Source organism: Oncorhynchus clarkii, chromosome 10 (genome assembly GCF_045791955.1).
Source record: "Oncorhynchus clarkii lewisi isolate Uvic-CL-2024 chromosome 10, UVic_Ocla_1.0, whole genome shotgun sequence".
Taxonomy (NCBI): Eukaryota; Metazoa; Chordata; class Actinopteri; order Salmoniformes; family Salmonidae; genus Oncorhynchus; species Oncorhynchus clarkii.
Window position 1 is genome coordinate 60,824,452 of NC_092156.1, and position 134,598 is coordinate 60,959,049.

The 134,598-nt window shown below is 42.8% G+C and overlaps 6 protein-coding genes across 13 annotated transcripts; 4 read left to right on the top strand and 2 right to left on the bottom strand.

Annotated features, from left to right (window-relative positions):
• Positions 1-5,462: 5,462 nt before the first annotated feature.
• LOC139418890 (beta-1,4-galactosyltransferase 1-like) lies at positions 5,463-13,290 on the top strand. 2 transcript variants are annotated; one of them, XM_071168665.1, is made up of 7 exons: positions 5,463-5,702; positions 8,669-8,728; positions 8,866-9,101; positions 10,943-11,130; positions 11,785-11,907; positions 12,209-12,313; positions 12,401-13,290. In XM_071168665.1, exons 1-7 carry the CDS (start codon positions 5,474-5,476, stop codon positions 12,537-12,539), a joined length of 1,080 nt encoding a protein of 359 aa, XP_071024766.1. In that variant the 5' UTR covers positions 5,463-5,473; the 3' UTR covers positions 12,540-13,290. The 2 variants fall into 2 exon arrangements, with proteins under 2 accessions (XP_071024766.1, XP_071024767.1); XM_071168666.1 differs by lacking the exon at positions 5,463-5,702 and adding an exon at positions 7,475-8,287.
• LOC139418891 (serine peptidase inhibitor, Kazal type 4) lies at positions 13,288-15,935 on the bottom strand. Its single transcript, XM_071168667.1, has 4 exons — positions 15,828-15,935; positions 15,466-15,500; positions 14,954-15,066; positions 13,288-13,402 (listed from the first exon to the last, which is right to left on the bottom strand). The coding sequence occupies exons 1-4, from the start codon at positions 15,880-15,882 to the stop codon at positions 13,357-13,359; spliced, it is 249 nt and encodes an 82-aa protein (XP_071024768.1). The 5' UTR covers positions 15,883-15,935; the 3' UTR covers positions 13,288-13,356.
• Positions 15,936-25,875: 9,940 nt separating this feature from the next.
• Positions 25,876-34,850, top strand: LOC139418894 (beta-1,4-galactosyltransferase 1-like). The gene is made up of 6 exons (XM_071168675.1): positions 25,876-26,506; positions 27,816-28,051; positions 32,435-32,622; positions 32,835-32,957; positions 33,339-33,443; positions 33,677-34,850. Exons 1-6 carry the CDS (start codon positions 26,104-26,106, stop codon positions 33,804-33,806), a joined length of 1,185 nt encoding a protein of 394 aa, XP_071024776.1. The 5' UTR covers positions 25,876-26,103; the 3' UTR covers positions 33,807-34,850.
• A 1,550-nt stretch (positions 34,851-36,400) lies between these two features.
• LOC139418892 (phospholipid-transporting ATPase ABCA1-like) lies at positions 36,401-78,794 on the bottom strand. Of its 7 annotated transcripts, none has more exons than XM_071168674.1 (48): positions 78,642-78,794; positions 76,451-76,556; positions 75,020-75,113; positions 71,480-71,621; positions 71,116-71,234; positions 66,186-66,307; positions 64,287-64,478; positions 62,557-62,646; positions 58,694-58,940; positions 58,225-58,364; positions 57,861-57,977; positions 56,099-56,293; positions 54,765-54,973; positions 54,337-54,513; positions 53,796-54,018; positions 53,448-53,669; positions 53,025-53,229; positions 52,695-52,802; positions 52,392-52,566; positions 51,883-52,014; positions 51,536-51,675; positions 51,288-51,425; positions 50,824-51,050; positions 50,432-50,504; positions 50,001-50,203; positions 49,803-49,860; positions 49,583-49,690; positions 49,022-49,170; positions 48,636-48,760; positions 46,650-46,736; positions 46,255-46,444; positions 46,013-46,107; positions 45,861-45,893; positions 45,615-45,720; positions 45,212-45,286; positions 44,484-44,653; positions 43,866-44,043; positions 42,903-43,018; positions 42,275-42,419; positions 41,838-41,961; positions 41,551-41,680; positions 41,195-41,378; positions 40,777-40,883; positions 40,347-40,488; positions 39,861-39,995; positions 39,310-39,506; positions 38,939-39,182; positions 36,401-38,676 (listed from the first exon to the last, which is right to left on the bottom strand). In XM_071168674.1, the coding sequence occupies exons 2-48, from the start codon at positions 76,514-76,516 to the stop codon at positions 38,533-38,535; spliced, it is 6,798 nt and encodes a 2,265-aa protein (XP_071024775.1). In that variant the 5' UTR covers positions 76,517-76,556; positions 78,642-78,794; the 3' UTR covers positions 36,401-38,532. The 7 variants fall into 7 exon arrangements, with proteins under 7 accessions (XP_071024775.1, XP_071024773.1, XP_071024771.1 ...); XM_071168672.1 differs by having other exon boundaries at positions 49,574-49,690; XM_071168670.1 differs by having other exon boundaries at positions 50,779-51,050.
• Positions 78,795-105,818: 27,024 nt separating this feature from the next.
• Positions 105,819-120,166, top strand: LOC139418895 (uncharacterized). Its single transcript, XM_071168676.1, has 6 exons — positions 105,819-106,332; positions 113,787-113,917; positions 114,119-114,292; positions 118,057-118,209; positions 118,492-118,603; positions 118,811-120,166. The coding sequence occupies exons 1-6, from the start codon at positions 106,050-106,052 to the stop codon at positions 119,758-119,760; spliced, it is 1,803 nt and encodes a 600-aa protein (XP_071024777.1). The 5' UTR covers positions 105,819-106,049; the 3' UTR covers positions 119,761-120,166.
• Positions 120,167-123,394: 3,228 nt separating this feature from the next.
• LOC139418896 (uncharacterized) lies at positions 123,395-126,675 on the top strand. Its single transcript, XM_071168678.1, has 3 exons — positions 123,395-123,836; positions 124,222-124,352; positions 124,547-126,675. The coding sequence occupies exons 1-3, from the start codon at positions 123,584-123,586 to the stop codon at positions 125,828-125,830; spliced, it is 1,668 nt and encodes a 555-aa protein (XP_071024779.1). The 5' UTR covers positions 123,395-123,583; the 3' UTR covers positions 125,831-126,675.
• The last annotated feature ends 7,923 nt before the right edge of the window (positions 126,676-134,598 follow it).

Sequence of the window (134,598 nt, forward strand, 5' to 3'; positions counted from 1 at the left end):
CATTCCATTACACCATAGCCTACTTGTCAAACAGTATTTCTATGTAATATAACATTTTCTGAAATGGACCATATTGAATTATCATTGTAATTGTGCACACATTGATGTCAGACATGCACCTACCCCAATGCTCTGTTGACTGGGTTGAATGCAGGAGCAATAAGGGCATGTACCAATCTGGCTTACATGATTCTGATCATACTGGTCATAATGCTTCTTGACAGTGTCATAAAGTGTATTTTCTTAGTCCAAGTAAAGTGACACAGGATGGTCATAATGCTTCTTAACAGTGTCGTGAAGTGTGAAAACATCACTTTAAAGGAATTCAATACAACAATAAAGGATAAGAAGCAAACTTTCAAACGAAAGGAAACTTCTTTGCAAGGAAAAAACACATTTGAATAAATGTGGGTTTTGACGCTCTTATGTAGGTGTCACAATCAGCCACAAAATAATGCAATATATGTCACAACAGGGGTAAATATATGGGCCACGACAGTGTGATGATCATATGATGACAGGTTATGACAAGTTATGGCAGCTGTCATGACATATTGTGACATGGTTATGACTGTATCATAACGTGTTATGACGCTAGGTGTCAAGTAAAGTGTTACCTGGATGTTAACGTACTGTATGGGGACACAGAGACTTCTTACCGACGGAACGAGAGAAGAGTGTAAGAAGAGGTCCATGGGTACACCACTGTCACAGGTCTGGTTAGGAGAGCCCCTTCAAGACAAAAAAAATAATAAACAATTAAAAAAAGGAAAGTTGACTTTCAGACTGAATAATACATTTCCTCCATGAACGAGTCAGTAAGATGTACATATTTACAGTTATCAAGCATCCCTTTATAACTGACACAGTGGTTAGCCAAAATTTGAATTGCACTCACATGTTGCTTCTTATCGTGTCGGAACCACTTTCAACGAGCAAGGGGGTAACATAAAAGATAGTACTTTCTGTTATCGCGTTTAAGAAATATCTACTGATAGCTCTCAATGCCCCGTTTCCTAGTTGCAGTTATGTGACGTCCCTTTGACCCCAAACGCCAAACTATAAAAGTGGCACCTTGTGCTCCCTTATTGACTGACATGTTACCGTGCAATGGCACTGTCAACAGAGAGCGCAGTAACAGATAACCAATGGGATCGATTCCCTTGAGGTTTTCTCCCTCCAAAGGATAGTTTTATTTTCCTGTGAGTTTATCATTACCAAGCTCGTCACTCGTCCTCACTGTAAAAGGAATTATTGTATGGGATATTTTTCAACAGTGCTTTGCGGAACAGTAAGAAACAACAAAGGTTTTATTTTTAGGAAGCAGTGCTTTGACGGTTGAGTGCATTCGAAAAACTCCGTCATTTAGGTTAGCGTTGTGGAATAAGTTCAATGTTGTTGATCCATCCTCAGTTTTCTCCTATCACAGCCATTACACTTTGTAAGTGTTTCAAAGTCACCAGAGGAGTCAAGGTGAAACCACTGAGCAGTCTTCCTCTCAGGCAACTGAGTTAGGAAGGACGCCTGCATCTTTGTAGTGACTGGGCGTATTAATACACCATCCAAAGAGTAATTCATAACTTCACCCTGCTCAAAGAGATAATCCATGTCTTCTTTTAGAAAATATACAGTACAAGTCAAAAGTTTGGACACACCTACTCATTCAATGGGTTTTCTTTATTTTTACTATGTTCTACATTGTCGAATAATGGTCATCCTGTCTGGGTTGGCGCCCCCCCTTGGGTTGTGCCATGGCGGAGATCTTTGTGGGCTATACTCAGCCTTGTCTCATGATGGTAAGTTGGTGGTTGAAGATATCCCTCTAGTGGTGTGGGGGCTGTGCTTTGGCAAAGTGGGTGGGGTTATATCCTTCCTGTTTGGCCCTGTCTGGGGGTGTCCTCGGATGGGGCCACAGTGTCTCCTGACCCCTCCTGTCTCAGCCTCCAGTATTTATGCTGCAGTAGTTTATGTGTCGGGGGGCTGGGGTCAGTTTGTTATATCTGGAGTACTTCTCCTGTCCTATTCGGTGTCCTGTGTGAATCTAAGTGTGCGTTCTCTAATTCTCTCCTTCTCTCTTTCTTTCTCTCTCTCGGAGGACCTGAGCCCTAGGACCATGCCCCAGGACTACCTGACATGATGACTCCTTGCTGTCCCCAGTCCACCTGGCCGTGCTGCTGCTCCAGTTTCAACTGACCTGAGCCCTAGGATAATGCCCCAGGACTACCTGACATGATGACTCCTTGCTGTCCCCAGTCCACCTGACCGTGCTGCTGCTCCAATTTCAACTGTTCTGCCCTATTATTATTCGACCATGCTGGTCATTTATGAACATTTGAACATCTTGGCCATGTTCTGTTATAATCTCCACCCGGCACAGCCTGGTTCCTCTCTAGGTTTCTTCCTAGGTTTTGGCCTTTCTAGGGAGTTTTTCCTAGCCACTGTGCTTCTACACCTGCATTGCTTGCTGTTTGGGGTTTTAGGCGGGGTTTCTGTACAGCACTTTGAGATATCAGCTGATGTACGAAGGGCTATATAAATAAATTTGATTTGATTTGATTAATAGTGAAGACGTCAAACTGTGAAATAATACATATGGAATCATGTAGTAACCAAAAAAGTGTTAAACAAATCACAATATATTTTAGATTTGAGATTCTTCAAAGTAGCCACCCTTTACTTTGATGACAGCTTTGCACAATCTTGGCATTCTCTCAACCAGCTTCATTTTATTTACTTATTTTACCTTTATTTAACTAGGCAAGTCAGTTAAGAACAAATTCTTATTTTCAATGACGGCCTAGGAACAGTGGGTTAAGTCACCTGGAATGCAGTTCAGTTAACAGGTGTGCCTTGTTAAAAGTTTATGTTTGAACAATCCGTTGTGTTGTGACAAGGTAGGGGTGTTGTGCAGAATATAGCCCTATTAGGTAAAATACCAAGACCAGCTCAAATAAGCAAAAAAAAAACGACAGTCCATCATTACATTAAAACATGAAGGTCAATCAATGCGGAAAATGTCAAGATCTTTTAAAGTTTCTTCAAGTGCAGTTGCAAGAAACATCAAGCGCTGTCTCTCATGAGGACCACCACAGGAAAGTAAGTTAAATAGTTACATCTGCTGCAGAGGATACGTTCATTAGCATTAATTGCAGCTCAAAGTAGTACTTCGCAGAGTAACAGACATCAATTGTTAACATCAACTGTTCAACTGTTCAGATGAGACTGCGTTAATCAGGCCTTCAGGGTCAAATCGCTGCAAAGAAACCACCATAAGAAGAGACTTGATTGGGCCAAGAAACACGACTGGTGGAAATCTGTCCTTTGGTCTGATGAGTCCAAATTTGAGATTTTTGGTTCCAACCACCATGTCTTTGTGAGACGCAGAGTAGGTGAACGGATGATCTCTGCGTGTGTGGTTCCCACCGTGAAGCATGGAGGACGAGGTGTGATGGTGCTTTGCTGGTGACACTGTCAGTGATTTATTTTGAATTAAAGGCATACTTAACCAGCATGGCTAGCACATCATTCTGCAGTGATATGCGATCCCATCTGGTGCTGGTGCCATCCCATCTTTGTGCTTAGTGGGTCTATCATTTGTTTTTCAACAGGACAATGACCCAACACACCTCCAGGCTGTGTAAGGGCTATTTGACCAAGAAGGATAGGGATGTAGTGCTGCATCAAATGACCTGACCTCCACAATCACTCGACGTCAACCCAATTGAGATGGTTTGGGATGGGGCTTCCCGGGTGGCGCAGTGATTAAGGGCGCTGTACTGCAGCGCCAGCTGTGCCATCAGAGTCCCTGGGTTTGCGCCCAGGCTCTGTCGTAATCGGCCGGTCCGTGGGGCGACGCACAATTGGCCTAGCGTCTTCCGGGTTAGGGAGGGATTGGTCGGTAGGGATCTCCTTGTCTCATCGCGCACCAGCGACTCCTGTGGCGGGCCGGGCGCAGTGCGCGCTAACCAAGGTTGCCAGGTGCACGGTGTAGCCTCCGACACATTGGTGCGGCTGGCTTCCGGGTTGGATGCGCGCTGTGTTAAGAAGCAGTGCGGCTTGGTTGGGTTGTGTATCGGAGGACGCATGACTTTCAACCTTCGTCTCTCCCGAGCCCGTACGGGAGTTGTAGCGATGAGACAAGATAGTAGCTACTACAACAATTGGATACCACGAAATTGGGGAGAAAAAGGGGTAAAATTCAACAACAAAAAAAAGAGATGGTTTGGGATGAGTTGGACCGCAGAGTGAAGGAAAAGCAGCCAACAAGTGCTCAGCAAATGTGGGAACTCCTCAAGACTGTCAGAAAAGCATTCCAGGTGAAGCTGGTTGAGAGAATGCCAAGAGTGTAAAAAGCTGTCATCAAGGCAAAGTGGCTACTTTGAAGAATATAAAATATATTTTGATTAGTTTCACAATTTTGGGGGTTACTACATGATTCCATATGTTTTATTTCATAGTTTTGATGTCTTCAATTCAATTCAATAATGTAGAAAATAGTACAAATAAAGAAAAACCCTTGAATGAGTAGGTGTGTCCCAGCTTTTGACTGGTACTATATATATATATATGTATTTACCCTTCTTTGTGAAGCATTGGGAAACCTCCCTCGTCGTTGTGTTTGAATCTGTGTTTGTAATACACTGCTCGACAGAGGGACTTTATAGATAATTGTGTGTCGGGTAAAAGATAATGTAAGTCATTTAAAAATCATGTTAAACACTATTGTTGCACACAGTGAGACGATGCAACGTATTATGTGACTTTAAGCACAGTTTTACTCCTGAACATATTTCGGCTTGCTCTAACAAAGGGTTTGAATACTAACTGACTCAAGACATTTAAGCTTTTTATTTTTTATGACTTGTAAAAATGTCTAAAAACCTCATTTCACTTTGACATTATGGGGTATTTTTTGTAGGCCATTTGTTAATCCATTTTAAATTCAGGCTGTAACACAAAAAAAAAGTGGAATAATTCAAGTGGTGTGAATACTTTCTGAAGGCACTGTAGTTACAGCAGATGATTATAGACTAACGTGTGACATTTACTTAAATAAATATGTTACATAAACATGCTTGGTTAACTCATGTTCCCTTCCCCAAAAGGGAATGCATCAGTCTGTGTCTTCCGGCACATAGTCATGTTTATTATCCACAGTAAATCAAATACAGGAAAATAATTCATTTTCACTCTACCATAGTCCAGTGGTGGCTGGTGCTGCTAGAAACTAAGAAGGCAAGATACCGATACTGTCAGGTTTGTTCAGAGGCTTGTCAACAGGTTGGTTTTTATGTGACTTTAAAGTGCCTCACAAAAGACACAAGGTTGGTCAATCGTTGTTTCGTAATCTGACGTCAAATTTTGGCAGAAAAACTGGCCAGGCAGGTTGAGCGCACCAATGTCTGTGGTGGGGAAGCTCGTTACCAGTAAACTTTTGTGTTGTAGCCTGTGATTCACGGGACACAGCGGTGAGATGCTGAAAAAAATATTCTGCAGCCTTGTGCTTTTATGTCTCTTATCTTTCTCAGTATATTTCTGGTATCAGTTGAGATACTCAAATGTTACTGGGTCGAGTAGGAATGCTTTGCTGTCCAGTTTGAAGGATTCCCAAAGTGAAGACGGATTAATAAAATCAGGAGTTGATTATAGAGGTATCCGCTTGGAGTTAGACTTAGGGAAAGAAAATCTAACGAAGGAAAATGGTAAGTTCTGTGCTATATGACTTCGAAATATATGCAAATCTATGGATATTCGGACACTACTGTGATTACGTTTTAAAAGTAAGGTCACTGAAGACCGAAGACATTTGACAATAAGCTAGATATTTTTTTAATTATGCCATTTAATGGCACATGTATGGCATAGTAAGCTAAAAGGCTGTGGTTGACGAAATGATGTGATTATTAGCTTTCATATAGCGTTATATTTCTTAAAAGGTGTCCCTTCAGAGGGCAAGAACAAGATGTACAGTGCATTCGGAAAGTATTCATACCCCTTCCCTTTTTCCACATTTTGTTACGTTACAGCCTAATTCTAAAATGGATTAAATACATTTTTTTCCTCATCAATCTACACACAATACCCCATAATCACAAAGCGAAAACAGGTTTAGACATTTTTGCAAATGTATAAAAAATAAAAACAGAAATACCTTATTTACATATGTATTCAGACGCTTTGCTATGAGAATCAACATATCAATTGATTGGACCTGATTTGGAAAGGCACACACCTGTCTACATAAGATCCCACAGTTGACAGTGCATGTCAGAGAAAAGACCAAGCAATGAGGTCGAAGGAATTGTCCATTGAGCTCCGAGACAGGATTGTGTCGAGCCACAAATCTGGTGAAGGGTACCAAAAAATGTCTGCAGTATTGAAGGTCCCCAAGAACACAGTGGCCTCCATCATTCTTGAATGGAAGAAGTTTGGAACCACCAAGACTCTTCCTAGAGCTGTCCGCCTGGCCAAACTGAGCAATCGGGGGAGAAGGATCTTGGTCAGGGAGGTGACCAAGATTCCAATGGTTACTCTGACAGAGCTCCAGAGTTCCTCTGTGGAGATGGGAGGACCTTCCAGAAGGACAACCATCTCTGCAGCACTCCACCATTCAAGCCTTTATGGTAGAGTGGCCAGACGGAAGCCACTCCTCAGTAAAAGGCACATGACAGCTCGCTTGGAGTTTGCCAAAAGGTACCTAAAGGACTCTCAGACCTTGAGAAACAAAATTCTCTAGTCTGATGAAACCAAGATTGAACTCTTTGGCCTGAATGCCAAGAGCCACATCTGGAGGAAACCTGGCACCATCCCTACAGTGAACTTTGGTGGTGGCAGCATCCTGCTGTGGGGATGTTTTTCAGAGGCAGGGACTATGAAACTAGTCAGGATCGAGGGAAATATAAACAGAACAAAGTACAGAGAGATCCTTGATGAAAACCTTCTCCAGAGCGCTCAGGACCTCAGATTGGGGCGAAGGTTCACTTTCCAACAGGACAATGACCCTAATCAAACAGCCAAGACAATGCAGGAGTGGCCACAGGACAAGTCTCTGAATGTCCTTGAGTGGCCCAGCCAAAGCCCGGACCTGAACCCGATCGAACATCTCTGGAGAGACCTGAAAATAACTTTGCAGCGAAGCTCCCCATCCAACCCGACAGAGCTTGAGAGGATCTGCAGAGAAGAATGGGAGAAACTCCCCAAATACAGGTGTGCCAAGCTTGTAGCGTCATACCCAAGAAGACTCGAGGCTGTAATCGCTGGGTCTGAATACTTATGTAAATGTGATATTTCCATTTTTTATTTTTAATACATTTTGCAAAGATTTCTAAAAACCTGTTTTTGCTTTGTCATTATAGGGTAATGTGTGTAGACTGATAAGGGGGAAAAAACGACCATTTATTTCAGAATAAGGCCGTAACGTAACAAAATGTGGAAAAAGTCAACGGGTCTGAATGCTTTCCGAATGCACTGTTGCTATTCTCTGCTTCAGATGACAGCTGACCATAAGGCCAGTCATGCCATCATACTGTAAGCCTGTGGCTGCATGCTGTATGATAAGCTGCTAAATGGATTCAGATAGCTGATATACTGAGACAGAGTGACAATCAAATAAAACAGACTGGAGATCTTACAGCTAGACACGAAGGAAATGTTCATATGAGAATACAACACAGACACACAGACACATTACAGACAGAACCCCTTCCCCTCTTTATTGCAGGACTGTAATATGTGACTTATCAACATTAGTTCATTAGACACAATTGTTCCTTTTGAATAATGGTGTAACAATTAAAACAAGTTTAAACACTTCACTTCAAAGAATCAACACTTTATCACTTCAAAATGTACAAATACGCAGTGGTGATTTTAGCATGGAAATCTTGGTGGGGCAAACTCAACCAATAGTTTTTTATGCATGCCAGCAAAGCCACTACACAACACAACACTAAACAATACATTAATTGCACTATAACGGTGACAAACAGTGCCCATAAACTGTTAGGGCCTACATAAAGCTGTCCCAACAGCAGAGCTTTCCCTTCAGCAACATGGAGTGAATCCTTACCACTGCTACACCTGATATGGCTGACTTGCTTGAATGAAGAAAGTTTATACTGACTCCTTGTGGACTTGTGTAAGTCGATAAGAACTGCATTCTCCTATAATCATGAACCATACACAAACATTATTACATTTATGTTCAGTAAATTCCTTATGTTTGTTAATTTCTCATTAACACTTAGCTCCAACTATAAGCAAGTGCAAGCAAACGAGCTGCGGCAAGGTAGGCCTATCGTTCAGCACTTTCAAAATGGACACCAACCGAAATTGTGAGTCCGTGTAACTTATTATGTGATTTGTTAAGCCACATTTTACTCCTGAACTAATTTAGGCTTGGCTAAACAAAGGGTCTGAATACTGATGCAACAAACTAGATTTGAGTTATCTTAAAAATATATAGAATATGTCTTCCACTTTGACATTACAGAGTATTTTGTGTACATTATTGACAACAAATGTCGATTAAATCCATTTGAATCCCATTTTGTAACACAATCAAATTTGAAGAAATCCAAGGGGATTAAATAATACTTGTGCAAGGCATCATTTTATTCACATTTTCTTTTGTCCAACACCTGAAACAATTTAACATTTGATTTTTCAGAAACTACAGAGACCAAAACCCAAGAATTAAAGAAATGCCCAGATCCCTCTCCACTTCTAGGTACATGGTAACATAGAAAACAATAATTGTAATTCTCTATCAATACCAATAAGTACTGATACCATTTCTAAAGGCATCAAGTCGCCACGTGAATAGATTTTAAGTTGATTTAATGTAGCTTTTCTCCTGATCTGCAGTGGGGCCTCTCAGGGTTGAGTTCTCTACGCCTGTCAGCTTGGATACAGTGAGGAAGGAGAACCCACGTCTGCAGGAAGGAGGTCGCTACAAACCACATGACTGTGTCGCCCTCCAAAAGGTTGCTCTCATCATCCCCTTCCGCCTTCGTGACGAGCACCTCAAGTTCTGGCTCTACTACCTCCATCCCATCCTTCAGCGCCAACAGCTGGACTATGGCGTCTATGTTATCAATCAGGTACAGTACAACACACATTCGGAAATGTAAAACTTAAATTGAACACTTACATTTAAACACTTGAATGAAACACTTAGGGCCTGTTTCCGGGAAACAAATTAAGCCTAATCCTGGACTAAATAACGATTACAATGGAGATTCTCCATTCAACATGCTAGTAAAACCAGAATTAGGCCTAATGTTTTTCCAGAAAACTGGCCCTTAAATGACCTAGAGCCTGATTCCGCTCTAGGTTTCTGCTTTTTTAGGGAGTTTTTCCTAGCCACTGTCATGACGTTGGCCTGGGGGGTAGGTTTATGACAGTCATAAATACCTCTTCCCCCCCTTTTTCCTCTCTCTACCCTACTGAGGTTACATTTGCAAAACCCTTGGTTAACATAGAGATTCTGGGAACATCAGAAGGTGGGGGGAAATTAACTATATTCTGGTAATCCGACCAATGGAACATATGCGGTGGTACTTAATGAATATGATGTCAGTTCGGTTGTCATCTGAGACATTCTCATCAATGATAAGATGACATAAACTCTACAGTGTAAAGTCTACACATCAGAGTTATCGGATTCACATGGAATTGTTGTTCAATTTAAATGTTTGAATAGGAAATGATTCGTGATGGGATGAAATGTGATTTTAGCTTCTAAAATGTGAGATTTGGGTTTTCATAAGATAGGGCTCTGCTCAATCAGTGGCTCGCCCCTGTGAAGGGACATGGGCTATAAAACTTTTCAAACACGCCCTCCTCTCCATTCCTATATAAGCCCTTGACGAGGACGTGAGGACGACGGTCCTATGTCAGAATGGTTCAGATAATAACTACAGAACGAAATCAACATCAGCGTGAGCTTTGGTTGCGAATGGTATGAACTTTGAATTCTTATTCACTACAGAAGTGATACCTCCTAGCCGTTGAGTTAGCAACAGCAGATGCAAACGAGGGTTAGGAAGAAACAGACAGAGTATCCCGTCTATCACACAACGACATTACTACAACGTATCCAATTGACAACCAGAGACATTCTTCAAAGGACTCGGTTGGGCAACACAGCCTTCCATCTACCACCAACCTACCGAAGCGCAGCTCAGAGTAAATATTTATTGCATTTTCCTTTTCCAAATGGGTGGTAATTTAGAATGCATAAGATACTGTATTTACGATAGCACAGTTTCTTCCCATCGTTCCTCAGTCTTCCTGCTCTTTCACTCAAACCCAGACCGTTTTCTTTTGTGTAACCAGCTGTCATATCTGTTCCACCCACTAGGGACGTTTTCCTTTATGACGTCATTTGTAATCAAGTTATGATTTAATTATGTGTATGTGTAATTCTGTGTGATTTGTTAGGTATTTAGTAAATAAATAATTAAACCCAATCTTCTATTGCTGGTTCAACTTGTTAGCCAGGGTTCGTGCAGATAACCAAGAATTTACAACTTTCAGATGAGACTGAATTAAGATGACGATTAATATTGACTGCTTTTGATGTAAAATATTACTAGGTCTTTAAGAGTTTATTCGGAAGATAACAGCTCTATAAATATTATTTTGTGGTGCCCGACTCTCTAGTTAATTACATTTACATGATTAGCTCAATCAGGTAATATTAACTACGGAGAAATTATTTTATAGAATGGCATGTCATATGACTTAATCCGGCATAGCCAAAGACACGACACCACCGTGCTTCTACATTTGCATTGCTTGCTGTTTGGGGTTTTAGGCTGGATTTCTGTATAGCACTTTGTGACATCTGCTGAATTAAAAAGTGCTTCATGAATACATTTGATTGGTTTACAGTAAGATCTTTAATCTTCATCTTGAGGATGCCTTTTACCTTCATTAGGATGGAGACAACACGTTCAACAGGGCCAAGCTGATGAACATTGGCTATGCTGAGGCCCTGAAAGAGTATGACTACGACTGCTTTGTGTTCAGTGACGTGGACATCATCCCCATGGATGACCGCAACACCTACAAATGCTTCCGCCAGCCCAGACACCTGTCTGTCTCCATGGACAAGTATGGCTTCAAGTACGTGTCAAGTCCTATCGCAGTGCCACAGTATGATGTAGACCTCAACCAAAAACCTTTATTTTGGAGTGAACTATCACTTTAAATGTTTAAAAGCTGACTCATTGTTATTTATGACCATGGTAAATGCCAGAGTGGTTGTTAATGTTTCCTCATACCTACAGTATTACCAAGGGGGAAAGGACTCGATTCAATCTGTTTCGCTGAAGCGTTTAGAGATTTAAATGCAGATTCCGCTTGAACCGACATATGCTGCTGTGAATACAGTCTCCACTAACACAGGAACATTGCTTTTAAATGTAACTCTGGCTCCAACGCAGAACTTTAGCGCTACGGATTGAATACATCCCCAACACTTCAATTCCTACCTTTGGAGGCACAGCACGACAGAACAGGAAACTATAATATATCATAACATATGACATTTAGCAAACACTTTTATCCAAAGTGACTTAGTCATGCATGCATACATTTGATTGGCCCCGAGAATCAAACCCACTATTTTGACATTGCAAGCTCCGTGCTCTACTCACTGAGCTACAGTGGACCACCAAGGGAGAGCCCGTCACGTACAACCCCTCAACCACTCAGCCATCACAGCTGCTAGTATTTCCAGTATATCTGTATATTTGATTGTCTTCGTCTCCTCCATAGGTTGCCCTATAATCAGTACTTTGGCGGTGTCTCATCGTTGAGTAAAGAGCAGATCATGAAAATCAACGGCTTTCCCAACAACTACTGGGGCTGGGGTGGTGAAGATGACGACATTTTCAACAGGTCAGAAAACGTTTAACCTCATAGACATGTAGCACATCGTAACTGTTGATCTTACTTACGTTTGCCTGCTCATAAAATCACATGATGCACACTGGATGATGTTATCAGTATCTCCGGATGACGCCATCAGAAACACATATTTCCCTTATCACTTATCTTTTCGACTACAAAACATTGACACCTGCCATCGTCACATTATGTTGACATTGCGAGGGTGCTGGAGAGGATGCTTTTTTTTTTTTAAGTGATAAAAAAACAAAACATTTTTATCAAATTCCTATCACTGGTCTGATTTCCATAGGGTGGATAACAGAAAAATGTCCATCTCTCGTCCGGACGGCGTAGTCGGAAAATGCCGGATGATCCGTCACGAGAGAGACAAAAATAACAACGACAATCCTCAGAGGTAAAGCTTTAGAACAACCGCGTTCACTAAACACGTTCCCCAACTATACTCCAAATGTTGATGACAGTTGATTATTTTGCCCTGCAGGTTCAAGAGAATAGCTCACACGTTAAAGACGATGGATACCGATGGCCTCAACTCTCTCGAGTACGAAGTTGTTGCAGTTGAAAAGCATGACCTGTTCACAAAGATTACAGTAGACGTGGGGATGCCACCCGAAGATTAAGAAGACATGGACAAAAGATGAATGAGGAAGAGATGGACAAGCAGGGCCCTGCGTGCCCGTTTGTAAATCCGGCCCTGTGAAGAAGGCAGGAACCATCTGGAATGAGGTCAAGAAAACTGCCCAGAACAGTACGAGAGATGCTTGGTAAGAGGGCAGCGCACAATCTATTTGTTGCATTAACCAATAACCTTTTGCAGAGGCTGCAGCGGTTATGATGCAAACATGATTTAGCATGAATCTTTGAGGAGGTGTCATGATATCCACCTACTAATTGGCACTTTTGTCCCTCGAGCGGCCCAATTGGCAGAGCATTGTGTAGGCGGGACGCCTTCAACTGCTTTCGCCGTAACTCGGAAAAATAAGGTCACAACTCTGAAATAACCCCCCTCCAAGTTCCAATTACAAGTGGGAAAGTCTGAGATGATTTTGATACCCAAGTTGCGACGTTTCATCTCTGACCTTTCAACTTTTCAAGGAGCAAACTTTAGGTTTACAAATACTGTATTTTTGCCCTACACTAGTGTACATCAAGCAAGGGCTTTGGGATGTAAAGGTTTCAGAGATGCTTGTTGATATTTTTGTTGATCGAATGTGTTGCCTTTCCTCCTTTAAGTTATTTTCTGTGTGTAAATCTGAACTTTAATTTAGTATTTTGTAGAAATTGGGCTATTAGAGTGTGGCTACTGTGTGAGCCATGGGAAACTCCAACAAAATGTTCAACTGTTCAAAATAAAATGACAGAGACCTCTTCTTTATTTGCCAATTGCTTTATTATCTGGTCATGATGATGTCATTTATTTGGTGATGTCAGATCCCACTAGCAACTCTCCTCCTTCATGACTAAGATGTCCATTCTGGTTTCCCTGTAGAGAAAGGAATTGTTCATGTCATGATTTATTTATTATGTCGTTGGGTATGAATTATGTTCAATATGGTTGTATTACACATTCAAATGGAATTCAATGAAACCTGCTCTCATGGAGTCTTAATTTGATCACTCTTTTGTTGCTGAGAATATTCTTGCACAGCAGGAAATGCAAACGTGTAGTGTATTTGAGTTTAAAAAAAAGGCTTCTAAAGTTTGTCATTTCAATTTAGAAATTGCAGACTTGATTTGCCCTAATGAAAAATGTGCTAACCCATACAAAAATATCCATTCATTATAATCCACATAATAATTCACATTTCCTGTTTGCTGCATTTTTTTTTCTTGCTGTAGCAAACTGGCTCAAATTAAGATCCTACATCCGTAGTATCTGTGTGTCATTATCTAGGTTTCCATCCAATTGGAGACAGATTCTAAATATTCTAAAGTCCACACAAAGAAAACAAGCACATTTCCCACCAGTGGTGTGTTTCCACCAAACGGACCCTTTTCAGATCAAATTCAGCGCTTGATGACGCAGCGCATACAAAATTTACTTTTCCGCTTACGTTTTCATGTACCGAATAAATATCTAAAGTTCAATGTGTTTCCATTGCATTTTCAACTCTACCGATAGTTATGTCACAAAAACTGTTGCGTTAAATAGCAAATGTACCTACTCTGGTCTTGGTACCTGCGCTCTAGACAACAGCTCGTAGCTAGTCTACATAAGGAGAATATTTGTATTTGTCAAACGGCAGTCAAGCATTGATCATCATGTCACCAAAATAAGACCCTCGATATGTATTGGAAAGGAGCATCAAGGTCATCTTGTACTTTCACCACCCTGTGATGTTCATCATCATTTATTTAATCTGTAGCCTAATAATCGACATGCTTTCCAGAGTTGTAGTGGGAGGACCACACACCATATCATCGCGTGACTTCAAGTTTACTCTGATATTATGGTCATTATATCAACATGTGTGCTTAATGGCATTTCCACCACCATTTCTCGCATAATTCATTACACCGACACAAAAAGAGCCCACCATGTCCAAAAATGTTACCTAAACTACCTGTTTCCATCACAGCTGTCATGTTTTTTTTTTTTTAAATAAGGTATGACTTTACTCACATAAACTGTGGATGGAAACGTGGTTCCAGAAGCACTTTAGTGGGCACAACATTACATTGGAGGAGCCTACAGAATGTGGATTTTCCCGAAATACTGGTTTGAGTCAATTCAGCCCCCTGTACTTCAGTGTTAACCTGGAGGTGTTGAGTGTTGTTTTCTGTAAACTGACTCTCACAGCTTTATAGTGATATGGTGGGACAGGGCTGTGAGAAAGGAGCAGCTGTGTACCAGAGACATCATTCCAATACTTTTTGTGTGTTTCAACTTGTCTGGAATGCCTGATGGGCAGGGTTAGCCGTTTTGGATCTAGTCTATTGCTTCCATTGTGCCAGGCAAGCTCAATCAAGCCCAGTTTTAAGAATCTGAAATGATTTCAAATGATACTTTAACCCAGGTCGGTACAGTACTCACTGTCTCTGGACACAGAGTGCACACTCGTTGGGGTAGGTGTTGCCATCGGAGCCACACACTGGAGCCAAGTTCATAGGGCAAGCCAGAATCTCCACCATGTCAACACAAGATGGCTGCAAAACAATATCACATTACTGTTAAGACCAAGAGCATGGGCAGTCGGGAGAGTGTCATGTTTCGCAATGCTGAGTTAGAAATGCATTGTGTAGAACAAGTATGAACGATATGATTGCATGTCGTGTGGAATAGGGGTCGATTGTGTCAGGCTCTACTGATTACATTTCTATCTGCTGACACTTTCTGAAGGTTTCATGACACTGAATTCACAGACTAGGGTGAAATTGTCCCTAGATGCTGATCTTGGGTTTTGCGTTTTCCCCGCTAATGGTTAAGGTTATGATTGGGGGAGGGGAAGCTGATCCTTAATGGGGGAATTTTACCCTCAGCTGAATTCACACCAGGTTGGGTTTACAAAGCAGCATTTACATTAAACATGTCAAGATCAGCCTTACCTTTCTGTAAAGTCCAGAGTTCTCTTCTTCTGCGCCTGAAGAAAACAAATAGTATGTTACAATGTTTATTCAAATCACCTCAAGAATGTTATTACAATGTCAGACCATGGAGGTTAAGGTGACATCATACACATTTAACCATCATCTCATGTACTGTACATTAAAACTGGTATATCATCTAGCCTTAATAGTTTCAACATAGTTTCATAGTCCCTTCGACTCCAGCAGGTGGCAGAATCAAGCTTTTCCCATAGTTACTGAAATACTCCACGGTTCAATCAATGCTTTCTTTGAGTATTCAATTAAATTCAATAAACTTTATTAAACCCCAAGATATCACACAGAAAACAGTTGTACTTGACCTGCAAAGGCGACGAGGAGCATCACACACAGCAGCATCACTACTTTTCCAGCCATGTTGTCAGTGGACAGACAGCGAGAGTGCTCTATCTAACAGTCTCTCAGTGGTTATTGTGAAGCAGCAGGTGTGAGAACTTTCACAGCTGACAGGAGTCGGGCTGTGTCCCAAATAGCACCCTATCCCCTATAATATAGTGCACTATATTAGTCCTATCAACCCTGGTCAAACCCTAGTCAAATGTAGTGCCCTATATAAGGAGTAGGGTGCCATTTGAGACACAAATGGACTTTACTCTGCAGAAGATGATGAAATACACATTGAAGTGCTGTAGTTTTACATTTCTATGAATTCACATTAGAGTTTTCTAGCTAATTGTGGAGGGCCTGGGTGATATCCTGAACCTTTTTTTTCAGTTAATTGTTGTAGTTACACTTTACATGTACCACAGGAAGGCTTCAACTCTGAAATAACCCCTTAAATTACCATCCTTGTTGTGGGAAAGTCTGAGATGATTTTGATACCCAAGTTTACGAGTTGTGAAGTATCATCTCTGACCTTTCACCTTTTCAAGGAGCATTTGAAGACAGCATTACTTTTAGTTTACCAATACTGGGTTATTTTTCTACATCAAACAAGGGCTATGGAATGTAAAGTTCTCAGACCTGGAGATATATCATATTTCGTGAACTTAAATTGTATGTATTTTTTGTTGTTATTGAATGTCTATTGGGCTATACGCTTTGTATTAAAGTGTGGTGTTTTTGTAATGTGTGAGCCATAGGACACTCCCATAGAATAAACTGAGGTCACTTTCTTTATTTCCAATTAATTTATTATCTGGTCATGATGATGTCATTTGTTTGGTGATGTCAGACCCCCCTAGCAGCTCCCTTGTCTGACGACTCATCTTTCATTTAATTCCGCTGCTCTATCGATCTCTCCATACATCAGTCTGAACCTGCTATCCTAGAAGTCCTTTGTGCTCACGTCAAAATGGCCTGATTCGTGATTCGTGTAAGCCGGCTCTGGACAAACCCAATGGTTTCTGGGACCAATCAGAACCGGTTTGAATGTGTTCGCATTCCAGAAGTCGTCAGGGAGGAAGCATATCCAGTCTCAACGTGGAGAAGAAACGTTAATGGCTGTGGCGTTTGGCCGGAGCGATGTGGATTGGTAGCCAGTCAAGCACTTCCTCCCACGCTCATGATCGAAATGTCCATTCCGGTTTCCCTGCAAAGAGACAAATGGAATTGCTGGAATTCAATGAAACCTACTCTCATAGGAGGGAAATCAACACAGTGTATGCCAAACATTAGAAACACGTTCCTAATATTGAGTTGCACCCCCCTTGCCCACTATGCCCCTTAGAACAACCTCAATCCGTCGGGGGATGGACTCTACAAGGTGTTGAAAGCGTTCCACAGGGATGCTGGGCCATGTTATCTCCAGTGCTTCCAAAAGTTGTGTCAAGTTGGCTGGATGTACTTTACGGTGGACCATTCTTGATAGACACAGGAAACTGTTGAGAGCGGCGTTGCAGTTATTCACACAAACCGGTGCGGCCTGGCACCTACTACCATGCTCAAAGGCGCATACATTTTCTGTCTTGCCCATTCACCCTCTTTTTAAAATTGATTTTACCTTTATTTAACCAGGCAAGTCAGTTAAGAACAAATTCTTATTTTCAATGATGGCCTAGGAACAGTGGGTTAACTGCCTGGAGCATCACACACAGCAGCAGAATGAAAGGGGCTGAATGACAGATTTGTACCTTGTCAGCTCGGGGATTACTAGTTACTAGTCCAACGCTCTAACCACTAGCGGAATTACTTTGGCTTCCCTCCAGGCCTGAGGACAAAGACTTTCCTCTAGGTTCAGATTAAAGAAATGACTGATATGAGTGGCTATAGAGTCAACTACCATCCTCAGTATGTAACGGTCTTCTTGATGAGAAGGAGAGTCGGACCAAAATGCAGCGTGTGGTTTACGATCCATGTTTATTAATAATACGAAACACGAATCTCCAATACAATACTACAAAACAAAACGTAACGAACGTAACGAAAACCTAAACAGCCTATCTGGTGAAAAACACATAGACAGGAACACATAGAATACCCACTCAGATCACACCCTGACCAATCAAAACATAGAAAATACAAAGTAAACTATGGTCAGGGCGTGACACAGTAACTTTCCATCTAAGTTGTCAATTCCAGGAGGTTATCGTTAACAATAATTTTTCCACCTCTCCCACACTAACTTTACAAAATTACACTGCTTTTCTTTCATTATTGTTTTTTTTATGCGTGAATATAATTGCCCACTTTGCCAATGAAATAATAATTAAAATAATTGGCAACATCAAATGGTTTTGTGATGAATAAGCCCATCTGATTCGATGAAAGATGGAATTGAATTTGTCTTATGTTACATAATGCTGAGTTAGAAATGCATTCTGTAGAACAAGTAGGATATTATTGCATGTCATATTGAATAAGGACTGATTGTGTCAGGATATTGTGTTTTGTGTTTTTCCCGATTAATGATTAAAGGGCAATTCCGCCACTTTTCAACCTCGTTTCATTATCTCCAGCACCATACCAGGGTGTATACAGTATGTGAAAACAGCACATTGTGATTTTCAAAGCCTTCTATGAATTATGAAGTCTTTATATGGTTTTTAAAATTACATAAATTCTTCCAAATTCACAAAAAGTAACTTTAGCTTATGAAGATTATCTCATACAACAAAATAAAAAAAGATCTCCTAAACTTGTGTTAACCACAGACCTTATTTTCGGCATTTATCCAAAAACCATACAAAAACCAGTATAGGGGACAGTGGCACAGCATTGTCCAGTTACCTCAGTGATGGCACAAAACCATATCAGCCACACCCACAATTTATAGAACTGCAAACTCTTGCCAACACTGTTAACGTTTCAAGAGAAATGGTTTCGCAATTTCTCCTGGCTACATTATAATCCACCAATAAAAGGAGTGTTGTTTTCACTGTAGCCAAGAGTTTTATAGCCAACCATAATTTGGCCAAAGAGCAGATGCTGCCTTCATTAGTGCAGGATTTAGGAACTGGAGAAAAGCCATTGTAAAATTCACAGCACATCAAAACTGCCAAACCCACCGCCACTTTGTAACTTTAACAGCACACCAGCTAAAACCAATCAGTGCCCAGTTATCCAGCGTGTGGGGTAAACAGCAGCAGGACGCAAGGCATTGCTTGATGAAAATTGTTAGTTCGGTGCAGCATGTAGCAAGACAGCGACAAGCCGTTAGAGGCCACACGGATGACAGTGGGAATTTATAACAGCTTTTGAAACTTAGGGCAGAGGAGAATGATCCCATTTTGCTGAAGTGGTTAACAGAGTGTACCACAATATAAAGCACAGAATGAAAGCACAGAATGAAATTCTGAACATCATGACCAATACAGTCATTCGAGGCATTGCAGCTGAGATTAGGTCTCTTCCGATTGTACAATTGTCAGTAATTGTTGATGGTACTAAAGATGTCTCTGGCGCTGAACAGGAGAGTGTCGGCCTGCGTTATGTTGACCATGACCTTGTCCCTCACGAGGAGTTTATTGAGCTATACAGGGTGTTGGAGAGAACAGGCGAGGGCATTGCGAAAGTGGCAACTGTGTTGTTGAGGCTCAATTGGCCCATGTCTGGCTTGCGTGGGCAGAGTTACGATGGTGCCTCAAACATGGCAGGAAAGTGCACAGGCAATTGTGAGGAGGCAGCAGCCATTGGCCCACTACGTGCATTGTGGAGCACACTAAATCTGATTACACAGGCTAGCTGCCCAGCCTCCACACTGATCCGGAATTCCCTTTCTTGAGTCCATCAGTTATGTGTCCTCTATTGACAGTCAGGAAAGTTTAAGAACATGTTTGAATCAATTGCCACGTCCGAAGATACACACCTGACCACCCTGAAACCCCTATGTCCAACAGGGTTAACTGTGTGGAATACTGCTATTAGAGCTGTGCTAGGGCAGTAATATCGGGTACTAAGCAGCCTAAAGGAGATGGAATAAACTGCATCCAAGACAGCTTCAACTGCCAGTGGCTTATTTGATCACTTCAGCAAAGGCAAGACCGTGTTGGGCCTCACACTTGCTTCTGCTGTTCTTGGAGAGCTTGAATACCTAAACATTTCACTCCAGAAGAAATCTCAGACTGTCTCTGGTGTGCTGTCCTCGGGTTGCAACACTCACTACCGAGTTCCAAACTGCCTCTGGAAGCAACATCAGCACAATAACTGTTTGTCAGAAGCTTCATGAAATGGATTTTCATGGCCGAGCAGCCGTATACAAGTCTAAGATTACCATGCGCAATGCCAAGGGTCGGCGGATGCCAGGAGAATGCTACCTGTCCGAATGCATAGTGGCAACTGTAAAGTTTGGTGGAGGAGGAATAATGGTCTGGGAATTTTCATGGCTCGGGCTAGGCTCCTTAGATCCAGTGAAGGGAAATCTTAAAGCTACAGCATACACTGACATTCTAGACGATTCTGTGCTTCCAACTTTGTGGCAACAGTTCGGGGAAGGCCTTCTCCTGTTTCAGCATGACAATGCCCCCATGCACAAAGCCAGGTCCATACAGAAATGGTTTGTCGAGATCAGTGTGGAAGAACTTGACTGGCCTGCACAGAGCCTTGACCTCAACCCCATCGAAGCCCTTTGGGATGATCTGGAACTGCGAGCCAGGCCTAATCGCCCAACATCAGTGCCCAACCTTACTAATGCCCTTTTGGCTGAATGGAAGAACGTCCCTGCAGCAATGTTTCAACATCTAGTGGTAAGCATTCCCAGAATGAGATGTTCAACAAGCAGGTGTCCACATACTTTTGGTCATGTAGTGTAAATGTCAAAACAGTGCAAACTGGCGCTAACCAGAATAGAAAGACGAGTGGGAGACCCTGGAGAACATATGAAATCTAGTGGTTCTTTTTAACATGAGTCTTCAATATTCCCAGGTAAGAAGTTTTAGGTTGTAGTTATTATAGGAATTATAGGACTATTTCTCTCTATACCATTTGTATTTCATTAACCTTTGACTATTGGATGTTCTTATAGGCACTTTAGTATTGCCAGTGTAACAGTATAGCTTCGGTCCATCTCCTCACTCCTACCTGGGCTCGAACCAGGAACACAACGACAACAGCCACCCTCGAAGCAGCGTTACCCATCGCTCCACAAAAGCCACGGCTCTTGCAGAGCAAGGGGAACAACCACTCCAAGTCTCAGAGCGAGTGACGTTTGAAAGCTATTAGAGCGCACCCCGTTAACTAGCTAGCCATTTCACATCGGTTACACCAGCCTAATCTCGGGAGTTGATAGGCTTGAAGTCATAAACAGCTGCTGGCAAAAGCACGAAAGTGCTGTTTGAATGAATGCTTACGAGCCTGCTGCTGCCTACCATCGCTCAGTCAGACTGCTCTATCAAATCATAGATTTAGTTATAACATGATAACACACAGAAATACGAGCCTTAGGTCATTAATATGGTCAAATCCGGAAACTATCATCTCGAAAACAAGACGTTTATTCTTTCAGTGAAATACGGAACCGTTCTGTATTTTATCTAACGGGTGGCATCCATAAGTCTAAATATTCCTGTTACATTGCACAACCTTCAATGTTATGTCATAATTACGTAACATTCTGCCAAATTAGGCGGCCCAAACTGTTGCATATACACTGACTCTGCATGCAATGAACGCAAGAGTGTCACAAATATTACCGAAGGTGACTCCCCTTCTTGTTCGGGTGGCGATCGGCGGTTGTCGTCGCCGGTCTACTAGCTGCCACCGATCCTTTGTTCTGTGTTCGTTTGGTTTTGTCTAATTGGTTTCACCTGTTCCTTGTTTGGTTGTTAGGGTGGGGTTATTTAAGTTCGTTCAGCCCACTTCTGTTTGTGCGGGCTTGTTCATCTGTATGTGTTAGAGTGGTTAGTGTTTTCATTTGGGTTTCTCGCTGTCCTCTTATTTTTCACGATAGGGTACTTTTGTTCTGTAGTTATACCTGGTTTGGTATACTATTTTTGTTCCTGTGATTATTTCTGGACATTAAAGCGTGTTTTTCCCGCATCCTTTGCTCTCTGCGCCTGACTCCACACCTATTCACTCATTGAGCGTTACAAAGAGAAGTGACACAATTTCACCCGGTTAATATTGCCTGCTAACCTGGATTTATTTTAACTAAATATGCAGGTTTAAAAATATATACTTCTGTGTGTTGATTTTAAGAAAGGCATTGATGTTTATGGTTAGGTACACATTGGAGCAACGATACGCACCGCATCGCTTAAATGCAACGCAGGACACGCTAAATAAACTAGTAGTATCATCAACCATGTGTAGTTAACTAGTGATTATGATTGATTGATTTATTGTTTTTTATAAGATAAGTTTAATGCTAGCTAGCAACTTACCTTGGCTTACTGCATTCGCGTAACAGGCAGTCTCCTCGTGGAGTGCAATGAGAGGCAGGTGGTTAGAGCGTTGGACTAGTTAACTGTAAGGTTGCAAGATTGAATCCCCCGAGCTGACAAGGTAAAAAATCTGTCATTCTACCCCTGAACGAGGCAGTTAACCCACCGTTCCTAGGCTGTCATTGAAAATAAGAATGTGTTCTTAACTGACTTGCCTAGTTAAATAAAGATTTAAAAAATCGGCCAAATCGGTGTCCAAAAATAGCTTACCTGGTTAGATAAAGGTGAAAACTTGAAATCGGCCCTAATTAATTGGCCATTCCGATTAATCGGTCGACCTCTAGTCCAGTGTCTATATTCTTTTGCCCATCTTAATCTTTTATTTTTATTGGCCAGTCAGATATGGCTTTTTCTTTGCAACTCTGCCTAGAATGCCAGCATCCCGGAGGTGCCTCTTCACTGTTGACGTTGAGACTGGTGTTTTGCGGGTACTATTTAATAAAGCTGCCAGTTGAGGACTTGTGATTCGTCTGTTTGCGCCGTTCTGTGAAGGGAGTAGTACACAGCGTTGTATAATATCTTCAGTTTCTTGGAAATTTCTCACATGGAATGGCCTTCATTTCTCAGAATGAGAATAGACTGACGAGTTTCAGAAGAAAGTTATTTGTTTCTGGCCATTTTGAGCCTGTAATTTAATCCACAAATGCTGATGCTCCAGATACTCAACTAGCCTAAAGAAGGCCAGTTTTATTACTTCTTTAATCAGAACAACAATTTTCAGCTGTGCTAACATAATTACAAAAGGGTTTTCTAATGATCAATTAACCTTTTAAAATTATAAACTTGGATTAGCTAGCACAACGTGCCATTGGAACATAGGAGTGAGGGTTGCTGATAATGGGCCTCTGTATGCCTATGTAGATATTCCATTAAAAATCTGCTGTTTCCAGCTACAATAGTCATTTACAACATTAACAATGTCTAAACTGTTTTTCTGATCAATTTTATGTTATTTTAATTGACAAGAAATTTGTTTTTCTTTAAAAAACAAGGTCATTTCTAAGTGACCCCAAACTTTTAAATGGTAGTTTATGTGAGAATGCTGTTCATTGCCTACAGCTCAGCGTTCAACACCATAGTGCCCACAAAGCTCATCACTAAGCTAAGGACCCTGGGACTAAACACCTCCCTCAGCAACTGGATCCTGGACTTCCTGACAGGCCGCCCCCAGGTGGTAAGGGTAAGCAACAACACATCTGCCACGCTGATCCTCAACATTGGGTCCCCCATGGGGTGCGTGCTTAGCCCCTCCTGTACTCCCTGTTCACCCACAACTTCGTGGCCAAGCACCTTAAGTTTGCTGACGACACAACAGTGGTAGGCCTGATCACCGACAATGATGAGACAGCCTATAGGGAGGAGATCAGAGACCTGGCAGTGTGGTGCCAGGACAACAACCTCTCTCTCAATGTGAGCAAGACAAAGGAGCTGATCGTGGACTACAGGAAAAGGAGGGCCAAACAGGCCCCCATTAACATCGACGGGGCTGTAGTGGAGCGGGTCAAGGGTTTCAAGTTACTTGGTGTCCACATCACCAACAAACTATTATGGTCCAAACACACCAACAAAGTTGTGAAGAGGGCACAACAAAACCATTTCCCCCTCAGAAGAGTGAAAAGTTTTGGCATGGGTCCCCAGATCCTCAAGAAGTTCTACAGCTGCACCATCAACCATTGGTTGCATCACCACCTGGTATGGCAACTGATTGGCTTCTCCGCTGTGCAATCCGGTTTTCGAGCTGGTCACAGGTGCACCTCAGTCACACTCAAGGTACTAAACAATATCATAACCTCCATCGATAAAAGACAGTACTGTGCAGCCATCTTAATCAACTTGGCCAAGGCTTTCGACTCTGTCAATCACTGTATTCTTATCGGCAGACTCAACAGCCTTGGTTTCTCAAATGACTGCCTTGTGTCAAATCGTGTGTCAAATCGGAGGGCCTGTTGTCCGGGCCTCTGGCAGTCTCTATGGGGGTACCACAGGGTTCAATTCTCGGGCCAACTCTTTTCTCTGTATATATCAACAATGTTGCTCTTTCTGCGGGTGATTCCCTGATCCACCTCTACACAGACGACACCATTCTGTATACATCTGGCCCTTCTTTGGACACCATGTTAACTAACCTCCAAACGAGCTTCAATGCCATACAACATTCCTTCCGTGGCCTCCAACTGCTCTTAAACGCTAGTAAAACCAAATGCATGCTTTTCAACCGTTCGCTGCCCGCACCCGCCCGCCCGACTAGCATCACTACTCTGGATGGTTCTGACTTAGAATATGTGGACAACTACAAATACCTAGGTGTCTGGCTAGACTGTAAACTCTCCTTCCAGACTAAACATATCTAATCCAAAATTAAATCTAGTATCGGCTTCCTATATCGCAACAAAGCCTCCTTCACTCACGCCGCCAAACATACCCTCGTAAAACTGACCAATCCTCGACTTCGGCGATGTCATTTACAAAATAGCTTCCAATACTCTACTTAGCAAACTGGATGCAGTCTATCACAGTGCCACCCGTTTTGTCACCAAAGCCCCTTATACCACCCACCACTGCGACCTGTATGCTCTAGTCAGCTGGCCCTCACCACATATTCGTCGCCAGACCCACTGGCTCCAAGTCATCTATAAGTCTATGCTAGGTAAAGCTCCGCCTTATCTCAGCTCACTGGTCACGATGACAACAACCACCCGTAGCACGCGCTCCAGCATGTATATCTCACTGGTCATCCCCAAAGCCAACATCTCCTTTGGCTGCCTTTCCTTCCAGTTCTCTGCTGCCAATGACTGGAACGAATTGCAAAAATCGCTGAAGCTGGACACCTATATTTCCCTCACTAACTTTAAACATCAGCTATCTGAGCAGCTAACCGATTGCTGCAGCTGTACATAGCCCATCTGTAGATAGCCCACCTCATCCCCATATTGTTTTTATTTACTTTTCTGCTCTTTTGCACACCAGTATTTCTACTTGCACATCACCATCTGCTCATCTATCACTCCCATGTTAATTTGCTAAATTGTAATTACTTCACCACTATGGTCTTTTTATTGCCTAACCTACTCACGCCATTTGCACACGCTGTATAAAGACTTTATTTTTTTCTATTGTGTTATTAACTGTACACTTGTTTATTCCATGTGTAACTCTGTGTTGTTGTTTGTGTCGCACTGCTTTGCTCTCTCTTGGCCACGTCGCAGTTGTAAATGAGAACTTGTTCTCATCTAGCTTACCTGGTTAGATAAAGGTGAAATAAAGCCCTGGCCTTAAGGCTAAAACGTTTTCCGGGGGAAAAAATAGCCTACATCACAGGCATCTGGTCCCTCTCCAGAGTGAATTCAAATTCAAACAAATCTCAACCTAGGGACTTGCAAATTAATAAAGACTTCGTAATGAGTATATTTTGGGCATTTTACTGAATAGTTTGCTAGTGTAGTTCCCTAGTAGACTAGGATTTCCTCGTCGTGACTTTTATTATTGAGGAAGCTACAGGTCCACGAGCTGTCATATTACTGCCATAAAGTGTAGTACAGAGTGAATTCACTCTCGGGAGCCTACGTCAAACTGATGGTCAAGGCCAGCATGCCACCACCACATAGTAGAGGAAAATATGATCTTACCTTGTTTTATTTTTAAAGTGTTTAAACTATACTGAGTTTTGCAACAAATAAATAGAGTATTTGTAAATTGCTTTTTTTAATACCGTCGGTTGCGTAAACGTTGTGTGTTTCGTTCGGCATATGACAACCGCATTATGCTCGACTCATCTCTCAACTTTAGGCTGCGGAGGAAAGGCTGCACCTTGGTTGTAGTTTTAGGTGTTATTAATCTCTTAGTGGCTTTATTTTATTTCATGGGTTACTCGAATGGGTTCTCACCAAACCAACATATACAGACACAGACGCGAATTGAAACTGATTTTATTACCGTGACACTTCCATCGGAAGATATTGGACATCACGACCTTAATAACAGCGTTGTAACATTGCAAACTCCGAAGCTTCACGATATACATTTACCCAATACAACTACTACAACAACTAATAACACTACTACTACTACTACTACTACTACTACTACTACTACTACTACTACTACTACTACAACAACTTCGTGGAAAAAGTTAGAAAAATGTCCTGATCCGTCTCCACATCTTGGTAAGTAGCCTATGATTTCATCAATTCATTTTATTGCAAGGGCTGTTATTTAATCAAACATGCACAGCAGAAACATTACAATATAGTGAATTATACATGCAACTGTTATAAACATGTAAGAGGAGTCTTTATAACACATTATTAGACTATTTCTATGCAGATTTTCTTTCTCTCAAATTCTTCTGTCATGCACATATTGACTATTCCCCCCCTAATCCAACATGAAACCTAAATCCAGGTAGTTTGGCCTCCCAGGGAAATACATTCAAACGTTTTATATTTAATCGAACTGTTTTGCCAAAAATAACAAGTAAATAAACATGCTGCATATCCTTGAAATATATATAATTATCAGCTGTTGAGCATGAAAACCCCAGCAGTGTTGCAGTTCTTGATACAAACCGGTGAGTCTGGCACCTACTAGGCAAGCCGGTGAGTCTGGCACCTACTAGGCAAGCTGGTGAGTCTGGCACCCCAAAGGCAGTTACATTTTTTGTCTTGTCCATTCACCCTCTGAATGGCACACATACACTATTCATGTCTCAATTGTCTCAAGGCTTAAAAATCCTTCTTTAGACTGTCTCCTCCCCTTCATCAACACTGATTGAAGTGGATTTAACAAGTGACATCAATAAGGGATCATAGCTTTCACCTGGATTCACCTGGTCAGTCTGTCATGGAAAGAACAGGTGTTCTTTATGTTTTGTATACTGGCACAGTTGCATCAAACATTGTATTATGTAGTTATACATATATTATGTAGTTATACAAATATTATGTAGTTGTGCATCTCATATTAGGCCTACATTTCCTGCCTTTAACTGAAAGTCGATACGAGGAATGATCACTCGATTTATTTCATGTTAAGCCGAGCTGCATTGTGAAGTTTGCGCCCTGCTGCTGAAAATACAAAATGTTCTGTGTTCAGCTCAATCATGGCTCGGGGAAAATACTTTCAACAGCATAGACCATATTTTTTTTGGGGGGGGGGGGGGGACGAGATAACACATATTTCCTCTTAACCCCTGAACTGCCTGTTGCAAAGAGACAAGCATGAGATATCCGTTAAGTCAGCATCATTTCCTGTGGTTATGGGTGCGTCTGTGCGTGCGTGTGTGTGCATGTGTGTGTGTTCATTTTTAAAAAAATTTTACATGAGGTCAAAGGGTGCAAACTTTGAACAAAGAGAGAGAGATGGAGAGATGGAGGCGTGAAGGCAGAAAGTGAAAAGGAAGTGAATGTGGTAGAGGAGCAGGAAGAGGTGTGTGAGAGTTTGTGACCCAACATATCTGTTTCTCCCGACCTGCAGTTGGGCCTCTCAGGGTTGAGTTCTCTACGCCTGTCAGCTTGGATACAGTGAGGAAGGAGAACCCAGGCCTGCAGGAAGGAGGTCGCTACAAACCACACGACTGTGTCGCCCTCCAAAAGGTTGCTCTCATCATCCCCTTCCGCCTTCGTGACGAGCACCTCAAGTTCTGGCTCTACTACCTCCATCCCATCCTTCAGCGCCAACAGCTGGACTATGGCGTCTACGTCATCAATCAGGTGAAGCCAGAGAAACCAGTCTAATCTCTGTGCATGAGGCTGGTTTCATCTATTCACTGATCTAGACTTTCAGAGTCTGTCTGAACAAAGAAAACCGCTCAGTTGTCCGACATTTGTTTATTCATGCCTGAAGGTTTCCACACAAGTAACCTCCCACCCCCTCATTGTAGATAACAGGAAGAATGTTAATGTGTGTCGCAACATCCCGCCCGACAGTTACAAATCAGGGTCTTTAAACCGAGGCTGAGTCTCAGTAGCCTATCCTCGATTCCTTGTGTCCTCTCCTGCCGTCCTCGCTTCCTACAGAAAATGTAAGAGGGAGGAAAGAAGAGGAAATGTAAATGTACAGAATTACGAAATTATAGATTTGTAAGAAATTGCGACGTTTGTGAGAAACTAAGAGAGCTCTGAGAGAGACACTGAAACAGGAGACAGACAGACACACAGACAGACAAAGCTTGCACTTTCAGCTGTTTCTCCGAGAACAGTTGTTAGAGGGTGGACCGTGGTGGCTGTTATTGCCCCAGGCCCAGCCCGAACCTCAGCCCCAGCTTAGCCCTAGCCCCAGTCCAGCTCCCCAGCCGCCCAGCCCCCCAGCTATATAGCCCCAGCGCCCCAGCTCCACACAAGCCCAGGCCTGTACTTTCAACACAGACATGGTACAGCTGTCAGTTAAAGTTTATACTCACTATCTGTAGACCACCAGCTGTCCTGCTGTGTTTTTCACTAATAATCAGAGGGCACAGCCAAGCCACCATGATGAACATATGGAAACCTTATAAACCAATGTTTTGCAACATGGAGTGTCTCTATCAAATAACTGTGATGCCTGATGTGATGTCATCAAGTATGAGTTTATTCTAAAGCACCTTGTATTGTTTTAACGGACAACATGTCTTACTGTAGGTAGGATAAGAGGAAATAAACATGGTTGACAGACAGCCTCTATTTCCTGATTGTGTGGTAAAGCAGATCCATGTATTCCTGTTTGATGGTTTCTCCAATGGGCAAATGTTTGTTAGTTTAAGTCAACAGATTTAGTGATTGTTAAAGGGTTTTGGACACAGGTGTGTCTTGCTCTCTTTGTGAACAGTTTATTGTCTTGTAAACAGATTAGAAACCAGATATGTTAGAATGAGAGCCCGTCCTACAACATTAGAAGAGAAAAGGCTCACAAGGAAATATTTAGCATGAGGGATTTATTCTTCCCTCTTTCCTCCACACCTTTCCTCCTTTCCACCACATCCATCACCTCAATGCACTCTCTGCCTTTCCTAACCTGTAATGATAAAAAGACAGAGGATTCCTTATTTTTTCTCCCATAGGTTTAAAAAAAAAAAAAAAGTACAATTAAAGGGGCAATCCACAGTTGAAACAATAACAAAGCGGGCTCCCTGCCTTTGTTTTGGTTTTTAAAAAAGGGCCTGGAGAAATATAATGACTCTTAAAATCATAGATGGAGATATTGATGCAAAGACTGATCATCCAAGATATCAACATTATAGTTTTAAGCATATTTTCAGGCTATACATTTACAATGTTTACAAACATTGGAGTATAACCAGCTTATATTTTGGGTTCTGATGGAGTATGAAAGTTGAACAAAGCTCAAAGGCATTTAGAAGCTATATTCTTCAAGAATCAATGCGTAACTATCATTAATTTATAAGTCCAAAATTGGATGTAGTAACTACAGATTTCCCCTTTAAAGCATGATTCTTATGAAAATGGTCAGGTACAGTAGTTTTCAGGATATAGCAGGTATCTCTAATTACGAAGATAAAACAAAGGGCGGTCGTATGTACGAGGCGGATCCGAGTGCGGTAGATCAGAGCAGCCGTGTTAAAAATGTTGTTTCGCACAACCTTGAGTGAACAATTGCTTTTCTACAACGGGTTACCAATGAAATGAAACACTTGATTTTGATAAATGTATTTATAGGCTATTATTTCATACCTCGATGAAAATATAGGCCTGACACAAAAATATAGTCTTGACACAAAGCTACGGTTGCTAGCCAAGCCGGCTGGTCGTTCATTCTATAGGTTAGGTTGCCAGAGCCGTGACCCAGTGGTGAAGTCTTTTTGTTCTATAACTATGGACGGTCTAAATGTTCATGGTAACGCTCTTCTCCCTTGCTTGCTAGCTAGCCAACTACGGCTAACACAGTCACGTCAAACAGTGTTCCCAGAATAACAGCAAAGTAGCTGTATTTGCGTTTGTTTAAGCTGTTTTTATTGACATTTATGTGGATACATAACAATAAGCTATAATGATCTCGTTCGGACACTGTTCGGAGGAGCTAGCCAACTACACAACAACACAGTCACTTCAAACTGAAGCTGGAAAAGCCGCAAGTTAGCTGCATTGCATTTAGTTTGATTCATGATTTGGACGGGCTGAGAAAATATGTTTGTCTCGTCCTGACACGATAATCCCCATTGGGACAGTGAGAGATAGAATTTCATATTTTGAATCAATGTTGTAAATGTCGGAGAGACAGACAGCAACGTATGTACAGTACAAACCCCCGTTGTTGCAAATCAAAAGTGTCATTGCGTTTTGGTTAATTTATCCAACGTATGCATCAAATTGTATGTGTCGACTTGACAGAAATAGTAGCAAAAGGTGAATGTTGAACTTTTATTGCACACATATCCAGTAACTATTTTGGAAGCACGGGAGATAATGTCAAGATGCTTTTTTAGTGGAAATCAAGTTAATGAAGTGCTGGGCTGATGGGACAGTGGATGCGCAGTCATTTCTCTGATAGAACAGAAAACAAGATGCCAATTTTTGCGTTATAGGCTTACCCGTGCTAAACGGGTTATTTGGTATGGCTTAGACCCTCAACCAATCACAAAGCTTATTTTGACCAACCCATTTTAGACCGTTTAAAAAAAAAGTATGGCTTAGAATGCGTCTCAACCAATCACAATGCTTGTTTTGACCAACCTGTTGTAGAATTGTAACTTTAGATTATTTTTAAAAAAATAATCAAATTCAATATTATTTCATTTTTGTGGTGTATTTGGATGACAGAATCACCACTCAGGACCTAACTGTCAGCTGATGACTACCACACATTGACAGTGTAGAGGACAGAAGTGTGTCCTTACTTCTACAGGTGCTTCCTGTTCTTGTGATAACTTAGGCAGCACTTGAAACCAAAATAACATAACTTTTTTCTCTCTCTCTCTGTCTCCCCCTTTCCTCCCTTTCTCTCTCCCCCCACCCCTTCTCTCTCTCTCTCTCTCTCTCTGTCTCCCCCTTTCCTCCCTTTCTCTCTCCTCCCACCCCTTCTCTCTCTTTCTCTCTCTCTCTCTCTCTCTCTGTATGTCTCTGTCTCTCTCTTTCTCTCTGTCTTTCTCTTTCCCTCTCTCTATTTCTCACTCTGACATACTAATAACTACTATTAACTCTGTTTCCACTCTCCTAGCACTGCATGTCTGCAACCAATCACATCTCAGCTAAAGTATGGTTGGGTTATTCCAATGCTCGGTGGCTTTCTTCTTCTCTTTCTGCTTTCTTCTTCTGAGTTAACTAAGAACGTTATGGTTCTCTAACACGCCACTGATTATTTAGTGTACTGCATGATGGTTATGAAAATATTGTTTACTTTCCTCATATGAGATAAGGACAAGACCTGTCTGGGGCTCCTAGGGGTGCCTTCGCAGACACACATTAAGCATAGTCCGAGACTAAACTGCTTTTGAGACCAGGACGAGGCTTAATCTGTGTCCAAGAGGCGGGCCCCTGGTGACTGTCTTTTAGAAGGTGTAAGACCTGAAGTAATCTGTAATAGAAAAAAGTAGCGAGTGAGGCCCTTCCCTTTTTTTCTGGTACTTTGCTCATATGCTAATGACAATGTGAAGTTAGCTGGGTGCGTGGGAAAGAGAGCTGTAATGGTGCAGCTCAGTAGATCTTCAGGCTGTCAGTGACTTAGATAACTGGTTGGCTTGGTTATTTTATTTGACCTTTATTTAACTAGGCAAGTCAGTTAAGAACAAATTCTTATTGACGATGATGGCCTACCCCGGCCAAACCCTAAACCGGACGACGCTGCGCCACTCGGGAGCCCCTCCTCATTAAATCTTGAAATAGTTTACCCAACAATGGAAGATCTGATGGCTAAGTGACAGCTAAGAAGAATAACATTATCATTTCTATGCCTTTGATGTGGTTGTCCCGCCTAGATAACTGTACGTTGCTCTGGATAAGAGTGTCTGCTAAATGACAAAAATTACCATATACCGGAACTTACATTTTTTTTCGATGAATTAAACATTTTCTATGGACAAACGTTATTCAATTATATGTGAATTAGTTGGCAAATAATTTAGCGTACCCATGTTTTGAAAATGACTGTAACTTCTTCATTAGGATGGAGACAACACGTTCAACAGGGCCAAGCTGATGAACATTGGCTATGCTGAGGCACTGAAAGAGTATGACTACGACTGCTTTGTGTTCAGTGACGTGGACCTCATCCCCATGGATGACCGCAACACCTACAAATGCTTCCGCCAGCCCAGACACCTGTCTGTCTCCATGGACAAGTTTGGCTTCAAGTACGGCACAAAACTCAACCGACAACTTCTATCAAATGCATCATCATTATTTTGATTCATTGGGACTCTCCCTCTTCCTCAGTTCATACCATGAGTACATAGCTAGAAGAGTAGTAAACAAGTATATCTATTTATGCTTAGCCTACTCTTTTCATTACTTGGCTCTTTGTATGGGCCAGATGAGAAATATTTTGTCTTTGTCTCATCCATAGGTTGCCCTATAACCAGTACTTTGGCGGTGTCTCAGCGTTAAGTAAGGAGCAGTTCCTGGAAATCAATGGCTTTCCCAACAACTACTGGGGCTGGGGTGGGGAAGATGACGACATTTTCAACAGGCAAGACAGTGCATTCCAATCCAAACAGATTTTTAAAGCATTACAGATGAGCCTATATTAAAGTCAGACTTGGCAATGGGACATCATCACTTTCTAATGTTAGGGTGTTAGGGTCGGTCAATTCAGGAAGTAAACTGAAATGGCAATTCTTTTTTCAAGGATTTTTCAATCAACTGAAAAGGAGAAGCTATTTACTTAAAAAGTTGAATTTATTTTCTCAGATCACTTTCTGAATTGAATAAGAATTGACCCCAACCATTTTAAATTTTTTAACTCAAATCACTTCCTGAATTGAATTAGAATTGACCCCAACCCTGAATTCCACAGTATTTCCAACTTGTATGCAAAATCCATTATAATAATAAACTCTGATTTCCACAGGGTGAGCTCTAGAGGAATGTCCATCTCTCGTCCAGATAGCGAGGTTGGAAAATGCCGGATGATCCGTCACGAAAGAGACAAACTGAATGACCCAAATCCTCAGAGGTAAAGCTTTAGATTAGAACAACCACATTCACCAGGTTCCCCACAAGGTAGTATCTTTAAAAGAAGAATTTAGATTTTAAGGGGAAAGTTTTTCTTTCTTCATGATAATATCAGCATTGCCAAGATATATGAAAATATTGGCTATTGTATGGCCCCAGAATTGACATATCAGTGCATCCCAAATATCTTCATATGAGGATGGTATACTGATAGTCGTTTCCTTTGCATCGCAGGTTTGACAGAATACAACGCACAAGACTGACGATGAATACCGATGGTATAAACTCTCTCAAGTACGAAGTCGTCAAAGTGGAAAAGGATCCTCTGTTCACGAAAATCACAGTAGATGTGGGGAAACCTTAGTGAAAGTGGATAAATGTGAGGAGTTATTTTTCACAACACTTATCACATGGTGGTGGGCAGAGAAAGCACGGCGGAACCATGGAATACAATACCGAGAATACTCTGAATTCTCTGGGAACACAGGCATTTATTGTGGAAACAAATGGACAGCACTTGGATGAATGGGATGGCACAACAAGACCTTATAAATATCAGAGTGGATCAAAATGTTTGGTCAACGTGTTTGACTTCTAATGGCAGTACAAAAGGGGAGGGGCGTGGGACGAATAAGTTATTTTGTACATAATTTGTAATGAGTTGCCTTTGTGTAATTCGGTAAGGGACAACTACTTGATTTAAATGCGTATATAAGTTTAATAAATATGTATATAGTTAATACATATTTTATACATTTGTTTCTTTCTTCTTGCATTTTTGGCAGAGATATTTGAGATGATTATGGTTTAATATATTTTGCAGAAATGTTTCCCATGTTTGAAACTGTGTGAAAGGTCTTAATCCCGATCTACAGCAACTGTTGGTTTGGTTACTTATACATGTTTCCCAAACATCAGTTGATGCACACTTGTTTGCTGTATTCTGTCCATTCACTACCTGTGACATGATCACTTCCATGCTTCTTTACATTCAAAACCTATGCAGTACCTGTTACATGAATGATCACTTCCATGCTTCTTTACATTCAAAACCTATCCAGTACCTGTTACATGAATGATCACTTCCATGCTTCTTTACATTCAAAACCTATCCAGTACCTGTTACATGAATGATCACTTCCTTGTTTATGCCCGGAGGATGCAAATCAGCCAGGAACAAACATACGACCTACCATCGCGAGGGTGTAGCATGTAGGTATGGTCAGTCTCAGTCCCCACCCACTTGGCTTATCTTAAATGTGTGGAAAAACAGGTGTGGTGGACTCAACCTGTCATTGTGTTTCATGTGACTGAAAGTAAAAGCCTAATGTCTGGTGTTCAGTCATTGGAATAGAACAAGGAGAAGTTATTAAGTCAAATAAAAAGTTTTACATTTGAATTATTCAAATAATTGTTTTATTGAATACGTTTGACTTTATTCTCCCGTTGGGCTATTGAATACATACATTTATTAGAATTAGAATGATTGGAGTACATGTTTTTATTGAGTTTATTTTATTTCAAGTCCCCAGTTAAGGACTCCAAAAAGTGCCTACAGACCTAGTACTGTGTTTGATTTTCGTCCTGTTACAAGGAAACCAGTAACGTATAAGTCATTTGTGCTTAGTCATTTTAGCTACTGTTGCATCAATATGTTTTGACCATTTCAGTTTACAATCCAGGGTTACACCAAGCAGTTTAGTCTCCTCAATTTGCCCAGATAGGTTGTTTTTATATATATTTAGGACTAGCTTATTACCAGTCAATCCTTCTCAAACTGACTGTAGCTCTTTGTTAAACGTTGCAGGGATTTCACTTGCTGTGGGAACTGACGTGTATAATGTTGAGTCATCAGCGGACACACTGGCTTTACTCAAGGATAGTGGTAGGTCTTCAGTAAAAATAGAGGTATGCCTAACTCTACCTGGTTATCGTCAGAGGCAAGCATTTAAAAACACCCTCTGTGTTCCGTAACTCTCGGTCCACAAGCTGCCGCTTATCTTTTCTTTGGAGTGGTGGATACATCTCCTTATTGTAATCTTCTAAAACGAGGGTCGTTGACGTCAACCGCCTGTATTCAATATAGAGACTCCATGATACTAGCCTAATTTCATGAATATACATAAACATCTCTAGACAACGTCCACTTCAGTGTTTCCTCAAAGTTGCCGGGATGCCAACTTTGGCATTATGAAACTTCTATTTGATCAAATAAACATCACGTAGCGAATTACAAATAAGCTATACATTTTTTGTTGACCGCATTTGATACTCATTGACTTCCATACAAAAACACCTTGCTGGGTGGGCGGAAACACAACGATAAAAAAACACCTGCTGGAGGGAGACAGATTTTCCGTCGAGTTGGGCCTCTTTCTTCCTCTTCCGCTCTGCTATTACCTACCTACCTGATGCAATCTATGACGTGTGATTGATAGAAGATGTAAGGCAGGGTAATACACCAGCAGATAGTCATGTAATGAAAAGCATGAAAAGCACACCCAAAAATATTTAGAGGTGCTGACTAACGGAAAGGTAAACTTGAGATACAAAAACTATCATAAACTGGTGATTAGATGCAGCAGATTATCACTGTTTTGTTTGACTTCAGTGCAGCTTTTGACATTATCAATCAGTCTGCTGCCGAAACAATGTGTATGTGTTGTGGCTTTACATCCTCTGCCGCAGCTAGACAGCCTGCTGTTAGGGTGAGACATGTATCTTGTCAGTATATCTATCATCTTTGATAGAAGGGAAATCATTGAAATGTAAACAGCAGAAATGGTGCCACCTGTTAACATGAAGTTGTTTGACTTGAGTTATTGTAGAAATAAGGGCAAAATATAAGCGATGTATTTTTAGAAAGGATTTGGAAAACACTTTACCTTAAAGATATCCAGACTTGATCGTGATGAAGACAAGATCATTGTTAAGATTTAAAGAAAGCAGACAAACTACTATCTTCAAAATGTATCAATTTTTATTCATGTAAATAAGTACTGTACACAACAAAAAAACAGACACAAACATTTTTAATACTTCAAATGTAAACATATAATATTCAAACACAAGAAAATAACTACCATGGTACTGTCGGACACTTTCTCCTCAATTGTTTTTTTTCTTATTTTTCTTTTTGTCATGGAACAAACCAAATGCATTGTAGTTTCAGGTGTGTCTTCTGAAATCTGGGGCTATTCCAGTGTAAATCCTGTACTGTGTAGATTAGATTACATAGAAAACTTCTATAAAGTGCTAGAAGGTGTCCACGTCACATCTTTGTGTCATCAGCTATTCTGTCCGCATGAACGTAGTATTATTCATCGTAACGTAACCAAAACAGTGGCACTTTATTGGTCTGGTCCCTCTCAATTCGACTGTTGCCTTTTATCGTGTTTGTTTGGCCCTAAGTTTGTATGTTAATATGGCAGACGGCTGGTGAAACTATGGCAGAAGTGTTGTGTGTCAGTAAATACAACACCGGGAGTTACAGAAGAGGGAGGTGTACATTTGGGGTTATGGTCAGGAATAATAATGCACAAGGAGGACCGTGGCAACGGCAACAGAAAGTACAATGATGATTGGATCGTTTGTGAGCAACACGTGAGACCCAGCCTCCATGTGTAGCCACGTGCTCGGCGAAAAACTCCAAAGATGGTGGCTGAACTACAGGAAGTCAGCTGTTCAAGGAAAAAGACAAGTAAAAGTGTAAAAATAAGTCGCCCGCCACCCTGACTCAACCTCAACATAACGTTGACTCAACGTTTTGGCACTGGTGACAGTGTTTACTGAACAACACATATTCATATATATATATATATTCTATATTGAAGATCTATCTCATCAACGTCTGTTCTCCTGTCACTTCACAATACATATATAAATGAACATGAAGAAAAAAATGATTACGCAGTTCCATTTCTCCCGTGGTCATGTTAGTAATACCGCTTTTTAACACAGAATCTTGAAGCCTGCTGGGGGGAAAAACCCAGTAGGTTGTCGGCTATTAGAAAGCATGAAATGTAGTTCCATCCTCACACTTCAGAAAACCTGTCACAAATGTCAGACGGATGATTGTTAGCTCATAAACAACCTTTGTCATTATTAGACTGCACATTCACATACAGAGGTACAGAAATTGACGCCTCACTGCCATAGGACAGTACATTTAAAGCAGTAATCTGACAATAAGGTCTCTCTGACATCCCTTCAGGGTTCTAAAGAAGCTCCGGCCTTTTTGCTTCGTCATTCCAGAACATTCCATGGCCTCTCTTTTGGAGTGTTAACATTATCTCCACCATGATTGCAGGCACTGTGCTGGGCGTCATGACAACAACGACAAAACAGTCATCTTTAAAAAATAAAAAAAAATACAACAAACACCATTAGGTTTCATTTTTTCAGATGCAAAACTAAATTGATCAATATACTGTATTCAAAATGTCTTTTATTTGGGATTGGGCTGTCGTTGAAATTGATTCTTGTTCTTCCAGTTCATAAAAAAAAGTACTTTTCGTGGTAACAAAGCGAGGGAGAGAAAATAGACGTTGAATCAAAGTGACTGTCGGTTGGCAGTGAGCGAGTTGATTGGAACTTCTTTTTACATTGTCGAACGTGTCGAAGGTCCTGGTCGAGTGAGCACACAGAAACTGAGAACCATTCATGCTCTGCCTGGGGTACAACTTTAAAGTATATTCAAGTCTTTTCAATCTAGCTAGCGAGGGGCACAAGGCTGTTCCTCGGAGAACACTTCATGAGGATTGTATCATCTTTATTGATTTGCATTGATTTGCATTGCGTTTCAGTGTTGAACTTCTGCCGCTCGTTCTCGTGTCGCCCTACAAAGAACGCTAACGCTGGGCAGCCCACTGAGAAAGAATTAAAAGACCGCTACAATAAAGTAGAAAACCCTCCTCTCCAGAATGACCCGTCTACAGGGGCCTCAGCAGTTAATCTGGGAGAGGGATAGGAACAGACACAGGTTTAGTCCAAAATGGCACCCTATACCCTACATAGCGCACTTTTTTGACCAGGCTCTGGTCGAAGGTAGCGCACTACGCAGGGAATAGAGTTCCACTTCAGCCTTGGATTCACACACAGCTCTCCCTGGCCTTCTCGTCGGTGAGGAAAGACTTGAGCTGAGTAATGTCCACTGCCACCGCCTCTCGCTTGTGCACAGAAATGTCTTTTAAGTGGTCCTCGTCACTTTGGTCCTTGGCGAAATTGACAAACACCTGAAGACAAGAGAACACACACGGACCAGATGAATCAATGTGCTATGCAAGCAACGGTTGTTTCATTTGTATTTTGGTTTAAATGTTTATTTTTATTGTTCTATTTTGTCTTCGCAATGAAACACTCATTTCATCTAAACCTATGCAAGACCCCCTCAAAAAACAACTTTATTTCAATAAAAAATGATATATAATAAAATAGTAATTGCTACGATAATCAAAATGGTCTACGACAACGTCTTCAACCAGCCTCAGTGCTTACTTGGTCTAGTGTTGTCTGGGAAACGGAGTAGTCCTCAATGTGCAGCCACTCCTTGTTCTTGGCCAGGATGCTGAAGATGCGTGCCAGGGAGGTTTTGGAGGAGGACAGCTGATACTGCAGCATGTTCCTGTGCTTCTCCTTCAGAGTGCTGCCTGGAAGCTCCTCCTCAATAAACTCCATCACCGGCCTCAGGTCCGGGTCTGGTCCTGCCACCCGGAGGATGATGGTGTAGCCATCCCCAAATCTGAATGAGGAAACGCATAGGGATGATTAGCGTTAGCTCAATGTTGATCCAAAATGGCCACAGTGCTTCTTCACCAATGTAGTGATTCACTACTGAACATCCCATCTCTCCCTCTCTCTGTTCTTACCTGTTCTTTAAGTGCTGTACGCTGCCCAGGCAGCGGAACCTCCCATTGACCATGATGGCCATCCGCGTACACAGGGCCTCACATTCCTCCATACTGTGCGAGGTGAGAACCACCGATCGCCCCTCCTTGACGATACTGAGAATGCAGTTCCACAGAGCCCGTCTGGCCTTGGGGTCCATACCAGTGGTGGGCTCGTCCTGTCAGTCACAAAGAATAACAACACCACAGCCTGGTCAGACTAGGCCCAGGAACAAGTTGGTGTAGGAAACAACATCCTCTAGCGCCTGGTCTATTGTTGACATTCTCAATGGAGAGATTGGTTTCTAGGTTCTAGGTTGGGCTGGGAGTTTTTCCAACTGACCATGACGTGATCAGGAAAAACTCTGGGCCCTAGATCTGTAATAGGTATTGAACTTGAACTTAAAAGGTTGGTCCAGTTCACACACATTGCTATACTGTAACGTACCATGACTGAATAACATTATAACCACGTTTGGGTATATGAACAAATTATTAGTTAGTTAAAAGGCTCATAAAGTAGGCCTACTCACCAGGAAGACCACCGGGGGACCACCGATCAGTGCCATGGCCGTGGAGAGTTTCCTCATGTTCCCTCCACTGTAGCTCCCTGCTGCCTTGTCCACATACTTGATCAGGCCTAGTTTACGGATGCCCCACTCTGCCACCTGGACCAGGGAGGGAGAGAGAGAGAGAGCGAGAGAGGTGCCAAAGACATGATTAGATAAACAAGATCACATACTATAGCCCACCAGGGCTGGGGTCAATCCCATCTTACTTCAGTCAATTCAGGAGGTAAACCGAAACAACCTGTCCTTAAAACAACAACCCGTCCTTAAAACAACAACCCGTCCTTAAAACAACAACCCGTCCCATAAAACAAAAACATGTCCTTAAAATGGACCAACAAAAAGGTCTCCACATAAAGAGCATAACATAAGTTACCTGTCCTTTGACAGGGCACAAAATGTCACGGTTGTAAGAATGTTATTTTTTTGTCAAGAGGATAACACACTCACCTCACACACTTCCTTCTCGGGAACCCCCCTCAGGATGGCGTAGAACTCAAGGTGCTCCCTGCCAGTCAGCAGGTCATTGATAGCATCAAACTGAGGGCAGTAGCCCATGTTCTGGTGCACCTCGTTTATCTCCGTCAACACACTGACAGGCCACACAGAGAACGCACACTGTCACTCACAGCAGCACACACCTCCAAACTATTTAAGACTCCGTTCACAGTACGTATTTCAAGACGTTGTAAGGCTATTTCAAGACTATTGTGATGTACAACGGTCAGGGAAGCTTCCGTGTGAACAAGGTCTTAGAGACTATAATCAATCATGCATTTAACCATTAAGATATACTGTAAAATACGGCACCTGTGTACTGTATAAATCCCATAATGACAATTTGTTCAGCTTGTTTAATTATCTTTACTATCGTTCTCACCTCTTTCCCGCCAGGTAAGCTTCTCCACTCGTGACTATTGAGTCTCCAGTCAGCATCTTGAAGGTGCTCGTCTTTCCTGCTCCGTTGACTCCAAGCAGACCAAAACACTAGAGAGAGAGAGAGAGAGGAGAGAGAAGAGTTTCACTGGACTGAACCACCAACAGGATATGGAAAGGGGAGAATCTATGGGCAGGGCCAGCAACTTTTCCTGACCATCTGACCTGACCAGTAAAGCTAGTCTATTGAAGACCAATGATCAGGTGAGGTCATGTGACCAGGAAAACTAGTCTAGTGGAGTCTAATGGTCATGTGACCAGGAAAACTAATCTAATGGAGACTAATGATCAGGTGAGGTCATGTGGCCAGGGAAAACTCCCGTCCCTATCTATGCTGTACAGTGGTAGCAGAGCCAGCTCACCTCTCCTGGAGGAATTCCCACACAAAGACGATCCACTGCTGGTTTCTGTTTTCTATTGTACACCTTGGTCAGCTGCTTGAGTTCCAGAATGTCAGATTGTCCCCCTCCTCCCAGAATCCTTTGCCTCTCTCTGGCCACGTCTTCATCCTCCTCACCGATAGGTTTCTGGTCGGTGCGCAAAGATCTGAGACAACCAATCAGATCAGGGAGGATATTTACAGCAGATCATTATGAATACAAAATGTTTTACTGACTTGACAATTTTGATTTGTATTATTTTTAAAATAGAAAGTGGATAAAGGACACAACAAAAGAGTCCGATTAATCTGTCCAATGAAATGCAAGGCCACGCCTACCTGGCCTTGATACAGAAGCGGTATTGGATGAGCACGGTGATAGTGAAGAAGACCACGCCCTGCACAGCCATGGCGAACAGATTCTTGCCCACCATGTCCCACGCCAGAGGGGAACGGAACCGGTTCTCACCTTGAACCAATGGAAGGAACAGATGATTGTCAAGAAACAGAAGCACAGCATTGACAAATTAACAATAATAATAATTAAAAAAACATTAAATCACACACTTGTTTCATTGACATTACATTTTTGTCCTAACGTAATAAACGACCTATGACCTACTTACCAAACCTCTCCAGAGCGTCGGCCATGGCCTGGTTCTTCACCATGTCGATGAGGCCTCGGCCCAGACAGAAGTGAGGGAAGATCAGGAACACGTTCTTCAGGATGTCGTTGATCCCTCCGATCTCCTGTTGTCACATAGTAGAACAACACCCAATCAGTCAATCAGTCAAACTGTCACATTCATTTCTAAAGTCCCCATTTAATTCAATTCACTTTAAATGTTGTAATAAATTATGTGCTGAACAGTATGTCACACGGATAAAAAGCATTTCCACAGGGATCTTTGATTTCTGCAGTATGGGTCCACCTAATTACTTTCACAAGTTCTATGAAGTCTCATTAAGCCCTATTAAGTCCCTATGAAGTCTTAAGAAGCCATATGAAGCCCTATTAAGTCCCTATGAAGTCTTAAGCCATATGAAGCCTTGTTGTACGCACGTTGCTGCCGAAGAGCTCGAGGACGAAGGTGGAGACGCTGCCGTTGATGCCGATGAGGATGTTGACGGAGGTGAGCACCACGTAGGCCGTGCTGGGGATCTTAAAGAAGAAGGACGCCGGGTACATCAGGGGCGTGATGGACCACCTAGGGACAGACATCAAAAAGGAAGTGAGAACAGGTACGCTGTGACTCCCAATCGTATATTGACGCAGCCTTGCATCGCTAGGACATATGGTGAGTGACGTGGTTTGTCTGCGACATATCTGAGTGTGCGACATATGTGCCTGCACGTTTTCTGCGTGTGTGTGTGTGTGTGGTGTGTGTTTCTGCGTGTGTGTGTGTGGTGTGTGTTTCTGCGTGTGTGTGTGTGCTTCTGCTTGTGTGTGTGTGTGGTGTGTGTTTCTGCGTGTGTGTGGTGTGTGTTTCTGTGTGTGGCGTGTGTTTCTGCATCTGTGTGCCTCTGTGTGTGTGTGTGTGTTTGTGTGTGGTGTGTGTTTTTGCATGTGGTGTGTGTTTCTGCGTGTGTTTGTGTGTGGTGTGTGTTTCTGCGTGTGGTGTGTGTTTCTGCATCTGTGTACCTCTGTGTGTGTGTGTGTGTGTGTGTGTGTGTATGTGTGTGTCCCTCACCCATAGAGCAGCAGCAGCAGAGCCAGTACAGGCAGGTTGGTGGAGGAGACGTAGGCGTCTTGTTGGAAGCAGATGAAGATGATAATGACCAGAGTAGCAGGGACGATGTAGTTACACTGGAACATATACAGGAAGAGGGCAGGACATTCAGGACTTTCTCATACAGTCACGCACCCTTTCAGGGCAAAGGAACATGCTGCGTACAGTCCAGATACAGAGCTTTTCCAATGAGTTGACTTCAAACAACGGAGAAGATGTGTTTGTGACATTTCCATGGTGTCTCAAGTCATTTGTATTAAGTCTAATATACAGTTATTGAAAGTGTACAGTCTTCACGTTATGCTGATGTCAAATGACATCTAAATGGGGTGTACGTTCACTAGTCACTGTAAACTAATGTACATGGTAGACTGTACATCCACACTGACCTCTCTACAATCTTAGAACTTTCAATTCTCTGGCTGTCGCCGTAGGAGAAGCCTTTTTGGTTCCAGGTAGAACCCTTTTTGGTTCCAGGTAGAACCCTTTTTGGTTCCAGGTAGAACCCTTTTTGGTTCCAGGTAGAACCCTTTTTGGTTCCAGGTAGAACCCTTTTTGGTTTTAGGCCAGTGGAGGCTGCTGAGAGAAGGACGGCTCATAATAATGTCTGGAAGGGAGTCAATAGAATGGCATCAACCACATGGAAACAACATCTTTGATGTATTTGATACCATTCCATTGACTCCATTCCAGCCATTATTATGAGCCGTCCTCCGCTCAGCGTCCTCCACTGTTCTAGGTAGAAACATTTTGGGTTCCATGTAGAACCCTCTGTGGAAAGGGTTCTACATGGAACCCAAAAAAGGTTCTACATGGAACCAAAAAGGGTTCTTTAAATGGTTTTCCTATGGGGACAGCCGAAGAACCCTTAAAGGTTCCTTTTTTTTTCTTCCTAAGAGTGCAGGATGAGATGAGAAGCCTTACCATGTCCCAGATGAAGTTGGACAGCCAATAGAGGAAGGGCTGCACCCCACTGATGAACTGCATGTGTTTGGCCTTGTTGACTCTCTCCTGAATGAGGAAGACTACGAAGCTGGCCGGGACGAAAGACATGGCGAAGATCACGCAGATGGACACCAGCACGTCCACAGAGGTGGTCATCCTGGAGGGAGCACGCAGAGGGAAAAGATGCTTCTGAGTCATACATAGAACAGGTTATAAAGCAGTATGCCTGGATGCTTTAAGTAAAGTGCTGCTATGCTTTTTTAATAAAAAATAAAATAATTCATTAGTAATTAGGTACTTATATTTGTTATATTTCACACACAGTGTGTATTATATGCATGTGTGATTTGGAAATGTGTTTTTTGCGTATCCCAACTCTCTCTGATTCACCCCTCCATTGAGCAATTAGGATCAAGTGCCTTGCTCAAGGGCCCACCAACAGATTTTTCACCTTGTCGGCTCTGCGATTCGAACTAGCGACCTTTCAATTACTATAAGGAGGTGCAAGGTCATACTGTAGATTTCTAGCAATCCATGTTATTGATAGATGAGAAATGTATTTCATGGAAGAATTTGAGTTGTCGGCTAGGTACTTACAGTGCGACCTGAGACAGTTGCTCCTTGGTGAGGTTGAGTGGGTGGTTGAAGGCACGGATGCCGTACTTGCTGGAGTCCTGGCCGGGGGGCAGGCTGGCGCGCAGGATTCCGTTGTTCATCACGTTCAGGAAAGACCCGATGCTGTGCCACCCCTTGTTGTTGAACCAGATCTGGATGGGGTCAGAGGTTACAGGATAGAGGTTAGGAGGGAGGAGCTATTAAAACAAGAGGAAGGAAGAAGTGTTTTTGTGAGGTCTTAAAAATGGCGGAAGCGATAAATGCGAAAACTGACTAAGCACACACCCAAAGGCCTCATCTTCCGCTTCTTGGTAGAATAACGGAAGTGATGATGAGTGACTAGAGGTTCTAGAACAAAAGGTCTTTGGTCTGGATATAATCAACATCGTTCAAGTTCCCTGAAAAACAGTGTGAGCGTTTCCTCTTCGTTCCTCAAGTCTCATTTCCTGGTCATGGCATTTCCGTCGGTCTGAACCTGCTTATTAAAGGTCAAAGTGCAGCCGTAGCAATTTTAAAAGCTTTTCAGCTGTGTAAGCATAGAAATCTACTGTGTTGGGTCTCAAACAATGTTCCCACAGTACAAGCAGGCACGAAGTTCAACATGTGATTAAATGAATCACTGTGCAATCTAAATTGTGCAGCAAAAGACCTGCAGTTGAACCCTACATTTATACGGGTGTGGAAAATTTGCACCAAAGCACAAAACTAACCTTGACGTTGTTCTTAGTGTCCAGTCCCTGGATAAAACTGGATAAGCTGGCAAGGAAACGGTCAGCAGCAGTGCCCTATACAGAGAAAGACCGCAAGAACCAGTTAAGTACGCAACCTAACCCTAACAACATTAAATGCCAACATTTAAACAAATAGCAAGTATTGGTAATCATAGAAAATGAATTGTTAGAAGGGACAAAGCCCCCTCAGACCCTGATAATTTGAGTGGCACAGTCATGAGTACACTCAATATGGCCGCCGATTACACGCAAAACAGAACCTGGACTTTAACGTCCATTCTAGCCATTCTATTTCTATGTTGATAATACTGTACAGTACATTACAGTGGCATTGTTCCAGGGTAAGTATAGGGGATATTTAGTATGTAATGGTAAGGCTTACTCTTTCCAGGTGGAAGCGTCGTCTGATCTCAGAGATGGCCTGATCAATATCATCACCTGGCGGGAGGAGCTGACTGTTCCTAGCGCCCAATGAGAATCCACCATATCTGCATAAAAAAAACACAATTGCATATTATTGAATAACGTGGTACAAAATGTTCTCAGACCACTACTGATGCCTATGGCGCGTTCTAAAGACCTGCAGTGTATTTAGCATTGAGAGATTGACGCCTGCCAGTTTGTTTACCTGAATTCATTGACCGAGATTTTGTTCTTCAAACTGTGAAAAGACACCATGTACAGTATTAACATAATCTTCCACCTCCTTTTTCATTGAAATCAAATGGAGCATTAACATAAACATCTACATTTGTAATGAAATAATACAATCAATTATACCTTTTCCCGATAATCTGAGCATAGGTTTTGACCAGGTAATCTGAGATATTTCTGCCAGTCAGATTTTGCAGGGTACCTTGGTCACTGATTTTCACCTGAAGAGAAAGAAAGAACAAGATTAAACTTTTGTGGATACTACATTATCTGCATTTCTCTGTGTGTGTGTGTGTGTGTGTGTGTGTGTGTGTGTGTGTGTGTGTGTGTGTGTGTGTGTGTGTGTGTGTTTTCTTATGTGTGTGTACCTGTGGAGGAGGAAGACCACCAGCTCCCGCTGGGCATTCAGGTAGCATCTTCTTGCGTCCTTCACAGCTGCACTCACAGAGTGGAGAGGGGTTTTCCATACTCCAGTTGCCATTCATAAAGATGTCCCTCACACTCTCCGGTACCTCAGGAATGGCCCACTCATCATCCAACGTGTTGCAAGGAGCATGACTGTTGAGAGAGGTAGAGAGAGAGAGAGAGAGAGAGAGAGAGAGAGGTAGAGAGAGAGAGAAGGGTGTGGGGGAGAGCAAGAGATAAAGAGCTATAATCACTCTTCAAAGCGACAAGTATTTAACTATCAACTCTTTTACAACCAGTGAATATCGATACTGTAGTTTAGCCTCACTGTACTTGGTTAGTAGGGGGTCAGACTTACGGTGAGTTACAGAGTGAACCAAAGCCATCATAGTTTGTCAGGGCACCCAGCAGCTTGTTAGTGTCTGCATCCTCAGGGGCGTCGTTGCTGCAACGAGATAATATTGTACCATCGTCACGGAAACAGACACGGCACTACTTCTTACAACCCAATGGGTGACCTTCATTGTATACGTTTACATAACATCATTTCTCAACGTAAGAAACACTATACTTAGAGTTTTGATCTTTGATTTCCAGGCTTTCTAACCTCGGTTGAAATAACTGAGTGAATGCGAGAAGTACAGTGCCTTGCGAAAGTATTCGGCCCCCTTGAACTTTGCGACCTTTTGCCACATTTCAGGCTTCAAACATAAAGATATAAAACTGTATTTTTTTGTGAAGAATCAACAACAAGTGGGACACAATCATGTAGTGGAACGACATTTATTGGATATTTCAAACTTTTTTAACAAATCAAAAACTGAAAAATTGGGCGTGCAAAATTATTCAGCCCCCTTAAGTTAATACTTTGTAGCGCCACCTTTTGCTGCGATTACAGCTGTAAGTCGCTTGGGGTATGTCTCTATCAGTTTTGCACATCGAGAGACTGAAATTTTTTCCCATTCCTCCTTGCAAAACAGCTCGAGCTCAGTGAGGTTGGATGGAGAGCATTTGTGAACAGCAGTTTTCAGTTCTTTCCACAGATTCTCGATTGGATTCAGGTCTGGACTTTTACTTGGCCATTCTAACACCTGGATATGTTTATTTTTTAACCATTCCATTGTAGATTTTGCTTTATGTTTTGGATCATTGTCTTGTTGGAAGACAAATCTCCGTCCCAGTCTCAGGTCTTTTGCAGACTCCATCAGGTTTTCTTCCAGAATGGTCCTGTATTTGGCTCCATCCATCTTCCCATCAATTTTAACCATCTTCCCTGTCCCTGCTGAAGAAAAGCAGGCCCAAACCATGATGCTGCCACCACCATGTTTGACAGTGGGGATGGTGTGTTCAGCTGTGTTGCTTTTACGCCAAACATAACATTTTGCATTGTTGCCAAAAAGTTACATTTTGGTTTCATCTGACCAGAGCACCTTCTTCCACATGTTTGGTGTGTCTCCCAGGTGGCTTGTGGCAAACTTTAAACAAAACTTTTTATGGATATCTTTAAGAAATGGCTTTCTTGCCACTCTTCCATAAAGGCCAGATTTGTGCAATATACGAATGATTGTTGTCCTATGGACAGAGTCTCCCACCTCAGCTGTAGATCTCTGCAGTTCATCCAGAGTGATCATGGGCCTCTTGGCTGCATCTCTGATCAGTCTTCTCCTTGTATGAGCTGAAAGTTTAGAGGGACGGCCAAGTCTTGGTAGATTTGCAGTGGTCTGATACTCCTTCCATTTCAATATTATCGCTTGCACAGTGCTCCTTGGGATGTTTAAAGCTTGGGAAATCTTTTTGTATCCAAATCCGGCTTTAAACTTCTTCACAACAGTATCTCGGACCTGCCTGGTGTGTTCCTTGTTCTTCATGATGCTCTCTGTGCTTTTAACGGACCTCTGAGACTATCACAGTGCAGGTGCATTTATACGGAGACTTGATTACACACAGGTGGATTGTATTTATCATCATTAGTTATTTAGGTCAACATTGGATCATTCAGAGATCCTCACTGAACTTCTGGAGAGAGTTTGCTGCACTGAAAGTAAAGTGGCTGAATAATTTTGCACGCCCAATTTTTCAGTTTTTGATTTGTTAAAAAAGTTTGAAATATCCAATAAATGTCGTTCCACTTCATGATTGTGCCCTACTTGTTGTTGATTCTTCACAAAAAAATACAGTTTTATATCTTTATGTTTGAAGCCTGAAATGTGGCAAAAGGTCGCAAAGTTCAAGGGGGCCGAATACTTTCGCAAGGCACTGTATCTACATATTCAAAGATATATGAAAACAAAATAAACATTCTGTTGGCACTAACATCGCTCCATAAAGTTAGCGTTGGTCGTACCTGATGAAGGTGAACTGTTCTTCATACATGCCAGGCTCCAGCTCCAGGCTGGGGTACTTTCCAAACGGAGGGACGATGAGACTGAAGACGAGGGCGATGCACACAAACACAGCAGGAAGCACGATCTGAAACCAACACAGGACAAGGCTCCGTTTACAACAGGAACTGATATTTGACGTTGAAGATCTACTTCGCTACCAAATGAGGATGCCAGTAAATGCCAGTAAAAATATGGTATAAACTTGCACAGTACAATAGATGCAGAGAGGTCAATGTACCTGCTGCACCATTGCTAGATCATGTAATGATGATGAATTAAAATGTAACACTTAACAACTTTGATCAACTTTGATTTTATCTGTAATGCCCTAATGAGTCCAGTTTACCTGAGCGAAGAAGCCTTTCCTGGAGCGCCGGGCATACAGGAAGCGTTTCCATATCAACGCCACAAACTGCTGTCTAATCAGACGCCAGCCTTTGACCTGATACGAGCCTTTACCATCCGAGCCTCCCAGCCAGTCCGTCTCACGAGATTCTGGGGCAGGAAGAGGAGAAAGGGAATGAGCCTCAAGTGTTCGAGGGTTTCCACTAGTTGCCACAGCCACAAAGTCGAAATATCGTGAATATTGCTATATTGTCAAAATGAATAACATGTTTCATTTAAGGTTCGGGATAGGCATAAGGTGTGTTTGTGTGATTAAAGCGAGGGTTAGGTTTAAAATCATATTTTAAGAAGAAAAATTGTAGAAATAGGCAGGGTTTATGACTTTGTGGCTGTGGGAAATAGTGACGACCGTGTTCAAGGAGAAAATGCACAAATATGATGCTTTAAAATGAGATGAGATCCTTTTAGTGAATTAACGGCTAAAACGAAGAGCGCTTCGTTCCAATGGAACGTGAGAGGAGTGAAGTGATGGTCCATGGGTAATAAATGGTACCTGGGTCACCTTCGGAGTCGTTGAAGTCGAAAGCGTCGTCCTCGGTGAAGGGTTTCAGGCAGCTCTGGTGGTCTCCGAACGCGTGTCTGCGGTGCCTACGAGCCGGGATGGTGCCATCTGAATGAAAGACGACACAGAGGAGGTTGAGTCACGGGATAATAACGAGTAACGGAAGTGAAGTATTTGCTATAAATGGGTTTTTCGATGGAGTAGTATGATAATGTCTCACCAGAGTTGGGAAGTTCAGCAGCGTCCACTCCACTGTCCTCTGCTACTTTCAGGAAAATCTACAAAAATGTATTATAAATACGTTTTTTTTTTAAATAAAAGAACCAAAATCAACATACATGCACAATAACTCAATTACAAGAATATATATTTGAAAAACAAATGTGTAAAATCCAACTGCTTGGTTTATTTGCCGTACCTCTTCCAGGGTGGTGTCTGAGATGCCGTAGCTGGAGATGCCGAGGTCAGACAGGCGGTCGTCGACCTCGTGGAAGAGCTCCACGAAGGCTCCACCTTTGGCCGCCTCGTAGGGCAGAACGTAGGTGAGTTCATGGCCCAGGTCCTCAACCAGCCTGGCAGCGGGGACGTGCTTGAAGATCACATTGGAGATCATGGTTACGTCTGCGAGGAGGATAAGGATCAAGAGGATTATCGTCAGCATCACTATCGTCAGCATCATTATCGTCAGCATCATCGTCGTCATCATGTTATTGTTATCCAAAAAAGGACGAGTGCCAAACGATTTAAATGATCGTTTATTGTTCCTTTCTGATCCAATTGAAAAGGGTACAATAAAACAACCCTTTTATAAGGATCAAGGTGTGCTCGTAAGGCATTTTTCTGACATACCAATAGTGGTGGCTTCACTCTCAGGTTCACTACCCAGTCCAGCATCAGAACTGCTCTCAGAAACACTGTCCCCCTGCAGAGAGAAAAACAACACTGGTTAGTCTAACTGAGATAAAAAAAATCTCTTTAGCAAAAGGTGCATTTATCTTTGTCTGGCACAGGGCGATTGACTTGGTTATTATGTGACTTAAAGATCAGGGCAGTCTAGCTGTGAGAAGAGTTCAATTTCTGCCATTTCTCACAACTGTGATGTCTTTAAATCTGCCTTTAAAAGCGAGCACCGCAGTTTATAGGTGTCGGGATCTGGGGGATTTTCGTCCCTTCATCCCGGATGTATTTAAATCTACCTTTAGGACTGTGAGGGCCTGAGGTTGCGGCTGAGGGAGGCCCACCTTCTTGCTGTAGGAGACAGAGCTGCTGCTGGAGGAGTTCCTACAGGAGCTGAGGGTCAGGTCGAAGTCTCTCTTCACCAGGGTCAGGTAGTAGCCCGTCCCCAGCTGGGTCTTCAGGAACAGGGAGGAGCCCACGCAGCACAGCTTGCCGTGGGAGATGATGGCGATGCGGTCGCCCAAGATGTCCGCCTCGTCCATGTGGTGAGTTGAGAGGATGATGGTGCGACCTGATGGGGCGAGAGGTGGGGAGAGAGTGCGATTGAGGGGGGCAGAGAGAACCAGGGGAGGGTGTGAAGAACCAAGAGGAGGACATTAGATTGGATATAAAGCTAGCCGTTAGCCTATTTACACAATAATTTGCCTGTTTTCCATACACATTTGTTTCAGAGCAATTGTTTGCATAATGACAGTCTCACTCCTCCAGCACAGGGGAAATAGTACAAATGAAATGTACAGTTTGTTACCTGCACGATACTTCAGAAGCAGGTCCCAAATGCCCCGGCGTGCGTAGGGGTCGACACCAGCAGTGGGTTCATCCAGGATCACGACCTTTGACCCTCCAACGAACGCCAACGCCACTGACAGCTTCCTCTGCATGCCCCCTGAGACCAAAACAAACAGGGTCGATCAGCTTCAATTATTCTCAGAAATACTACTATTTTTAACAAAAGCTGATATAGTTGTTATATCGACAGGAAGGAGAGCCACTTACCGGACAGCGTGTTGCTACGACACTGGCGTTTGTGAGGCAGGCCGATGTCGTTGACTATCTGCTCCATCTCAGCCTTCACCTTCTCCTCAGACAGACCCTTCAGACGGGCATAGAACCAGATGTGCTCCTCCACCGTCAGCCTGGGACAGAGGAGGAGAAGGAAGAGGAGGAAGACACGAGGGCAAGAAACAGATACAGTCAGTCATAAACAGCTACAATCGTATCATGCAAATGAACTTGAGTTTGAAACTACTAGTCATTATGTTTTACTTGAACTAGTGAAGGACTAAAACGGTCAACCCCAGTGAGTATGTGTTAACAGTCATGGTAGAGTAGCGATGACTTACATGCTGAAGAGAACGTTGTGCTGCGGGCAGACGCCCAGGTTCTGTCGGATGGCGCTGAGCTCCGAGCGGATGTCCTTGCCCAGGATGTAGGCGGTGCCAGAGGTGGGCGGGAACAGTCCCGTCAGGATGGACCTATCAGAACACACAGCCATACCTGTCAATTAACACCATTTGTACTCAACACAGTTTCGTTTCACACATTTCAGATGTACTCATATTGCATCGGACTGTTGTGTTTTCAACGTGTCAATATGTTTTATTTGTATCTGTCCCAACGTTAATAACGATCCAAACAAAAGATTGCCCTTACACACAAATTCATGTCAGCTGTTTAAAATGTCTAGATTGATAAAAGGTGTATAAACCCCATAAGCCGTCCTGCCACAGCTCTGTGAACCGTGGCACATTGAAGCATATGATTGGTCTAGTTATGTAAGGGATCGAGGGGATTGGATGCAGGTTTTAAAGAAACGCCCCCCAAGATTACGCCCCTTGATCCTAGGCCTTACATGGTGGTGGTCTTGCCGGCTCCGTTGTGCCCCAGGAAGGAGGTGATCTGCCCCTCGTAGAAACCCAGGGTCAACCCGTCCACAGCCAGCTTGTTGCCATGGCTATACACCTTCACTAGGTTCTTGATGTAAACACCAGGCTCGATGTGAGACGGCTCCTCTTCGATGCACACAGCTGAGGACGAAACCAGACACAATTAGCATCTGAAATATCTCAAATCAAAATCAGCCAATAAAAAAAATAAGTGTTAAATCCATTTTTTTTTTAAAGAGCAGTAAGCAGATTTTCTTTTTTAAATCTACCTTCTGCGTTTCCTTCCTTTCTTTCTTGTATATTCTTCCCTTGTTTCTCTCCACACCAGTAGGACTTGGTGAAGGGGAAGTACCAGGGTCTGGGGATCCCATACTGGCCTAAAGGGGAGTACCAGGCATCATACATGATGTGTACAAATACACACTCCTTTATGTACAATATAATATGACATTTTATAATATGACATTTCTTTTCTGGTCTAATTTATTTGCCTAATACCTCTGGTAGACATAAGAAAACGTGTGTAGGTATGCTTGGGAACACATTCAAAAACAATGCAGGTTCATCAAACGACATGACTTCCTCTGGCTGCTGCTTACCAGGGAAGACAGCCTCGATGTACCAGGTCATGACCCCGTAGAGGAAGGAGTCAAACAGCATGAGACAGATGGAGGTGGTGAGGGAGTAGCTATCCTCCTCCAAGGGGCTGGACAACAGGTTGGACCACTGGATTCCCACTCCCTGCTCCTCAAACAGGGCAAAGTACTCACAGCCGAACCCAAACGCCACTGGGGACAACAGGCTCTGGAGAAAGATGGGAAAATAGAACACAAGTCAGAAAAGAGGACTATGTTTATGACAAAGAACAAACAGGAAAGTGAAAAAGTAGATTCGAACAGTCTTCAGGTCTCGGGCAAGGTAACTCGTCATCACGTGAGAGGGTTTCACAAAGCCACCTCCACCACAAGCCCATTCCAACATTACCACGACAACAAAAGAGTGTATTAGCGATCTGAACTCACCACAATGACTTTAGCCCCGAAGCCCACATAGTCCTGCCAGGCCACACAGAGGACGTAGGGCAGGTAGAGGGTGAAGTAGATGATTCCTCCGCAGGCCGCCGCCAGGTTGGCACGGGAGAAGATGGTACTGATCAGGAAGCACTGCATGATGGTTACCACAGCGAAGGAAGCCAGGAACAGGAAGACCACGCAAGGGTCGCTGTAGGGAAGCAGGTTCCCCATCTGATTGGACCAGAGGAGATGGATGAGATTGTGAAACATGGTGAATTGTATGTGATTGCGTAAGGGTTATGTGCGTGTGTGTGTGTGTGTGTGTGTGTGTGTGTGTGTGCCTGCGTCCACACACACCTTGAGTATGACCACCAGCAGCGAGGCGGAGATGAGCAGGGGGATGAGGCTGCTGATGAACCAGCTGAGCCACAGGATGCCGTTGTCCAATCCCATGATCCTCATGGTCTCTTTGAGCCGCGCCTCCTTCTCATAGACCACGCCCTTGATGATGAGGGCCACAGAGTACATCCAGGCCAGGGTCATGAAGAGAGGCATGGAGCGACTCATCACCCGCAGGAACCTGGAGAGGAGGGAGCACAGAGAAATCCCGAAACGCTGAAAATGATTAAAGATACAGCGTACTTTCGCAGGCAGTGTTAACAACTATCCGGAGCGTGTAGCCTCATCTCTATGCTCAAAAATGTCTACTTTTCAGCTTGACTCCCTGTGAGGGGGGGAAACGAGCTTTGTCGTCTTGTGTGCTCTGCTATGCTATTCTGTGCTGTGTTATGCTATGTTACGACATGATAGGATATTGTGTTGTTCACATATACACTGTAATATTTCATCCTGGCTATAGAACAACAGCATGTCTCCAAGTCTTCGCAGGGCTACTTACATATCGTCCACGTAACAGGGGTAAGGCATCTGTTGGATGTAGACTCCAGTCTTCTCCTTACTGCCTGTCACCGCCCTGACGATGCCCTGTTCTATAACGTCCTGCAGGTAGGAGAAACCGCCCCAGATGTAGCGCAGGTCCTCAAAGGGGTCGGCCCGGGGACCAGGGTCCCAGTAACTACAGAGAGACCAGGGTAAAAGGTTAAGAAGACGTGTTCATATACTCTATGTTCACAATTGGCTTCTACTACCTTATTACAACATGCAGGACTCTTTCAGTGACTAGAATAACTAAAAGCATAAAATACATTAGAGTCTACAGCAGGGGTTGGCAACAGGCGGCCCACGGGCCAAATACAACCTGCGAGACAATTTGATTTGGCCAGCCAGAGTTGTCGCGGTAAACATTTTTATGAAATGGGATCTTACCCGTCCTTGATCTTGTTGGTGCGCTCCACATTGTCGATGTCCATGCGGATCTTGTAGTTGACGTTACCCGGCAGGTCAGAACTGTTGCTACGGGCGATGTCCGGGAACACTATCCCAGCCCAGAACTTCTGGTTGTCTAGGAGACCCATGGATTTGTTGACCAGTCTTTCCTCATTGGCCACTGGCTCTAGTTTATCCAGGTTCACACACTGTGGAGGATTACAAAAAGGGTTATCAGGCTTTTAACACACTGTGGAGGGATACGAGAAGAGTTGTCAGGCTAATAACTACTCACTTGATTTCAAATGACTTGTACAAATAAATGACCATTTTCAATTAGTTTCTCATTTTGACAAATGCACATTGAAAAGCTTATTTAAATGGCCATTGGCCTTATTTCCAAGAAAGTGTCACGTGTGCTAACTCTCTGGCCTCTGGGTCACCAGGCTGCTAGTTATGGCGCACTCCTGTCACCAGCGTTCTGCGCATCATGACACTCACCTGGACTCCATCACCTCCTTGATTACCTGCCCTTTATCAGTCACTCCCTTTTCGGGTTTCATCCCCAGTCGTCATTGTTCCTGTGTCATGTCGGCGCGCTGTTCGTGTTCATTTATTTATTACGCGTATTCACTCCCTGAACGTGTGTCCCGACTCGCAGCGTACAGCGTTGCCGGAGGAAACGTGTTAAAGTAACAAGCTGCACTAATACCGAAAAATCCTGAATGCGTTATAGGAGCCGCAAATACCCTTACAAAAAGCACAAGCTATCAGCATGACTCTTCAAGGTTTTGGGCTCCAGCTTTTTGGGACTCATATACTTTGAAGGGACCAGAGTCACCAAGCCAAGGCCTACATGGTCACCCTAAACTATTTTCAACCCGTACAGTATGTGTCATGTATGATGATCTGGAATGGAAAATTGTTCGGTTGTCTAATAGCGTTTAACCCGGCATGGCAACAACAGTTACTTTCATTGGAGCCATTCCAATGGATCGGCATTCAGCTACAGAAAGCAGGGTTACGTAAGACACTGACAAACGGACCCAAAGTCTTAAACTGTATTGAATTGATTTGATTTGCAAAGGCATGGTAACTGTGATGTTCACGGGGAAGCCCACAAGGCTTAGAATTACCACCATCTATCGGTGTTCAGTGTTAACAGAAACCGACCACGGGCTTATTCGTTACCTTGATTCGTCCTTCACCTTGAACTGAGCTGACAGAATTAGGTAGGAGTGTAGACTATGGAACGGGGCCAATTCCACCTAAGTGAGCTTATTAGTGTCATCTAAGCGTGTAAATGCCCCTGAGAACGGAGCGCTCACACGCACCTCCATAAAGCGGGAGATGGTCTTGATAGCGTCGTCGGTCTCGTTGAACACCTCTCTCCAGGTGTAGGCCGAGCCGGCGGGGCGTTTGTCCTCGGCAGTCTTGGTCAGGAAGCGGGCCACGTCCTCCGCCTTCCACTCTGTGCCAGCCAGGCGGTCGTTAAAGAAGCGGGCGCTGGCGTTGTTCTGAAGCAGCGTCTAAACAGGAACGAGGTCAAAGACGGATATATATTCAGGTATATATTCAGGTATAGACGTTGTGTTGGCTGCCTGTAGTTGTTTGTGTAGTGTGGAGCTCTCTCATAAGCATTTCCACCAGTTCAAAGGCAATAAATGGCCTGTGTTTGTATTTTGTTTCCTTCAAATCGTTCATCCATCGTATCCATTAGCCTGTATCCATTATCAGGTGTCTCCTATCAATAGCACTCACACCACAAAGTATTAGGTAATGATAATTCAATTACAAGCCATTAGCTGGAGAAAATGGAGAAAATGCCTCTGGGAGTTCATTTTTGTCATATATTTTCGACCACTGTGTGGCAGTACTGGACCGGTGATATACATGACTGGTAGGACCATGGCCTTTCTCATAGCACGAGGAGGAGCCATGTTAGGTAGGTGGTTACCTCCATAAGAAATGTAAAGATCCTATCACCTACGGTTACCTTAAATGAACACGAATCAAATAATGTCATTTCATCGTTGATTGTCCCTTTCCTTTCAACTGCTTGTCAGATTCTCAAAACGATAAACCTGCTGTGTGTACACTGAAAACAATGTCCCCTCTTTTCTAACCCCTTACAAAAAAATATTACAGTTTTGAAACTGCAGTAAAAGTGCAGTAACTGCAGTCGGCTGTGGTATTTTGGACACCGTAATTGCAGAATATACTGCACTGCAAAATTACTGCAGTAAACATGTATTTTGATTTTGGACACAGTATTTGCAGCATACTGCAGTTATACTGCACTCTGACCGTAATTTAGTTTCCGTAAGGGACACCATAGACCACGTTAGTTACGGTGATCGAAATCTTTAACACCATCTTGTCAATAAATAATTATAAACCAACCACACAGCAAATGATATATTGCTTGGACTGTCTGGGGGTTCTTTCACTTCAAATACTTTCCCCACCTTCCTAGCTCTGACTTTGCTGATAGCTACTTCATTGAGGAAAAATGTACTTACCATGACTGTGATATGTGGTCATCCCACCTAGCTATCTTAAGATGAATGCACTAACTGTAAGTGGCTTTGGATAAGACAGTCTGCTAAATGACTCAAACGTCAATGTAAAAGATCTTCCAAAACGTCCTTCTTTTAGGCTAATAGGAACCATGATAACAGTAGCAAACTCAAACCCTATTGACACCAAACCTACGCGTGGAACCCTATCTTGTTCTCCGTGTTCTTCTAAAGTGCCCGATACGGTTGGTATCATGACAACCGATCAAATCAAATTTTATTTGTCACATACACATGGTGAGTAGATGTTAATGCGAGTGTAGCGAAATGCTTGTGCTTCTAGTTCTGACAATGCAGTAATAACCAACGAGTAATCTAGCTAACAATTCCAAAACTACTACCTTATACACATAAGTGTAAAGGGATAAAGAATATGTATATAAAGATATATGAATGAGTGATGGTACAGAGCGGCATAGGCAAGATGCAGTAGATGGTATCGAGTACAGTATAGCTACTGTATACTGTAGTTACAACTGTAAATACCATGAGATCAGATGAGAGAGTAGAAACTCACCCGAACCAGGTGCATCTCATCACTGCTCTCCATGAAGGTCCAGACTTTAGGCCTCATCTCCTCCCACATCCCACCCAGGTCCCTCAGGATACCCAGCTCCTGGAACGTCTTGTTCATCTGGGGAGGTGGGGTGGGAAGAGAGAGAGAGAGATTGGAGAGAAAGAGAGAAAAGTTGATATGAGGAAGAAAGAGGGGAGAAAGAGCGAGTCGCGAAAGAGATCAGAGAGAGTTATAGGAGAGCGAGAGAGAACGGAGAGAGAACGGAGAGAGATGGTTAAAATGGCTGCCTGTCCTCGATGCCGAGTTAGCGGAGAAACATTTATACGTAGGTTCCTTTGGTGTTCCTTCCGTTAGAGTCTCTCACCTCGTGTATGATCCTCTGTGTGGCAGGAGTGTCGGGGGTGTAGAGGATCTTTCCCATGAGGAGAGGCTTCAGGGCCCTCCAGATCATCCTGGAGACGGGGCTGGCTTCCAGACTCCTCATCATGCTGTTACAGTACGGAGCTGAGGGGCGGAGGACAGACGGACACAGGTTAGTATCACACCACCGTAGGCTGAGTATTCCGTAGCCTATACACTTTGAAGAGGGTTACTGTGGCTATCTCTGTCATAACACCAGGGAGGAATACACTGGTGTCCATACATCCTGTACCCCCCCCCAAACTGTTAAAAGTTTTACAAAAAATGACAAAACGGAATTTGCATCTGATTGAAGTGCACGGAGACTCCCTTTTTCTACTATAAAATTACTAACAAATTGATCCACGTTTGATATCAGTAAAAACTATTAATTAATGTAAGAGTTCAGATCAGGGAGTTGACCAAGGACTCACTTGAGGTGTTGTCGTAGGCGGACACGGGTTCGTCGTCGCTGCCGTTGCCGCCGTGGTTACCGAACAGGGCCTTGTAGTTGTTGTCCTCGTACCAGTTGAGCGACTTGATCTTCAGTCCGCCGCCCTCGGGGTGGCCACAGACGATACGGGACACGGCCTGGTACATGTGGCTGGGGGAGCCCGTGGCGTTGACCGTCAGGTAATGGATCTCGTTACGCATCTCCTTCCAACTCTTCATACTGGCCAGCTGGGGGAAGAGGAGTGGGGTGTGTACGTTTAAGACACCATAGAATACATCTTATGAATCGTATTATTGAGTTTTTAATGCATTTGTCTGGTACCGATTTATTGGAATGTTTACTCTTGTATTCGTGTATTGTGTTTTATTGTGTTTTGTGTATGCGTAAGTTAAAGTATTTTCAGAGTACAGTAATATGTGTCATATGTGATTACACCATGTGCCAAAGACATGTTGAGACATGTTCTAGAACTGATGCACTGTGTGAGTTCAGAGAGTTAATGAAAGCTATTCCAGGTAGGAGCCTTTGGCTGCAACGGGCCCTGGTCAAAAGTAGTGCACTATATAGGGAATAGGGTGCCATTTGGTAAACAGACTTTGTTAGACTTCAGGTGAAAAACACTTGTCCTAACTGCCTGCCTAACAGCCTGGGACAAATACAGCAATCGTTCTTGTCGCACTCACTCAACATGACACGGTAGCCTGAAGATGTTGAAAACATGTGGCTTGTGTGATCTATTGTGCAACCCACCCCCCCTCCCATATTTTCAATAAAGGATTTTTTTAAAACAGTTTGAATACTCAAATCCTTATTCTCCTCAAGTCCTGACTACTTGTGAGACTTCTGTGTCCGGTTTCACTGTGCACTCTAGGTCAGAAATGCTGACAATCCACAAACATTTAAGACCCTAAAAAACTTCTATGAGAGTATAACTTTTTGTTGTTGTTGTTGTTGTTGTTGTTGTTGTGTGGACCCATCACACCTTTTTGCTTATCTGAATTCCCAGGATTTATGCACCAACCAAACGTCTGGGAGAGCGTGATGCTCCCCTTTTTATTGAGTCCATTTAGCTCATCTGGGCCTGTAGGTGTGTTTGTAACGTTACGAAAACCAGGCCGACCTGTGTGCTTGAGAGTGTGACAGGCCCTGTGCGTGTGTATCAGTGTTTGCACAATGGAGGAAAAGAAAAATGGCCGAGAGTAACCTAAGAAAGGAGCCACAGTGGACTCACCGCACAAGTGGCTGGTTATCTTGGAAAAACACTTTGAAGACGGTGGACGGAGCTACAATGAAGGCACCGATGCATAACAAGGTCTTTTGTCATTTAAAACGGAGAATAGAACAGGTCAGTAATTATAACCCAACTCAGCATCTTTCTAGAACTATAAATATATATTGGTTTTATTACCTAACCTTGTTGCATAACATCTTGTGATACGCAATGAAATGCAACAGACTGGATATTGTTGCACAGTTCCAGTAGTTTTCTTCCACAAGGAGACGACGTCAGACCCTCCGACACGCAACATATCTTCATTGACACCGACCCTTTAATTAACAACCCTAGTTTTCCTAGAGCTGCCCCCTTTTGGACAAAGATGACAACACGTTCTTAGCATTTAGAATGTTGTCATAATTTAGAATGGTGTCATCGTTTAGAATGGTGTAATCATTTCGAATGCTGTCATCGTTTAGAATGGTGTCATCGTTTAGAATGGTGTAATCATTTAGAATGGTGTAATCGTTTAGAATGGTGTAATCGTTTAGAATGGTGTAATCGTTTAGAATGGTGTAATCCTTTAGAATGGTGTAATCCTTTAGAATGGTGTAATCCTTTAGAATGGTGTAATCCTTTAGAATTGTGTAATCCTTTAGAATGGTGTAATCCTTTAGAATTGTGTAATCATTTACAGTCAAGTTTCTCATAACAAAGACAAAGAAATTCCAGCAAACTCCGAGATCCGCCCTCAGTGTTCTGTGGTTGCAGCTGATTTCGGGAGCCGCCTCAGCAAGTCACATGCTTCCTCAGCTCCGTCCAAAAACACACAAAGATAGAACAGGGCAGCCAGTGGGAGGACGAGAGGAAGAGAAGGTTTTTTCTCCTCTCCACCACCTTTCTGTCTGTGCCTGTCTCTCTGCCTCATGCCCCGCGGGCCAGACATGTAGCACGCAAACAGGCCGAGTCATCTGAGGAAGGCTGCGTCTGTTCCAACACCTCGTGCCTCCAGCCTGAAGAGAGGTTACTAGAGGTTATGTCTCCGTGCCAAGGCAGGTCAGTTAGCTACGAGACTAACTAAACGTCTTCCTTCTCACACCAGGGAACAGAAGCAGCTAACGGCAAAAAGCTGTGGTTGAGGTTAACTGAAGGTGGAAAAAGGTGTATTTTTCTGTTTTTGAGACATTCATACCGGGAGCTTCTCTTGTCTTGTAACATTGCTGCTTGTTTGACTTGAGTAGGGAGGGGATCATTCCATCATTCGTTTAAGGGACTTATCTTCGTCCATGGATTTCCTCTGATGACACATACAGTATGCCAGGTGGATATACAGGGACATACAGTTCTGCCAGAGAGCGTATGCTGAACACTTCAGTGGGAACGACCTCTCTTTCCCACAGCTGACAGCTTCCTTATGTTCCGCCAACTCAGCAGTGCTGTGGCTGGAGAGAGGGGAGGTGGTAGGGAGAGAGGGCGGAGGTGGAAGGAGGAGAGAAGGGGGGAGGACAGGGAGTTGAGAGTCTCGTGACAAGGTGATCTATTGTAGTCTTTTTCCCCCTAGTACATCCTGCTAAGTCTCTCAGCGTTTCCCAGCCATGTACTGTATTGGACATTACTTTTATTTTTGTGCTTTTATGTCTTTGTACTTTTTACCCCTTTGTCTCCCCGATTGGTAGTTACAGTCTTGTCCCATCGGTGCAACTCCCGTACTGGCTCTGGAGAGGCGAAGTGCGAGAGCCGTGCGTCCTCCGAAACACAACCCAACCAAGCCGCACTGCTTCTTGACACACTGCTCGCCTAACCCCGGAAGCCACCCGCGCCAATAAGTCGGAGAAAACACCGTACAACTGGCGACAGTGTCAGCGTGCACTGCGCCCGGCCCGCCACAAGGAGTCGCTAGAGTGCGATGGGAAAAGGAAATCCCGGCCGGCCAAACCCTCCCCTAACCCGGACAACGCTGGGCCAATTGTGCGTCGCCTCATGGGTCTCCCGGGCGCGGCCCGGCTGCGACACAGCCAGGGATTGAACCAGGAGCACTGCGATGCAGTGCCTTAGACCGCTGCGCCACTCGGGAGGCCCCCATAGTGGACATTTCTATTGTAGCTAGCACAGATTTGGTTACTCCAGAACTGGGTCTGATATGTTGGGGGCAGTTAGCTATGTTGACAGTGCAGATGCCACAGAGGGATAGCGTTACAGTTTGGCCATGTCCTGACCTGGACTGGTACCAACTGGACTGCTGACACTAAACAGTCGATTTGTTGCGAAAGACTAACCTTGTGTACAAAATTGCAGGGTTACAGCCATTTGAGGTGGCCATTTTGTGAGGGCCAGAGCACCAAGCTAGCTTTTTTATTATTGAGGGGACAGATGGGTTTTGTTTGCACATTGCGGTCCAGAGATGAGCAGCGGTAGGACCTGTTTTTGTCAGACCACTGCTACAACTGATGGCTATCTTTGTGGTTGTTTTCGGCCTACATTCAAATGAGTTCACAGATAAGGCAGGTTGATTCAAGGGTTGTTTAAGACTATCCAAAACAGATGCAGACCCAGAAATGTACGTCGAAACGTGTGTGTGTGTGTGTGTGTGTGTGTGTGTGTGTGTGTGCCTGACAGACAGTACCTACCTCTACAGCCAGCGCTCCCAAGCTCTCTAGCAGACCGTCGGTTGCCGCGGATACCTTCTGGACGACCTCAGGGTCGGACTTCACGTCCTTCTGTTGTGGGTGAGGAGGAGGAGGGAGAAAGGGGAGAGAGGGGGAGGGGGGATAAAAGACATGAGAAAAAACACTCTCCAGGGACACTTCAGAGAGGGGTTCCTGTTCAACCTCATCTGTTATTGACTGTCAGAAGAGGGCCGCTGAAATGTGAGCTGCTGCACTCTCACAGCTGACCCCAGACCTGTACTTAGTGGCTAAGGTGCATCTGAAATGGAACCGGATTCCTTATATATTGCACTACATAGGGAAAAGAGTGCCATTTCAGACGCACCTTAGCCACTAAGTACAGGTCTGGGGTCAGCTTTCCTTATAGGTTCAATATTGCTGCGTTCCATTGTCCATATTAGTGTACCACTTAGAACACAAGCCTAATGCAAGGCTTAATTTTATGTGCAGTTGTAGGATGTGGATATTGGATCAGGGCCTATATCAGTACTCAAGAGCGGTCGGTTACTTTATACTGTATTCAGAACATGGGGTATTTTTTCAAACCCTAGTCTAATATCCCGGATCTGTTTTGTTAGGGAGGGAAACCTATTGGTCTTTTTCAGAACAAATAGTATCACCATAACACCGGTTTGAAATTACGGCTGATTCAGCAGTATGATATTTCAACAAATATTTACAACATTTTCTCCCGTGTTAGTTGACCATTGCGACAGCATTTTCATTGGCAGACTGTTCTGTACACTTTGGCACCTTCCAAAAGCTTGTCCCAACAACCGGACTGAGAGTTCTGACTGAGCCAACGCAACTGGGTCAGCTAAAATGGATCACTCCTCTATTTGCATCCAAGTGTGATGGTTATCTGAGGGGTACAGTGATTCTATTCACTGAGTCCTATTATTGTTGAAATTAACACACTGTATTTTTCTGTGTGTGTGTGTGTGTGTGTGTGTGTGTGTGTGTCAAAAGTCTATATTCAGACATCTGCCACAACAGGGTTCACGGCCTCTCCAACTCCCATTACGAGAAAGAGACAAAGGGACGCGTTCATTGTCAAGCTAATGTTTTGTGACAGGAACAGGATTTCTAAATCTTGTACAGAAATATGGTTTGATAATTCCGGACCTAACTAGTAATCATGCCAGGGAACATGATGTTCTCTTTATCAGAAGAAGGAAGGCTTGGTGTCAGCAGGCTAAATTATCCCGCCATAAAGTGTGCTTTGTGTGAAAGTGAGTGCAAAGGGAATAGCTTATTCAGTTTGTCTGACTGACCAATAGTGTAATAATACATTCCTTGAACAAATGAAGATTGGCTAGGCCTATGGAATTGTGTTATTAGGCGTTCGCTGTTAAAGCCCCCAGTGTTTAAGTGTTCAGTGTTAAAGCCCCCAGTGTTAAAGTGTTCAGTGTTAAAGCCCCCAGTGTTAAAGTGTTCGGTGTTAAAGCCCCCAGTGTTAAAGTGTTCAGTGTTAAAGCCCCCAGTGTTAAAGTGTTCGGTGTTAAAGCCCCCAGTGTTAAAGTGTTCGGTGTTAAAGCCCCCAGTGTTAAAGTGTTCAGTGTTAAAGCCCCCAGTGTTAAAGTGTTCGGCGTTAAAGCCCCCAGTGTTAAAGTGTTCAGTGTTAAAGCCCCCAGTGTTAAAGTGTTCAGTGTTAAGTTTAAAAAACTGTTAGTATTTTAAGTGTTTCTTACCCGTATGGGCTTTAGGAAGTCCAGGTTGGACAGGAAGTGGTCCTGGGCCTTGTTCAGCCAATCAGGGGAGGCCTTGCAGATGATGTCTTGAGTGAGCCGTGACACATTCTTGTCGGAGATGGTCACAAACTCCTCCAGAGAAGTGGTGTTACACATATCTCTAAGATGGACGCCGAAACCTCCAATCAGGACCTGGTAGATAATATGAAATTGTATTTCAGGGATCAAGTTCTCGCAGCCGAGAAACAAAAAAATAAAAATGTGTTTCGAGGATGTCGGGGATCATTTGTGATGTCGTGTTTTAACTGTAACAACTTTCACAATGAATGCCTAGTCAGGAATGATTTATGCAAATATTTGAAACAGAAATTAGAAACAGATGTTTTGAATCATATCATCACAGAAAAGCTGTTGTCATATCTCTGCTGGCAGTACTACTGCCTCTAGGGCAGCGTTTCCCAACACTCAGTCCTGGTGACGCGTTTTTTTTTTTCTTCCCCTTAGCAATACACAGCTGATTCAAATAAATTAACTCATCATCAGGCTTTGATTATTTTAATCAGCTGTGTAGCGCCAGGGCAAAAAAAACAGAACGTGCTCCAGAGGCAATACCAAATGTTCCTATGACTCAACACAAACAAAGATGTTTGGGGAATGTTATTTCTAACCTATCAGAACCACTCTGGAATTCCAGTTTAAAAAAAATTATATTCCAGGAAGGTATTTGCTTGCGGAATGACCCATATTTTTTTTTATAATTCTACATTTCCACATGGTCATAGCTATCTCACAACATGGTCAACAACTAAACATGTGAAAAATGTGCATTGTGCCGCTTTTCAGTCATGCATGAGAGAGACTTGTTTTTCCCACTTAGGGAGGCATAGCTCGAAGGTCCCACCGGTCTGAGGCGCATTCAGTGCACATGTGTCCAGACTGGCTGACTGAGGGAGGGAGGCAGAGGAAGGGAGGGAGGCAGAGGAAGAGAGGGAGGCAGAGGAAGAGAGGGAGGCAGAGGGAAGCTGCTGCGGTGAATAACAGTGTATTACCACATCCAAGCTGGGATGAACTAGATAATAGCCTGGCTGAGACAGCTTCAGAACATTCTTTCTGTGTAACTGTAGAGTGGAGTGGAGGAGTAAAGAGTTGACTCCCTTAATGACCTTGACCCTCAGCATCACAGGTTACTTTTGAACCAGACAAACTGTTAGATAACTGCACTACTTGGTACCTATGGGTATTAAAGGCGTCAATGTTTTTTTTGTGTGTGGATAATACTGCCAAATCCTTTACCAAACCAAATATCGCAAATTGATTCATATCAGAAGAAATGTATCTCAACAGAAAGCCGGACTAAAATCCTCTGAACATTTCTACAATGTACTGTAGGACCTTCCCAGACGATATGTGGAAAAAGGCCAGAGAGAGAGGGGGCTGATGGGTAATAAAACATCCCCAGGGGTTGGGGGGTGGGATACAGTTAATAGACCCAGCGCGTGTGAGTGAGCCCCTCTCTGCACATGCTCCCTTTGAGGCAGACAGAAGATGGAGGAGAGACGGAGGGCGGAGCTAAATCATGTGACTTACTGCCCTCCAACTATTTTCCATGAGAAAGAGGATGATATGAGCCACAGACTCGGTTCTCTCCGCAACACCACCCCCCTTATGATGTCATTACAGGGTGTAGCCGTCTCATTACAAGTGTAGCCGTCTCACGGTATATATATATATATATATATATATATATATATATATATATATATATATATAGTTACAGCGTGTTAGATGCCAGCAAACCAAGGTCATGGCATGCATGACTGCCTTTAAAAAGGTACTTGATGTGGTGACAAACAGAAGGAGAAGCCTTCTCTTTTCTCCTCACACAGTGAACATGTTTACCTTCTCTAGGTTGAGGTCAGCTTCCACAATCTGCTGGACGGCGTGATGGGATAGGGAGGCGTTGCGATGCAGGAACGACGACAAGGTCTCCTTATCGCGGAGAAAGTCCTTCAGCTTGAAACCTTGAATGGGATGATGGAATACACATTCAACAGACTGACTAGGAACGCCGCGCTGCATACTTAGAAACTGATCTATTTAAAAGACAGAAAGGTGTTTTTATGGATACAATTGTGATTTAGCATCGAAACTCATCGTCTTGAATAAAGACATGATAGTCTATTATCTGGGGGAACTCCAAATACACAGTGTTCTTTGGGTGAAAGCTGTAAAGTTCTCAATAATATGGTATTGTAGATATATTATACTAATATACTGGCATGGACAGAATGGAGTGATACAGTGAGGGGAGAGATATCATGGACCCAGTTTACCCTGAGGGCTATTGTGTTCACTGGGTCAGAACATTCCAGAGAAGTCATCTCCACTTAAAAACCAGTTGAAGTCAGCTCAGCACTCTGCTGCTTCGCACTCCGTAGCCGGGGTTACTCTAGGGCGTTCCACTTTGGCCCAAATACTGAGCTAGAGTTCTGGGCTCCTCACTTTTCACTCTGTTCCGTCCCTCCCTGCCCAGCTTGAATTTGTAATCTCCTTACTTAAACATTAACGTCTCTGTGTTTGTGTTGCGTTAGTTAGCACAGTGACAAGAGTAGCTACCGGATACATGGTAAAGTAGCAACATTACCCCTTGGAGGGGGGGGCGGGGGGCGTGGGGGGGGGGGGGGGGGGGGGTTACTAGAAGGTAGTTTCACCCATATCTAGGGCCAAGGAGTTTTTCCTGGTCAACCCTAACCCTATTCCTAACCCTATACTATTTGAAGAAAACTTATACCTACAACTTTGTCTGTCCCTGTAGGAGAACCCTTTTGGGATCCAGGTAAAACTCAACTGGTAACACAAACTAGACAGGAAACACTTAGCTGCCCCAGAGGCTCCTGGGAGCAGGTCAGGGGGGACGTGGTATGTGTTGAAGAGACGTCCCCACAGCATTGAGACCACTCCAGTGCATAGAGACGACCCCAGAGCATAGAGACGACCCCAGAGCAAATAACCAAGGAGTGGTCATGAGCTCTAATCATCCTGACTTCAGGAAACAAGAGACTGGAGATGTGCCTTAGCAACAGCACTGAGTGAGAGGACTGCCATGAAAGACCAGAGGGATAGCCCCTAAAGGTACTGTCTGTCTGCACTTGGCCCCTAACTACTTAGTGAGAGTACTGCCATGAAAGACCAGAGGGATAGCCCCTAAAGGTACTGCCTGTCTGCACTTGGCCCCTAACTACTTAGTGAGAGTGCCGCCATGAAAGACCAGAGGGATAGCCCCTAAAGGTACTGTCTGTCTGCACTTGGCCCCTAACTACTTAGTGAGAGTACTGCCATGAAAGACCAGAGGGATAGCCCCTAAAGGTACTGTCTGTCTGCACTTGGCCCCTAACTACTTAGTGAGAGTGCCGCCATGAAAGACCAGAGGGATAGCCCCTAAAGGTACTGTCTGTCTGCACTTGGCCCCTAACTACTTAGTGAGAGTACTGCCATGAAAGACCAGAGGGATAGCCCCTAAAGGTACTGTCTGTCTGCACTTGGCCCCTAACTACTTAGTGAGAGTGCTGCCATGCAAGAAAGAGGGATAGCCCTGCACTTGGCTTAGGTGGTGACTATGCTGCGTCTCTGACCTACCAAAACAATAACAAGTAGGCTACAACAATACGAGGCAGACTGGCATCCAGGCTTGTCACTACTGGCCCTGGCTTCTGGTGAGTAATACTTGATAGACCCGAGGAGACTCTGATGGTTCACCTGTTCTCAAACCTCACTGACTCAACAAACAACCTACAATCAGACAAACAAAATGGCTGCCTTTGCCAAGAATGACAAAAGACAGTTGGCTACAGATCATTTCAGGTTGATAGAAGAAGACGTGGAACAAACGTACTGCACTACATCGGGAATAGGATGCAATTTGGGACACGGGGGACGACTGTCCTGACTGACTGAGTCTAATAACCTGAGAGAAGGAAGCTGCTTGTGGTGTTATTCAACAGAACCAAAACGGGAAATGAGAGTCTGGCTGATCTGGAACTTGACCGACCGACGGGGAAGAGGACAAAGAATGTGGGACACTAGGCGAGCCAGACCACTTTGAGAAGGAGAATTGTGCGTGCCGTGCATCCGCGCGTCAGTGTGAAGAGAATAGTTCTTAGCGACCTTCGAAAGAACAAACGACCCACCTAGGAAACCCCGTCAATCAGTCTGGCTGACACACCAACCCATTACATTAAAGCTAGTTTTTGTTACAAACCCGAAAAGAGAAATGCAATCAGCATCATATCGATATAGAACATACAGTGAGAGAAGAGAAAACGTCTGTGGATTTCGTGAGATTAAAGAGAAGTGGATATGTTTCATGAATAAGATTAAAGTGCTTCTGTTGTGACACGAGGCACTAATTCTAACAAAATGAACTTTCTCCCCTTTGACATAATGACACTCCCACTGTAAGGCTTTATATAGGGGAAGGATTTTATAGAGGGTCAATGCAGAGCTGTGATCTGCTCCTAGACTCCTTTTAAACACTGACGTAACCAATGTTAAGACGGGTTGCTTTTCAAGTCTTGGAGTTAAAACACGGGTATTTTTAACACTGACACCTTTCTCCACGTTTGTCCAAAACGGTTCACGTGACTCGTTTTAATTTGCCCGCAACATAATTATGCTGAAAGGAGCTGTTACGCGATAGTGTTGACACGGTCTTTGTGACCTGAATATCTCAGGTAATATCTTAACTGTGCTCGAGTCCTCTGGAAGGAAGCCTAGGTGGGAAGTTGTCCTGCAAGAAGTAGATAGACGATAAATGCATGTTGGAGTGGAAATGTGAAATGCTTTTTCACACCTTTTCTCTATCCAGGCCATAGTGGGGTCAGTGAGCTCATGTTCTGAAGCGATTCATCTTTTAGTGGTAGGCCTATGTCAGTCTCGGAACTACTCTTTGGTTAGATATAGAATCGCGATAGTATGGTTACCACAGACACAGTTCATTTATGCTCCTTTATGTGATAACGAATGACATTTGTTGTCTTCAAAATGTCAGCTTGATGGCTTAACAGCGGTCTTAGCGTTAACCTCGATGAGGTGCCATGAGGCTCACCCAGCAGTTGATATGACATAATAAGCCAATTCAACCTAAAAAAAAAAAGTCAATTAATAGTCCATGTCAGTTGAACGTTGAAATATGACATTGGTATAATGTTAAGTCAACGCATTTTGCCCGGTGGGTAGACAATATGTATGGCAGATATGTAGGTGTGTGGGGACTGGGACACCTCAAGACTCATGCAAGGGAAAGATGCTATCATCAACCTGATATCCTCGAAGACCTTTCCCCCCTCTTCCTGGGCCAAGGTCATGACACCACCATGTACCTTCCACTCTGAAAATGGCCACTCAGCAAGAGCCAAAAGCGAACAGTACCCATTAAATCTGTGGAGCAGTGTGCAGGAGGTTCTTTTCAATGGTATTCAGTTTTATCATGCAGTTAATACGATTACTTATTCACCATCTGAAATGAGATGGACAGTAACGCGAGGGGAGACGAGAGCACATAATGATCTCTCAAACAGGATGTAGACACATTCCAAGCCCAGGGTTGGTTCAGTTCAGACACAGACACAGCAGTCAAAACATTAAAGGGCCACTTAGTTTCAATCTGTATCCTGTTGTGATGGGTGGGTCCAGGGAGGTCTTCCTGCCATTTAAAGAGATAGGACAGGACATGGGCGCTGCCCCCCCCCCCCGTTGGTCCAGCAGCAACCTCCCCACCCCAGGACTGGCATGGACTGATTACACCAGTGCTATGCCAACCATAGAAATCTAATTACTAGAAGGGACAAAGCCTGGTCCCATATTTGTTTGTGCCATCAAGCCAACTCCCAGCAGATCTGTGACTAGGCTAACAAAGCCCCTCAGACCACCACGTTTTTTGACTGGATCACTCATGGGTACACTGAATCATAGAACATTTACTGGAATGAGAACGTCCATTCTAGTAATTATATTTCTATGCTGCCAACCTGCACCCATTGCCCTCCATTATGAGCCAAAAGGCCCCCTTTTGATTAGGGGCTGTATGGTCCCCAGTAATCTGCTTTTCTTCGCATTAGGAATTTGAGTTTTCACGGAGGCCATTAAAATCTAAGCATGCCATTTGCTCTGAACTCTCTGCACCGTATGGCCCCAGGAAAACGAGGACTGAAACTGTCAAACAAGTCTCAAGTTCAGTACTATGTGCTTCAAGTGTACAACGTGTGTCCTACGTCTATAGCTAGAAGGCATGTACAGGTAGGTGATCATACCTACCTACTGAAAAACCAGGCTAACCAAACTCAGATCAGTATGCGTGCAACACGTCTATGGCTCAGGGCCTATGTATGCAGGTGGGTACAGGCTTAGGATCAGATTCAGTAACATCAATGTACATGCAGAAACATACATAAAATGTGATGTCATGCAGTACTTTAAACAATACGTACAAATATATACATCAACGTAAATATATGGACGGTACATCAATATCCATGTACATCCCACTGGGCACAGATGTCATTTCAACGTCTAGTTTCCATTTCCATTTGGTTAAGTTGTCAACTAGCGAGAATTCAATGTGAAATCAACAACAAAAGAAAAAAGACGGAATTCCCGTATGTTGTTGACTTTTTGCAAATCCAATCAGTTTTCCACATTGATTCAATGTCATCACATTGCATTTACTTTGTTGAAATGACGTGGAAACAAAGTCGGTTCAACCAGTTTTTGGCCCAGTGGGATGCATCTTTACGTCTGTAGCTCAGGGTCTATGACCTGTGATCTGTCCTACCTGCCGTGTTGCCCTGTAGTTTCCTCAGAGCCCGCACCAGAACTTTGTAGCCCTCGAAGCTCTTGTCATTCTGGCTGTAGAGGAGGATCTTCTTGGCATCGATGAACAGACGGGAGATTCTGTGTTTCATAGAGAGGCGAATAGACGACGTGAGGAACAACGGTGGTAAAACACACATGCGGATCCTCTGGGGTTGAGGGTCTGAAAGGAGGAACAATGCTCCTTGTGGCATGGTCCGTTATTTCAATGTTTTAATGTCTTAGCTTACACTGTTTACTTGGTTGTTTGTCATAGACATGACTAATCAAATCATTCTATCAACTCAGGCAATGTTAAAGGGTCAGTTTACCCGGCATGAACTCACATAGAATCGTTGAAGTTGCCCACCAGCCCTGGGGTCTCTCCTGGTGTGGGGTGGCGGAAGCAGGGGTTGTTGGCATTGCAGATGATCCCTTGTACCCAGGGCAAGGTGCCCGCCGAGGGCATGGCCTTGTTCGGGAAATGGCCTGGAGGGGGGGGGGGGGGAATAGAGAAGTTCAATGATCGACACCACTCTATGTCACAATATCTCCCTATGAAACTGCCCAGACGGCCACTGAAGTCAAATGATTAGGTTGGGTAATTGTGGAACTTTAGTCAGTCACCCAACATTTCACAACGGCAGAGCAAGGAGGACTGAGTGAAACTCCATTTCAGCTTGGCTCAATTCAGCAGATCAAAAGAACAGCCAGGCGGACATCTTGTTTAGCAAGAGCACAGTACAACGGGGGAACCTGGAGTGGGCACAGGTTCCTCGTGTTCTCGGAGGAACTGTGTTATCTAGCAGAGAGACCAAGCCTGCGCCCCAAATGGCCCCCTATTCCGCAGGTGCTCTGGTCAAAAGCAGTGCACTATGTAGGGAATAGGGGGCCATCTGGGACGGAGACCAAGAGAGACCTCCATTGTCCGCAACCTCAAACTCCGTACCATAGACAACAGTCAGACCCCCCGTGGGGGTATCTGGTGAATAATTGCCTCGGTGAACCACATGATTCATGTGACCTTTGGATCAGCATTCACTTTCCGTGACGAGTCAGAAGAGGTTGTCAGTAAACCGTTATCTGCTACTGTAAAGCCCGGCAGATTGTGAAGCAATCACCTAGAGTGGGACGATACAGTGTGACCCAGTCCTGAGGTCAATACTGTTGAGTTGAGTGGGTGAAATCAAGTATTGCTATCTACGGCCGAGTTGACTAGTGACAAGATTGACAGTCAACAAAATGGTGACGTGCACATTCTGCAAAACAAGATGTTATAGAAGTATTCACACTTTACTTTTTGTGTGTGTGTGTGTGTGTGTGTGTGTGTGTCTGACAAGCCTACTGGATTTTTTTTAAAGCAGTGCCATTGTAGTGACACTTGAATTGTCCTTTCACAGTCCACAGTTAACGTATCATACACAGAGTTTAATAGTCTAGCCTACTGGCCTGCTGTCCAACCTACACTGAGTGTACAGAACATTTTGAACACCTGCTTTTTCCATGACATAGACTGCCCAGGTGAATCCAGGTGAATGCTATGATCCCTTATTGATGTCACCTGCTAAATCCATTTCAAATCAATATAGATGAAAGGGAAGAGACAGTTTAAAGAAGGATTTCTAAGCCTTGAGACAGTTGAGACGTGGATTGTGTATGTGTGCCATTCAGAGGGTGAATGGGCAAGACAAAAGATTTAAGTGTCTTCAAACGGGATGTGGTAGGCACCAGGCGTACTGGTTTGAGTGTGTCAAGAACTGCAACGCTGCTGGGATTTTCACGTTCAACAAGAATGTGCATCAAGAATGGTCCACCACCAAAAGGATATCCAGCCAACTTGACACAACTGTGGGAAGCATTGGAGTCAAGATGGGCCAGCATCCCTGTGGAACGCTTTCGACACCTTGCAGAGTCCATGCCCAATGGATTTAAAGGGGGTGCAACTCAATATTAGGCAGGTGTTCCTAATGTTTTGTACACTCAGTGTATTATATATTTATTTTTTATGTCACCTTTATTTAACCCGGTAGGCAAGTTGAGAACAAGTTCTCATTTACAATTAAGACCTGGCCAAGATAAAGATAGATAACAACACAGAGTTACACATGGAGTAAAACAAACATACAGTCAATAAAATAGTAGAAAAATAAGTATATACACAATGTGAGCAAATGAGGTGGGATAAGGGAGGTAAAGGCAAAAAAAAGGCCATGGTGGCGAAGTAAATACAATATAGCAAGTAAAACACTGGAATGGTAGATTTGCAGTGGAAGAATGTGCAAAGTAGAGATAGAAATAATGGGGTGCAAAGGAGCAAAATAATTAAATAAATACAGTAGGGGGAGAGGTAGTTGTTTGGGCTAAATTACAGATGGGCTATGTACAGGTGCAGTAATCTGTGAGCTGCTCTGATAGCTGGTGCTTAAAGCTAGTGAGGGGGATATATGAGGGCAAAGGTATAGCCTTCTGACCTGGTGAAATACAGTATGTACATCCCAAATAGCACCATATTCCTTATGGGCCCTGGTCAAAAGTACTGCACTATATAGGGAATAGGATGCCAATTGGGATGAAACCAAGATCTTTACTGGAGACCTGTATTGACAAGATAGAGATAAGGAGGGCAATAGACAGTATAGTAGCTATACATTCTTCCACTGACATCCATACTCTATTGATGTAAACAAACCTACTACACAGTCCAGTGTTGTTGGAGTCCTACTGGTATACATTTGAATTCAGGAAGTTAATTTAATGGAGATTAATTTACTATTACTTTCAGGTGAATTTCGTAATAATTCAATTTCATTGCACTCACTCTCTGATTTTACAGAAATAAACAATTCTATTTTAGCTTCTAACTTTGTCAAAACAGCTTTTAAAATGTCAACAACTGGTTTCTCGGAGTTGATGTTTTCTAAGAATTATTATCATGTTCTCATTAACATTCTTTGACCGCGTCAATCAATGTGAGTTTGCCAAGAGACAACAGGTACACGTTGAACACGGGTCGTTCCAGGAAAACGGCTTTTCTTGACTGACTCCATTGAATCAATGATCAACGGGTCTTTCACAAAGTGGAAATGCAAAGGAAATAGAATTACACTTAAATTAAGTACCCTCAAAGTTGAGAATATATTATCTGTGTAAGTAACAAACTGTTCCCAGAGCTGTTATGGTGTACTACAGGAGTTTTAAAGGCCAGTGGGTCAATATATCAAATATTGACCAACTGAGTGGGATATTGACCAACTGAGTGGGATGTTTTTAAGAAAACAGTATAGAGGGAGGACCTTGGCTTGGGATGAGGAATGGCAGGTGAGGCCATTAACGTACTCTTCTCTGCATTGACATTTCTTGGACAATAAAAATATCTATATTCCTTTCCAGGTATTTGTAACATTTCCACATGTGTTCACTAAGTCCACAAATGTTCTTCCCTTATCCATTGTTCTAGATTCTAGAAAAATGAAATCCATTGAGACACATTTCTTGTGGGAATCTCCTGCCTTCCACTGCTTTCCAATGAGTCTTGGACTCAATAAACAATAGTGGCTGATGATATAAAGGACAACTGTCTGGAATCCTGTTGTCCTCCATCTTGTGATCTCTGACTCATCTGACTACAAAGAATGGAAAATGGGAACAAATGATTACGGGCAACAGTATTCGGACCAAATGTCATGAGGCCTCTAGTACGTCACTACTTACCCAGTCGAGACACTAACATTATTCTTGAATTGCCTCATTATAACTGTGCAAATAGACAAAGCTCGATTTGAGTCGATTTGAGCTCAATTCAAATTCTAAAAGCTTTATTTAAATTGACATAAGACAGAAAATAGCACACTGTGAATTCAGGCACTCTGTATGTGTGGGCTACTCACACTCATGTTGCTCGTAGGGCGGGTAATGCATCCTCACAGATATGAGGATGAAGAAGATGAAGAGCGGCCATATTATCTCGATAACTAGCTGGAGCTGAAAGGGAAGTTCAGAAGGTCGATGAGAGACTGACAAATTCAGTCAGGACAAACAGCATTCAAACAGTGAAACCAATGCCATAGTAAGGAAGTCTGGTCTCCCTACAGAACAACCCATTTGGAGATTTCAATCATACAATCATGTGGAGTTTATTCGGGGCAAAACGACAGATGAGGAGGAATCTTTGAACCTGACATTGTTTGCAAAGTAGGGTGGCCATGGATGTAAAAACAATTTGACGCAAAAAAATACTGAATGTTTCAGTGTCTTAAAGCAGTGGTTCCCAACCAGGGGTACTAGGAGAGGTACTTGAGAAGACTCATTAGACCATAGGCCTACTGGTAAAATTCTCATGAGGGGGTACTTCAAGGGTACTCCGGGCAGAGCAAAATGTACTTGGTGGTACAATAACTGAAAATGGTTGGGAACAACTGTCCAAGAGTAGACAACCCACCTCTAAGCTTCTTTGTGTACTTTAGTCTACAATCCAGGTTACCAATTTCTTGACTATGTTGGATGGGTCATTTTGATTCTAAGAGACATCTCATCAATTACAAAAACATTATTTTAAAACCTAGGATCCCTTTTAGAATGGACTGGTCCAGCTTTTCAGTGGAAGTGGGTCATTCCACAAACCCTTATTGGGGTGTCAGGCAGCCATTAAGGGGTTTATCAGCTGTTGTTGGTAAATATATTATAATCTTTATCCTAGCTAGGACTGGGAGTGGGAAGGGAGAGGTGTTGGTTGGGTGGACATATGTTCACAACAGCTGCTGTCCTCCCAGCCCCAGACTCACAGAGCATCGGGATGGGGGATGGGAGACGAAAGGATGATTGGTCAAATGGAGGCCGGGGATATGTTCTATAAATGTATCTGGTTCTTAGATTCTTCTGAGAGATTTTGAGGTTTAACCGTTGGATGACATGATAAGACAAGGTGACAGTGTTGTTTAAAATGTTCCAGAATCCTTTGTGTGGAAAACGTGCACTTAAGACTCCTCCACGCTACGAGTCACCATCACTACATTGACTCTCTGCTACATTGACATCCTCTACGGTTTGAACGTCCTCAATGAGTCAAAGGATGAAGTTCATTCAAGCGTTTTTTTAAACTTTTTTTTACAATCTCACCCCTTTTACCAATACATAGACAATGCTATTATTTATGTGTGCATTGGCCACACAGACAACAATAGTAACATATTGTATATGCTACCAAACTTCGTAGCCAATAAACCTTGTTTTTTTCCACGACAACTTTCCTTGACATGCTCCCCTTATCTCACAGAATCTACGTGGGGTTGGTGGACTTTTATTTTGTAGTAGCTACTTACTGTCTGTCTCCGTCTGTAGGTGAAGTTCTTCCACAGCAGTAAGCCCAGTTGAGTAGAGACGGCCATCTCGCCTCAGGGACCTATCCTACAGCCGTCCAGCTCCCAACTGCAGAGCACAGTGACAACACAGTGAGACTCGGGGACCTTTTCTACAACTCTTGAGCTTCGCATCTGCAGACAACACAGCACAGTGAGACCAGAGAAGAAGGCTGTTTGAGTCCACTGGACACCACGCCACTCATAGGTCAAAGTCTAACCAAATATAACCATCAGATCTCCAATGGATACTGGACTGTATTAACCAATCAGAGTAGTTTCCAGGATTGGGAGATTCCGTGTCTGTTACAAAAAAACACACTGGGACTTTTGGATCTACAAACAGTCACTGGATACTTGGATACTTGGCAAGTGAAGGTGTGCCACCCACACAATTGCAAAAAAAAAAAAAAAAAGACTTTAATATCTAAAGTACCAAATGTCCTCATGACATTTCAATTTTAATCCAGCTATTGCAATGCAGAAATGAGCAATCACTCAAATAGCAAAAGGCAAATGCTGTTACTATCTAGTTACACAAACAGCTGTATTGTTAAATACTTCCAGATGCAACAGAGTTTTTATGACACAAATGGGCCCCGTGTGGCTCCGTTGGTAAGAGCATGGCACATGCAACGCTAGAGTTGTGGGTTCGATTCCCACGGGGGACCAGGATGCAACAACAACAAAAAGTATGAAAATGTATGCACTCTCTACTGTACATCGCTCTGGATAAGAGCCTCTGCTAAATTACTCAAATGTAAAGCACTTGCCATTCAATCAACTATGGTGACGCAACACTCTCTCAAACAATTGTAATCCCTTTTTTTTCAAGACAAAACTGTATGAGACGAGTGAAGGACCAGCAGACTACGCACGTAACATTTCATCAGTGATGTAGCCTATTCCGGGTGGGTGGGTGGATTGATAGCCTATTCCGGGTGGGTGGGTGGATTGATAGCCTATTCATTACGAAACACGTTCAAAAGATGAATTGGGCAAAATCTGAATGATAGTCTACCTCAGGTCCCAGCGTAATGAAGCAGATTTTCAAATGAACCGATCGTATATTGATTACATTTAAGGTTGTTACCATGTTTTTACGTTGTTTTTTCATTCAGCTTCATCGCATAACATAACAAACCACTACAGTACAAATTGTAAACAACAGCCTCCCTCCAAATGAATCAATGCGGTTGCCTGGTGCAGAATTGCTGCGGGCTCCTCTAGTGTTTTAATGTGGTTATTGCCATTTTTCACTCGTTCCAGATCCATATCATGATCATCTTTTTTTCCCCAATAGAAGCTTAGCCTGTTCTGTTTTCAACTACGGTCTCAAAACATTCAGAATACGAAAATCTTACAAAGACCAAGAACAAAATTAATCAGCGCTTTGATGAAACAGGCTATGAAAAAACACACAAAAAAACGAATGAATAACGATATGACAACCACTATGGTCAACGATGGGCCGACAATAAAACATAATTTTGGCAAACATCTGCTACCTTTAACTACAACATCAAGTCTGCATCAATGAATCAGAAACAAACATTTATTAAAACAATAAAAACATCATTTCACAAACTAAGACTTTGCATTCTTTCATTGTACTCGAATGTCAACCATATCAGTGCAATATAATAATCGAAATAACTTCAGAACTTCATGCTGGATGTTTCATTGTTTCAAGAGGAAGAGGTTACTCTCGGTCATTCAGCGCAGCGCACTCTTCTATACAATAAACCGCAGCAGATGCTGTAGTGTAGCACACACACTGTATTCATCAAGCACAATACGGTCATATGCGATAAAGGACATAACATACACTACCCACACTTTGTCATCTTACCCATCCGACCAAAACCTCATAAATGCATCTAAGTTATTCAATACATTTGATTGAGGATAAACACTAGAAATCATGTGTTGATTGTTGTGAACGACGTCGCGTACTATACAAGTGCGAAGGCAAAGATGCGCTTTTGTTTTGAAAATATTTACAAACTGAATCAAACATGCGCGGCGACCATGTACATCCATTCTGTAAATATCCAATAAAACAGTTCCTTTGGGATGATGCAGAACACTGCATATCACCCACTGAGCAACTTAACAAAGAAACAAAAAAAACGAACAAATAAAAACAACCGACCTTTTTCCCTAATGCTGCGAAAATCCAATTCTTCAATGTTCATAAATTGTAATTCCTTGAATTGGAAAAGGTAAAATGGACGCTTTTTTATTCGCTTTTTCACGACCGTTATTGTCTTCGCTGCTCTGTGTCTCTGGTTCTGCCTTTTTTCTCCTCCAAGCTTTTATAGTGGCAGCCAATGCAGCCGCTTTCAGAAGAGGAAAGGTAACTCGCGGTCAAAAGGATACGAGGCTGTTTGTGTTGCTGTCTCCTTAAACGGGACACACGTGTAGAGCCCCAAGAAAAACAGCTCTTAAGAGGGCTACGGTGCCCTATACAGATATATTTAGGTATTGAATCCGTCCATGCAACGTATACAATCATTTTATGATTGTGTAATTGTCATATCTGTATAATAGCCACATTTTGGGTTGAAATCAAGTGCTCAGTCTTGTCAGTGGCCAGTGGGGACATAATCGAGGTCAATAAATACCATCATTCTATGACAGACTCTAAATGTAGGTTCAATCTGAAGGCATATCAGTTCACACACTTTATAAATATAGAATTATGCTGTACCCTTTTGAAATAAAATTCTAGAAGTGTTGGAACTTCAGATTGAACCTACATTTAGAGTCTGTCATAGCATATTGATATTTATTGGCCCAAACACCATTCCACCTCAGTGACTTTGACTAAACAATAACTAGACACACAGGTTTGACGACCAGGTTCACTGGTTAACTAACTACACAATACTGTCCAACGATGCTGCATTCGTGATGACTAGGGCCAACATCAATGTATCATCAACTAGACCACAGGACAAAATACACTCTGAGCCTGGGCACAAGTTGAATGTTGAAGATTTATCACAGATTGTTGAGTAGAGTAATCCTAATTGGTTTGTGTCTCTGTCTTTAGGGGATGGGTGCAAGGACATGGTAGCATCTCTCTGCCAAGGGATCGACCATCTGGTGTTCAATCTTTAAATAGCTTGTCTAGTCTCTTCGGTTTAGTCTTACTGTATTACAGTCTTACATACATATACTCTTGTATTCACATTCAATATACAATATGGACCATAGAGTTCATGAACCCTGAAGGTCTTCATTTGTTGACTTTAGAGGGCAACACAAAGGCTGTTCCTTACAGTAGCCTATCTTCTGGCACCTTCATTGAGGAGGACGGGCTGGTGGTAATGGCTGGAGTGGAATAGTATCAAATACATCAAACACATATTCTTGATGAATATCACTTACACAGCAAATTGGCCAGTGTTATCTAGTGTTGATTTTTCAGTGTAACATTTCTAGTGTTGATTCAGGAGTTACATTCACTTTGTAAGTGGTAAATGGTGCAAAATAATCCCAGTGTTGGTGTTAATAAACACAGTTGCGTGTGAGAGTGTGATTGTGTCAGTTTTACTCTGTGGAGAGTAAAAGATTCCCATCAAAACCACGCTCATCATTATCATATTTCCCAGCGTGCTCTACTGCAGGTAGATTTTTTGGGATTGTTTTTATTATTTGTGTTTTTGCATGCACATTGATTGATTAATCACATGCTACACAACATAATTTTTCTAAACTAATCAAATCAGTCAGATTTATTGCACCCGTTACTGAAATGGTTGATCCAGTTTAAATGGTAGTCTCCTTTATCAGTGTTTAGAACCCAGGCAGCCATTCTGAATGCAGGTTACTGGTGAATGAAAATGCCAACTGTTGGAATGTACACATCACTTTGCAAGCCAACATAGTGTGACTTGCAGGCCTGATGTGGCCTGTAAACAAGGAGTTTCAGGCCACTGTATTACTAAAACTAGGCCTCAAAATAAGGCCTTACGAGATATGTAACGTCATAAAGATTTGAATGATAACATTTTGCCTAGAAACTCACTTGGTGAACAAATTCAACAACCATGTGTCTGTCACTAATAAATACAGTCATGGGTGGTAACTCAATCGAAAAGGCAATTATATCGGAGGCGTGGCTTAGTGGCTTTCAGTTAGTTATTCTTGGCCAACCTTGAGTGGAAGTGCTGTACCAATTTAAGTGGTCTATGGTTATGTTAATTAGAGTTGGAGTACATCCTCTATCAGATCTGAAGTCTTTGTAAATACTTTGATTAGCGCATGTGTCAGAGGGTTGTAAAGAGAAGAAAAAAAACATTTTGGAGAAAAAAACATTATATGAAGTGTTATTGCATAATATATATATATATATATATATATATATATATATATATAAACAGTGCCTTCGGAAAGTATTCAGACCCCTTGACTTTTTCCACATTTTGTTACGTTATAGCTTTATTCTAAAATGGATTAAATAAATAAAATGTCCTCAGCAATCTACACACAATACACCACGCTGACTAAGCGAAAAACAGGTTTTTCTAAATTTTTGCTAATTTATTAAAAATAAAAACAGAAATACCTTATCTACATAATTATTCAGACCCTTTGCTATGAGACTCGAAATTGAGCTCAGGTGCATCATATTTCCATTGATCATCCTTGAGATGTTTCTACAACTTGATTGGAGTCCACCTGTGGTAAATTCAATTGATTGGACATTATTTGGAAAGGCACACCTATGAGGTCCCACAGTTGACAGTGCATGTCAGAGAAAAAACCAAGCCATGAGGTCGAAGAAATTGTCCGTAGAGCTCCGAGACAGGATTTTGTCTAGGCACAGATCTGGGGAAGGGTAACAAAACATTTCTGCAGCATTGAAGGGCCCAAAAACAAAGTGGCCTCCATCATTCTTAAATGGAAGAAGTTTGGAACCACCAAGTCTCTTCCTAGACCTGGCCAACCAGCCAAACTGAGCAATTGGAGGAGAAGGGCCTTGGTCAGGGAGGTGACCAAGAACATGATGGTCACTCTGACAGAGCTCTAGAGTTCCTCTGTGGAGATGGGAGAACCTTCCAGAAGGACAACCATCTCTGCAGTACTCCATCAATCAGGCCTTTATGGTAGAGAGGCCAGATGGAAGCCACTCCTCAGTAAAAGGCCCATGACAGCCCGCTTGGAGTTTGCCAAAAGACACCTAAAGACTCTTAAACCATGAGAAACAAGATTGTCTGGTCTGATGAAATCAAGATTGAACTCTTTTTCCTGAATGCTAAGTGTCACGTCTGGAGGAAACCTGGCACCATCCATATGGTGAAGCATGGTGGTGACAGCATCCTGCTGTGGGGATGTTTTTCAGCGGCAGGGACCTGGAGATTAGTCAGGATTGAGGCAAAGTTGAACAGAGCAAAGTACAGAAAGATCCTTGATGAAAACCTGCTCCAGAACACTCAGAACCTATGACTGGGGCGAAGGTTAACCTTCCAACAGGACAACGACCCTAAGCACACAGCCAAGACAATGCAGGAGTGGCTTCGGGACAAGTCTCTAAATGTCCTTTTTTTTTTTTACCCCTTTTCTCCCCAATTTCGTGGTATCCAATTGTTTAGTAGCTACTATCTTGTCTCATCGCTACAACTCCCGTACGGGCTCGGGGGAGACGAAGGTTGAAAGTCATGCGTCCTCCGATACACAACCCAACCAAGCCGCACTGCTTCTTACACAGCGCCATCCAACCCGGAAGCCAGCCGCACCAATGTGTTGGAGGAAACACCGTGCACCTGGCAACCTAGGCTAGCGTGCACTGCGCCCGGCCCGCCACAGGAGTCGCTGGTGCGCGATGAGACAAGGATTTCCCTACCGGCCAAACCCTCCCTAACCACGCTAGGCCAATTGTGCGTCGCCCCACGGACCTCCCGGTCGCGGCCGGTTACGACAGAGCCTGGGCGCGAACCCAGAGTCTCTGGTGGCACAGCTAGCGCTGCAGTACAGCGCCCTTAACCACTGCGCCACCCGGGAGGCCCTAATGTCTGAATGTCCTTGAGTGGCCCAGCCAGAGCCCGGACTTGAACCCGATCAACGGTCTCTGGAGAGACTTGAAAATAGCTGTACAGCAATGCTCCCCATCCACCTGACAGCGCTTGAGAGGATCTGCAGAGAAGAATGGGAGATACTCCCCAAATACAGGTGTGACAAGCTTGTAGCGTCATACCCAAGAAGACTTGAGGATGTAATCGCTGCCAAAGGTGCTTCAACAAAGTACTGAGTAAAGGGTCTGAATACTTATGTAAATGTGATATTTATGTTTTTTATTTGTAATAAATTAGCAAAAACATTTGAAAAAACTGTTTTTGTGTTTTCATTATGGGGTATTGCGTGTAGATTGATGAGGGAAAAAACAGTTGAATACATTTTAGAATAAGGCTGTAATGTAAAAATGTGGAAAAAGTAAAGTGGTCTGAACACTTTCTGAATGCTCTGCATATATACAGTACCAGTCAAAAGTTTGGACACACCTACTCATTCAAGGGTCTTTCTTGATTTTTACAATTTTCTACATTGCAGAATAATAGTGAAGACATCAAAACTATAAAATAACACATATGGAATGTGATCTTATTCAAATATAAGCAAGTTTGAAATTATTCTGTTTTAGTTAAATATTATATATTTTGGGGCTTCTTGTGGTCAATTTGCAGTTGAGAAATGATGTGTCATTCTGTTCTGGTCCCCTGACCATCTGCTCAAGACAAATAAATTGGCCCACGGCTGAATCTATTTGATGATCCCTGTTGTAAACACCTCCTTGTGTTAAATATACTATATGAGATGTTATTGCGTAACACTAAACGTTTTAATTACCTAACACTGACAAAGTGTAATGGTGTCAGTACTTAATTTAACACTGAAAAGTCTAGAACCAAAAGATACTGGCTGCTAAAAATGTAACAGTGTTGATTCAACAGTGGTGAATTTTCTGTGTATAAATGCCTCATGGTCCAAGTGCTTTTAATTTTCCAGTGCATGGGACACAATAGCTGTTGTGGCTAGCACAGTGTGGGGCTAGACTAGACATTATGTTAGCGGTGGAAGAGAATGGCTGAATGAGTTGGGTAGCTAGCTAATCCTCTTTGGATGTAAAAAAAAGCCTATCTGTGAGTGCCTGATCATTCAACTGTCTCAAAGCAGAACCTTGCTGTGAGATCTGGTTGTCTTTCTGCAATCTCAGCAACCCAGAACCAAAATCTCCTGTAACTACGTCAGCGACTCAATATATCTGTCCATGAGAGATTAGTCATTCTGTTAAACATCAGTAGCCTTCTTATGGAAACCTACACCTGCAACAACTTGAATGCAAAGCATTAGCAAAACAGAGGAAGTATGCGATAGGCTTTTCTGACAGTGAAACTTCCTTGCCAAGGTTAAAGCATTGGCTATTTTGTTCTGGCTCATACAAGTGATCCATAGACTTAATTGTTTGTTCCATGTGTTTAAAATTAGACGAAGGCTGGAATTCAATTGAAACCACCCTTGCAACAAATATTTCAGTTGAAAAAAATCTGCAGTAATTGCAGTTGACTGTGATATTTTGGATGCAGTAATTGGAGAATAACTGCAGTTACACTGCACTCTAACTGCAGTTATTTTTTGTAAGGGCATGCTTATGCAAAGTGTATTGTGCACACACACTCTTATATAAGCAATAGTAGCCAGTGGTGTAGTGGAGGGTAAAGAAGTAAACGCAGTTAACCCACGTTTTGAAAGTATTTGTATATATATATATATATATATATATATATATTTTTTTTTTTTTACCGCAATGCTCAAGTTTACCACCCCCCCCCCCCCCCCCCCCCCCCCCCCCCCCCCTCTATTATTACAGAACCCCAAAACATATTTAGTCGCAGGAGGAAGAGATGCTGCCAATTTGTTGGGGAGCACACAGTGGCGTTGCCCTTTTAAGAGCGAGCAGTTATGTGGTGGTCCATGGAGGGGGCTACTTGGTCTAGAGCAGAAAACCAAATTCACAGAGGAAACCGCAGTCGAAAGGATGGTGCATACTGAGTGCCTTTGGAAGAGAAAATATTTGTTCGATTGTTTTGGCTTTATCTTTACAAATATGATAGACTTCTGACTTATTCAAAATATCAAACACATGATGAACATAAGCATAATGACCATCATCTTGAATGATAAACATTCGCTCATTAAATTAGCCACAGAAAATGTTGACCACTAAAATGAATAACTTGCGTTGTCTTTATTTGGGGTTTGAACAATTGACGTTGCCTCGATCTGCAATGAGTTTCTCAATTTGGCAACACCGCACCAGCAATATTGTGCTTCCTCAATTGCCTAAATACCTAGGCAACTTCTCAAAGCCATTACCTATATATAGTAGACTGCCTGTCTGTATGTCCCCATTATCCTAAAATTACGTGTTACAGAATACAGCAACACAGTTGTGCTGAAAACAAAGGCACGCCTGCCTGCCGGTATGCAACGTAGACAGCATAGTTGATGAGCGGAGGAGGATGGTTTGTCCGATAGTAGCCTCGGAGTGAGAAAAGGAGGGGGTTACGTGGTTTATAATCAGTTGGCTATATATAGAACGGAAAATAATTCATTGTTATATCTGTACCGTGCCCTGCAATTATGAAATAAATAAAATTTCCCCCTGGACCTGAGAAAGTGTCCATTCTTGTCTCAAAATATGCATCACTCATTCCTTTCTCTGTCGGATATGTTTCATACAAAACCAGCCATCAATGATCAGAACAATTCCTCTGAATCACACATCGTTTATCGGGCAAATAACCATATGAATATAATCTATGAAATAACAATGTTGACGAAACATAATAAAGCTAAACACAAATGTTCGAATGTTGAGAAACCATTGCATCTTATCGAAAAGATAACGCTAGAGAAGAGAAACATCAACTCGGAGTCGAGACCACATCCGTTCTGCTCTCCACTTCGCATGAAAAGCAGCTTTGACCGATAGTAACCTCGCTTCGCAGCCGGCAGGAACTAGGTGAAAGGGGAATGATGTCATTGGGCTGTGGAGGAGAATAGCATTGCTCGACACAGCAGAATATCACGATGGCTATTTGGTTTTGGGTTAATATTTATAAGAACATGATCATGTGTGATTTACTGCACAGAATGCTGCAATATGTTACTTTTTGGGCGACCCGACCAAATTGACAGAAATGTGAGCTATAGACCGGTCATAATTTCAATTTGCGCTATTTCTACTCGTCCCATTCTAAGTTTCGTTTTTACATATTTTACTTTGGGTTTTGTATACCAGCCTCAAACAGCTGAAAATACAATGTTTTTGGTTATTGAAAATGTGTTTCACAACTGCTTTGTCACAAACTGAAATTAGGTGAATTATTTCTGCAACTTTTAGTCGATTTATTAAAAATTCAAAACTGAAATATCACATTTCCATAAGTATTCAGACCCTTTACTCAGTACTTTGTGGAAGCACCCTTGGCAGCGATTACAGCCTCGAGTCATCTTTGGTATTATGCTACAAGCCTGGCACACCTGTATTTGGAGAGTTTCTCCCATTCTTCTCTACAGATCCTCTCAAGCTCTGTCAGGTTAGATGGGAATCGTCGCTGCACAGCTATTTTCAGGTCTCTCCAGAGATGTTCGATCGGGTTCAAGTCTGGGCTCTGGCTGGGCCACTCAAGGACATTCAGCGACTTGTCCCGAAGCCACTCCTGCATTGTCTTGGCTGTGCGCCTAGAGTCGTTGTCCTGTTGGAAGGTGAACCTTTGCCCCAGTCTGAATTCCTGAGCGCTCTGGAGCAGGTTTTCACCAAGGATTTCTCTGTACTTTGCTTTGTTCATCTTTCCCTCGATCCTGACTAGTTTCCCAGTCCCTGCCGCTGAAAAACATCCCCACAGCATGATGCTGCTACCACCATGCTTCACCATAGGGACGGTGCCATGTTTCCTCCAGACCATAAAGGCCTGATTGGTGGAGTGCTGCAGAGATGGTTGTCCTTCTGAAAGTTTCTCCCATCTCCACAGAGGAACTGTGGAGCTCTGTCAGAGTGGCCATTGGGTTCTTGGTCACATCCCTGACCAAGGCCCTTCTCCCCCAATTGTTCAGTTTGGCCAGGCGCCCAGCTCTAGGAAGAGTCTTGGTTGTTCCAAACTTCTTCCATTTAAGAATGGTGGAGGCCACTTTGTTCTTGGGGACCTTCAATGCTTCAGACATTTTTTGGTACTCTTCCCCAGATCTGTGCCTCAACACAATCCTGTCTCGGAGCTCTAAGGACAATTCAACCTCATGGCTTAGTTTTTGCTCTGACATGCACTGTCAACTGTGGGACCTTATATAGACAGGTGTGTGCCTTTCCAAATCGTGTCCAATCAATTGAATTTACCACAGGTGGACTCCAATCAAGTTGTAGAAACATCTCAAGGATGATCAATGGAAACAGGATGCACCTGAGCTCATTTTCAAGTCTCATGGCAAAGGGTCTGAATACTTATGTACATTTGGTATTTCTGTTGATGTTTTTTTTTTATACATTTGCAAAAAATGTAGAAAAACCTGCTTTTCGCTTTGTCATGATGGGGTATTGTGTGTAGATTGTTGAAGGAAAAAAATATTTGATCCATTTTAGAATAAGGCTGTAATGTAACAAAATGTGGAAAAAGTCCAAGGGGTCTGAATACTTTCCGAATGCACTGTATATCAACATTGCGATATGCATAGATTGTTGTGGAACTCATACACTTGTGCAAGACTCTTTGACGCCTCAACAGAGTCAATGTTTGACTTTAACACGTGATAACAATATAACAGAACAGATTAACCGGAATAACATTTACTCTCATGGGTGGCCAAAAATAAATATCTGAACGCCACACCCCAACTAAACCACGGCTCTAGCCTTCTGAGCTAATCCGCTGGGTGATATCTCAATAACCCGGCATCAAAAACCCAGTACCCAGCATTAATACCCCTGAATTTTCTAAAGAAAACAACCCAACTAAGTGACCCAACACCTGCAACCCAGAAGTTGTACCTTTTTTAAGAAGGTAAGCTTCCTGTACTAGAGAAAAACTATATGGAAAAAGTAACTGGATCTCCTAGGGAAAAACTAGGGTCTTCAAGGGAAAAATAAGGTCTACTAGAGGGAGGACAAAAACAAGTTGATATTTTAGGGAAAACTGGATTCACTAGGGGAAACAGATTCCACTAGTGAAACGGGATCTACTAGGGAAAACTGGATCCACTAGGGGAAACAGATTCCACTAGTGAAACAGGATCTACTAGGGAAAACTGGATCCACTAGGGGAAACAGATTCCACTAGTGAAACGGGATCTACTAGGGAAAACTGGATCCACTAGGGGAAACAGATTCCACTAGTGAAACAGATCTACTAGGGAAAACTGGATCCACTAGGGGAAACAGATTCCACTAGTGAAACGGGATCTACTAGGGAAAACTGGATTCACTAGGGGAAACAGATTCCACTAGTGAAACAGATCTACTAGGGAAAACTGGATCCACTAGGGGAAACAGATTCCACTAGTGAAATGGGATCTACTAGGGAAAACTGGATCCACTAGGGGAAACAGATTCCACTAGTGAAATGGGATCTACTAGGGAAAACTGGATCCACTAGGGGAAACAGATTCCACTAGTGAAACGGGATCTACTAGGGAAAACTGGATTCACTAGGGGAAACAGATTCCACCAGTGAAACAGGATCTACTAGGGAAAACTGGATCCACTAGGGGAAACAGATTCCACTAGTGAAATGGGATCTACTAGGGAAAACTGGATCCACTAGGGGAAACAGATTCCACTAGTGAAACGGGATCTACTAGAGAAAACTGGATCCACTAGGGAAAACTGGATCCACTAGGGAAAACCTCTACCTCAGCAGAAGAACAGGAATGACCTGTAGACTTAAGCATCACATGCTATGTGGTCGGTGTCATGAGAGCTGACGACTATAGAACCAATGACTCAGTATTTACTAAGCACCTCTGCTATGTTACATCAGCACACAAAGTTACTCGTTTTGGTGGTGTGTTCAAACGTGTGTTAATATGCTTGACAAATCATGCTTTACTTTCTCACTCTTTATAATTATCTTGATTAATCCGACATCACCCCCCCACACCAACATTCATACAAATAGCTGCTTTATTGAAGGAAAATGTACTTCCTATGAATGACATGTGTTTGTCTCACCTAGCACTAACTGTAAGCCTATGCATTGATAAAGTTGTTATGGGGTTGTTTGTCGTTAGTACGGTTTTGGAATTGGAAACCTATATTTATTATGCTGTCCAACATGTTGATAGTTTACACCAAGTAGTATGTTACATTGCACTGTAAGACTTATTTACACCGTGCTGTTTAATACTTAGTGTACAAATGTTTTTATACTTTCTGGTAAAACGCTTCGCAGAATGAATCAATTAATGTACAAGGGAATATTATAGGAAATAGCTACATTAATATACCTTATCAAATTATAAGCTTATGGAAGGACACTGTATTAGTTACTTTAATTCTGGAAAACAAAACCGTAAAAGTAGGAGCGTTTTGTATGAGAATGTGGATTTTCACGAGTAGTCCAAAAACAACTGACAACAAAATACACTGCTGTTTAAAAGTTTGAGGTCACTTAGAAATGTCCTTGTTTTTGAAAGAAAAGCACATTTTTGGTCCATTAAAAGAACTTAAAATTGATCAGAAATACAGTGTAGATATTGTTAATGTTGTAAATGACTATTGTAGCTGGAAACGGCTGATTTTTAATGGAATATCTACGTAACAGTACAGAGGCCCATTATCAGCAACCATCCCTCCTGTGTTCCAATGGCACGTTGTGCTAGCTAATCCAAGTTTATCATTTTAAAAGGCTAATTGATCATTAGAAAACCCTTTTGCCATTATGTTAGCACAGCTGAAAACTGTTGTTCTGGTTAAAAAAGCAATAAAACTGGCAAAACCAGTCTCAATGTCAACCGTGTAGAGGCGACTTCGGGATGCTGGCTTTCTAGGCAGAGTTCCTCTGTCCAGTGTCTGTGTTCTTTTGCCCATCTTAATATTTTATTTTTATTGGCCAGTCTGAGATATGGCTATTTCTTTGCCGCTCTGCCTAGAAGGCCAGCATGCCGGCGTCGCCTCTTCACTGTTGACTGGTGTTTTGCGGGTACTATTTCATGAAGCTGCCAGTTGAGGACTTGTGAGGCGTCTGTTTCTCAAACTAGACATTCTAATGTACTTGTCCTCTTGCTCAGTTGTGCAGCGGGGCCTCCCACTTCTCTTTCTGTTCTGATTAGAGCCAGTTTGCGCTGTTCTGTGAAGGGGGTAGTACACAGATCTTCAGTTTCTTGGAAATTTCTCACATGGAATAGCCTTAATTTCTCAGAACAACAATAGACTGAAGAGTTTCAGAAGAAAGTTATTTGTTTCTGGCCATTTTGAGACTGTAATTGAACCCACAAATGCTGATTCTCCAGATACTCAACCAGTCTAAAGAAGACCAGTTTTATTGCTTCTTTAAATCAGAACACCCATTTTCAGCTGTGCTAACATAGTTGCAAAAAGGTTTTCTAATGAACAATTAGCCTTAATTACAAACTTGGATTAGCTAACACAACGTGCCATTGGAACACAGGAGGGATGGTTGCTGATAAAATCGGCCTCTGTATGCCTATGTAGATATTCCATAACAATCAGCCGTTTCCAGCTACAATAGTCATTTACAACATTAACATTGTCGACACTGTACTTCTGATGAATTTGATGCTATTTTAATGGACAAAAAAAATGCTTTTCTTTCAAAAACAAGGACATTTCTAAGTGACCCCAAACTTTTGAACAGTATCCTTATTATCCTCCCCATTTGTTGTAGCTGGCTACAACACTATGCCCTCTCTCTTTATCTCTTGCTCTCCATCTTTCATGGTCAGCGTGGTGGTTGCCCCTCTGTTTTTCATGACTATATCTGCTTGGCCTTGAGTACTTTTCTCTTTCAGTTGCTGTTTTGTCTAAACAGACAGTTGCTGTTGTTTCTTCTACCCCAGCGTGTTGGAGTGTAGGTTACCGCTCTCCCAACATGGGCCCCTGACCAACACTGTCGCTGCACTGCTGACTGTTGATAACCGCATGTTTCACTTCACTAACTTTGTGTTGAGAACATGAAAAACAACCGGTTATGAACTACTGAATACATACTGGTCGGAAATGTACTCACTTCTCCTATAGTTATGGCCAGGAGTTTATATGTCCATGTGACCTGATCGGGAAAAGCTCTAGGGCATAGTTAAAGGCTGTACCTTAGGAGTTTTCCTGGTTGGGTCACATGCTCAGGAAAAACTCCTGGTCCCTAGCAGAGTTGTTAAAAAAAATTTATTGCATAAAAATATATGAAATGCACTGTATAAAATAAAATAAATACTGAAAGACTGAGCGTTCATTCTGTTCCCAAAGGGATCACCCAGTCTATGTCAAGCAGGCCCTTGGAAGTAGTCAGATTCAGAGGCTGACGGTGTATGTATGAAAGACCTATTTTAGTAACAAACAGGGTTTCAATTTCAAGATTGCTGGGGGTTATCTTGGTTGCTACTCTGGACAACCCTTTACCCACTGTAATATTAACACGGGCATCCCTATAGATGCTGGAAAAACTATGCCCTATTTTTAGAGCACCTCACTACGTATGTACGACTGTATGTAATTCAATCCCTAGTATGAAATGAGTCTGGCAATGAATCAATCCTCAATATAAGTTTAATATAAATCTCAGGTGCATTCGGGAAAAGTATTCTGACCCCTTAACTTTCTACACATTTTGTTACGTTACATCACTAAAAGTTTTTTTTTTGTTAATATCCTCATCAATCTACACACAATACCTCATATTGACCAGTGGTGGGAAAAGTATTCAATTGTCATACTTGAGTAAAAGTAAAGATACCTTAATAGAAAATGACTCAAGTAAAAGTGAAATTCCCCCAGTAAAATACTGCTTGAGTAAAAGTCTAAAAGTATTCGGTTTTAATTATAAAATGACTTAAGTATCAAAAGAAAATGTAGTTTCTAAAATATACTTAATTATCAAAAGTTAAAAAGTACAAATAATACAAAAATCCTTATATTAAGCAAACCAGATCGCACAATTGTATTTTTATTTACGGATAGCGAGGGTCACACTGCCAGATCAGAGTCAGTAGAGATGACCAGGGATGTTCTCTTGATAAGCAAATTGGACCATTTTCTGTCCTGCTAAGCATTCAGAATTTAACAAGTACTTTTGGGTGCCGGGGAAAATGTGTGAAGTAAAAAGTACATAATTATCTTTAGGAATGTAGTGAAGTAAAAGTAGTCAAAAAATATAAATAGTAAAGTACAGACACCCAAAAAATCTACTTAAGTAGTACTTTAAAGTATTTTTTACATAAGTACTTAACACCACTGATAATGACAAAGCAAAAAAAGTTTTGACATTTTTGCAAATGTATTAAAAATATAAAAACAAATGATTTATTTACATACATATTCAGACCCTTTGCTATGAGACTCGAAATTGAGCTCAGGTGCATCATGTTTCCATTGATCATCCTTCTGATGTTTATACAACTTGACTGGAGTCCACCTGTGGTGGATTCAATTGATTGGACATGATTTGGAAAGGCAGGCATGCAAGGACACATTCTAGAATTCTCTCATTCTTCAATGATAACTGTAATTCCGCTGCTTGCGTAAGCGTGACTGACTGTGACACTACTGAATAGCATTTTCTCAGCCCCTCGACCTTGGGGGCTGAGCAATGGTGATAATGACTTGAAGGAGACGAGGCACCGACTCAAACCCACAGCTGATAGCAGGCTGATCAATCCCACTGGAGAGCAGTAGCAGCACACTCACTGCAGACACGTGAGGGAGAGGAAGGGGGAGCCAGTGTGCTAATACCCACTCCCTAACCTTTTCAGAACAATGTCTCCCCTTTGAACAGCCACCCATATATACATACATGCACTATATATATGAGAGAGAGAGAACCATCTAAAACAAAGAGTGAAAGCCTATTGGTTTCATTACAATGTTGAGAAATGTGGGTTATTAGGCTTATCTGGGATTTGTTTATCCCAAAATAAGAAATAAGACTGTTTGTTTGAAATAAGCCTATGTACCTAGAGTTATATGCAAGTCAACACAACACACAGACATAGATAAGTATTTGATGCCATTCAACTTAAAAGATGACTTTTTACATCGCTCTTACTAAATGCTATCCAGCACACCATCAATTATTAAGCACTATGTAGGTATATAAACTATCCTAATTATAGTAGCCTACTGTACTTAACATGCAATACTGTAAAAACGAAAACTGTCAACAACAACAAAAAAGTGCTAAATAACTGTATAAATCAGAAAGTGTCACGTCTGGCTGGGCCCCTCAACATGCCCTTCAGTAGGTGCACGTGAAAGGTTGTCATTATGAAAACAAATATTGAAGAAAAAAAAAAAGAAGAAGGATGTGGAAGAAGGATGTGGGGCTCACGAAACAGGAAACGGTCTGCACATAGCATGTCTTTAACTGTGACCATCAGCTGTCGCCAGCCAAATGACAGGCGGTTCATCAATGCAACAACGATCATGCTCAAGTCAAGTCCCTCTTAACGGTTTCTGTTATGAAAAACCCCAGAGGTCACAAGCTGATCCCATCTATCATCTGTGGTATGGGATCTTAACAAACTTGAAACATTCATCATGAAATTGATTATTCACGTCATTTTACAACATATTTTTCACTGCATGAGTATGTTCACATGTAGCCTCCAAGCCCCATACTCTTACGCGGGGAAAGGATTCTCATTTTGTGCCAGACACCTTCGTGGGGAAGGGAACGTTTGGGATAAGAGTCAAGATTTTCTCATTCATTGTCCTTATTTCAATGTCTTGGTTTCTCGTGTCTGTTTCATCTCTCCTGAGGAGACAGTGGTCTATGGAATTGCTTAAGTGTTCGGAGAAGTTGAAATGTTCTAGAATCTTTGATGACTCATTTAGCTTCCCAACAGGAATACAACAAAAAACCCTGGACCATTGCACCATCTAGTGGAGTACAGGGATAAATGGTGGACTACAGTAGAGGTGGTGCACTTAATTTATTTAAATTTTTAAAATGATTTAACCTTTTTTTAACCAGGAAAAGCCCATTGAGACCCAGAGTCTCTTTTTCAATGGAGTCCTGGCCAAGAAGGCAGCAACAATCATTACATAATTAAAACGTACAACAATTCAACACATGATCCAGCCTAAAAGCATTTACACTCTTCCGTAACAGAGTCTCCCATCAATATTTTAAATTCATTCAGTGGCACTAACATATCTAGACGAAGCATGGATTGTAGACTATTCCATGCCTCTGGTGCACCAGAAGAGAAGGCAGTCCTGCCTAATACTGTGAATGTCCTGGGGACTTTAAGTAGCAACCACCTAGCAGACAGGGTATGGTAACTGCTGGTGGTGAAGGAGACCAGACTACAGAGGTAAAGAGGGAGTTTACCCAAAATGGCTTTGTAGATGAACACATACAAATGTATCTTTCTGCGCATATAAAGTGAGGTCCAATCTATCCTTTGGTACAATGTGCAATGGTGGATGAGTGACTTGGCATCAAAGTGCAAGGATGCATGATAAACAGAGTCCAGTCTCTGTAAGGCAGAGGAGACTGCATGATAAACAGAGTCCAGTCTCTGTAAGGCAGAGGAGACTGCATGATAAACAGAGTCCAGTCTCTGTAAGGCAGAGGAGACTGCATGATAAACAGAGTCCAGTCTCTGTAAGGCAGAGGAGACTGCATGATAAAAAAGAGTCCAGTCTCTGTAAGGCAGAGGAGGATGCATGATAAACAGAGTCCAGTCTCTGTAAGGCAGAGGAGGCTGCATGATAAACAGAGTCCAGTCTCTGTAAGACAGAGGAGGCTGCATGATAAACAGAGTCCAGTCTCTGTAAGACAGAGGAGGCTGCATGATAAACAGAGTCCAGTCTCTGTAAGGCAGAGGAGACTGCATGATAAACAGAGTCCAGTCTCTGTAAGGCAGAGGAGGCTGCATGATAAACAGAGTCCAGTCTCTGTAAGGCAGAGGAGACTGCATGATAAACAGAGTCCAGTCTCTGTAATATGGAAAAGGATGCATGATAAACTGAGTCCAGTCTCTGTAAGGCAGAGGAGGCTGCATGATAAACAGAATCCAGTCTCTGTAATATGGAGGAGGATGCATGATAAACAGAGTCCAGTCTCTGTAAGGCAGAGGAGGCTTCATGCATATACAACAAGTCACCATAATCAATGACAGAGAGAAAAGTGGCCTGATCAAGCTTCTTTCTAGCCATAAGCGGGAAGCGAGCCTTATTATGAAAAATAAAAACCCAATTTCAATTTAATCTTTGTCACAAGATTATCCACATGAACTTTGAAGGACAACTTGTCATCCAACCAAATACCGAGGTATTTGAAGGATGACACTTTTTCAATGGATAAGCCACCAGATGTGACAATGCTAACCTTCTCTGGCAGAGTTCAAGCTCTGGTAAAGGTCATGAATTTTGTTTTTTGTACATTCAAGACCAGTTTGAGATCATAAAGGGGGGCCTGCAGTGACTGAAAAGCAGTCTGGAGCTCGTCAACAGCCTGAACCATAGAAGGAGCACATGAATATATGACTGTATCATCTGCATATAGATGTAACTTTGCTGGTTGCATCCCATTTCCCAAATCATTAATAAAAATTGAGAATAACACTGGAGCTAAAATGGAACCCTGGGGCACACCTATATTAATCTCAAGAAAGCTAGACTTGTGATTGTCAATATATACACAGTATTCTGTCAGAAAAATAATTCCTAAACCAATTTACTGCCCCTTCACTGAGACCAATGTTTCTGAGTCTAGCTAGCAACAATTAATGGTCAACTGAATCAAAGGCCTTTAATAAATACACAAACAGAGCAGCACAATGTTGCTTTTTATCAAGTGCATTAATGATGTAATTTGCCACAGCCATAGCTGCAGTTGTGGAGCTGTGCCCCAATCTAAAGCCAGACTGAACCCCACTCAGTATGTTCTTTTCAATTCAGTTTTTTAAACTGTGAGTTCACTAGGGATTCATAGACGTGGCTTGCACTATCATAATGATATGATATTTAAAAACACATCAGATCAAAACAGATCAAAAACTGATATCTTTATTTATATCACTTTCACATAATTGTACACTGTACAAATTGATTACTTTATAATATTGAGGAAAGGTCCTCCCAAGTGGCGCAGTGGTCAAAGCTACTGCATTGCAGCGCTTGAGGCATCACTACAGACCTGGGTTTGATCCCAGGCCGTGACCGGGAGACCCATGAGGCGGCACACAATTGGCCTAGCGTCGTCCGGATTAGGGGAGGGTTTGGCCGGCCAGGATTTCCTTGTCCCATTGCGCTCTAGCAACTCCTTGTGGCAGGCTGGGCGCCTGCAAGCAGACTTCAGTCGCCAGCTGGACAGGGTTTCCTCTGACACATTGGTGCGGCTGGCTTCCGGGTTAAGCAAGCAGTGTATCAAGAAACAGTGCGGCTCGGCAGGGTCGTGTTTCAGAGGATGCATGACTCTCGATCTCAGCCTCTCCCGAGTCCGTAGGGGAGTTACAGCAATGGGACAAGACTAACTACCAATTGGGGAGAAAAAGTGGTAAAATAATAAATAATGTTGAGAAACAATGACTAGACAACTTGGAAATTGACTTAGGCCTAAAATAAGAAAAGTCAAGTCATTCATTTATACCAACTCATTTGAAGTTGAAGTGACCGTTTTAGGATGCCACGTATCCTAGAACGTACAATAAGTAGCCCAGGGCTCTAAAGGTGACTAGGGTCTTGTTTTCTCTCTGTTTGGGTGTTCCTCCCATCTTGTGACCGTGGGCTAGAAAACAGAAAACATGGAATTCCCAGAAAGGAAGCCCTGCCCTTTGCTCTGAATTGTTTGTGACTACATTTAAAACAAGGGATAACTAAATCAACTATTGGTGGGAAGCCAGTTCTGCTGAGATGACATGGCCTTGAGGTCATGCTTTCATTGGGGAAGAGGTTCAAAAACAACCCCTTCTGTGGTAATTTCCCCTATTCCCCTCCCATGGCACTGGGTAGTAGGTAGGAGTTGTCCTTAAATCAGAAATGTTTCATCCTCCCCTCTATCATCTTCCAGACTGACCGGTCACTACAAACTGTGTCAGAGTGTACAACCTGCTTACGTCTGTTTAAGGGGGTAATTAAGCACATACCCCTTAATAACCATTTGTTAACTTGTCATTTGAAACGGGGTTGCAAATACCTGTTTTTAGAGAAACAGTAAACCTAGGCAAGATACATGACAGATTAATATTTAACTTACTGAGGTGATGTAGAAATAGTCATAATATTACTGTACTTTCTAAAAAAAAAAGTTAAAAAAAATAATACATTCTCTGAGCTTGAAAGTTACTGATCATGAATAAGAGATTTAATGTGATAAGCAATTATATATATATATATATATATATATATATATATATATATATATATATATATATATATATATATATATATATATATATATATATATAAGGCTTATCTGGGGTTTGTTTATCCCAAAATAAGAAATAAGGCTGTTTGTTTGAAATGAACATGCATACCTAGAGTTATATGCAAGTCAACACATACAGTGGGGCAAAAAAGTATTTAGTCAGCCACCAATTGTGCAAGTTCTCCCACTTAAAAATATGATAGAGGCCTGTAATTTTCATCATAGGTACACTTCAACTATGACAGACAAAATGAGGAGAAAAAAAATCCAGAAAATCACATTGTAGGATTTTTTTAATGAATTTATTTGCAAATTATGGTGGAAAATAAGTATTTGGTCACCTACAAACATGCAAGATTTCTGGCTCTCACAGACCTGTAACTTCTTCTTTAAGAGGCTCCTCTGTCCTCCACTCATTACCTGTATTAATGGCACCTGTTTGAACTTGTTATCAGTATAAAAGACACCTGTCCACAACCTCAACCAGTCACACTCCAAACTCCACTATGGCCAAGACCAAAGAGCTGTCAAAGGACACCAGAAACTAAATTGTAGACCTGCACCAGGCTGGGAAGACTGGATCTGCAATAGGTAAGCAGCTTGGTTTGAAGAAATCAACTGTGGGAGCAATTATTAGAAAATGGAAGACATACAAGACCACTGATAATCTCCCTCGATCTGGGGCTCCACGCAAGATCTCACCCCGTGGGGTCAAAATGATCACAAGAACGGTGAGCAAAAATCCCAGAACCACACGGGGGGACCTAGTGAATGACCTGTAGAGAGCTGGGACCAAAGTAACAAAGCCTACCATCAGTAACACACTACGCCGCCAGTGGACTCAAATCCTGCAGTGCCAGACGTGTCCCCCAGCTTAAGCCAGTACATGTCCAGGCCCGTCTGAAGTTTGCTAGAGAGCATTTGGATGATCCCGAAGAAGATTGGGAGAATGTCATATGGTCAAATGAAACCAAAATATAACTTTTTGGTAAAAACTCAACTCGTCGTGTTTGGAGGACAAAGAATGCTGAGTTGCATCCAAAGAACACCATACCTACTGTGAAGCATGGGGGTGGAAACATCATGCTTTGGGGCTGTTTTTCTGGAAAGGGACCAGGACGACTGATCTGTGTAAAGGAAAGAATGAATGGGGCCATGTATCGTGAGATTTTGAGTGAAAACCTCCTTCCATCAGCAAGGGCATTGAAGATAAAAACGTGGCTGGGTCTTTCAACATGACAATGATCCCAAACACACTGCCCAGGCAACAAAGGACTGGCTTCGTAAGAAGCATTTCAATGTCCTGGAGTGGCCTAGCCAGTCTCCAGATCTCAACCCCATAGAAAATATTTGGAGGGAGTTGAAAGTCCGTGTTGCCCAGCAATAGCCCCAAAACATCACTGCTCTAGAGGATATCTGCATGGAGGAATGGGCCAAAATACCAGCAACAGTGTGTGAAAACCTTGTGAAGACTTACAGAAAACGTTTGACCTCTGTCATTGCCAACAAAGGGTATATAACATAAGTATTGAGATAAACTTTTGTTATTGACCAAATACTTATTTTCCACCATAATTTGCAAATCAATTCATTAAAAATCCTACAATGTGATTTTCTGGATTTTTTTTCTTCTCATTTTGTCTGTCATAGTTGAAGTGTACCTATGATGAAAATTACAGGCCTCTCTCATCTTTTTAAGTGGGAGAACTTGTACAATTGGTGGCTGACTAAATACTTTTTTGCCCCACTGTATATACACTGCTTAAAAAAATAAAGGGAACACTTAAACAATACAATGTAACTCCAAGTCAATCACACTTCTGTGAAATCAAACTGTCCACTTAGGAAGCAACACTGATTGACAATAAATTTCACATGCTGTTGTGCAAATGATATAGACAACAGCTGGAAATTATAGGCAATTGGCAAGACACCCCCAATAAAGGAGTGGTTCTGCAGGTGGTGACCACAGACCACTTCTCAGTTCCTATGCTTCCTGGCTGATGTTTTGGTCACTTTTGAATGCTGGCGGTGCTTTCACTCTAGTGGTAGCATGAGACGGAGTCTACAACCCACACAAGTGGCTCAGGTAGTGCAGCTCATCCAGGATGGCACATCAATGCGAGCTGTGGCAAGAAGGTTTGCTGTGTCTGTCAGCGTAGTGTCCAGAGCATGCAGGCGCTACCAGGAGACAGGCCAGTACATCAGGAGATGTGGAGGAGGCCAACAACCCAGCAGCAGGACCGCTACCTCCGCCTTTGTGCAAGGAGGAGCACTGCCAGAGCCCTGTAAAATGACCTCCAGCAGGCCACAAATGTGCATGTGTCTGCTCAAACGGTCAGAAACAGACTCCATGAGGGTGGTATGAGGGCCCAACGTCCACAGGTGGGGGTTGTGCTTACAGCCCAACACCGTGCAGGATGTTTGGCATTTTCCAGAGAACACCAAGATTGGCAAATCCGCCACTGTGCTCTTCACAGATGAAAGCAGGTTCACACTGAGCACATGCGACAGACGTGACAGAGTCTGGAGACGCCGTGGAGAACGTTCCGCTGCCTGCAACATCCTCCAGCATGACCGGTTTGGCGGTGGGTCAGTCATGGTGTGGGGTGGCATTTCTTTGGGGGGCCGCACAGCCCTCCATGTGCTTGCCAGAGGTAGCCTGACTGCCATTAGGTACCGAGATGAGATCCTCAGACCCCTATGCTGGTGCGGTTGGCCCTGGGTTCCTCCTAATGCAAGACAATGCTAGACCTCATGTGGCTGGAGTGTGTCAGCAGTTTCTGCAAGAGGAAGGCATTGATGCTATGGACTGGCCCGCCCGTTCCCCAGACCTGAATCCAATTGAGCACATCTGGGACATCATGTCTCGCTCCATCCACCAACGCCATGTTACACCACAGACTGTCCAGGAGTTGGCGGAGTCTTTAGTCCAGGTCTGGGAGGAGATCCCTCAGGAGACCATCCGCCACCTCATCAGGAGCATGCCCAGGTGTTGTAGGGAGGTCATACAGGCACGTAGAGGCCACACACACTACTGAGCCTCATTTTGACTTGTTTTAAGGACATTACATCAAAGTTGGATCAGCCTGTAGTGTGGCTTTCCACTTTAAACTCCAAATCCAGACCTCCATGGGTTGATACATTCGATTTCCATTGATAATTTTTGTGTGATTTTGTTGTCAGCACATTCAACTATGTAAAGAAAAAAGTATTTCATAAGAATATTTCATTCATTCAGATCTAGGATGTGTTATTTTAGTGTTCCCTTTATTTTTTTGAGCAGTGTATAATACACATACATACATATACACACACAGTGTTGTAATGATGTGCAAATAGTTAAAGTACAAATGGAAAATAAATAAACAAATAGTTTGTATTTATAGTGGTGTTTGTTCTTCACTTGTTGCCATTTTCTTGTGGCAACAGGTCACAAATCTTGCTGCTGTGATTGCACACTGTGTTATTTCACCCAATAGATATGGGAGTTTATCAAAATTGGATTTGTTTTCCAATTCTTAGTGGGTCTGTGTAATCTTAAGATAAATATGTTTCTGTAATATGGTCATACATTTGGCAGGAGGTTAGGAAGTGCAGCTCAGTTTCCACCTCATTCTGTGGGCAGTGTGCACATAGCCGGTCTTCTCTTGAGAGCCAGGTCTACCTTCGGCGGCCTTTCTCAATATCAAGGCTATGATCACTGAGTCTGTACATAGTCAAAGATGTCTTTAATTTTGAGTCAGTCATAGTGGTCAGGTATTCTGCTACTGTGTACTCTCTGTTTAGGGCCAAATAACATTCTAGTTTGCTCTGTTGGTTTGTCAATTCTTTCCAATGTGTCAATAATTATCTTTTAGTTTTCTCATGATTTGGTTGGTACTAATTGTGTTGCTGTCCAGGGGCTCTGTGGGGTCTGTTTGTATTTGTGAACAGCTTGCTTAGGGTGCTCTTCTCCAGGTGAATTTCTCTGTAGGTGATGGCTTTGTTATGGAAGGTTTGGGAATCGCTTCCTTTTAGGTAGTTGTAGAATTTAACGGCTCTTTTCTGGATTTTGATAATTAGCGGGTATTGGCCTAATTCTGCTCTGCATGCATTATTTGATGTTTTACGTTGTACACAGGGATATTTTTGCAGAATACTGCATGCAGAATCTCCATGTGGTGTTTGTCCCATTTTGTGAATTTTGGTTGGTGAGCGGACCCCAGACCTCACAACCATCAAGGGCAATGGGTTCTATAAACGATTCAAGTATTTTTAGCCAGATCATAATTGGCATGTTTAATTTTATGCTCCTTTTGATCGCATAGTCTTGCCTGGTCTCTCAGATTGTTTACAGTTTTGTGGAAGTTACCTGTGGAGCTGATGTTTAGGCCGAGGTATGTATAGTTTTTTTTGTGTGCTCTAGGGCAATGGTTTCTAGATGGAATTTGTATTTGTGGTCCTGGCAACTGGACCTTTTTTGGAACACCATTATTTTTGTCTTACTGGGATTTACTGTGAGGGCCCAGGTCTGACAGAATCTGTGCAGAAGATCTAGGTGCTGCTGTGGATCCTCCTTGGTTGGGGACAGAAGCACCAGATCATTAGCAAACAGTAGAGATTTGACTTCAGATTCTAGTAGGGTGAGGCTGGGTGCTGCAGACTGCTCTAGTGACCTCACCAATATGTTGAAGAGGGTGGGGCTTAAGCTGCATCCCTGTCTCACCCCCTGGCCCTGTGGAAAGAAATGTGTGTTTTTTGCCAATTTTAACCACACACTTGTTTGCGTACATGGATTTTATAATGTATGCTTTTCCCCAAACACCACTTTCCATTAATATGTATAGCAGACCTTCATGCCAAATTGAGTCAAAAGCTTCTTTAAAATCAACAAATTAGGGTGTGCAGGGTGAATACGTGGTCTGTCGTACAGTAATTTGGTAAAAGGGCAATTTGACATTTCCTCAGTACATTGTTTTCGCTGAGGAAATGTACGAGTCTGCTGATAATGATAATGAAGAGGATTTCCCATTTTCCAATGTTGACGCATATCCCACAGTAGTTATTGGGATCAAATTTGCCACCACTTTTGTGGATTGGGGTGATCGGTCCTTGGTTCCAAATATTGGGGAAGATGCCAGAGCTGAGGATGATGTTAAAGAGTTTAAGTATAACCAATTGGAATTTGTGGCCTCTATATTTTATAATTTCATTGAGGATACCGTCAACCACACAAGCCTTTTTGGGTTGGAGGGTTTGTATTTTATCCTGTAGTTTATTCAAAGAAATTGGAGAATCCAGTGTGTTCTGGTAGTCTTTAATAGCTAATTCTAAGATATGAATTTGATCATGTATATGTTTTTGCTGTTTGTTCTTTGTAATAGAGCCAAAAAGATTGGAGAAGTTGATAAATAGAGAACTATTCGCATTGTTGTTTGTTTTTCAATTTTCCCAGAAGTGGTTAGATTCTGTGGATTCATCAGTTACATTGAGCTGATTTCTGACGTGCTGTTCCTTATTTTTCCATTGTGTATTTCTGTATTGTTTTAGTGATTCACCATAGTGAAGGCATTCTTCATCAAACCATTTGTCATTGTTGTTAATTTTCTTAGGCTGTCTCAAATCAAAGTTTATTTGTCAAGAGCGCCGAATAAAACAGGTGTAGATCTTACAGTGAAATGCTTACTTACAGGCTCTAACCAATAGCGCAAAAAAAGGTATTAGGTGAACAATAGGTAAGTAAAGAAATAAAGCAACAGTAAAAAGACATATACAGTAGCGAGGCTATAAAGGTAGCGAGGCTACATACAGACACCGGTTAGTCAGGCTGATTAAGGTTGTATGTACATGTAGATATGGTTAAAGTGACTATGCATATATGATGAACAGAGAGTAGCAGTAGTGTAAAAGAGGGGTTGGCGGGTGGTGGATTGCAGGACACAATGCAGATAGCCCGGTTAGCCAACGTGCGGGAACACTGGTTGGTCGGCCCAATTGAGGTAGTACGTACATGAATGTATAGTTAAAGTGACTATGCATATATGATAAACAGAGAGTAGCAGCAGCAGCATAAAAAGAGGGGTTGGGGAGGGCACACAATGCAAATAGTCCGGGTAGCCAATTGATTACCTGTTCAGGAGTCTTATGGCTTGGGGATAAAAACTGTTGAGAAGACTTTTTGTCCTAGACTTGGCACTCCGGTACCGCTTGCCATGCGGTAGTAGAGAGAACAGTCTATGACTGGGGTAGCTGAGGCCTTTGACAGTTTTTAGGGCCTTCCTCTGACACTGCCTGGTGTAGAGGTCCTGGATGGCAGGTAGCTTAGCCCCAGTGATGTACTGGGCCATACGCACTACCCTCTGTAGTGCTTTGCGGTCAGAGGCCGAGCAATTGCAATACCAGGGTAGTGATGCAACCTGCCAAGTTTACACCTTGAAATATTTTGTCCGGGAAGTTGTCTAGAAGGGATTGAATTTGTTGTTGCATTATTTATTTATTTACCTCCAATCTATAATATTTCTTAATATTATTCAGTTCCTTTGGCTTTGATGCTTCATGTGATTGAGCATAGCTCTGTACAAGTAGACTGTGATTTTGCTGTGATCTGACAGGGCATTCACAGTCAGTCCACTGACACCCCTAAGAGACTCTGGGTTGAGGTCAGTGATAAAATAGTCTTCAGTACTACTGCCAAGAGATGGGCTATAGGTGTACCTACCGTAAGATGACCATCAAAGCCTACCATGGACTATGTACATTCCCAGCGTCCTAAAGAGCTGCAGTTGTGACCCGTTTTTGTTGGTTATGTCGTCTTAGTTGTGTCAAGGGGGGCATATGGGGGAGGGAATGCTGTCACCTCCAGGTAGTTGTTTGTCCCCCTGTGTGCTGACGGTGTCAGGTTCTTGTCCAGTTCTTGCATTGAGGTTGCCACAGACTAGTACATGTTCCTGGGCCTGGAAATTGTTGATCTCCCCCTCTAGGATGGAGAAGCTGTCATCGTTAAAGTATGAGGATTCTATTAGGGGGGCATATAGCTAGCACACATGAGGACATTTTTCTCTTATTAATTTCTAGCCAAATGTGAAATGTTCCTGACTCATTTAATAGAGTGGGTTAGGTCTGCAATGTACCAAATTAGCATACCCCCTGAGTCTCTTCCCTGTTTCACCCCTGGTGGTTTGGTGGATGGGACTACCAGCTCTCTGTAACCTAGAGGGCAACCAGTGGGTCCTTGGGCGGCTGTAATACTGGGGGTTGGGCCTGTTGCTCTGCTCACGGCCTGGGCATATGTCCTGCTGTCATGTTGAGGTCCTTGACGCAGTGGCGTGTGGCCAGGGTTTGTCTTAGCTGGTTGGGGTGTGGCTGGTGATGCTGTGGTCTGTACAAGTAGACTGTGATTTTGCTGTGATCTGACAGAGCATTCACAGTCAGTCCACTGACACCCCTAAGAGACTATGGGTTGAGGTCAGTGATAAAATAGACATGCCCAGTCATGTGAAATCCATAAATTAGGGCTTAATGAATTTATTTCAATTGACTATATTCCTCATATGAACTGTAACTCAGTAAAATCTTTGAAATGGTTGTTTATATTTTTGTTAAGTATATATGACTCTAAAGACTGAGGTATAGACTTGGGAGGAGTAGTTTTACATTTACTTGTTTTTTTGTCATTTAGGAGACTTGAGCAACTTACAATAGCAATTGAGGTTCAGTGCCTTGCTCAAGAACACATCGACAGATTTTTGACCTGGTCAACTTTGGGATTTGAACTAGCTCCAGAAATATTCCCGAGTTGCTGACTTGGAATTCCTAGTTGTTTTGAATGCTAGCATAAATGTTTAGACACCGGACGGTAACCAATAACACAATTTCTCTTATTAGCGTCATGGCAGCAACACTAGTTTCCCGCCAGCAGCATTAAGACTTCCAGTTTTCCAATTTTTGCCTTCAAAATAAAAGACTGCGGTAAAACGCTGTGTGTATGATACGAAATCAATAATTTTTGCAGCTTTGCATAGTGCATAATGTTAAAATAATAATAAACTAAAAAGAGAATGTCTACTTTATATAAGATACATCATATTATAATGTGGTACACATTGAGAAATGCTTGGAACTTGAGTAAATGAATGTAAAGAACATAATATTCTACAGACCATATTGATCTAGTACTAGAGTCTATATATGGTGTTATTTATTGGATGATACCCAGCAAGCCCTTTCTACTCCACTCATTTCATTGCTCCCAATGCAATACACTGTAGGCCTATAAATTACATTATTGGCTTAGAGAGAAAAAAAAATGTTCTATGTGCCAATGTAAAAGTGGGGTTGGAAATACTCAGTAGGGTCTGTAGAATGTATGGTGTTATTTCATGGGGGACTGAGGTTGGTCCCAATGGAATGGGTCAAAAAAAAGGCCAGCAACACTCTGTATTATTCAGAGCCCCATTGAAATGACACCAGATATACATTCTACAGACCCTACTATTCCCTACAAAATGTTTACTGCGGCACCCAAAATAGTTTTGCTCTATAAGCCAATAAGTATTCCATTAACAATGATTCGCATTGGGGGCATACATATGACTTTGGAACATGGTGCAAATGTCACTTAAATATGAACAAATGTAAATACACTCAGGCTGTTGACAGTTTTCTACTATTAGTTGGGGAACCTTTATTTTTGAAGAATTGCATTCTTGACCCGGAAGTACTTTACGTGTTGTTGACGAGACGCTGATATTTCTCTTCACTTCGGTGTAAACGGAAGTAAACTGTGACGAAGAACAATTTCCACGTTAGCGTTTTGATTTAGACGTTTATTAACACCATGGAAATCTACATTTGACTCATTTAACTGCACAGCATCATATACTTACCACAGGTTGTATTTCATTCGCGTTGGAGACAGGACTTAGTTGATAGATGTTATCTATATAACGCTAGCTAGCTGCTAATGTTAGCTAACAATGGCCAACTGTATTGTTTTTCACACTCAAATAGCCTCCATCATGGAGGTGCTAGCGAATGCAGCCGTGGCAGAGATCTGTAAACTCGTAGACGACGACTATGCAGTGTTTCGTTTGGAAATAACTCAAAGCCAGAAAGAAAACAGGGCATTACGGAGGAAACTACAGCTACAGGAACTTAAAGTGTCACGGGAGCGCGCAGAGGGGACAATGCGAGAGCGCGTCCTCGCCAGTCGTCCCAGAAGTGTAAAGATCCTCGACCGATACAGAGGAATGGCAAGAGGTACATTTTGCATAAATGCGCTGCATTAGCTAAATAAAACTAAATTCAATGAACATGAAATAGATTTCTACAGTATAGGCCATACATTTTTAATGCATTTACGGTGATACGGCCGGTACAGAAGTCAGGGCATTCATACCTCATGCGTTTCGCGGAGCAGCACAGAGCTGTTGTGAAGAAAGTTATATTCTATGGTATATTGGCAATCGCACAATTTAATGTGCATCCCACCACCAACTGTGAGGGATGGAAACAGGATTCCCATAAAAAAACTAAACTAAATCAAACAAATCTGGGGGAAACTGGGAGGGCAGGTCTTCCGGCGCCAGGACCCCTTGCAAGTCTTCAGATGTAAAATCTTTAAGTCCCAAAAACGTTTCTGCCACAGCCACAATAAAGTCCAGTTTCTTAGTCTTCTACGAGACTTGTGCCGTACAGTTAATAATTGTGGCAATGGCTACCACAAAATCCACAATTTTAACACACAGTATCTTTTAACTGGCAGCAAATATTCACTACAGGCTGTGGTCCGTCCACTACCATATCTTCACGAGCATCCCTTGTTTTCTCAATTCTTTTAAATCACCTCTGCATAGGAGATTCGATTGACCGCTTTAACTACACCGTTCTTCAATATACTCTGTCCGTCTGTACACACTTGAATCATGGCCAAATCCTTTACAATTCTTACACTGCAATGGTGTGGAGACGAAAGCTCTTACATCGTATCTTAACATAACCAAGCTTCACACGGGTAGGTTGCTCTTTATCAAAAAACAACAGGACCGACAGACTTTGAAAGAAATTGTCAAGCAAGTGAGTTTGTGTTTAAACAGAACCTCTCTCCCCCACCTATTGTCAACCAATCATGTCCGTGCGGAGCTATACAGAGCGGTATTGAGCTCCATTTGGCCTTTGCATGCCTCTGGAGACTCCGCGATTGCGTCACACCGTCCATACGGAGCCCCCGACCACATTTTCGGATCATGCATACATTGGCTTAAGTCGCCCCGCTCCCCTCTGCGTATTTGTTCAGGGCCCGGTTTCCCAGAAGCATCTTAAGACTAAGTATATTGTTAAAACCTTCGTAGGGACATTGTTAAATCTCCAAGCTGTTTCCCAAAACCATAGTTAACGTTGCACTTAAACGCTCGTAATTTAACGCCTGCCTCAGCCAACTCGTAGAACAGCCGAGTAGGTTGTTAGATACTTTTTTTTTGCCCTCCAGCGTCACTTTATACATAGAATATTTATGTTATCCGTCTCTCCGTGACCGCCTATAACTTCACAACGAAGTTGACTACAAATACAAAGTTGCCAATGTCTTGGCAATTGTAGGGGTAAAATGCTTAAAAATGAAAATTGAGATGGCTGCATTAAAAATATATAGCCTACCTACAATATAGGCCTATATGTTTCAATGATATTAAAATACATGTTCACTCAATTGAGTTTTATTTGTCTATTGTCTATTTTTTACCTCAATATATTTAATGAAATGTAGCTTAATGTGCTCAATGATCGTGATTGTATTGTGAAATCATGTTAAGGTTGATTTGAATGGAGAAAACTGACCCGAGAGCAGCGCTGCCTTTCTTTCGATCCTACCAGTATCTACAGTTGAAGTCGGAAGTTTACATACACATAGGTTGGAGTCATTAAAACTCATTTTTCAACCACTCCACAAATTTCTTGTTAACAAACTATAGTTTTGGCAAGTCAGTTAGGACATCTACTTTGTGCATGACACAAGTAATTTTTCCAACAATTGTTTACAGACAGATTATTTCCCTTATCATTCACTGTATCACAATTCCAGTGGGTCAGAAGTTTACAAACATTAAGTTGACTGTGCCTTTAATCAGCTTGGAAAGTTCCAGAAAATTATGTCATGGCTTTAGAAGCTTCTGATAGGCTAATTGACATAATTTGAGTCAATTGGAGGTGTACCTGTGGATGTATTTCAAGGCCTACCTTCAAACTCAGCGCCTCTTTGCTTGACATCATGGGAAATCAGCCAAGACCCCCAGAAAAAAAGACAAGTCTGGTTCATCCTTGGGAGTAATTTCCAAATGCCTGAAGGTACCACGTTCATCTGTACAAACAATAGTACGCAAGTATAAACACCAATGGACCACGCAGCAGTCATACTGCTCAGGAAGGAGATGTGTTCTGTGTCCTATAGATGAAAGTACTTTGGTGCGAAATGTGCAAATCAATCCCAGAACAACAGCAAAGGACCTTGTGAAGATGCTGGAGGAAACAGGTACAAAAGTATATCCACAGTAAAACGAGTCCTATATCGGCATAAACTGAAAGGCCGCTCAGCAAGGAAGAAGCCACTGCCCCAAAACCGGCATAAAAATGCCAGACTACGGTTTGCAACTGCACATGGGGACAAAGATCATACTTTTTTGAGAAATGTCCTCTGGTCTGATGAAACAAAAATATAACTGTTTGGCCGTAATGACCATCGTTATGTTTGGAGGAAAAACGGGGATGCTTGCAAGCTGAAGAACACCATCCCAACCGAGAAGCATGGGGGTGGCAGCATTATGTTGTGGGGGTGCTTTGTTGCAGGAGGAACTGGTGCACTTCACAAAATAGATGGCATCATGAGGGAGGAAAATTATGTGGATATATTGAAGCAACATCTCAAGACATCAGTCAGGAAGCTTGGTCACAAATGGGTCTTCCAAATGGACAATGACCCCAAGCATACTTCCAAAGGTGTGGCAAAATGGCTTAAGGACAACAAAGTCAAGGTATTGGAGAGGCCATCATAAAGCCCTGACCTCAATCCCATATAAAATGTGTGGGCAGAACTCAGAAAGCGTATGCGAGCAAGGAGGCCTTACAAACCTAACTAAGTTACACCAGCTCTGTCAGGAGGAATGGGCCAAAATTCCCCCCAACTTATTGTGGGAAGCTTGTAGAAGGCTACCCAAAACTTTTGACCCAAGATAAACAATTTAAAGGCAATGCTACCAAATACTAATTAAGTGTATGTAAACTTCTGACCCACTGGGAATGTGATGAAATAAAAGCTGAAATAAATTATTATTTTCTATTATTCTGACATTTCACATTCTTAAAATAAAGTGGTGATCCTAACTGACCTAAGACATGGAATTTTTGCTCTGATTAAATGTCAGGAATTGTGAAAAACTTGGAGTTTAAATGTATTTTGCTAAGTTGTATGTAAACCTCCGACTTAAACTGTATATCACCTTGATATACAGTACCAGTCAAATGTTTGGAGACACTTATGCACTTACTCATGTTTTTCATTGTTTTTACTATTTTCGACAATGTAGAATAATAGTGACATCAAAACTATAGAATAATGTAGTAACCAAAAAAGTTTAAACAAATCAAATTATATTTGAGATTCTTCAAAGTAGCCACCCTTTGCTTCGATGACAGCTTTGCACACTCTTGGCATTCTCTCAACCAGCTTCACCTGGAATGCTTACCCAACAGTCTTGAAGGAGTTCCCACATATGCTGATCACTTGTTGGATGCTTTTCCATCACTCTTCGTTCCAACGCATCCCAAACCATCTCAATTGGGTTGAGGTCGGGTGATTGTGGAGGTCAGGTCATCTGATGCAGCATGCCATCACTCTCTTTCTTGGTCAAATAGCCCTTACACAACCTGGAGGTGTGTTGGGTCATTGTCCTGTTGAAAAACAAATGATAGTGGGATTAAGCGCAAACCAGATGGGATGCCTTATCGCTGCAGAATGCTGTGGTAGCCATGTTGGTTAAGTGTGCCTTGAATTCTAAATGAATCACTGACAGTGTCACCAGCAAAGCACCATCACACCTCCTCCATGCTTCACCGTGGGAACCACACATGCAGAGATCATCTGTTCACCTACAGTACTCTCCATCTCACAAAGACATGGCTGTTGGAACCAAAAATCTTACTTTTGGACCCGTCAGACTAAAGGACAGATTTCCACCGGTCTAATGTCCATTACTTGTGTTTCTTGGCCCAAGCCAGTCTTCTTCTTATTGGTGTCCTTTAGTAGTGGTTTATTTGCAGCAATTCGACCATGAAGGCCTGATTCACCCAGTGTCCTCTGTACAGTTGATGTTGAAATGTGTCTGTTACTTGAACCCTGTGAGGTATTTTATTTGGGCTGCAATTTCTGATGCTGGTATCTCTAATGAACTTATCCTCTGCAGCAGAGGTAACTCTTTCCTGTGGCGGTCCTCATGAGAGCCAGTTTCATCAAAGCGTTTGATGGTTTTACAACTGCACTTGAAGAAACTTTCAAAGTTCTTGAAATTTTCCGTATTGACTGACCTTCATGTCTTAAAGTAATGATAGACTGTTGTTTCTCTTTGCTTATTTGAGCTGTTCTTGCCATAAAATGGACTTGGTCTTTTACCAAATAGGACTATCTTCTGTATACCACCCCTACCATGTCACAACGCAACTGATTGGCTCATACGCATTAAGAAGGAAAGACATTTCACTAATTAGCTTTTAACAAGGCATACCTGTTAATTGAAATGCATTCCAGGTGACTACTTCATGAAGCTGGTTGAGAGAATGCCAAGAGTGTGCAAAGCTGTCATCAAGGCAAAGGGTGACTACTTTGAAGAATCTCAAATATAAAATATATTTAGATTTGTTTAACACTTTTTGGGGTTACTACATGATTCCATATGTGTTATTTCATAGTTTTGATGTCTTCACTATTATTCTACAATGTAGAAAATAGTCAAAATAAAGAAAAACCCTTGAATGAGTAGGTGTGTCCAAACTTTTGACTGGTACATACTGTACAATAAGGCAGTGACAACAAAAGACAAGTCACACAGTGGTGGAATAAATTCAACTACACATATGTTTGTTTCATCACAAAACCAGAGAGCAACATCCATTCGCTGAAGTCCATAAAACATATTTTGCATGTAACAAACAGTTATATCACCTGCAGTATTGTGAAGCAATTTAATGTTTTCAACAGTTTATTAAACAACTACTGATTTAGAACCACAGAGTTACCACAAGTCAGCACAAAGACAACAGGAGCACTGCCTCCGCCAATTCCATCACCATTTCAACTTAAACATTTAAACATCATCAAATCAACAAGGCTATATATGCTTAGTTTAATACACTGAAAACACAGTTCAAGATTTTTCATGATTTAGTTCTATCAATGTTGCTAAATATCATGTGGCTATCCCTGGAACTGATTTCTGTGTGTGCTTGCACATGTAAGTAAAAACATAATAACTTTAAAATAAGAAAAGTGGACTCGCAGAACTTGTAGACTAGTTGAACACCAATGCCATCCTCCTCTCTTTGATGTTGGCAAACCGGTCTATGGCTCTGTCATATAGCACACTTTTAGTTTTTGTTGTCATGGGCTACATAGCTAAAATGCTTGCTAGCCTGACTTCCTCTCATGGGCAACAATGAACCAGCTAAGTTAGCTCGCTAGTTAGACTACTAGGCTACATCTCGACTCATATTGAACTTCAATCGTCTCAGGCCAGTGGTACAACATTAATTTATGGTTAGATCTGAATCGCCATCATAATCATTGGCCTGTGCAGAGAATTAAGTCAAAACCACAAGTCAAAATCCCCATGTCCATCCATGGCCAATTTAGCGAGCTAGCTACTGCAGACCAGAAACAATAAAATGTTGCTTAGGATGTGATTTGATTGGTGTGAAGCCGAATCCAAACTGACTTCCCTTGGGAGGCGTTTTCCTTCGCCAGGACAACCTACGCTGATTGGCTAATTATTATATAAAAATGTTTACCAAGGGAGGCCAAATGCTTGCTGGTATCAATCAATCAAATGCTCCGGCGCAACATGTCATACTCTTTTGTTCCAGACAGCATCAGATACATGGGCTACACATACTGAGACAGAGGAGAGCTGTTTCCCTCGCTCGGATGATTTCTCCCGTGAAATTCAGCCCCTTGCAAATAGATGGAAAATTATGAAAAAAACAGAGAGATGAAAGAGACCTTATTTTAACATTTACATTTTTTTATAGGTCATATATTTGACGTCCATGAACACACAGCACTGTATTTAGGCTATTGTTTATATGTGTATTTCACACTATGTTGAGGTAAAAATCTGAGTATAATACTTATGTGGATGTCAAGCCCAATACATGTCATTGTCAGTTAAAACTACTTTGACGACCACCACCACCGCTTTCTGTATGCTAGCTATGCTACCAGTTTATACGAATGGGAGCTAGCATTTAGCAGTCTTTTTTTCTGAACCTGAAAAGTGACAACCTCTAAATGTTATGCAGCGAAAAGAGCCAAATGTATTCTAATTGGATTTGAGTAACCACATTGTGGGCCTGTTACAACATATCAATCATGATGGATTTGACAAATATCCACTTTGTTAGATCATATTTTTTGAATGTGCGCCAATCCAACTTCCTTCTATCCCCTACGGTCTGCATTCCATTGACTTCTTTACCGCGTCTATCCCCATTACCTTCCAGATCTCTTTCCAGGAGTTCAATCACATTTTTGTGTCTTTTAAAATCCCTACACGAGGTATCATAAATCATTTTTTATTTATTTGTGAACTTCTTCTGAAAGCCTTTCATTGGTTGTCAAGGAAGTGAGTTTGTGTTTATAGTGGATTTACACCACCCCCAACTACCGTCAACCAATCATGTCAATGAGGAGCTATACGGAGCCCTCCACATTGTTACAAAATATAAGAGGCGCATGGCATCGCTGTACGGAGCTCGATTTGGCCTCCACAAGCCTCCGAATGCTTCGCAATTGTGTCACCCTGCGTACGGAGCCTTTGGATCAAGCATACATTGGCATTAAGCAAAAGTTCTCTCTGCTTGGTGTTTTGGGAAATATGTTACATGTGAGGCCGTTGTAGGAAAGATGAACCTTTAAAACACTTGTGAGCCTAAATTCCATCGCTATCGGAAACCGGGCCCAGATGTGTTACCCAGAATTGGGTCTTGGTCAGCTTTTGGATAGTGTGCAATGATTCCCCTATCTTCCGGCAAGACATATTATATTCTAACCAGATTCTTGATTGGGGCTACAGGTACCCTACCGGATAAGAGTGTTCAACCAGTAACCAAAAAGTCGCTTGCTCGAATCTCTGAGCCGACTAGGGGAAAAATCTGTTGATGTGCCCTTGCGCAAGGCACTTAACCCAAGTCGCTCCTTTAAGTCGTTCTGGATAAGAGTCTCCAAAATGACTCAATGTAAAACATTTATTTTACTGCATTTCAAATGATTTATTCAATGAAAACATTGTGATGCATGGAGCATAATACATCAATTAATAAATAGTATATCAAGAAGTTATGACAAGTGTTACCATATATCCTAGCCAATGGTAGACAGTGTCAATAGTGTACAATATAGTGTTGAGCATTGACAATACCGAACTTAACCCCATCTTTCCCCCAATCACTCTCAGGTGATGGACATCTCACTGGAGGCCACAGGAGCTTTGTGAGGCCAGCGGGACACAATACATGGAGAGATGACCAACCAATTACGGTTGATGAGGGGAGTGGAACCTCAACCCAGCATGTTATCATGATAGAGGTTAGTGTAATAGTATTACATCAAAATTACAGTATATCAAATGTGGCCAGTTTATTTCATAAAGGCTCCCCGCAGCTATTAACTTCCTTACATGTAACATCCTCATTTATCTGCCATAGGGGAGCTTGTGAGACTTCCCCATGACATTGTTATCCAATTCAACTCATGTACCGATATTAACCTCCTTTCTTCTTGTGTCAGTCTGCAGATATAGAGGCTGCAGGTCCTGGGTTCAAGCAGGAGAGGTCTGAAGGAGAGGAGGACCCACGGCACAGCATAGACATCCAGACTGTAGCTACAGGGGGAGCTCCTGCCGCTCCAGAGGATCCCACCGCCTCACCAGCACAGCCCAGGACCCGACGCAGCATCACGGAGGTCAGTGGAATGCTGAACGCCGTCCTCAAGTCAGAGACAGATACCAAGACTTTAACTGTAACACAAAGGCTTTTACCCACAGGATCTGACCACAGATCAGACCCAGAAAGATTGGAGCCACTGGGCTGTCCTCCTGCTCTCGGCTCAGAGTATTTACTTTACGGTAACCTAAGCCCGAGGACGATTCAATCCCATCGGGACTCAGGTGACGTGTTAGAGACTGGCAATGATCCATCTTGTTCTTACACTACAGAGATGGACCCTGACAACATGCCCTTGGGTTTAGAGAGACAGACTGATCTGTCTAGAAGGGACTGGAACCGGTACAGTAGTAGTGTATACTCTGAAGGGTGCTTAGATAAGAAAGGAGAGGGTCTGGTTGTTGGTGAAGTGACTGTGAAAGTGGAGGGCGACGCTCCTCCCACATGGAATGCAGATAGTCACCTAGGAGATGAACTCTCACAGGGCAGAGATGTTTTAGATTACAGTGAAAGCTTAGAAACAAATACGAATGTTGTTACCCACTCCCCTTTACACGCGCTCAGGCATCACGACCCAGTGTCCACGTCGATGGGGCCTTCAGATTCACATGGTCACGTCTTTTTCGATCAGGTGTTGAACTCAAACAATAGGGCTAGAGCTCAGACTCAGCGAGGGGGAGCCACATCAGGATATAGTAAAGAGAAACGGTTCCTCTGCATGTTCTGTAACAAAGGCTTCAGTTGCTCCCAGAAGGTGGAGAGGCACCAGAGAGTCCACACAGGGGAGAAACCATTCAGCTGTACCCAGTGTGACATGCGCTTCGCCCAGGCTGGCCACCTGAAGAGGCACCAGAGGGTCCACACAGGGGAGAAACCCTACAACTGTACCCAGTGTGACATGCGCTTCGCACAGGCTGGTGACCTGAAGAGGCACCAGAGGGTCCACACAGGGGAGAAGCCCTATAGCTGCCCCCAGTGTGAGAAGAGGTTCTCAGAGAGGAGCTACCTCAGGATACACCAGCAGAAAAACCATTCCACTCTATAACAGAAAGTAATCATTCCACTCGATAGCATCTGACATTTAGATCAAATCCTGCATTAAATACATATTTTGATTGTTTTCAGCAGAAAAGACCCACAGATGCATTTGGAATATTCCTTGGTAGAATATTGCATCCAGACATTGTGTGATATGATATGCACTGTACAAAACATTAGGAACACCTTCTTAAAATGGAGTTGCATCCCTTTTGTCCTTAGAACAGTCTCAATTAGTCTGTGCATGGACTCTACAAGGTGTCGAAAGCGTTCCACAGGGATGCTGGCCCATGTCGACTCCAATGCTTCCCACAGTTGTGTCAAGTTGGCTGGATGTCCTTCGGGTGGTGGACCATTCTTGATACACACGGGGAAACAGTGAAAAACCCAGCAGCGTTGCAGTTCTTGACACACTCAAACCAACTACCATACCCCGTTAAAAGGCATTGTCGTCTTGTCCATTCACCCTCTGAATGGCACACATACACAATCCATGTCTCAATTGCCTCAAAGCTTGAAAATCGTTCTTTCACCTGTCTCCTCCCCTTTATTTACACTGATTTAACAAGTGACATCAATAAGGGGTCATAGCTTTCACCTGGATTCACCTGGTCAGTCTGTCATGGAAAAAGCAGGAACGTGTTCCTAATGTTTTGTACACTCAGTGTATAAGCCTAAAAAGTCTGTAACATATTGTGTTTGTACTGTGTAGGCTATATGATGTTCACAAATGCCTGTTTCATTACTTCCAATCAACTACTTCACCCCCCCCCCCCTCCACCAGACATGTTTAATAAGAAATGAATGCAGTTGATCAACTTCATGCAGATTTTTAGTTGAGACGTGTGTATATGTGGTTTTCATATGGTGTATTTAAAACTTGTTTATGTTTAATAAACACAAAATGGGACTTTTCATTCTAAGACTTTCATTGAGATTCTCTTTAGTATAAATCCCATCTGGACCCGTAAGCACAAAGCATCTCAGAATAGATCCCAGCAGTTCAAATCTGTTTTAAGACAAAAATAAACTCCCAGCTCAGAGTAGGTTTTAGGATGACGTCGAGACACTGCCCAGACTAACTCTGAGCCAGGAGTAAAATCAACTCATAAAAGTTTCTCAGCTGATTATCACGACATCCTGCAAAGGAAAGATAGCGATGACGCTCTTTGACGTTGTTTGCAAATGATAGGGAATAACCAATCACAATGAGGCATCACCAGCTGTGAACTCCATAGCATGCTTCAGACAACTTCGGTGAGTGTGACTACCATCAAATGTTGCAATGGTAAAGCGTTTGATATAATATTCACCCGACACGATCACTTTGCCCACTCTTAATTATCGCCTAATTGTTGGCATGAATAACCTTTAAACATTTTTTAAACCATTCTTATGATTGTCAAAAGCTGAATTTTGGACTAATATTACCATTATACTGTACCAACACCCGTCACTTCCCTTTTCAACTTTGAACTCCCGTTTATCAAATCACTTGCGTATGTTTGAAAGGTTTTTCATCGGACACAATCAAAGTTAACATAAGCCCTAAATGCTTTCAGTTGCCCAACTTACCGGCATGCCCGACTTGAGGCTTTTTACATTTTTTAACAACGTGATATTGCGCTCCAAAGGGATAACATGAAATAGCATGATGTAGGTCATTAAATAATCAAAATAAAAACGTGTTTATTTATTAGCCTAGTGGTTATAAGCATTTAGGCATATCATGTGAAATAGGCCACGTGAAATCATTGTCAAAATCGACCAGAGGGTCTAGATTATTTATGCATTGATCATATTGACATGTATCAAAACCTTATTTTAATAACTTCAAAGCAATTGCATGTGGCACAGGAACCACTGACTCGCTTCATTACCAAGACACCTGCTAGTAACCCTTAACTGGTTAGGACAGCTCATGAGGTCTCCTAAATATCTGTTGACAAGGTGGGACTGTTATGGCTAAAGAGGCTTCACACATAGCTTTTATTTTTACCCATCAGAGTAGGAGTCAAATGTCTCTTATCAGCACTTACGGCCAATTTTCTACTCTGAGAGGCTTTTGTTAACACGGGCCCAACAAAGAGTCTCAGAGTAAAAGTGCTGATTGAGGATCAGGGCCCTACCTGTCTACATAGTCTTATTCTTTATGATCTAAAAAGGCAAAACTGATCCTAGATCAGCACTCCTCTGAGAGGCTTTGTGGATACAGACCCCTGATTTCACCCTATTCTACATACCCCCGACAGAGCATTAAAACCAGACTACTTACTAATGATACCTACACATCCCCACACACTAACAAACACCTACTGTAAAGGTCAAAATAGTTCAGTCAGGTTTGTCTGATGATGACCTCATAGCTGACTCATATTTACCCACAACATCATATTTATGTCCACCATGATGGGTTTAACAACAATGAAGTCATTCTGTAACTACAGTATAGGACTCAAACGTAGAACGTACACACACACGATAACAAGGATTTTGTGTTGTAGATATGTGATAGTAGAGTAGTGGCCTGAGGACACACACTTAATGTGTTGTGAAAGGTAATGTTTTCATTGTGCTGAACCCCAGGAAGTGTAGGTCCTCCCTTGGCAGCAGCTAATGTGGATCCTTAATACATACAAACGTAGTGGGGATGGGTAAACACTCCATGTTGAAAGTGTGTTTATCTGTGTGTACGTAGCTGAGGGAGTGTATGTCTGTGTAATCTGTATCATCTGTCTCTTCCAGGAGGAGGAGAGTCCAGAGGTGCTGCTGGTGAAGGAGGAGGGTCTGGGGAACCCTGAAGGGACCATGGTCATGGAAGACAACCAGACTACACCTCCTCCTGAACCCACAGAGGAACCAGCTGAGCAGCACAGGACCACACACAGTCTCACTGAGGTGAGCCCACTGTGAACTACTGTCTGAATGGTATTAGGTCAGGGCCTGTATCCACAAAGCCTCTCGGAGTAGGAGTGCTGTTCTTGGATCAGTTTAGCCTTTTTGGTGTGGGACCCTGCGTTTGAATTATCCAACCATTTAAGTGTCAGGTAATCACATCAACTAACATGTCTGCATAGTACTCATAGCAAACCCTCATTGTCCAATCAGAAGATGCTCCATAGCAGGGTGCTCATATCAGATTTCTTGATCCAACATCCTCTCACTCTGTATCTCTTACAGTCAGTAGACATGGAGGATGGGAAGCCTGATCTGCTGCTGGTCAAAGAGGAGACCATAGAAGATGAATCAGAGAGCATTGATCAGCTGAGTGGACTAAAGATGGGGGAGCAAGGTAAAGGAGAAATACATATAGCCTACATAGAGTATGAGTACTTTATTTCCAAAACAATATCAACACAATTTGTATGAAATATAAAAATAAACAATATGATGTATATCAACATAAGTCATAGATATCACCAGGCAAATAACACGCACAAATTCAATGTCTATGATTGTTGTTCTGTTGCTAAGTCTGGATTGTAACATTTGCCTGAAGGTGGCTGGCTGGAGGCTAACAGAGGAGACTGGGCGGCCATCTTGGATTCCCAGACTGGTGCAGCCAAGGGCCCAGAGGATGACATCACCGAGCAGGCCGGGACCAGAAGCGACATAGTGGAGGTCAGTGGATGGGACAGCGTCCTCAACTCTGGGCTGGGGAACAACACTGTTAACCACAACCAGAAACAGACTGTCAAATACAAAACAACAACCGAACTTAGTCTCCATGACAACAGACTGGCTGAGACCAGGACGAGGTTTAGATTTGGTCCGCGGGGACGGGGAGGTGTCAGTATGCGGCAGGAGAGAACAGACACAGACTCTGCTAGCGATGCTCCGTCCTGCTCCTATAGTTGTGATTCAGAGAGACTGATGACTCCTCAGGTTAACCACCGAACAGGTGCTGCCTTCAGCCTGCCTTCTATAGGATCTATCAACTGGAACATGGACCCTGCAACAACACAGACACTCCCTGGCCGTCCTCCTCACACTCTCCTAATGTTAAACCAGACCTCAGACAATGCCAGTGCACTAAATGGCTACACAAGCCCATTGACAAATGACAGTAGTAGTAACGCTATCAGCAGATCTGGTGGCAAAGAGAAGTGCTTCCCGTGTTCATTCTGTTGGAAAGTCTTCAGTTTCCGCAAACAGATGGAGAGCCATCAGAGGATGCACACGGGGGAGAAACCGTTTGGCTGCCACCTGTGTGAGAAGAGGTTCTCCCACCAGCACCACCTGAAGAGGCACCAGAGGGTCCATACAGGGGAGAAACCCTACAGCTGCCCCCAGTGTGAGAAGAGGTTCTCCCACCAGCACCATCTGAAGACGCACCTGAAGGTCCACACGGGAGAGAGGCCATTCACCTGTACACACTGCGGGAAGAGGTTCTCAGAGAGGAGCTACCTTAGGATACACCAGCAGAAAATGCACATGGCCCATGTATAGAGTATAGTAACATGTTATGTAGTACTAGCTAGTATGTTTGTAGTTAATTCTATTGGTTTTGGATGTAGGAGGGAACTGAGGAAAGAATGAGTATGATGAGGCAGATTAAATGATATGGTGATGGATGGTGTCTGTAAAAAATGCTTTACTTATGAAGAGTGACAACCTTGTCCTGTTGTTTGATAATAAAGAAAATATATGCCTTAATTCATGTTTACTTGACATGAAGTAGAGAAGCTGTGATGTTGAACCTTTTCCAAGGCATTCTAAAAATCATTTGATCAAAGCGAGGGTACCAGATAAGTCAGTTTACTTGTCACATGTATAATTGTGTGCAAGAAAAGTACTGTACTAAACGTTATGTGAGTATGACCATTTTGTTTAAATGAAATACAAAATTGACTCTGTACTGACTGACTTGTATATTTTTGTATCATTACAGGGACTGAGTTTCCCTTCTCTGTCGAAACATTATACTTCATTAAAAAAAATATATTATTATTTATTTTTTTACCCCCTTTTTCTCCCCAATTTCGCTATAACTCCATAGGACTCAGGAGAGGCGAAGGTCGAGAGCCATGCGTCCTCCGAAACACAACCCAACCAAGCCGCACTGCTTTTTAACACAGCGCCATCCAACCCGGAAGCCAGCCGCACCAATGTGTTGGAGGAAACACCGTACACCTAGCGACCTGGTCAGCGTGCACTGCACCCGGCACGCCACAGGAGTCACTAGTGCGCGATAAGACAAGGATATCCCTACCGGCCAAACCCTCCCTAACCCGGACGACGCTAGGCCAATTGTGCGGGCCTCCCGGTCGCGGCCGGCTGCGACAGAGCCTGGACTCGAATCCAGAGTCTCTGTTGGCACAGCCTTAGACCACTGCGCCACCCGGGAGGTTCTATTATACTTAATTGTTGAATCAACACATACAGTTGAAGTCAGAAGTTTACATAGGCCTTAGCCAAATTCATTTAAACTCAGTATTTCACTATTCCTGACATTTAATCCTAGTAACAAATACCCTGTCTTAGGTCAGTTAGGATCAACACTGTATTTTAAGAATGTGAAATGTCAGAATAATAGTAGAGAGAATTATTTATTTCAGCTTTTATTTCTTTCATCACATTCCCAGTGGGTCAGACGTTGACATACACTCAATTAGTATTTGGTAGCATTGCCTTTAAATTGTTTAACTTGGGTCAAAAATTTAAGGTAGCCTTCCACAAGCTTCCTAGAATAAGTTGGGTGAATTTTGGCCCATTTCTCCTGACAGAGCTGGTGTAACTGAGTCAGGTTTGTAGGCCTCCTTGCTCGTACACACTTTTTCAGTTCTGCCCACAAATTTTCTATGGGATTGAGGTCAGGGCTTTGTGATGGTCACTCCAATACCTTGACTTTGTTGTCCTTATTACCTCTCTGGGATAGGTAAAGTATTTGTCATCATTGAATTTTAGTGAATCTCACGACTGCGTGACTCTGATTGTGGTGTGCTAGCATACGGGGGAGTGTTAGGTGGAAGGTGTTGAGGGAGATGATTGGTTGGTAAATTATGCAGATTAAGACAATATTATTGGAACCGGGAGATTCTCAGGTTAAATTTGACGTTTTGGTCCACCAGACTCTTCGCACATTGGGCGTAAGTGTAGTGTCTGGGAATGACATTAAGCCTTCCTCAGTTACCTCAAGGTTACTCCACCAATACAGACAGGTTCAAGATGGATGTTCACAATCCCAGCAACTCCCAAACAATGTATTGAGGTCAAAGACTAACCACCTGAGGGTTGTGGCTCCTGCCTCCTCTGGTGTCATTGCTTCACAAAGTGGGAGGCCAACCGTTTGGATGGATGCAGACAAGCCGTATGCCTGCCCCACGTGTGGGAAGCGCTTTGCTGAGGCGAACTATGTGAAGAAGCACAAGAATGTTCACACCAAGAAGAGGCCCTTAAATGCATGAGGACGAAAAGGGCTGCTTTCCGGAAAAACGGTATAACAGTTAGGATAATGGGACAATTCTGACTACAATGCAATTTCTCATTCCTGGATTGAGGTACGTTTTTTTTCGAAGCCTGTCTGATCCCAGTGCAACTGTTAGCAAGCATAGGGTCGGAATTTATCAAGGATCAAGTTGTCATGCTTTGCTCTCCGGAGCAGGGCGCTGCTCAGTGTAGAGTGTAGAGGTGGATCAAATTAAAAATAATCCTGGTGTTTGGTGAGACGTACTGTAAACTAATGGTGAGACTGAGAATACCCTGTCTGTCTTGTTGAGCTTTGACACAGTTTCTTACTTGATAAAATCAGGTTAGGTTATATTTGCTATTCTGTGAGGGCCTATGTTCCGAACCCGCTTTAGGTGCCAAGGATTCGGACATGTTGCAGCAGTGTGGAGAATGGAGATCCTACAATGTGAGAAATGTACAGGAGGGAGTGTAAAGTTGGGGGGAGTGAGGGAGTCAGAGGGAGTGTAAAGTTGGGATAGAGAAAGCACTTTCTGCCAACTGTGGGGGAGCCCATGCGGCTGTGGATTCAAAGAGCCTGTGAGAGAGAGACAGGTTGAGATTGCCAGAGTTTGAGTGGGGAGGAAAGTTTCTGATGCTGAGGCAGTGAAGAGAGTATAGGCCAAGGGTGAGTGATTCGACTGGGAGCCCCCTAACCCTTGATCATGACTCTCACTTCCATTACACATAAGAGTTATTGGACGAAGGCGTCTTCTGTAAGGGGGGATTTGTTAAAAGCCCCGACGCTCGATCAGAACATAAACACGCCTCGCTTGCCGTAAGGTCTTGGAAGCATAAGGACCTTATCTTTCATATCAGCAAGAAATCATTTTCAAAGAACAAAAGGCTAAATTGATATACACCCTGATAGTGTTAGGGTACCCACACGGCCATATCGCTATGTTACAGCGCTTGTTTAGGGAAAACAGCGGCGACCACCTGTGTTAATTAGCAATCTCGCTTGCTCCCAATACGTGTGTGTAAGCGTAACTCGGGAAATGTAGTTTCATCGGATGGAAGCACCCATAGCCGTAGGGATCTTCGCAAAACTGCTACAGTAAGTGTGTTTTTGTTTCGAAAGCCGTATTGCAAGCGATGATTATTGACGTTTCTAAACGTTAAAACAAAGCGTCGGGATTGTAGTTCACATGAGCCAGTCGTGGGCGAAGCTAACAGCTGAGAACTGTAGGGAGAATTCCGCCTAGAGTTTGAGAGCTAGGAGCCTCCCAGTGAATAGGCCTGGAGAGAGAGATCCAGAGAGGATGAGTTTCAGTAAGGTAGGATTTCTTGCGTTTATGGCTATGGTTATTGAATTGTACTGCACTGGTGGTTCGTAAGCCCCTGTAAAAATGTGGTAGTGACAGCAGCAGAGACATTTTGGGATGTAAGAGTTTATTTTTTATAGAAGATCTACAGGGGGTTTTAAGAGAAGGGGCTCCATCCTTCCCAGGCTGGAGTAGAATCTGGTTGGGGTGGTGTGTTTTTGGGGTATAGTGGTAAATATGTGTAGGGTTAGATGGAGGTGAGATTTAAAAAAAAAAGTAATAATATTTCCACTTTTTCCTGTCACTGTGCAATTCACACTCCAACCTGTGAAAGGCAGCAATACGTAACAAAGCAATTCTGCTGGAAACTCACACGAAGAAGTAAACGGAAGTGAATAAGAACAATTTCCACGTTAGCATTTTTATTTCATGTTAAAATATGACTAATTTACATGCACAGCGTCACATACTTAACCCATATAGTGTTTAATTCACGTTGGAGACAGATAACATATCAACCAAGTCCTATGTATGTAACGCAGACTAACTAGCTGCTAACAATGGCTAACTGTATGGTTTTTCACACTCAAATAGCCTCCATTATGGAGGTGCTAGCGAATGCAGCCGTGGCAGAGATCTGTAAACTCGTAGACGACGACTATGCAGTGTTTCGTTTAGAAATAACTCAAAGCCAGAAAGAAAACAGGGCATTACGGAGGAAACTACTGGAACTGAAGGTGGCACGGGAACGCGTCCTCGCCAGTCGTCCCAGTAGTAGCAAAATCCTCGACCGATACAGAGGAATGGCAAAAGGTACATTTTTCAGGAAAAAGGCAGAGGCTGCGTGGCCTGCCGCCCGGTTCAGCCCTGCACGTGTTAAGATGTGTTACCCATAATTGGGTCTTGGTCAGTGTTTGGATAGAATGCAATGATTCCCCAGATTACTTAGCTACCTTGCCCAAAGACACAACAGCATATTGTAACCAGATGCTTGATTTACTGTATTTCTTATAATTTACCCATTGAAAACAATGTGACACATGGAACATAATCAGCCTACATCAATCAATAAATAGTATATCAAGAAGTGTTATCTTACATCCTTGCCAATTCTAGAGAGTGTCAATAGTGTACCATATACCATTGAGCATTGACAGTAGCTAACCTAACCACCCCTTTTCCCCAATCACTCTCTCAGGTGAAGGACATCTCACTGGAGGCCACAGGGGCTTTGTGAAGCCAGTGGGACACAATACATGGAGAGATGACCAACCAATCACTGTTGATGAGGGGAGTGGAACCTCCAACGAGCACGTTATCATGATAGAGGTTAGTGTTATAGTGTTACATAAAAATGTGTTATTTTGTAAATGAAATGTCTGTTTATTTCAGAAAGGCTCCACTCAGCTATTCAGCTATGTACATCCTCATTTATCTGCCTTAAGGGAGCTTGTGATAATTCCCTATGACATTGATATCCAACACAACTAATGTACTGGAATAACCTCCTCTCTCCTTGTCAGTTTGCAGATGCAGAGGCTGTAGTTTCTGGGGTCAAGCAGGAGGGGTCTGAAGGAGAGGAGGACCCACGACACAGCAGAGACATCCAGACTGGAGCGACAGGAGCGCCCCCTGTAGCCATGGCAAACCCCACCACCGTGCAACCCAGGACCAGACGCAGCGTCACGGAGGTCAATGGAACGCTGAACAACGTCCTCAAGTCAGAGACTGACACAGAGACTTTAACTGTAACACAAAGGCTTTTAAACACAGGATCTGACCACAGGTCAGACCCAGAGAGTCTGGGACTGGGGAGACTGGGCTGTCCTCCTGCTCCCGACTCAAAGTATTTACTTTACGGTAACCTAAGCCCGAGGACGATTCAATCCCATCGGGACTCAGGTGACGTGTTAGAGACTGGCAATGATCCATCTTGTTCTTACACTACAGAGATGGACCCTGACAACATGCCCTTGGGTTTAGAGACACAGACGGATCTGTCTAGAGGGGACTGGAACCAGTACAGTAGTAGTGTATACTCTGAAGGGTGCCTAGATAAGAAAGGTGAGGGTTTAGTTTTAGATGAAGTGACTGTGAAAGTGGAGGGCGACATTCCTCCCACATGGAATGCAGATATTCACTTAGGAGACGGACACTCACAGGGCAGAGATTTCTTAGATTACAGGGGAAGCTTAAAGACTAATCCAAATGTTGCAACCCACTCCCCTTTAAACGAGCTCCAGGATCATAACCCAGTGTCCACATCTATGGGACCTTCAGATTCACACGGCCGCATCCTTTTCGATCAGGTATTGAACTCAAACGACAGGGCTAGAGTCCAGGCTCAGGGTGGGCGAGCCACATCAGGTATTAGTAAAGAGAAACGGTTCCTCTGCATGTTCTGTAACAAAGGCTTCAGCTGCCTCCAGAAGGTGGAGATCCACCAGAGGGTCCACACAGGGGAGAAACCCTTCAGCTGTACCCAATGTCATATGTGCTTCGCCCAGGCTTGTGACCTGAAGAGGCACCAGAGGGTCCACACAGGGGAGAAACCCTTCGGCTGTACCCAGTGTCACATGCGCTTTGCTGAGGCTGGAAACCTGAAGCGGCACCAGAGGGTCCACACAGGGGTGAAACCCTTCAGCTGTACCGAGTGTCATATGCGCTTCGCCCAGGCTGGTGACCTGAAGAGGCACCAAAGGGTCCACACGGGAGAGAGGCCATTTGCCTGTAATCACTGCGGGAAGAGGTTCTCTGAGAGGAGATACCTAAGGATACACCAGCAGAAACACCATTCCACTCTATAACATAAAAGTAACCATTCCACTCGATAGCTACCTGGCTAGCTAAGTAAACAGCTGAAACGATCTAGCTAGCTGTAAAGTTTACATGTATCCCCACTAGCTGGCTACTAGACGACCAATATAACATTTGGGCCTAAAGCTTTTTGTAGGGACCCAAGGAAAGCAATTCTTGCCTGTATCAGTGATGGACACTAGTTATAATGTAGACCAATACTTTTATAGCTAACTACTAATACAACAGCCTAATTTATTGCACATTGTTTTGATAAACTGGTTAGAATATGGTCAAATCATAATCTGTACCAAATGGATTGCCTATCAATTAGGGCTGGGCGATTATATCAAATTAATTTGATTAATTCGAATGAATTAACGCCCTAACAATGGGAGTCTTTGTCCCAAATGGGGGAATGCAGGGGGATAAGTTTAGGTTCAAAATAAGCTCATAGAAACCCATTGGGCTTATTTTGGATAGATTATGGTGATAGTGAAACCTCGACCTTTGCCTCTTTCTCCCAAGCCCCTCCTCTACCACGCAACAATAAAGAAGAGGTCACTTCTTCCTCTCTGACGAATAGATTCAATTTGCTATTTGCATTTGGTCCAACAGAATCGGTCATATGGACATCGCAACACATGGAGACTTTGTTTTACTGTAATAGAGAAGGTAACCTTGTGAACCCTGTTTATGTTTCAGCTGCTCAAATTTTGAGCAGAGTAAGCACTGCTAAAATGGATGCACCAATGAACATTCATTCTGGAAAATGTATGCTCAGTTTGTCGTGCACATATTACGGTACCACGTACCGCTAGCAGCATTTTTGTCAAATAAAGATTGTTATACTAGCGGTTTGGTCTGTGTTTTATACTTGAGCAATAAGCATAAAACAATTATATAAGGAATTGGCAACTTGTCATTCTGAGAAATAAGGTAGGCCACTTGACCTCAACATCTGAGCAAGGTGGACAGACTAGCATGCCGTTCAAACCGTTGGAGACGGACAGAGGGGTGTGTTCATAACAATTCAACTGTTCTACCTCGTTAGCTGAATTCAGAGCTTGTGAAGTGATACTTAGATCCAAGTTGGCTAAACTTGAAATATTAGCCTGCTACTTGTTAGCACGTGGGCTTGTGCTTTGAGAGATTGTTTGAGACCTGTGTTAATTTTCTATAATACCTGCTACATTATTAGTGAATGTGCATTGTTCATGGTTCTGGTTAAATTTGTAACATAATCATATTTTTATAGACAGACCTGATAGCCAGTGATTACTGCAAAAAAAAGCAGGTTTAATTATTTTGATAAAATAATTACATTTTTAGTGGGTCTTAATGTTGTTGAAGGCTTATATCCATGTTATTTACTGTTTATTATCAACCGTCAACTATATACACTGCTCAAAAAAATAAAGGGAACACTTAAACAGCACAATGTAACTCCAAGTCAATCACACTTCTGTGAAATCAAACTGTCCACTTAGGAAGCAACACTGATTGACAATAAATTTCACATGCTGTTGTGCAAATGGAATAGACAACAGGTGGAAATTATAGGCAATTAGCAAGACACCCCCAATAAAGGAGTGGTTCTGCAGGGGGTGACCATAGACCACTTCTCAGTTCCTATGCTTCCTGGCTGATGTTTTGGTCACTTTTGAATGCTGGCAGTGCTTTCACTCTAGTGGTAGCATGAGACGGAGTCTACAACCCACACAAGTGGCTCAGGTAGTGCAGCTCATCCAGGATGGCACATCAATGCGAGCTGTGGCAAGAAGGTTTGCTGTGTCTGTCAGCGTAGTGTCCAGAGCATGGAGGCGCTACCAGGAGACAGGCCAGTACATCAGGAGACGTGGAGGAGGCCGTAGGAGGGCAACAACCCAGCAGCAGGACCGCTACATCCGCTTTTGTGCAAGGAGGAGCAGGAGGAGCACTGCCAGAGCCCTGCAAAATGACCTCCAGCAGGCCACAAATGTGCATGTGTCTGCTCAAACGGTCAGAAACAAACTCCATGAGGGCCCGACGTCCACAGGTGGGGGTTGTGCTTACAGCCCAACACCGTGCAGGACGTTTGGCATTTGCCAGAGAACACCAAGATTGGCAAATTCACCACTGGTGCCCTGTGCTCTTCACAGATGAAAGCAGGTTCACACTGAGCACGTGACAGACGTGACAGACTCTGGAGATGCCGTGGAGAACGTTCTGCTGTCTGCAACATCCTCCAGCATGACCGGTTTGGCGGTGGGTCAGTCATGGTGTGGGGTGGCATTTCTTTGGGGGGCCACACAGCCCTCCATGTGCTCGCCAGAGGTAGCCTGACTGCCATTAGGTACTGAGATGAGATCCTCAGACCCCTTGTGAGACCATATGCTGGTGCGGTTGGCCCTGGGTTCCTCCTAACGCAAGACAATGCTAGACCTCATGTGGCTGGAGTGTGTCAGCAGTTCCTGCAAGAGGAAGGCATTGATGCTATGGACCGCCCGTTCCCCAGACCTGAATCCAATTGAGCACATCTGGGACATCATGTCTCGCTCCATCCACCAATGCCACATTGTACCACAGACTGTCCAGGAGTTGGCAGATGCTTTAGTCCAGGTCTGGGAGGAGATCCCTCAGGAGACCATCCGCCACCTCATCAGGAGCATGCCCAGGCGTTGTAGGGAGGTCATACAGGCACATGGACGCCACACACACTACTGAGCCTCATTTTGACTTGTTTTAAGGACATTACATCAACGTTGGATCAGCCTGTAGTGTGGTTTTCCACTTTAATTTTGAGTGTGACTCCAAATCCAGACCTCCATGGGTTGATAAATTTGATTTCCATTGATCATTTTTGTGTGATTTTGTTGTCAGCACATTCAACTATGTAAATAAAAAAGTATTTAATAAGAATATTTCATTCATTCAGATCTAGGATGTGTTATTTTAGTGTTCCCTTAATTTTTTTGAGCAGTGTATTACACTGTTGATGTTTATGGAGTACAACATGACTAGTTAGCTTGTATACTCCGAACAATAACACCTGTGTTGCTGTACCAGAATGTGTATACCTTATTATAGGTTATAGACAAGAGAGGAGGAAGTGGTGGCTTGTTAGAGCACAGACATGGTTCTAATGTCAGTGGTGCTCATGAGGAACCCTATAACAATAGAAATGTCAATGGGGCCTCTGTCTAGCATTGGGAACCCTCAGAAGTCAATGTGTGATAGGATGCTGAGTGCAGGAGTAAACTAATGAATGTGGGCTTTCTGTACATTGTCATTTATTTTCCATTCCATCGTTTGCTCGTCTTGTAATTGGTTATATGAACATGATCAGAACAGTCATTGATTGATAAACCAAACAAAACGTGACGTATTTGAGTTTCTCTGTCAATAGTACAATATTGCTGCGTGCTCAGCCTCTGTCCTTGGTCTGCATCACACAGCCTGGGAGTCCTCAGTCCTGTACGACTCATGAAACGCATGGGTAGATTGTTGAATGATCATCATGGATCCGGTCCATACATGACCAGTTTGATGTTCTCAGTTTAGCCCAGAGAACTAAGAATCAGGCATCTCTCTGTATACAGTCAAGGCAGTGCTGTTGCGTTCCTACAAACTGTGTACATTAACACCCGGGTCAAGCCACCCATGATTGTCCAGCCTTGTTGTAGTCCTGACTCCACTCCACCTATCCTGACTCTACTCCACTCCACCTATCCTGACTCTACTGCACTCCACCTATCCTGACTCTACTGCACTCCACCTATCCTGACTCTACTCCACTCCACCTATCCTGACTCTACTCCACTCCACCTATCCTGACTCTACTGCACTCCACCTATCCTGACTCTACTCCACTCCACCTATCCTGACTCTACTGCACTCCACCTATCCTGACTCTACTGCACTCCACCTATCCTGACTCTACTGCACTCCACCTATCCTGACTCTACTCCACTCCACCTATCCTGACTCTACTCCACTCCACCTATCCTGACTCTACTCCACTCCACCTATCCTGACTCTACTCCACTTCACCTATCCTGACTCTACTCCACTTCACCTAGGTGGTGGAGCGATTTTAGCTGGGTTAGACAATCATGAAATGTGACCTGATTTGCATTTTGTGGGAGAGAGTAAGAATGCACTTTGTTTTCTGGATGTGTGTGAGTTATGATATTTACTATGACATCAGCCTACCTTCACAATAAGCTACTCAAATGAATGTGTACACTGCATTTTTCCGGACAAACTTCAGCGAGGCTGAATTGTCTGACTCCTGAAAAACAGACACAAAGGTGGAGTTAGTGAATAAGTCACATTGTCTGCCTGTCATGGATCAATGTATAGCCTCAAATCTATGAGCTTAACAATGACCGACACTTGTCTGTCTGGTCATGGTGTCACTTCTGTAGCCATGCAGAGCAGAGGGGGCTGTGATGGGTAGCCTAACAAAATGGCAGGTAGGCAACTACAATGTTAGTTATCGCATGTGATGCCTGTCGGATACGATATAATGTTACCATGCCTAACACAGATGTGCGAAACAGAGGGATACGTTAATTTCACTAGCTACATACACCCAATCTCAGAACTTTGAAAGCAAGCTTTTTAGCTAATTAAAACGTGTGTCCTTACACGTTTTTTAATCATTTGAGTTCAGATATTTGACGTTAAAGGGTAAAAAAATGAGTAGCAAAAAACAAGAAATTATAAAATAAAATAGTTTGACAACCCTGTTTGTAAAGCTTTTAAATGATATCAAACTCAACCGTTTATCTTTTCCAGTGATTAAGACATTGATGTATCATGGTATGGTGGGGTATGCAAAATGGGTCAACTTTGGGATACTCTATCTCCAAAAAGTTACTTTCTGACCACTTCTACCATGGGCAAATATGTATGGAAAGTTTAGTTCAAATCAAGAGGAATGTGGTCAAAAAGTAATTGAAATCAAATGGAACAACCCTAAATCAATGAATACATTTGCATAATATCAAATCAACTAACATAAACCTCATGGCAATGCCTCATTGCCCAATCATCCTATCAGATGTCTTAGTCCAACATCCTCTCACTCTGTATCAGTAGAGTGAGAGGATGTTAGAGAGACAGTAGAGGATGTACCAGAGAGCATTGATCTGCTGAGTGGACTAAAGATGGGGGAGCAAGGTAAGGGAGAAATACATATAGCCTACATACAGTAATAGATCTTCAATGAGAATAGTGATGCGCCAGGCTTTTTTTTCTGAAACCAGTACAACTTATGTTTGCATAATGTATGAACTTGACCAGGTAATTGACTCAAACTTCATAGGTAGTTTTTTCTGCCATGTTTGTAAAGTCTGTTTTCTAACCTCTTCCTGCAGGTGGTTGGCTGGAGGCTAACAGAGGAGACTGGGCAGCCATCTTGGATTCCCAGACTGGTGCAGCCAATGGCCCAGGGGATGACGTCACTGAGTAGGACAGGACCAGAGGCGACATAGTGGAGGTCAGTGGATGGTACAGCGTCCTCAACTCTGAGCTGGGGAACAACACTGTTAACCACAACAGATGAACACAAAACAACAACCAAACTTAGTCGCCATGACAACAGACTGGCTGAGACCAGGGCAATGTGTAGATTTGGTGTGCAGGGAGGTGTCAGTATGCGGCGGAAGAGATCAGACACAGATTAAGCTAGCGAAGCTGTTAGGTTAACCCCCTAACAGTTGCTGCCTTCAGCCTGCCTTCTATAGTATCTATCAACTGGAACATGGACCCTGCAACAACACAAACCCTCCCTGGCCTTCATCCTCCTCACACTCATCTAATGTTAAACCAGACCTCAGACAATGCCAGTGCCTCAACACTAAATGGCAACATAAGCCCATTGACAAATGACAGTAGTAGAGAAGGAATTGGTAAAGGTGGCAGCGCCAAAGAGAAGCGCTTCCCGTGTTCATTCTGTGAGAAAGCCCAAAACAAACACCTGGTCCCCAAACCTGGTCCCCCACCAGAGGATGCACACTGGGGAGAAATCATTAGGCAGACAAATGTGCCGGACCAGTTTCTCACACTCGTCCAACCTGAAGAGGCACCAGAGGGTCCACACAGGGGAGAAATCTACATCTTCCCCAGTGTGAAAAAAGTTTCTCCCACCAGCACCAGCTGAAGATGCACCTGAAGGTCCACACGGGAGAAAGACCATTTGCCTGTACACACTGCAGGAAGTGGTTCTCAGAGAGGAGCTCTCTCAGGATACACCATCAAAAAATGCTCATGGCCCATATATAGAGTATAGTGATCTGTAATGTAGTACTAGTTAGTTTGTAGTTAATTTAGTTGGTTTTGGATGTATATGGAACTGGATGAGGTGAACTGAGGAAATAATGAGTATGATGTGGCAGATCCAGTGTTGCTGATGGGAAAGACTGGACCTCTGAAGCAGCTGGTCACAAACTATGAAACAGAAGCCTTCAATCTTCTTTCCTGAATCGAGACCGAACCATGAGGGGCAGAGAATCCACCACCACACAGAACACAACCAGTGGACAGGTGGACTGAACAACCTGGTGGTCATCAGAGTGACAGAGGCTCCAGTCAGGGATCCAGTCTGCAGGATAGGGCTGATAGAGATAGACCCTAATGTTCCTATGATACAAACACCACAATATCCATGATGAACAGAGCAGGTCACCCTGGGCTTCAGCCTTCACAGAGAGTGGTGGGAGACTACCACCAGGGGGGTCTATCAGGAAGTCTGTCTTCTCCTTACCTCAGGGTTACCCCACCAATACAGATAGGGTCAGGATGGGTGTTCACCACACGAGGTACCTAGCCTATAACATGGCAAACAATCCCAACAACACCCAAGCAATGACTAAAGCTCAAAGACTAACCACCTGAGGGTGATCGCTCCAGCGTCTACCTCCTCTGGCGTCATCGGGTCACAACTTGGGAGGCTGAGCATTAGGCCAGATGCCGACAAGCCGTATGCCTGCCCCACGTGTGGGAAGCGCTTTGCTGAGGCGAACTATGTGAAGAAGCACCAGACCGTTCACACCAAGGAGAGGCCCTTCATGTGCAAACTATGTTACAAGAGCTTCTCCTTCCTGAGTAACCTTACCAGACATAGGAGTGTTCACAATGGGGAGAAATCATAGCAGTGTGGCTAGAGAGGTATTATAGTCATCATGTGAAGTGTCTTGGGGTAAGAGTTGTTTTGGATTACTAAGTCCCTCAGTTGAGCATCTGGGTACGCTCACATTCTCAAATGATATAGACTTGTTGTTTGGTGTGCTGGCATAGTACGCTCCCTCAACTTGAGACAACTGTGGCATTGTGTTGTGTCATGAAACTGCACATTTTAGTGTCCTTTTATTGTCCCCAGTACAAGGTGCACCTGTGCTTCTTGATAAGCCACACCTGTCAGGTGGATGGATTAGCTTGGCAAAGGAGAAATGCTCACTAACCGGGATGTAAACAAATTTGTGTGTATGGAACATTTCTGGGATTTTTTTCTTCAGCTCATGGAACCAACACTACATGTTGAGTTTATATTTTTGTTCAGTGTACATCACCTCAACAAGGTAAATATTCAACTGTCCTTGTTCTAGCCTAGGTTTACTGTCTCTCTAAAAAAAAAAAAAAATGCATACAAGCCTGTTTCAAATTACAAGTTAATGAGGGGTAAGTGGTTAATTACCCTCCCTCATAAACAAGTCATACAATCTGACCCAGTTTGAAGAGATCAGTCAGTCTGGAATAAAAAGTACAGGTGGACTTTTGTTCATGTTCAAATATTTCACTGAAGAGAAGCTGCATGTAGGCCTACCAAATGTCTGATCAACAGAAATGTATCTAAATTAGGAGTTAAAGTAGCTTAAACCACTCGGTTCAGTGCGGAATATCAACAAAATAAATGGTGGACCAAACTGCGCATGTAGCCTACTTTTTCAGGTAATTTGTTTAGCAATCCGTTGAAAACATCACACAACACTGATGATATGTGAAACTGAGCCTAGGCAAACCGTGTTAAATAACAGCAAACGGGATCCTCCCTAAGATTAGCATAACCCAGGCATTTTATCCAGGTTTCAAGCTTTTTTGGGTTATTGTAAACAGGATATGATGTTCATATGGGTCAACGCAAAAGCAGAATACTTTAATATCCCAAATAAAAACAGGATATTGGTGTGCATGTAAACATGGTCAATGATTAAGAAAAATGAGTTAGATTGCTGGCAGAGGCAATGGGGTGAAATTAAGGTGGTATAATATAATGAAATTGGAACAGAAGGGATGAGATTAGGGCATATGGGATTGAATTCTTATTTTGAAATTGATAGGGAAACATGGTACTGGAATTAGGTTTGTAGGGAATTATTTTATTTGAAATTCTGGGTTAAGAGAATATAGTAGTATAGACACCCACAATGGAGGTGTCATAACCTAGTGGTCAAAACAGGGAAATGGTTCCAAATGTTTTTCCACCATATTTTTTCCCCCCCAATAGGACACTTTAGAAACACAATAAAGGCTGTATTTTGTTGGCCTACGTGACGATTTGATCACCATGTAAATCTCTCTCAAACAAGGTCACTTTTATCAATATATTCGGCTCTATTTACTCTGATTCAAAAATGCTAATTAGCATCAGTCAGTCGACATGCAAAACAATAAATCCCTGCAAGCTCCTGCACATCATCTCTAGCTGACACCTTTGCTAACAGGTATTGTGTCATTTTAAAACTTGCTCAAGACAGTTCAGATTTTTCTATTTAAAAAAATGTTTCCAGTTTAC

Coding starts and splice junctions, on each gene's coding strand:
- LOC139418890 (XM_071168665.1), top strand. CDS start 5,474: ATGCTGAAAAAAATATTCTGCAGCCTTGTGCTTTTATGTCTCTTATCT. Junction 5,703..8,668: donor AAATCTAACGAAGGAAAATG/GTAAGTTCTGTG, acceptor TTGATTTTTCAG/AAACTACAGAGACCAAAACC. Junction 12,314..12,400: donor AACAACGACAATCCTCAGAG/GTAAAGCTTTAG, acceptor TTTGCCCTGCAG/GTTCAAGAGAATAGCTCACA.
- LOC139418891 (XM_071168667.1), bottom strand. CDS start 15,882: ATGGCTGGAAAAGTAGTGATGCTGCTGTGTGTGATGCTCCTCGTCGCC. Junction 15,501..15,827: donor GCTCCTCGTCGCCTTTGCAG/GTCAAGTACAAC, acceptor TGTTTTCTTCAG/GCGCAGAAGAAGAGAACTCT. Junction 15,067..15,465: donor ACTCTGGACTTTACAGAAAG/GTAAGGCTGATC, acceptor ATTGTTTTGCAG/CCATCTTGTGTTGACATGGT.
- LOC139418894 (XM_071168675.1), top strand. CDS start 26,104: ATGCTCGACTCATCTCTCAACTTTAGGCTGCGGAGGAAAGGCTGCACC. Junction 28,052..32,434: donor GCGTCTACGTCATCAATCAG/GTGAAGCCAGAG, acceptor CTTCTTCATTAG/GATGGAGACAACACGTTCAA. Junction 33,444..33,676: donor AATGACCCAAATCCTCAGAG/GTAAAGCTTTAG, acceptor TTTGCATCGCAG/GTTTGACAGAATACAACGCA.
- LOC139418895 (XM_071168676.1), top strand. CDS start 106,050: ATGGCCAACTGTATTGTTTTTCACACTCAAATAGCCTCCATCATGGAG. Junction 106,333..113,786: donor ATACAGAGGAATGGCAAGAG/GTACATTTTGCA, acceptor AATCACTCTCAG/GTGATGGACATCTCACTGGA. Junction 118,604..118,810: donor ACTAAAGATGGGGGAGCAAG/GTAAAGGAGAAA, acceptor ATTTGCCTGAAG/GTGGCTGGCTGGAGGCTAAC.
- LOC139418896 (XM_071168678.1), top strand. CDS start 123,584: ATGGCTAACTGTATGGTTTTTCACACTCAAATAGCCTCCATTATGGAG. Junction 123,837..124,221: donor ATACAGAGGAATGGCAAAAG/GTACATTTTTCA, acceptor TCACTCTCTCAG/GTGAAGGACATCTCACTGGA. Junction 124,353..124,546: donor AGCACGTTATCATGATAGAG/GTTAGTGTTATA, acceptor TCTCCTTGTCAG/TTTGCAGATGCAGAGGCTGT.
- LOC139418892 (XM_071168668.1), bottom strand. CDS start 76,516: ATGGCCGTCTCTACTCAACTGGGCTTACTGCTGTGGAAGAACTTCACC. Junction 44,654..45,211: donor ACACTAAGAACAACGTCAAG/GTTAGTTTTGTG, acceptor GACCCCATCCAG/ATCTGGTTCAACAACAAGGG. Junction 41,681..41,837: donor CGACGCTCTGGAGAGGTTTG/GTAAGTAGGTCA, acceptor CATTGGTTCAAG/GTGAGAACCGGTTCCGTTCC.